Source organism: Aristolochia californica, unplaced genomic scaffold (genome assembly GCF_029961685.1).
Source record: "Aristolochia californica isolate CCGP_79_NKW_82.1479 unplaced genomic scaffold, dmAriCali1.0.hap1 SCAF_9, whole genome shotgun sequence".
Classification (NCBI taxonomy): domain Eukaryota; kingdom Viridiplantae; phylum Streptophyta; class Magnoliopsida; order Piperales; family Aristolochiaceae; genus Aristolochia; species Aristolochia californica.
In genome coordinates, this window is record NW_027182290.1 from 30,076,620 (window position 1) to 30,217,752 (window position 141,133).

Consider the following 141,133-nt stretch of genomic DNA (forward strand, 5'->3'; position numbering starts at 1 on the left):
GAGAGAATTTTTTCCTCTAGAAAAAATTTCCAATGAGAAAATTAGTCAAATGAAAATTGATTTTCCATTGCTTTTTTTTCTTCCTATGGTGGCAAAAACACTCCCATGGGTCTTTATTCATTTTGAGAGTTATTTAAAAATAAGAATTATAATAATCACAATCCCACAAACATGGCAAACTATTAGTCACATTGAATTGCTACCAATTAGTATCATATTATATCTTCATCGATATGGATATGGCAGGGAAGATTATAAGTATTAATGGGAAATTGTGAAAAATGATATTTTTTATTTGGCCGACAGAGAAAGATAGTTTATGCCAACAGGAAGGAATTATTAAGGTAAGTTTATTACATTTGGAACGTAAATCACATAAATAAAGAAAAGCGAAAGTTTATGTAAATTGGCTTTTCTATGTATGCATTTTTCTATAAATATGAATTTTTAGCAAGTGCTATATAAATTTGTCGGAAAATTAATCTTTAATTGAGTTTTAAATTCTAGATTTATCTACAATAATGAAATTTGACCTTTTTATAGAGTTTTTAATTCTACAAGCTTAACAAAGATGATATGAATATTCTTGGTGATGCGAATTTACTTTCGGTTTTTTTTATTGACTAACACTTATTTTTGTCTAACTTCCTAGAAGAAGTGAACTCTTGATGCAAATTTTTATGTGCATTAATATGGCTTAGTGTTAATTTTAGCAAATGAAAAATACAATATAAGAAACATAATGTTAGTTTATTTGGGTTAATAAAGTAGAGCTTAGCTGCTCTCCTGACTCCACCACTAATCTCGCTAATTCTCTTTGTTATAGCATTTTTCAAAGATTTTAACGCTTCTTAATAAATGAAGCAACGACTAAATCTTAAACAACTTAGCTTATCTAGTTACAGGTAATAATGTCATTGCTATAATTGATCATGTTGATAATCCTAAAAAATAAGTCATTTTTTTCATGCATTTAAATACTCTTGCCCTAATACATAATTAACTCTGTAATCACATCACCTTCTCTCTTGGTTTCCACTATTTCACCTTAATCGATTTATTATAGCATTTACAAAAGATTTTACAAGTTATTAATTTGTTAAGTAACAACTATGTATTGGAGAAATTGTTTAGCTGGAAACAAGTTTCCATTGTTATTATAATTAATCATGTCGATAATCCTTCACAGAATACATGAAAGTTTCATAAGCGCAATTTTCTCATAATCATCGTTTCCTTAAGAGCATCTAAGTTAGATAGTAGTAATTATTTTTAAAAAAACTAATAAGGGTGAAAGTGATTAATATTATCTAAACCTCAGGTAAGAGCTTTTGCATAAGAAAACCAGGTGAATTTTGGTTACAAGTTAGGGACTAGAATGATGCAAGGGAGGAAAGTGAAGAAGAGAGAGAGTGAAGGTCAATTGACAAAGCATGGCAATATTAGCATGTTGCACGTGCGACAATAAATGGAGAAAGGCCCAGCCAGCCTCTGGCCGCTGTTCGGGCCCGAGCCGCAATCATCCAGGCTCCAGTAATCGGAATGAGACGTGCAAGTCGGGAGTCCTAGTTTATGATTGGCTCGAAAGGGTTGAAAGAGGAATTAAGTAATATGCGAAGGGCGTTAACGCATATCCCCCGTTTACTATCGTCCTCCTCGTCCGCAAGAATCAAATAGCTTGCCCGAAGACCCCAAAACCGATAAAAAAGTTTTTAAACGGCGGTGCAATATCAAAGCTCAATTCCTTTTTTCGATATTTTTGAATTTTCCCCACGCCAATTCCTGTTGGGCCGTCCACCGCCCCGGGTTTCTTTTTGTTTTTTTGTTTTTTTCGTAATTTGGTTTTCCTCCAATTTGTCCGCCAATTTCGCGCTGCTCGATCCGCCGTGAATTGTGCCGTTGCTTCGCCGTACATCGGAGCTCCGATCCCTCGCCGTACGGGTTTTTTTTCCTGTCTTGCAGGATTGCGTCTTCTTGGCCAGGTTGGTTTACTACTCTTTTCTGGTGACTAAATTTCGTGATCCTCTCTAATCGTAGACTTGAGAAACTAGGGTTTGTTAGGGTTTGGACTCTACAGGAATTGTATGGTCCTTTCCTAGTGTTGTTATGCTTTACAGAGTTAATTTTACATCATTCAATGGTATCGTTGCGACTAATTGGGGCTTTTCCCGATTCGCCCTTTCCCGACATACATGGGTGGCTTTCGGATCCAGCTCGATCCAAAGCTTTTGTTTTTATTATTTCTCTGTCTTACTTTGTGTATTACTCCGTAACTTTAGTGGAAACCAGAGGAAGTACATATTCTTCAGGAGGATCGCCTGCACCCAGGTAATCAGTAGTTCTTGTTGAGATCTCTTGATCCTTTCTATGTTTCACAAGAGGATGGATGTGGACAATTAGGTCTGGGATTTATTCGTTATTCTATGATTCCGTTTCAGGTGGAAATCTACTGTTTTAGCTGCATTATTTGCCGTATGATTTATGCTTTCCTGTCTTGTCTTTTGGTTGAACTTATGCTCGCTACTTACTTTAACTGCTCTTTTTGTTTAGGACCCTCACCTTTCACTAAAATCCTTTCTTTTGCATAATTTAAAGCTCTCTGTACTTTCTTGTCATATTGCTGTTGCCTTTGTGTTGATGAAATATGTGTTGTTCCGTTTGAATCTTAACTCAGGTTGATGAGTTTGGATTGGCTGAGTGGGCCCTACAATTGCCTTCTCTTAGCTCATCATGTTGAACAGCAGAATTTTTTTCTCTCTACTTTGTTGAAGAAGATCTGTAAAATCTTCCATCCAGTGGAATGCTACACAGTTCAAAGGAATGTGGTTTTGCACAAAGCATCATGTTCACAGTTGGGGTAGTTTAGAGTCCTTGTAATGTAACTGTAGCTTGTTTTCTTGTTCACCAAAAGCTGATGGTAGGGGACTAATGAAAAAGTTTCTTCTTAAGCCATGCATTGTACTGGAGAAACTGTTTCCTGAGTTTAGTACCATAAGCTTCTATTCGAGTTGGAGCTTGTCCCCTATTTTCCACGTGCAAGTGCCACCCCTACTTTCTTTATTCTGTGACCTCCATTTCAAGTCTCAGAGTTTTGTTGCTGCTATTTGCATGTTTGTAGCGGTAGTGAAATTTCAATCCAGTGATTTTTTCCTTTTTCTTCTCTAAAGAATGCTTCTTTGTCAGATGCAGCTTTCACTGATTAATCATCTGCAACTCGAATATTAAGCTCTGGTGTTTTACTTCTGACGATGCCAAGGAGTTGTTGTTGGTAATGTAAAGATGAGGCTTTTGATGTCACCTGTTCGATATAGGTGCTCGTGTTGCTTTGGATTACTCTGCTATGAGAGTATTACGAATTTTGGTTGGTGTTGGCGGTCTCTGTGGTGGATGATTCTTCTTCTAAATCTTGACTTAGTTCTATAGAAGTACGAGGAACAATGCATGTACATATGTCTGGTCAGATGTCGGGGCAGGTAACTAATCAAGCTGGGTCACAGTTACCTGTGTTACCTCAGCAAAATGGCAACTCTATACCTTCCCAGATGCAAAGCCTTACTGGTTTGAGGACCATGGATCAAGACCTTCCTCCATTGCGCCAAATTATGAAAGACAAAATGTAAGTGTTTCATTTATTTTTTACTTATTTCTGATCAAGGTTCCCGGGTCATTATGGATATAGTTACGAGATGGTCCTCACCTTACCGGTTTAAAACTAATTGTAACCATCTTTGTATTGTTTTGCTTGATGAGTTAATTGCGCTCGAGTGATGTACAAAGAATTACAAAGAGAATACAGCCTTACAGTTAATACAGCATTTCAGTTCGAACTGAGAGCATCCCAATTGATTGATGAGTTTTATTCACAACGTTTTGCTACATCTTTGATGTTCAGAGCTAATCGGAAATCTTAGCATCTTAGTTACTTTATTTATTAAACTTACCTTCTGTATAAAGAGCACGTGCGCTACCTCTTTCTTGGCTTTTTGTGCCATCTATTAATCTATTGGTCCAAGATAATTTTTTAATTATTTGTTCAGATAGAAATATGAAGATTGCATCATGTAGGCTTGACATATACTCCTCCATTTTATATATAATATCTACTCCCATAATGAAGATTTTTCTTAATGTACGTATTCCACAGGTTTATTTATCTATTCTTTGTCTTCCACATTTTAAATTAATTTTTTAAATCTTCTAACTGTTTATTTTTTTCAGTGCACAATTTTTACTGCAGAGGCAAATGCCTCAGGAAATGCGCCTTAGACTACCTGATGTTGTAAGGCGGTTGGAGGAATGGTTATTCAAGGATGCATCTTCAAAGGTTTGTCTCTGTTCTTCTGAGTTCTTGACCTTTAAAGCCAATCATATTATATGACAAATGAATTTTGTTCAGCTTGTGGTTTTCCCCCCAATATAATGTATTTTTAAGTGTTGTCTTGTTTATATCTGAAATACTTGTCTCTTCTTTTATTAGGAAGAGTATATGAACATGGAGTCTCTGGAGCACCGTTTGCAAACTTTGGTCAAACGTTTGTTCCATCATAATCACAACCAGCATCAGCAGATATCCCATCACATGTCCTCTTCATCATCAATTGGCACAATGATGCCAACTCCTGGTATGGCCCATAGTGGTAATTCACATTCAACAATTACTTCTTCTGGGGACAATGCTATGACTAGTACTAGCATGGTTACTCCAAATGCAATCAGTTCGGTGCTTTCATCCACAAATGGTTCAGTTGGTTTGCATGGTGGTTCCTTCAGTGCATCAGACGGTAAGTCCAACCCTGTAGTCTGTACTTTTTAAAAAATTTAAATTAATTATTTTATTTTATTTTTTATTCTTATGTTCCCCTCTCCACTGTCTTCCTCATTACCTAAATGATGAAAGTGAATGAGGTTAACTTCTTGTGCAGGATCTCTTGTTAATGGCTATCAACACCCACCCACCAATATCTCTATGGCATCTGGTGCAAATATGATGTCATCTATGGGCATGCCAAGAGCTCAGATGATTCCAACCCCTGGACTGAATAATACTCAACCAATGCCTATGAGTTCAGACCCTGCTAATGGAGGTGGATTTTCTACTGTTGATTCTGTTCTGGTATCACAACAGCAACAGCCAAAGCAGTACATAGGAAATCAGAACAGCCGTATTTTGCAAAGTCTTGGTGGTCAAATGGGTATTGGTGTGAGATCTAATCTTCAGCAAAAGGCCGCTTCATATGGTTATGGAAATGGGGCCATTAATGGTGGAATGTCATTGATTGGAAACAGTATGCAACTGATTAATGGATCTGCTTCTTCTGATGGTTTTCTCAATGTATCTGCCTATGGTAATTCTCCAAAGCCTGTACAGCAGCATTTTGACCAGCAACGACAGCAGCAACTAATTCATTGTAATTCTCTTTCTCTCTTTATCTTTCACAAGTTTCACATGTGCACAATCTTATGTTTATCTATTTATCTAGTTAATATGTCTGTATATACAGGTTGAGGATTTCTGTTTAATTTTTGTTTCTATGTACATCATGTAGTTCTTTTTTCTTCTTCGTAAAAATGTAATCATTCTTCCCTTTTAAGCATTTCTGAAGTTCTGATGCCAGTGTTTTTCCCCTGTCAGCATTGCCTCAGCAAATGGTTCCTTTGGCTAGTGACATGTATGGGATGAATGGAACTGACGTCTCTGGGTCAGGAAATTTGTATAACCCTACGACATCTGTTGGAGCTACCATGACTAATCAGAATATGAATCCTGTAGGGTTGCAGTCAAAGCTAAAGACGAACTCGGGCATTCTTGGTCATCAAGCCAATCTGCAGACAATGCAACAGTCATCACATCTGAAGGCGCAGACACTTGATCAGTCCCAAAAGATGAATTTTCAATCCTCGCATTCAACTCGGGAGCAATTGATGCAATCCCAACAACAAATGCAAAGGTTTCACCAGCAGCCTTTCTCACAGTTTGCTCATCATCAACATCAGCAGAAGCAGCAAAACCAGCAGCATCAACAACTATTGCTTAAGAATGATATTTTGAGGCAGTCGCAACTGGCATCCAATATGGGAGGTCAATTAATACCTGAACAGGGATTGGAATCCCATAGTGAGGTTCTGCATACACAACTTCCTGAGCAGTATCATCTATCTGAGTTGCAAAATCAGTGTCAGCAGCAGAGCTCTGCTGTTGAAGATGTCTATAGAGGTTCTCAGATACTTTGTAATTCATCTAACCCTCGGGAGTATAATGTTGCTGAGTCACAGACTTCCCATCAAATTCAGTCACAGCCGAATATGCAACCTCTTCAGCAGATTGTTGAGTCGCACAATGATTTTAGCAGCCTTTCTGCAGGATCCCAATCTGAGGCACTTCTGCAAGGCCAATGGCATCCTCAACCACTTGAAAAACCTGACCAACTACTACCAGATCAGTCTTCATTTGAGCAGCATGTCCAAGAGGAGTTCCGCCATCGAATATCTGGACAAGACGAAGCTCAGCAACCTCGTGTGTCCTTAGAAGGGTCTATGGCTAGCCAGACTGCAGCTCCAAAAGGCACTCCTTTGCTGCAAGTCTCTAGTGGAGCCACTTGTGAACCTGTAGATGCATTTCGGTTTAGAAAGCAAGTGAAATGGCTGCTATTCTTGTTTCATGCTCGTCATTGTCAGTCTCCAGAAGGAAAATGTATAGAAATCAACTGTATAACTGTTCAGAAGTTGCTGATGCACATGGGTGGGTGCAAAGGGCCAGAGTGTAGATATCCCCGTTGTCGTGAATCTAAGGTACTGCTAGCACACTACAAAAATTGCAAGGGAGATTGTCCTGTGTGTGTTCATGTACGTAAATTCTTGCAACAAACAGCGGCGCGCCTATGTTCTCTGTCAGATGATGGGAGTGCAGCAAACTCAGCGAATGGCTCCTGGAAAAGTGTGGATGCTGGTGACGCTTCTAGAGCAAAGCAAAATAATGGTACACTTGCTACTGAAACTTCAGGAGACTTGCAATCTTCAAAACGCTTGAAGGTGGAGCATCCTTCTCCATCCATTGTTCCGAAAACTGAAAGTTCACCAGTATCGGTTGTTTCCATGAACCAAACACATTCCATGCAGGAGGCGCAATCCCAAGCCCAAATAGTCAAGCAGACGGAAGCACATCATGCTCTGAAAACTGAGGTTAAGGAATTGAAAACTGAACAGTCTTCTGCAAGTTTTGGACTAGCAAAACCTCCACAATTTATTGATGTCAAGAAAGATGACTTGGTGGCTGGTCATGCTGTAAAACCGGATTCAGAGTTAATTATTCAGAATGAAGTCTCTGCTCATGCTAAGCAAGAAAATATGCCTATCAAGAAAGAAATGGAGCAAACTCCAGTAGATGTGAGACAGGAAAACACTGCACGACCAGCTGATACGGCTGGGACAACTAAATCAGGGAAGCCAAAGATAAAGGGTGTGTCATTGACAGAACTTTTCACCCCAGAACAAGTTAGGAACCATATTAAGGGGCTCAGGCAATGGGTTGGCCAGGTTAGCCTATGAATTTCCAATTTCCTAAAAGTTTTTGCTAAAAGTGTATTATTATTATTGTTATTATTTCTTTTATTGTCATTGTTGTTGTTATAGTTATGTTACTGTTATTGTTATTCTTCATGTAAATGATTCCTTCGTGATCTCTCTGCAGAGTAAAGCAAAGGCGGAGAAAAATCAAGCAATGGAACATTCAATGAGTGAGAATTCATGCCAGTTGTGTGCGGTGGAGAAGCTAACTTTTGAACCACCACCTATATATTGTACACCATGTGGTGCTCGTATCAAGCGAAATGCGATGTTCTATACTGTGGGAACTGGTGATACAAGACACTACTTCTGTATACCATGCTATAATGAGGTTCGTGGGGATACAATTGAGGTTGATGGAAGTGCTGTTCCTAAGGCACGTCTGGAGAAGAAAAGGAATGATGAGGAAACAGAGGAATGGGTGAGTTCTCTCTTACTTTTACTCTTTAGTAGCAGGGTCTTTGGTTTACAGGAGATTCCAATTGATTTTTTATGTTCCTGGCCAGTGGGTTCAATGTGATAAATGTGAAGCTTGGCAACATCAAATTTGTGCTCTATTTAATGGTCGGAGGAATGATGGAGGGCAAGCTGAATACACTTGCCCTAATTGCTATATTCAAGAGATAGAAAGAGGTGAGCGTAAACCCCTATCACAAAGTGCGGTTCTTGGTGCAAAAGATTTGCCAAGAACAATCCTCAGTGATCATATAGAGCAACGACTTGCCAAACAACTGAGGCAGGAGAGGCAAAATAGAGCAAGGGTCCAAGGGAAGAGTATTGATGAGGTGATTTTTTATTTACTGAAGTATAATGACTGGTTTTTGTCACATTGATAGCTAGTCTTGATTTTGCCTCCTTAACCTACAATATATGAATAATCTGCGACAACTAGTCTTTGGTTTTCAAATGCTTGTATGATGGTCCATTTCAGGTGCCTGAAGCAGAGTCTCTTGTAATCAGAGTGGTGTCATCAGTGGACAAAAAGTTGGAAGTGAAGCAAAGGTTTTTGGAGATTTTCCAAGAAGAGAATTATCCAACAGAATTTCCATATAAATCCAAGGTGAGCTGTTCCTTTTGTATTTCAAAGATATAAATTGAAGATCTTTTCTTCTCTGTGCAGCTGTACATAATGAATACGTCTTGTGCTAGCTCATTAAATCTCCTGCCCCCCTTAAAATGATTTTAATCGTCAAGCTCTGTCAGGATGTACTAAGCCTGTTTCTTGCTTCAGGTCATTTTGTTATTTCAGAAGATTGAAGGTGTAGAAGTATGCCTTTTTGGCATGTATGTACAAGAATTTGGTTCAGAGTGTCAATTGCCAAATCAAAGGCGTGTGTATCTTTCATATCTGGACTCTGTGAAGTACTTTAGGCCTGAGATAAAGACAGTGACGGGGGAGGCTCTTCGAACTTATGTTTACCATGAGATTCTGGTACCTAGTTCTTCACTTGTCTTAGTGCAATTTTTTTTATTTTTTTTTTGCCGTTCCAATTTTTATTGGTTTTGTTAGTCTCTTATTTGTTTTTGGTCTTCACTTTGTACTGGTTTATATTTTATGTTAATCTGCTGCTTCGATTTCTTCTGGGTTTGTAGAGGGGTTAGTCAAGAATGAGCATTTTAATTACTTAATTCTTTAATACGAAACATTTGTAATTCCCAGAAAAGAAGGAAATTTTGTTAACTAGTTTTAACTATTATATTTGTACAAATAGTTTGTTGATTAAAAATTGAGACAAGACACTCCATCAAAAAGAGTACTGCCACCTCAACGAGAATTTGAAGAGCAATGAATGGCATCATCAAATTGTTGGCAAGTTGTTTTCACACTATGCTAAATGTATCTATTTATTTGTTCCTTTTGCCTATTTTCCGTGGTCATAATAGTTATTTCCATAGTAAATGAACTTCTTGGAAATTACTAATGATGTGTTAACAACAGCAACACAATTTGTGGCCTAACTACTAGTGGGTGTTCTTGCACGGACAACTTGTCAGTCATGCCTTGTGGATGATCAGAAGAATCTCAGGGATTGTTGTTACTCTTTCTAGCATTTAATGTGTAAAATAAAGTTCTTTAGTTAATCATAAAATAAATATAAATATTATTGTTCAGTTGGAGAAGATGAATAGAGGCTGAGTTTCTCTTTTCTGGTTCTGCAGGAGTTACTTTTCTTTCTTTCTTTTTTTTTTTTTTTTCCAAAGAAGTAAGTTACTAGATTTTTTCCCCTTGGGGGTGAATACTGCTTGTACTAGCTCTTTGTTTGTCTTTGTAAACTCCAATTGGTTTTGGCAAAATTTCAGGCACAGGAACTGTAAATATTTATATAATATCCATCAACTTGTTGACGTATACTTTGAAATGAGTCATATATGGCTGTTTTTTTTTTAGCTGAGGAGTAAAGTCCTTAGAGCTAGTGGCTGGAATTTCATTTTATCCAGCTTTTTCAATGCAAAGACAGGCTCAGTTTTTTACTTGATGGCCCATGATATGGAACTTTTGTGAAGTTTCTTTTCAGGAGACAAAAGTGGGAGGCCTCTGTAGAAGGCCTCATGGGAAGAAGTTGCATGAATTGACCAAGCCAAATCCATGCATTGGATTCATGGACTGACAATCTACAATATTTTGTTTCTGTTAACATCACTATGGGTTGATTATGTATCTTTTGGGCAAGTAGCATTTCGTATTATATATATTTGGTGATGATGGTTTTTCTTTTATGTTAATACTGCAGATTGCATACCTTGAATATTGCAAGTTACGTGGATTCACTAGTTGTTACATATGGGCCTGTCCTCCACTTAAGGGAGAAGATTATATTTTATACTGCCATCCTGAGATCCAGAAAACACCCAAATCAGATAAACTTAGGGAGTGGTGAGTCTACCACCAGATTTTTTTTTTTTTTTTTTTTTTGTGAATGGCATTCTCATTCTTTGTGATTGTGTAGTGTACTAACATCATCTGTTTTGCATGGATTGATCTTTATCAGGTATTTATCCATGCTGAGGAAAGCTGCTAAGGAGAACATTGTGGTTGATCTTACTAATTTATATGATCATTTCTTTACACAAATGGGTGAATGTAAGGCGAAGATAACTGCAGCTCGCTTGCCATATTTTGATGGTGATTACTGGCCTGGTGCTGCAGAGGACATGATCAATCAACTTCGCCAAGAAGAAGAAGATGGTAGAAGACAACAAAAGAAAGGAAAAACAAAAAAGACCATAACAAAAAGAGCTTTGAAAGCTGCAGGCCAGGCTGATCTTTCTGGCAATGCATCGAAGGATGCTCTACTGATGCAGAAAGTAATTTCTCCTCTATTTTAATACTCCTTCTTCTGTTTTAGTATTGAGTAAACTTTTTGTAGTTAATATACAATTTATGGTCAATAATCTATAGTGTGCTACTCCAGTTATCCTTTAGTTGTGGTGAAGCTTGTTTACCTGATCAGTACTCGAGTAGCAGGCATGGGAAGTGCCAATAGTTCAGCATGCTATCTGATAATTGAATTTAATCTCTAGTAACAGCGGTTGGCATTTGTATGGGCAATTGTTTATGCAATGCATTTACTTTTTGAAGGCACCATACTCATTTCAAAGTTAAAATTTCAAAGATCAGGGATGTGAAGAAATATCTGTGAATTATTTTTGAGAATCTTAACACCCTACCCCAAGATTCAATATTTTCCTGTTATGATAGTTTGATAAGTCCCACTTTTCTAGGTTTTTGAAGCATGGCTATTTGTTGTGGAGGACTAGTGTGAAGTCTTGAATAACCTTTGCACTTTCATGTGCAACTCCTTGTGATACTGTTTTTCCCGGAAACTACTGCAGGAGATATCAACCTATTTTTATAATTCTTATGCATTGCTCTCTGCTCTAATTGTGTTTCTAAATGCTGCTTGATCTTTACAAAGTCTTTTTCATTTCTCAGCTTGGTGAGACTATCTCTCCAATGAAAGAAGATTTTATTATGGTTCACTTACAACATGCGTGCAATCATTGCTGTCATCTCATGGTCTCTGGGAATCGTTGGCTTTGTGGTCAATGCAAAAATTTTCAGCTTTGTGATAAGTGAGTATTTCACTTGATGACTTTCCTTTATTTCTGTATTTTCTGTTTGTTTATCATGGTGATTGCAAAAAATTAATTTTATGATTAGTAAATTCAATTGATTTATGAACTGTAATTGGAAGCACATTCTTAGATCAGCTAACCATTTAGCTGACACTCAAGCTAAATTAGGTGTTTCACTCCAACACCTTGTTGTGGAGGAGGACCCTTTTTAGCTAGGTATTGTACTTTTTCCTTTTTTAATAGTTTATACATTTTCATTAAAAAAAATAAAAAATTCAATTGTTTTATCCTTTTATTCTATTGGTACTCTGTGTTGCAATTGTGTTTCAACGAGATGCCTCAGTAATCTTCGTGTATAGGCCAATATGATTGGTTTTCTGTCTTGATTTCTAAGTTCCATTAAATTTCTTGTATTTTAGTTACAACTTTAGTTGCAGGAAATCTTTCTTATGGCAATTTTCATGAACCAGATAGTAGCCTTTCCTGAATTTAGTTGGAAATATGACACAGTACACCAGAATATGGATGAGCTAGTTAAAAAATATTTAAAGACGAAATCATTCAAAAATCTCTCATGATTATGAAAGAAGAAGAAAGAAGAGACTTAATTTAAAGAGGTCTGGATTTCTTACTTTGGGTTCAAGCTCCAAAAATAGAAAGTCCTAAATTAAAAAGTCTCTTTAAGTTGCAATTTCTTATTTCAAGAATGCTGAAATTAGAAGTTTTAAATAGACAAGTAACTTACTGTTTTGGTTTAAAGCTTCAATTAGAAAGTCTATTCTAATGGTAGTTTCTTGTTTTAAGTTTGGGTCTTTGTTTCCCAATCATTGTGGCCTAAAGTTAGCAAGTTTTAAGTTAGAAATAGTTTCCTGTTTTGAGTTTATTTTCCAGCAAGTGGAACTAGATTTCCCAATTGGAGTCTATTTCCTCTTGTGGACAGCATAGGACTTTTCCATTTTGCCGAGACAAGTGCATAGGTTCCCTACATATTGAAGGGGACTCGAAGGTGGTCATTAGATGGTGCGAGCGTACATCCCCTCCCCCGTGGCGCCATTGGGACATTTTTTGGGAGATTATTGAAATTTGTTCATCTTTATCTTGTATTTGGTCTCACATTCCGAGATCCGCAAATTCGGCAGCCGTTGCGCTTGCTAAACACGGAGCTACCCTACAATCGCTGGTTGTCAGGGAGATGCTCCCCTCTTTGTAATTTCTGTATTTTCTTTTTTATATATATACATCTTTTTCAAAAAAAAAAATAGGACTTTTCCATTTTGTTGATTTGTATTCCTATCCAGAATTTGCTTTTTTGCTATTGAATAAAGTTTTGTTTTTTGTTCTCTTTTGGATAAACTTAGCTGTGTGTTTTTCTTAATAGCTGCAGCTTTCTGTCCTCAAAAATATTATGCATCAAACTTGAATTCAAATTGTAGTTTCTTTTTTTTTGAAGTTATTACCCGTCTATGTTGCCCAAACTCTAGAGGTAGCGTTTAACTTGTTATTTCCCTCAAAATGTATCTGTGGGAAAAAAAGTTTATAGGCAATGAACTATCTCAAATACATTTTTTACAGAAATTTTTTGTGAGATTGTTAGGAACTTTCTATAATTTTATATAAGATCATTTTCTGGGTTTCTAGTTTAAAATGAAGTTTAAATTTATTAGTATTTGGTTCGAATAAGTAGTCATTAATTGAATTTGTTGTAGATGATGTAATCATTATCTTTGTTTTAGACCTCCCAAACCCACTTCCCCTTCTCTGTTGGGGTTGACCTTCGTCTCCTTCTCTCTGAATAAGATTTCCAACACTTAAAAAATATCTTTGTTTTAGACTGGATTAGACTGGATTAAAGTAAGAATACATTAGGGCTTCTTTTAATAATGTCTTATAGCATGTATGAATCTTTATGATTAGTTTTCTTTTTTTAATAACTTTTGAGTTGTTCTCTGTCATGACTTGTTACGTCTTTTCTCGTTTTGTCTTTTCTCGTTTTATTTATATAATTTATTGGTTTTTAAGTTGTCTCTGTCATGACTTGTTACATTCTTGAAATTTTTTTTCTTCATTTTTGTACCTATTTAGTGATTTCTTTTGTATTGCCTTTCCCATTTCTGTTCATCTTTTCATCCGTATCTCTTTTCCTGATCTCTTAACTTGGGTACAAGCAACATCTAGCTCGACATACTTGTTGCTCTTGAGTCTTACTTAGCTTTGTATAATTGCCTTACTAATATGGAACTTATATTTTATCTTATGTACTATCTGCCTGCTTTTCCTCATTGCTGGAGAACAAAATTCTTGTATGGTCATTTTAGCTACCCGTATGTAGAATTGTGTTGCTGTTTCAAAGTTTGTAACTGTATAGCAGATACTTTTTACCTTGTCTTGTGGACTTTAGTATGTAAGGTGTGTGGGCTTTTTGTAAGGAAAAGTTTGGTAAATCACTTGTTGTTAAAAGCCTATTTTGTGTGGGTTTCAATGAGCTTATTTTATAATCTATTTTTCTATAAAAGTTGTTCGTGTTATTATGGAAATTTCTGTCGATTCTTGTGACTCATCGTATGATTGAATCAAGAAAGCTGATAGAACCAAGATCTTTTCTACCTGGTTTTTTTTTCATTGTCAGCCAAGGCTCTTGTGATGTCACATGCTCATCGAACCACGTTTGATGGAGGAATTAATAATTAAAGTTGAACTGCTGCTCGCATATGTCCTGTTCATGATTTTTTGAGCATTTAAATCTCTCCTACTTGTCTCAAAGTGGGGATTACATGATCATGGGCTCACCTGGTATTTTATATTTGTCATTTTTATTCTATTATAGGTGCTATGATGCTGAGCAAAAGCGTGAAGACAAGGAGAGGCATCCTATCCATAGCAAAGAGAAACACTCGTTCTCTGTGGTGAGTTCCTTCAAAAGTCATCTACTTTTAAACTGATACATGGTTTTCTATCTGATGGTATATCAGTTTATTTTTTTCTGATTTATGGGTAATCATATCCAATGCAGGTTGAAATTACTGATGTGCCTGCAGATACAAAAGATAAAGATGAAATTCTGGAGAGTGAGTTTTTTGACACTAGGCAGGCATTTTTGAGCCTCTGCCAAGGGAATCACTATCAGTATGATACTCTACGTCGTGCTAAGCATTCCTCAATGATGGTTCTGTATCATCTCCACAACCCAACTGAACCGGCTTTTGTCACGACTTGCAATGTATGCCTCCATGACATTGAAGCCGGTAAGGGATGGCGTTGTGAAGTCTGCCCTGATTTTGATGTGTGCAATGGTTGTTACCAGAAGGATGGTGGCGTTGACCATCCTCATAAGCTAACGAATCATCCATCCTCTGCTGAGCGCGATGCACAAAATAAAGAGGCTCGGCAAAAAAGAGTCCAGCAGGTACTCCAGTGTAAATATTTGATTGTGCTTTAGTTGTGGTAGCTTTCATTTTGCTGTTCTCACTTGAGTTGGTTCAATGCAGCTCCGGAAGATGCTGGATCTTTTGGTACATGCTTATCAATGTCGTTTCCCACATTGCAAATACCCAAATTGTCGTCAAGTGAAGGGGCTATTCCGTCATGGTATCCAGTGCAGAACCCGTGTTTCTGGAGGTTGTGTTCTCTGCAAGAAGATGTGGTATCTCCTGCAACTGCATGCACGAGCTTGCAAAGAATCAGAGTGCAACGTACCGCGGTGCAAGTATGTACTCTTAACTAACCTCACGCAGTAGCTCTTTTCCTGAAAAATGTAGAAAAACTTAGTATGGTTTTTGGATAGGGACCTGAAAGAGCATATGAGGAGGCTGCAACATCAATCTGACTCACGGAGAAGGGCTGCTGTAATGGAAATGATGCGGCAGAGAGCTGCAGAGGTTGCAGGAAATGCAGGATAAGCCAATTGTACAGTTAAGGCTTAAGCAGTGAAAAAGAGTGGTTTGGCCTCAAAATTACCCCCCTGGGAAAGAGAAATATTGGGACACCAATAATCGGTTGGTAGTACCCCCCGCTCGGCTCAACTGGTATAGAAGAGAAAGCTGGCCAAAGTCGAGAAATTTAATGCAGAAGGATGCTGCCGGTCTGGATTCGCCTCTTGTTGAGGATTGGAGCTTGCACGAACGAGCCAAAGGCCCCCTTCCCTTCCCCCCTCTTCAATGCTAACACATATAGATATATATATATATGATCTCCATCTATGTATTGATGGGTCTGGTTCCCACTCAGGGTTGATTCTTTGATTTGTCCTTGTATTGCGCTGTACTATAGAGTTCTCCTAATTTGTCCCAAGTCTTCCAAGGGAAGTTCCGGAGGTGATCCCTTTTTTTTTCCCCTTTTTTGTTCTTATTTTTGGGAAGAGGGGGTGGGGAATGTTTTTTGTTTCTTTGTAGAATGTTCTCATTTTGAAAGATGAAAAAGGAAAAAAAAAAAAAGTAATAATTTTTGCAATTTTCTTTTCTTTTACTGTATGATTCCGTTATTAGTGTCAACACTTGAAGGAAGAGGAAAGATTTATAACAAATCAACAACACTTCAGATTTGTTGAATGAAAAAAAAACATGCAATTGAACATGAACATTAAAAGCAGAATTGAGTCCATCCATGGTTTTCTCCAGGATGATTTTTTTGGGTGTTTGTGACTCTAAACCAGAGCACTAATTAGCCATGAATCAATGTTTATTTGGCTAAAAAAAATGAACTTAATTCTGGTTTGCAAGTAATCTCAAAGGCAATGAAACTAGTGATTACTTTCTAAACAATCTCTTCAAACCCTAACTTAGGGTTTCATGGAATTAATTTATCAACCACTCGTTCAAAAAGACATCTGTCTAGAGGAATTTTTGAAATTCTAGAAGTAAATTTATGGCATTAAGTAAGGCAACATGCAATGAAAACAAACCGAATTTTGAGAAAAAGGTTAGGACTTGAGTTTAGGCAAAACAAAGGATTTCAATACATGAATTTGATAACTTACAATTGAAGACACAAGACGAGAAAATCAGCTGATTAAAGAGACCAAAGTGGCTGAACCCTCCTTTGTTGGCTTGGAGATTTTTTTTTTTTTTTAAATCAATTTTGTATTGCTTGAGAAGTTTTGATTTAAACCCTTGAATCTCTTCTCTTATATCACATTAGATTATGGGGTTTAATCCATAGGAAGCTTAGGTTAACGAAGAGAAAGTGTAGAGAAGAAGGAAGAGAGGGAGAAGGAAAGGAGAAGCTAGAAGAGACTAGGGGATGAGTTGAGAGAGGAAGATGATTAGGACCATTCCGCTTGATATAGCTCCTATCCCCACTGCTGAAAGTCTCTTTACATCTTGCTCCTCTTCCTGTCCCATTAACACAAAAAGACCATATTGATGCTATTTTAGATGAATAAATGTTTTTTTACTAGGAGTGATGAAGTTCAATGTTTCTTAGTGCCTTGGCTGGGGTGTTTAGATTCAGACAACACTTGAATTTCTCGTGAGACAATATAGCAGTTGGACCCGAATTTGTTTGAGTACTATTAAAGCCACGGGAATTACAGTCTACAGGGTCAAGATTTGCCTACCCTAGTGTACACTCAAAGGCATATGACCCCACCAGAATCCACCACATTGTGGTTGGGTGATTCTTCTTTTTTATAAATTTTTTTATTTTATTTAATCTTCCTTGATTTTATGGGATTTATCAGTTATTGATTTTATCTCTCTTTAAATTTCGAATTTCAATTTATTTTATCATTAATTGATTATAACTGTACGAATATTTGTTGATGATTGAATGAGCTCTCTTTTTCTTCTTACCTGTTTATCTTCTTCTTCTTCTCAATTCTTCTTTCCCTTCTCTTGTTCCCTTCTTTTCTATTCCAACTCCACCATTCGAACCAGTAATTTAAAACAACATACCCTGTTCCTCATCGAGAGATAATAATATTGTTATAAATATAATTTGATATTTTATAACCAAGGAGAAGATAAAAGCGTACTATCTGCTTTTTACTCTTGTTTTGCGGATTATTTTTGTGGAAAAAATGTTAGTTTGGAGTCTTGGGACTCAGTTACTGAAAGTCTGAAATCCAAAAGCAATAATGAGATTTCAATTGCATTGTCAAAATCCCAAATTAGTTTCTTTCCTTTTCTGTGCCACGCTAGCCTGCTAGCTGGGGGTCATCTTCTCCAAATCTTGCAAAATCCTACTGGTCTGATGGCGAATTCTTTTCCCTCTTTCCGTTTTTCTCTCTCGTTTGTTTTTTCCTCTTCTCGTTTCGTTTTTTTTTAATAAGAGCCAGAAAGCACGATGGTTGTCCTCCAGTTACATTGATTGTGCAACTCCTATATTGAGTTAGATGATGGATTCATTCAGGAAAAGTTTTTTTCTTCTGATGCCCCTCAAGGTTGTACTACTTTTGGGCATTCTTAATTTCGTATTCCCTCTCTCATGTCTACACAGGCCATTCTTTCCGTCGGGAAAGTCGAGTTAGCTTTACCTGGTAGTTTTTAACCATGGCGGTGGTGTCAGCCTGGATCCTCCTCATGTATAATGTCAAGTGTCAACCACATTCCCAAGTCAACCAGTTCAGAAAATCCATCTTTCGTTTGTCAGGAGTTGTTTCTTCTAATTAGTCTCTCAGTTATCCCTGTCAACAGGCTTGATCACGAGAGGTCGATTTAAGTTTCTTGGCAAGCGTCCTTATTCGGGCATGTGCCGCAACCTCAGTTACCAACGAGGAGAAAAGTTTCTGACGGAAAGAAAAAAAAAGCTGCCTTTCTTACTGTGGAATTTTTTCAAACAGATGCTCGCTATTACTCATTATTCATGTAAAACAAGATGATGATGGGAGCCGAGGCCTGAAGAAAACATCATTTGAATTTGAAAAAGGATAATGAAGGAGACATCTTTGATGAGTTCATCGGTCACGTGTCTGATAGAACAGCTTCACTTGTCCCTCTCTTGCCGAACATAATAAGGAAGATCTCATCAGTGACTGTATCAGATCCCAAATTTACGTAGACACTCTCGGATGGGATCTGGGGTTGGAAGGGTTAAGAAAAAAGGGTCGTCACAGGAGCTAATCTTATTGGGGTCTTTAGTTTAAATCGAAGAAGAGGAATAACAGTTGATCAAGCTGACTTTTTAATCTGACCCAGAAACTTCTTTTTCCTTTTCTGGGTGGGAAGCAGGAAGTGAGAGCGTAAGACTGTAATAACACCCAGTAGATGGGACTTGTGGGCAGAGATAAAAAGCAAAGAAAGCAGGAGGGGAACCAAAGACGCAAGGAAAGGTGGAGAAATCGAAGGAGTTAAAGGTGCCAAAAACATAAGCTAGCGTTGGACTGAAGTGACCTGAGACAGAACGAATGGCGGGTCAATTTGAAACGTTAAGCGCAGGGCGTGCTTTCTTTCTTTATTATTTAATTCGGAATGGGCTGAGTGGATCGGTTTGATGATGCTTTATCTCTTCTGCTCCGTTGGTTCTTTGATGATCCAGAAGAAGCAGAACCGTGGAACGGATAGCTTTGCCGTGCTACAGCTATTTCGCAGTTTTGGTTTGTAATTGGTTGTTTACTGTTTGTTTTTTGCGATCGTTGTTGGTCGGGACTCGTGAGAGACGGCTTTTCATTGTCACGCAGTGAAAGGTCTGGCAATACAAAGCCCGGTCCCCATCTGCTCTTTCCTCTTCCTCGATGCTAGCAATGCCGCTCTCGCGTCTGTGAGTTCTTCTTCTTCTGGGTCTGGTTTTCCCCTTGTTGTGGTGCTGGGTCCTTCTTTGCTCTTAGGAAAGAAGGGAAGAAAACAAAATGGGGCAAGGCGCTTCTTCAACTTGTACCCCAAAACAGGCAACAACCGCAATTTGGCGCATCCGCGAGGGAGACGACTTCACCCTCTCGTTGCCGGACGAGTGCTTGACGGCGGTGTTCGCCAAACTGGGCTGCCAGGATCGTAACGCCTGCTCCCTTGTTTGCAAACGGTGGAACCTCGTCGACGCCCAGAGCCGGCAGCGGCTCGTCCTCGTTGCCCGCTCCGACCTCTCCCCCCTCCTCCCGGCGCTTGTCTCTCGTTTCTCCGCCGTCTCCGCCGTCTCCCTGAAATGTTCCCGGAAGTTCGTGAGCGTCGATGACAACGCCCTCTCCCTTCTCGCGCGAGGGCTACCCTCCCTCTCCAAGCTTAAGCTCAAGGGGTGCGTCGACCTATCCGACGAAGCCCTCAGCACCTTCTCCCTCCTCTGTCCTTCCCTCTCCAAGCTTTCCTGCGCTTCCTGCTCCTTCGCTGCCAAGGGAGTCAACTCCATCCTCACTAACTGTCCTCGCCTTCAGGACCTTACCCTTAAGAGGCTTAGAAAGTTAGACGCCCACAATACCCCCTTGGGTCAGTCAACTCCGCAAGATGACAGCATCAAACAGTCCATATGGTCGGAGGCCTCTACTTATGCCCTCAATTTGGAAAGACTCTGCCTGAAAGATCTCCACAATGCCCGACTCTTTGCTCCCCTTCTCCGTGCTGCTAAGGCCCTGAAAACTCTCATTGTCTGCCGGAGCTCAGGATCGTGGGACCCTGTCCTCGAGAACCTTTCCTCATCTCTCACTGATATCCAGGTGGAGAATGTCCAGCTTTCCGACAATGGTCTCATCGCCATCTCCTCGGCCTGCCACAGTCTCGAGGTGCTCTATATCAGCCGCGTCTCTGATTGTTCAGACGCTGGATTCTCCGCCATTGCAACTTCGTGCCGCAAGCTCCGGAAGGTGCACATTGACGCCTGCAGCAAGTTCGGCAACCGCAGTTTCGTCGGAGACAATGGGGTAATGTCAATGGCCTCTAGGTGTCCCCACCTGCAGGAGGTGGTGCTCATGGGGATTCCCATCACGGTGCTGTCTCTCGATGCCCTTGCTTCCAACTGCCTTGCTCTCGAGCGCATGGCACTGTGCAACACAGACTCCGTCGGAGATTCTGAACTTGGTTTCGTGGCTGCCAAATTTTCTGCTTTGAAAAAGCTCTGTATCAAGAATTGCCCCATATCAGATCCAGGAATCGAGGCCCTTGTGGTGGGGTGTCCTAATCTGGTGAAGCTCAAGGTGAAGAGGTGCCGAGGGGTCACGCAAGCAAGTGTAAGCAGATTGAGATCGGAGAGAATATCACTGGTTGTTTCAGTGGATCCTGGTTCTTTTTCGTTTGAAGAGGATGAGATGGGAATTGAGGAAGAACCAGCTATTGCGGAGGCAGGGGATGACAGAGGACGGCCACGTCGGCATCTCACAACTACTACAACGCATCTTGTTTGCGGAAGTAGGGGAGCTAGTTTATTCAGGTCTAAACTGAGAAGCAGTAAAATGCTGCTCAGAAGGCCTAGTTTCCCTTCCACCTCCGACCACCATGAGGGTGCTGCTCACAGTCACAGATGACCTACAGTTAATCGGTGTAATTGCTAGTGCGAAGCGAAAATTCGGACAAAAGCATTATTATTCTTTGCATGTTTTGGCTTTTGAGGAGATAATCGACGATGACTAGTGATATCTGCCCTCTACGCCGCTGTTTTGTTGGGAATGAATCTGGAGCTTCAGAACTTTACTTCAATCGGGAAATGTTGGTGCAAGCGGTTTGAATGTAGTGTTGTCATCTTCTCACTCACCTGCTACATTCTTACTCTTTCCTGTTCTTCTACCGTATGTTCTTGCCAGAACTAACACAGTCAGAAACGGAAAATTATTTAATAATCGTATTCCATGTTTCGTCTTCTACAAAATTTTCTCCTTCGTTGTTTGAAGAACTACAGCTTCTCATATTGGATTTTCTCTCGCACAGGTCTGTCACATAATATAGTTGCTTTCAATAATCTTACTACCTTTTTATCTAATATTGTTTTGTCAGAAGTTGCACCAGTATAGATTCACATTATAGCTCAACCGTCTCTACTGAATTATGCTAGGAAATCGTCTCTGATCTTCCACCCAAATGACTCGAACAAGCAAGTTAATTTTATTATCATACTCCGACATCAGTTCTTCCAGCTATTGCTGTATAGTTTGATATGGCTTCATCGGTGATACAAATAAAAGAGTTAGACCATCCAGAGTAACTGAGATCCTCCATCTAGCTGTCTTCCAGATCCGTAAAAACAGAAGAATTCCTCTGTAATATCAGATTTGGAAATGATCCGAGAGAAGCCAGAAATAACTAACTGTAATTTTTTTAAATGTATGAAATAGTGAATGAAAGAAAGACTTTACCGAAAAACCTACACTTCTTTCTTGTTCCCAAGTAACAGTGAACTCCACCTGCAAATGTTACATGCCAATTCATGAAAAAGTCTAGAAGTTCTTTAATCTGGGTGAGTCGGAAATAAATTTCTTATGCAAAATTGGAGCTTACAGGAAAAAAATATGACCAAATGAGGTATCAGTGTGGTGGGGCATAAATTTGAGAGCTTGTGTGTTCTTCTAGTGACAGTATGATAACAAGGGACTGAAAGGGACGTTACTTGGCTGTAGAGGTGATAAATGCCAATCCACTTTCATCTGGTCTTCTCAATTACTCTGAGCTTAGCGTGCTTCTACATCCGCGGTTAAGTTTCTCTTCCTCTTCACTGGGTGTTACCGGTCTTTTTGTGAGTATGATACCGTTGCTACCTACTGTTCTCTGCTTTATCCATGGTTCTGTTTCTTCATACCTGTTTTTATCCTTCTCCACGTTAGCATCTGTTGGATCACTGCAGTTTCCTTCCTCGCTGATGATGTTAAGGAAAGTCTTCTTCACCATTCTATCCTCTAAGCTGTGAAAAGAGAAGACAGTCAGCCGTCCACCAGAGGAGAGGCAATCAAAAGAAGCATGTAAGGCCTTTTCCAATGTATTGAGCTCATCTTTGACAGCTATCTGCAGTGCCTGAAATACCCATGTTGCTGTCTTGATCCAACTATGCCGCCCTGCACTTTGGATAAACGAGCTTTATTTGTAAACGAGCTTTCAAAATTTTGGTCAGAAGATGATGCCAGTGGCTTTCTTCCCCATAGTCACGTAGAACTCGACCTACTTCTTCCTCGGGCCAAGAGTTTGGGATGTCTTCTGCTTTCAAAGTTGCCTGTCATAGACCTATTCAATCAGTTGTAGTGAGCAAAATTTACAACAATTCCAACCTGTCATAACAGGTTGATGTTCATTATATGGAACCACATCATGAAAGGCATTAAGAAGATGAGAGCTAAAAGGAGGGGATAAGTTAAACCAACAAATAAAACTGAAGCCATAATAATAATCGCAGCACAATGGCAATAAGATAAGCCTTCAGACAGGACCAAGAGATGGATTTGATGAAAATTGCAACCTACACAAATGAACAAACAGGTCATTTTGCACTGTTAAATTTGCTTTTCTCTGTGAATGCAAAGAGAAAGGAGATGCTATTGAAAGGAGATGAATGGAAGCAGCATTGGAATGAATTGGAAGAACAGGAGCGAAATACAGCAATAGCCAATAGGTGAAGCAGCACTCAGGGTACCAGACAGCCAGAACTGAAGAACTGAAAATCTTGCTGCTGGGAATACCCTCATGCTTGATTGGACCTTTTATGTCTACATTTTTTGGAAACATCTTTTCACAAATTGAGCCCCACCTTTAAACACAAGCAAGAGTTTACATTGCCTTGGCTGAACAAACACTTATAATACCCAAGCAGCCAAGACAAACATAACACAGGTTTGAAAAGAACTAGTTGGTAACTGATAAAATTGTTAAGGAATTGTCTCACATGGATTAGTAAGTACAAAGATCTTGAGTTTGTTAGTTGGAAAAAAAAGCTTCCTAAGTTGGTTAGTGATACAACCTGATAACAAGAATAAAGATTTTCAAGCCAAAGAAAAGTAATCGACGAACCTTCACTGCTGAAATCGAAAGAAATAACTCTCCTTGAGTCGATGATGAATCCTCGACAGCGCTAATGAACCCCCAATAGCCGTAATCACTGAGCACACTTATAATAGAGATGTAAACAGAAACTCCTCTATCGGAATCGATGTAGAACACACCGAAAATAGTTGCCGATAACCACTGGTATTCGAGAGACTAGTACTCTCCCTGAGCCACGCTCTGAAGACAAAACGACGCCCCTTCCTCTCCCACGGCTGGCTCTCTAAATTCCCTCCCGAAACCACTTAAAATTGTCAAATTCCCAAAATGCCCCTGACCACATTAATCACCCTCTAATTATCCTTCCAAGCGTTGTTTACTCCTTCTAGAGTAGGTAACACTAATTTGGGGTCTATCAGTTAGTCAATTTGGGATGGGCCTTGGACTTTACATTTCACATGGTATCAGAGCAGGTACTCATATGTGGGCTTCCGCCCAAATTATCCACTTGTAGAGCCACAAAAGAGGGCCTACACGTGAGGATGAGTGTTAAGGAATAGTTTCACATGGATTAGTAAGTACAAAAATTTTGAGTTTATTAGTTAGGAAAGAGGCTTCCTAAGTTGGCTAGTCAATTTGGGATGGGCCTAGGACCCAAATTCACATTTCACAAAAATCATAAAAATTCAAGTGGTTTCACCAATGATGGATTCATTTCATGAGGGAAAAAGATAGAAATACTAGAAAAATAAAATATTGTGAAGAATTCTTACCCCAAGATCTATCCGCATGTCAAGTGGTCCATCATTGAGCATACTAAATCCTCTTCTTGCATTGTTCACCTATGCAAGATAAAGCTTTCAAATGCTTAGGTTTCCACCTAGACCAAAAATGATACAAGTCAGTGTTGAAATCTTGCTCCTCAACAAATGCAAGACTACATGATGGGCAGTGGTTTCTGAATGGGGTTTTTGATGAGGCGAGAAGACACCTTAGAAGTTTCAGCAGGCTTGCATAGAATTAGGTGATAAGCAAATAAATGAGAGAAAAAAAGGTGTAAGCAGCATTATTCTTATTCTTGTTGTAGAAAATAATGAGCATCATACAATAATATAGAAGGTAAACCTGCATAGATGACATTCCAAGATCCATTAAGATCATCTAAGAGATCTTTGTCCACTTCATGCAGAATAGATTTTATATCTCTGAAATTTTCCAAAAGAATGTTTGCTTTCAGACTTGGATCCGCTGACCGTGAAGCATGACTCAAGATGGCATTTATCTGGGATTGATCCTTTTCATGTGCAATAGGATAAACATCTAGTCCAACATACAGCTGTAATTCTGGATGAGCCATAATTAGTCTTGAGCTATGTGCTCTATGTTGGTATGATTCTGCTCAGAGTGAACACCTAAATTTTCTGTTGACTCTCAACTGGGGTCCAACGAAATTAGAAAAAGAAAACTCGAGGCATTATAATGCTCATCAATGGCAGCCAGGCTGAAAAAGCCTATACAGATACCCAATTTCAAGGACACGAAAAGGCAATTTCGAGCTCCTTCGAGGAGCTGAATCCTTGATACTATTCAATCTGAAACAGAAACGGATGTTGTCTCACGGCTAAATGCAGAAAAGAGCAACGACTGGAGACGGAAGACCATAAGAGAAGTACATATTTTCTTCAAAAGCTAAAAAAAGAAAGCGTTGCGTAATGACTGACCACAGAAGAGTGCCCCGCAGCTCCGACGGTGCAATCAACAATAGAACGCCAATTTGGCCGTCTAAATACCTCAAGAACCTCCCCGAGCATGACATGTACATGGGTCGCCCTCAGAGACATAATGTCGAACACTCTCGTTGTCGAACACCCTATCAGAACGTGCCACTTTTGTTCTCTTAGCTTGCTTCCTCACATTAATGCTGCTAGTACTAGCACTCCACCTACTACACTGGGTATGCTGCAATCTACTTGACCTAAACCAAAAAAGCGCTGCAGTCGCCGATGGAGGGCGAGATAGCAAGAGCCGCATAGCCTCAGCAAGTAATGCACCACCACCCTGGCAACGCCCGTAGTTCGTCTGTCTTGGCTACAACCCGGCAATAAAACTCTTTTATCCAGAATAACCGTTAACCGGGACTGTTTACGATGAACAGAAATCAAACTTGCGAAATTCGGAACTTAAGAAGTGAAAATGTCTGTACTCTGAACAGACTGCAATTTTCGGTGCCATCAAGGGACACCTTAGTGGTTGCCTCTGCTACGTTTGAACAGAAGTTAGAGACGATTTTACGGCCACATGTCACACTTCTTGCTCGCCGGTCTCTTTCCCTGCTCTTCTTACTTGTTATTATGTCCGAGTCTGGATTTTGCTATGGTGCTTATCACAGGAAAAAAATGTCATGTGTTATGTGGTGTATACTGCAGATACAACCGAGCCACTCTGCCTTTCACTTTATAATCTATAGTGGAATTGAAGAAACCAAAATTTACACAGAAAACTTGTGGGGTTTGCTTCGATTGAAGTTGCGAAGAGAAAGGGAAATATCAGTGAGTTTGACAGGGAGTAACATTGCTCCATGTCCTAGAAATGGTGGACTGAGCAGTCCCTTCCAAAAATGGAAAAACTCATCCTCAAATTTTCTGGTTGTCTCCCTTCCAAATCCCAATTCGACCGTCAACACTGATTCCAATTCATGGAAGCGGGGCAAATTTTCTGGTTGTCTCCCTTCCAAATCCCGATTCGACACTGATTCCAATTCATGGAAGCGGGGGGGGGGGGGGGGGGGGGGGGGGGGGGGCGCTTGGTAAAGGGTGAACAAGGAAGCAGCCCTTTGTTTCAATCACGGTGGACGACATCAACCCAGTTGGAGTTGGAAGAAAATGCAGGCAGATATTCATGAAGTTCGGCTGAAGTTCTCCGAGCTGGGTCAGATTTCCATGACTCGAACGGATAAGAGAGCATTCATCAGGTTCTTATTCGCAGCCCTTTGTGTAAATTCACGGTGCCTGGGGCTCAGGATACTACTGTTCTGGTTTTGGGAGCCACCAGCAAGATTGGTCGACTTGTTATCCGGAGAGTGACGATATGCACTAGTCTTTTTTTCTCCTTGCTTTTTAGCATGAATTCACTAAAACCAGAAGACCCGCCATTGGATCACTTCCTGGTTCACACCTTAACTACTCGCTTTGAACCAAGAAGACTGGTTCTTCCTAAATTTATAATATGTTTACTCATTTCAAACCTTTGTGGTTACCATTGGATTGTCTAATTTTATTTGTCATATTCTAATTCCTACAGAGCTCTGCAGAAGGACCCATAAGAACAAACCAGGACCTGAGAAGCTTCAAGCTGATCCTTGAATATATTAAAGCCTTACCGGTATTTATATAATTTTTAATTTATTAATTAATCTCTTGCCAGATACCCAAAAAATAACTATATTGCTCTGTTATTGTCCTATTTCCTATTTTCAACCCAAAGAAATCCGTCTATAACTCATACACCTTTGAAAGATTGCTCTCCTGAGTTTGGTTGTCTCAAAATTTATTACCTAGTTTTACAAAGAAGAATCTGTACTGTTTACAATCCAAGTCATAACCTAGCTGTCTTCTGCTTCCCAATTATCATCAGTGGGAACAGGGAGGTCATCCCTAGTAACTTTCAGTTTAGAAGTCAATGTGACTTGAAACTCAAATATAGGCTTAGTAACTTAAATGGGTGGAATCATATGACAACTATATGAGAGGGTCAAATGACCAAAATACCCCTATATCAGTATTTTTAAATCTAGATTAACCTAACTTGTTGGAATCATATGACAACTATGTGAGATGGTCAAATGACTATAATACCCCTATATCAGTATTTTCAAATCCAGATGCTATGAGGGAGGCACCTCCTCTTAGCTGTCTCAGTTCTCATCTTTTTTCAAAAAAAAAAAAAAAAACTCCTTAGAACGTCTTTAATGGACTTCAGTGGCATTGTCTCCTTTTGTTTTTTGTTTTAATTACACGAGCTGTCTGCCACTTTCTACGGTGATCCTGGCAAGAGAGCTCCGATAAAAATCTCCACAACTACCATATCAGCCGTTTGCATTAGATTTAACCCTGGTTGGTATGACTAGGAGACGGGGGAATGCATTGTGCTACCATCGATGAATACCGTAGGGGCACGGAGGCCGGAAACTCAGGGGTGGCGCTTCTCTCGATGACCGATCCCCCTTCCCCACTCCACATTAAAAATCTTTAAGGTCCGCTCCCGGTGAATCCCAACTCAGCCGCCGCCTGCTTAAAGACCAGAAATGAACCCAGGCACCCACCATCCCCACCTCTTCAATCTCTGTTCTGTTTCTTTTTCTTTTTCTTTTTCTTTTTTATCTTCCAAAACCAATCTTACCTTTCCTCTTAATTAATCCACAAATCTCACGTCACGACGTGAGATGTGTGAATCTGTAACGAATTTCATATAAAAGAAAACAAAATTTGAAAACACCCAGTTGCCCCTGTCTATTCCCTTCCCATTACCATCATTTCCCCGTACCCACCACCATCCGTCAGAAAACCCAATGCGAACTGTAAATTCATCCTCTACTTGTTTGATATCGAGCTCGTCTTCTCTCTTCTCTCACCCGTTTCTGCTCTCCTTTTTACTTATCTTTTCCTTCACTCACATGGCGGATTGGATTTAAATTTCTGAGTTTGAAGTTTGTACCCATCCGGAGATGACAGAGGAGGGTTTGGAGCCACCAGTGAGAGGGGAGAGACAAGAGGCAGCTTTACCCCCGCTTAGCGGACCTGACGTTTTTATTGGGAAGCATCGGATGGCCGCTGCAATCGCTCGCCTCCAGCAGGAGATTCAGTCCATCGAGGTATTCCTGAATTCTGATACCAGATGGAAGATATACCCATACCCATCTTCTTTCAATTGTATCCTAAGGGAACGAGCTTCATTGATTCTTTTCTGGGTCTGAATCTTTCTCAGGCACTTTTGATTTTTTTTGCATGGTTGTGGACCTTATGTTTACGTATAGCTTGTAACTTCTAATCTGATCCCTTTGGCGGTTCGATCCATAGTGGCTCCCTCCTGCTCCTAGTCTTGTTCAAAGATCCGGCTCCCAATTTGGTTGATTATCATTATCAGCTGGAATTTGTTCAATTCCGGAAAGTCCAATGTTTTGATCTGTTGGGGCCGGAGTTTCTGTGTGATTGATTCGTTCATATGCAACAACCTCGGCAACATGATGGCGAGGACTGACCTGGTCTCTGCCACAAACGCCTCCCTTAGTCAATTATCCATTTCTGGAAGAACACCATCATATATAGTTACAGGGTCCATCCGGGATGCAATGATGGGTGCATTGACGTATTCACCATTTGGATTTTCTTTTTATCTATGTTGGCCTTCAACAGAGCTTCTGGGTACCGCTTCGATACACAATAATCCTCTCTTGGTTTGGGCCCGAGAGAAGTATAAATTGAAGGGCGCGCGCACTTGAACGTGTTTATCAAAAGCAACTGAGCAGAATCGAATGATTAATTCGTCTGCTCAACCAACTAGTTTCTACTTTCTCCTTTTCAGAAGCACTTTACATGGGTTTCCGTGCTCCTTTTAAAGAGTCTCTTTCTTTCCCCTTTTCTATTCCAGGAAGAACTGAATCAACTGGAGACGATGCCTGCATCATCAGTGGTGTGCGAGGAGTAAGTACCCATCTTGCAGTTCAACCACCCCATTATGAATGATTGTCTTTTTTCCCGATCTGTACCCATTCTAACACATCATCTTCTTTTCAGAACTGTTGCGAGCGTGGAGAACAGACCTGACGCCCTCCTCCCTCTGTAAGAAGCGACTTTCTCTGCATCTTTCACTAATTGGGCATCTATTTGTACTAGTCAGTAGTCACACTTGTCTCCATTATGCAGCACACAAGGCCCAGCCAATCCTGCTTGGGATCGTTGGTTTCAAGGTGCTCAGAGTTCTCGTAATCACAAATGGTGGACGCAGAAACGGTCTGATTGAATTTTTAGAGTCGTCTACCGAATCGAATGATGTCGACATAGGCGAACATGCGGCAAAACTCAAGAGCAGAAATTCGCATTCGTATATACTGTAAATCCACAGAAAATGCTTCATGTTGTAATTGTCTTCCTTTATAGAGATCAATAAATGATAATTCACACTTTTTTTTTTTTCAGTTAATGAATACAAAGATCTTTATACTCACTAATATATGTGGTGATACGAAGATAATTTTAGGTGGATGTCTACATATGAGAAACTTGTTCTGATACCATGTTAAATTGGATAGAAATTGGGTAGAATACTCTATCCCAAAATGATATACGTGTCATAATTTTGGGTGGATGCCTATATATGAAAATAGTTTTGGGTGGATGCCTATATATGAGAACTTTGGTGGTAAAAAGTGTTAAATTGGGTAGAAGACCTTATCTCAAAATGATATTTTTTTTAGTTAATAAATACAATATCTTGATAATCAATAATGTATATGGGATTTAAGAAGAAAAAACAAAACAAAACAAACGAGTGGAGCTGAGGGATTCTGAGAAGGAAATGGCGAAATATAAACGGAGGACAATGGCCATTGGCCAGTCTCCGAGGTGTCAAAATCGTGAAACACGAAGGAGTTAAGGCTGACGCGGAGGCCCACGCGGTGTTTGATGAGAAAAGCTAACAATTGCTGACTTTGACCATATCTGTCTGAACTTGAGATGACTACTACGACTTTCAATTTTCAGAAAAAGCAGAAGCAGAATTTTTTTTAACGGGAGATGAAAATTTTATACTGATTTAGAGACCTTTTGCAAGATATCTGCTTCACTCAAAATGATAATCAGAGCATCAGACTGGGTCAACGGAAAACATTGTCTGTTTATCAACGATTCAGTCCCGAAAACGGATTGCTTCTTGATGCAAGTGAGCTAATCCGTTAAGTTAATACTAGATTAAGGAAGTCGAATCTCTAACCAAAATGGGGATAACATTAATAAGGAGTCTTCAATTTCTTGGGAGCCTAGGGATGACCTCCATAAATAAATCCCAGAAGACGTTGCCTCCCAGCTGTTCGTCGTGGTTTCGGCAATCAATGGACTTTTTTAAAAAAGTCTCAGCCTGCTCTTGCTCATGGCCGACGCCAAATCTTTCAGCAGTTTTCATTCCATATTTTCATTCATCCATCGCAAATTCGCAGGAAAAACGTAAATGAACGAGTGGAAAACGTATTGATTATCAACCCTTCAAAGTTCAAACCTCAGGCCCACTGATTTCCTCGGAAAAGAAGACGGAAAAATCCAACAGGAAAGCCGATTTTTTGGGGGGGTCATTGTCGTTGGTGGTGAGGAGAAATTTTCATTTTAAAGGATGGTTTACTGAGTCCGTCTGAGGAGAGGGAGAGAGTTATTGAAGGTTGGTCGTGATGATAAAAGGAGGAGAACTCGGCTAGTGGAATGCGCAGGTAAGTCAAACCCGCGTCGGAAGGTTCGATGGAGGAGGCGGCCATGGTGGGTCCCTCCAGAAAAGACTCCAAGAAGCAAAGCGAATTTTATACGTTCAGAAAACATTCAAGGAATAAATAAAAGTGTTTCTTCCATCACCTAAGACTGGCTTCTTGTTGAATTTTCGTTCGCTCTTCTTCCTTTTGCTGTTTCTGCCGAGCTTGCACGCTTTGCTAAATAGTCCTTTCAGTCGGAGGCCAAGAAGGTCTTACTCTTATGTTTCAGACATGGAGAAACAACCAGTTGCAGCCGGTTCTACCTACCCCAAGAAGAGGACCGAATTCCTTAGTATGATCAAGGTACGATTCAAGAGTTTGTGGCTACTCAATAATCTCGTTTGGGATTTTTTTATCGTTCAGAGCTGAAAAATTCCGTTTCAAGGTTCCCATCATGAACCCCTTCCGGTGGTTAATTCCTGAGTTCCATGATTCAATTACCCGGCTGGGCACCTGAAGAAGTTGAAACTGACGGTCCTTCTGCCTACTCATCTGTCTCCCAGTCGAATTAGCGGGTTTTTCTTTTCCAGACATTGGTTTTATACAACATATTACATGATCGTCGTTTTTAATTAGTGGGGTTTTCACTTTGCTGTCTAATTCTCAGAATCGATTTTGGGGTTACAATTAAATGATTTTATGCGACTGTTGGTTAGCCGGTGGGTCGATTTGCGATATTTTTCAAATTTTCGGTTCCTGTATTTTCGTTTGAACTGATATTTTACCCATGACCCTGATGGTTTTCAATTACTGGAGGTCTTGCGTCCAAATATATGCTTAGATTATGTACCTGATCAAACAGAACTGTACTGCGATTTTGTATCTTTGTTTCCTAAATTCTGATCAGGGGTTTGCATTTTGAAGTTTGGATTAAGTTGATCTGGAATTACTGTACTGAATTTTCTTTCTCTGGATGTTTCCATGTTCTCATCACTGTGAAGAGCGCCTGTCTAAATTCGTCATCAGCGGATACCGGAAAAGGGCGCAGCAAGTTGTCAAGTAACAAAGTGACTCATGGATTCCATTTGGTGGAAGGGAAATCAGGTCACGACATGGAAGACTATCATGTTGCTGAGTACAGACCTGAAAAAAATCATGAGCTGGGATTGTTTGCGATTTTTGATGGGCATCTAGGAGATGGTGTGCCAAGTTATTTGAGAGACAATCTTTTCAATAACATACTTAAGGAGGTACTTTGGCTTTTCGAATGTTTCTGTTCTTATCTTGCTGGTTTTACATTGCGTTACTCCTTTGGTTCAGTTCATTTTTGTAACTATGCATAACAATAACTGAAAGTGGACGATTATACTCATCGGAGAAGTGGCATAATAAACTTGCTGTAATGGGTTTTCTAGTTAACTACTGTTATTCAAGGAATATGCTAATTCACTATTGGTTCCTTGGAACTTCAATTTATAGTTTCTGACTACTAGTGGACTTGTTGTAATGAGCTCTTTGGCTTTTCCCAACCAAAAAAATAAAAAAATTATCCATCAGCTATCAATTCAAGTGTCATCATATCTGATTCTATACTAGTTAAAAGCTTCCTAGGCTTTTCTGAGTTCTGAAATGCTGATAGCATTTTAAAATGATTGATAATTTCCTTCAATTGATTGATTGGATATGTTATCATTAGGGAAAATTAAGCTATCTTCTAAAAGCAGGACTGTGCTTTAAGTTAAGACTTCTACTCCAGACATCTCTGAGATATTATATCATTCCTCTCTGAATTTGGTGTTGCTCTATTTATAATTTAACTCTTCCTTCTCCTGAATTCAGCCAAATTTTTGGAACGACCCACTTACAGCAATAAAAAATGCCTACCGCTCCACAGACAAATTCATTCTTGAAAACTCAACCAGGTTAGGGCCTGGTGGCTCGACGGCAGTTACTGCCATTGTTATCGATGGTAAAGATTTGTGGGTGGCAAACATTGGTGATTCAAGAGCTGTCTTGTGCGAGCGTGGCTGTGCTAACCAGCTCACAGTCGACCATGAACCACATAGTGAGAGGAAAAGAATTGAAAAACAGGGTGGTTTTGTAACAACTCTTCCAGGTTAGAATCTCTCTCTCTCTCTCTCTCTCATGCTTGTGTCCATCAAAAGTGAACTTATGCCTGTCTTATGTTTTGAACTTAATTTACAGGTGATGTTCCTCGTGTTAATGGCCAACTTGCAGTTGCACGTGCTTTTGGTGATCAAAGCCTCAAAGCACACCTAAGTTCAGAGCCTGATGTGAGACATGTACCAATTGACCCAAGCGTAGAGTTTGTCATTTTGGCAAGTGATGGCCTGTGGAAGGTTAGTCCTGTCCTTTTGCTGTCAATAACTCTTAACTTCATGTCCCACATTGTTACCTTGGTAATTGAAAGACAGCTGTCAACAAACACAAGAACATACTTGAAGAATAACCAGTAAAACTGAAAATAGAAGATAATCCTCTCCTTCCCATCTCTCATGGTTATTTTATCTTTCTGGCGTCTCCATTAGTATTATATATTTTATCCTCTTGACACATTTTCTGTCTTATGATTCTAAACTTAAATATTGTTTTTTTGAGAAACTTAAGTATGAACTTTACTTTTCTTAAATATGCTTGACATTTCTAACATTATTACTAATTTGTACCCTGTATCAAAAGTTGGAGGTTGCTCACATTTCACATGTGTTTTCAAGACTTGTATAATTATCTGAGGTCAAGTTTCTAAGACCATTAATGATTTGTGGTATTTCAGGATGGTAAAACTGTTGATACCTCCAAAACTACTTAGGTGATAGTCTAGACCTGATAGAAAGACTGTTTCTATACCAGTTCTCATGATATGAATAATACTTGTTTATAGATTACATGGAATCAATGGAGCAGAGGTAAAATGCTTCAACCTTGGAATAATGTCATCTGCATGAATAGTTGACCGTCAGGATGGAGTTTCTAAGCATGTAGCATTGGTAATTTAGGGCCAGTGGCCTACTGCAAACTGCTTACCAACCCCCCTTCCCTTTTTTTATTGTCCTTTTATTACAATGGGAGTATACCTGGGCCCTTCAGTGAGGTTCAAACTGAGCTCACATACTAGAAAACCCCCCATGAAACCACTCAGCCACTGCCCTAGTCTTGCAAACAGCGACTCTTCGACAACCACTCAAGTTATTAGTTTGAACATTTTCTAACAGTTTGCATTTTAGATTCGTAAAGCATGGTGTGCCTGTTGAATTTTTTTCTTGTATATATTGTTGATTTTTCTGTTAAATTATTTAAGTTTTTGAAAGAAATTACTTGGTAGCAAGTTGAGCTCTTAGGGCTTTTCTGATTATGGTATGACAAAGTATTCTGGAAAAAGCATCTATGCTTCCTAATCCTTTCTTCTGTGGCTTTAATTTGTTTGTAAGGGTTCCCATTAATAGACTGGGAACACTCAAAAATTTAGAGAAGGGTTGTTTCAGCATTAACCATTCCACCAATCAACTACTCTAGTCATGGTGGCTGATGAGGACACATTCGAATTGGAGGGGCATTTCATCTGTACTGCAGTAATGCTTTTCAAAGATGCATTTGGTACTTTTTGTTTGTTTCTTTGTTTGTCAGATGCAGTTTGCGCCAGTCTCCTATGTTATTACTTCATGAGGTTTCTGTTTGTGGGCTAGGCTCATGTTATTCTTAGACAACAAATGTTGGGATTGAATTTCTAGACTATCTCTGCTTCTTTAACATGCTGTGGTATATGAACATTTACCAGAGACGTTTGGAAATGCTACATTAGATTAGCACTATACAGTAATGTAACTTGGATATTGTTTCTTGTAACGTTTGTAAAGGTTATAAAGAACCAAGAAGCAGTCGACCTGGTGAAACCCATAAAAGACCCGCAAGCTGCAGCAAAGCGCTTGACAACTGAAGCATTGGCAAGGAAGAGTAAAGACGACATCTCATCCATCGTCATTCGTTTCCGCTGCTGAAAGCAAATAGCAAGGGCCCATGTCTTTCTGCCTTGTACATCTATATTCAGTGGTCATATTCTCACATTTAGCTGAATCAAACCAGTGTTGGGTCCGGGACTTTGAGGTGGTTCCGTGCCCATTCGTGTAAGGGTAGGGAAGGATGAATAGATCAAGAGAGTCTCCATTCAGTCTACTAGTGGGATCCGATTTGATGTGCAGATTCTCGTGGTTCTTATTATTAAATTTATTTTGTATCTGTGTGTATATATAATATATTCATATAAACAGATTCCCACAAAGTACAGATCCAGGTTGTTTTGGTCCATTAAATTTCTTGAATTATGTGGCCTTCTCTCATGTGATCTGCTTATTTGTTAATGACTAGAGACACGCTTCAACTGTTGATCGCTGGATCCTGACATGTTTCTGATCGAGATGTAAATGCTGCAACTGCTCGTCCATGTCGGTAGCAGGCGACAGTAACAACAAAGACTGGTTTATTGCAGTGAACTCTTCCCATGGTAACTCAAGAGTAGTAATCAACTGTGCGTCCATGGCTGTTAGTGGGATCCCAGACGATCTCAACGCCTCCGTGTCATCATCTTCCTTAGCGCTAGAAGACGAAGACTCGCTTCTAGGGAACTTTTGCTTTATTGGTTCATAAAGTTTGTTAAATTATTGTCTGCCGACTAAAGGATACTCTCCTTCAATGACCCGTGATCGGAATGATGCTCCCGCATTCGACATTGAAAAAGGCGGATCAATTCTCCGTACTCATCGTGAAGTCAAGGAAAGTAGAAGCATTTTTACGTACGATGGAGGGAAAACTACATGACTGATCCACCTTGCACCGTTTGCCACGGCAATTGCAATCTGAAACCAGTCCCACTACTTACAGGATAGGCTGGACATGACAGACGAGGACAGCAAAAGCCAGACTTCACCGTCAAGGCGCATTCATTTTTAATAAAGCACAATAAGTACTCCATCGTTTGAACCAGTGATGCCCTTCAGCGTTGTGGGTCAAACGATGAGCAGAGTCTCCGCATCGCAGACGACGAGAGTTAATTCAGGATTCAGAAAAGTTGGCGTCTCCCACTTGCATTGAACAAATTCCTTAATAACAATTAAACACAAACTTCAACTGTACCCATTACCAATACCAACCAACCTCTAATAACATCTTTTTTTCTCTTCCGAGCGATAGCGATTCGAACTCTAACTCGAACTCGAGCTCTCGTTTCTGTATAAGAAATCTTTGAAGTTGCAGAGGCTCGACTTATTATGGTTTCTCTCACTCCGATTGTAACATTGCAATCACACTGCAAATCTATAAAAATACTCTTATTTGCAGAGATTTATACTATGGACATATACCCACAAAAATGCACCCATTAATTAATAAAAACAAAAACAAAAAAAAGTAAAAAGTACACGAAAGAAAACCATTGTTGGTGTTGCAATGCAATGAAAGAATGCCTGTAAGTGGGATGCTATCCCCCATTGCGGAACGATCGGATCTCATCAATAGTAGGGTATCACTGGTGGAGGCGGCGAGGCATAGGATACACCCTTGATCGGTGGGAGGGGTACCTCGGGATACTGTGGTGTGGGCGGCGGCGGTGGTGGAGGAGATGAGTACGAATATTTAGGAGGTGGAGATGAATACGAGTGTTTAGGCGGAGGAGGTGAGTATGAGTGTGTAGGCGGAGGAGGAGACGAATATGAATATTTAGGAGGTGGAGGAGATGAGTATGAATATTTAGGCGGAGGAGGAGATGAGTACGAATACTTAGGAGGTGGTGGGGTTGAATGATGAGGAGACAGTGGTGGAATCTCGCATCCCGATGGTGGTGAGGGAGGGGGGGAGACAGAAGGCGCTGGCGAATAGGGTGGGGGCGGTGAAGCATAGTCATGCGTCGGCGGCGAGACATGGGTAGGAGGTGGAGGTGGTGGAGCTGAATAATGATGGGAAGGTGGGGAAACATGTGTAGGAGGTGGAGAGGGAGTTGGAGAGGGAGTCACGGGAGGCGGAGGTGGAGATGTATAACTGTAAACAGGGGAAGGTGGCGGTGGCGATAAGTAACCATAAGAAGGTGGTGAAACTGTTACTGGTGGAGGTGGTGTATGATAGTAGGTTGGCGGAGACACCACGACGGGAGGAGAAGGTGGGTGAGAACCATAACGGGTCGGTGGAGGTGGAGGTGGAGGTGGTGTATGATAGTAGATTGGCGGAGACACCACGACGGGGGGAGAAGGTGGGTGAGAACCATAACGGGTCGGTGGAGGTGGTGGTGTATGATAGTAGGTTGGCGGAGACACCACGACGGGGGGAGAAGGTGGGTGAGAACCATAACGGGTCGGTGGAGGTGGAGGCGACGATGATTGATAATGCACCGGCGGAGGTGGCGGAGGTGGCGAAGATTGATAATGGGTTGGCGGAGTAACTTTCACCGGTGGCAGAGGTGGAGGAAGCGAAGGAGGTGGGAATTTTGTGGGCGACTCTGAATCCCGAGGAGGCGGCGGTTTGTACTGATGAGACCCTGAAGGCGGCGGAGGGTGCGACCTTGTCGATGGGGAAGATGCAGATGCAGGAGGGGGCGGAGTAATGGAAGGAGGACCGATAGGTCTGGTCGGACTCGGCCTATTCGGACGACCTGCATTAGTGTTGCACTTAAACTTGCTGCAATCGACAGCCTTAGCTGCATCGGAAGAACAAACCTTCGCAGACCTCTGCCCGCTTGTGCCTGCAATACAGTTCTGCCGTCCGTCTTGGACCCTGCCTCCACCGCTCGCCAGACATTGAGGTGGTCCGGTAAAATAGTTATACGAGTAGGTGAAGTTCTGGAGGCGGGGCAACTGGCACACGCTAGGCGGAATCACCCCGGTCAATCGGTTGTGGGCCACGTCCAACTGCTCCAGACTCTTCATCTTCCCAACAGTATTCGGCAAAGGCCCCTGCAGATTATTGAAGCTCACGTCGAAGACAGTCAGTTTCTTGAGCTTCCCGATCTCGGGGGGCAGGCAACCCGTCAGGTTATCGTTCATCAGTATGATCTCGTTCAGCGTCTTTCCCATGTTACCGATACTGGCCGGGATGCAGCCACCCAGGTTGTTGTTCGCCATGACCAGAACAGAGACGGGCGAGTTACCCAAGTTTTCCGGGATTCCAAACCGCAGCCGGTTGTCGTTAAGAAAAATGGCATCAAGATCCTTGTCGAAGAGCTTCAACGGGATTTGGCCTTCAAAGTCATTGAACCGCAGGTCGAGGTACTTGAGCGAAGGGAGGGAGACCACCACGTTCGGAAAACGTCCTACGAAACGGTTGTTGCTGAGATCAAGCTCGAAGAGGAGCTTCAGCTTGCGGAAGGTGTCGGGAAGAATACCACAGAAGCGATTGGAGTTGATGTGAAACAGGGCGAGGTCAGTAAGGTAACCCAGCTCAGGAGGGAGGAACCCGGCAATATCAGCGTGGTTAAGGTCAATACCCGCGACAACCCTTACGGAAGAGTTAGACAAGGAGGGAGCGCAGAAGACACCGTTGTAGGAGCAGACATCGGCTCCATTCCAGTTGGAGGTGATATTGGTGGGATCAGAGAAGATGGCGAGTTTCCAGGCTTGGAGGGCAATGTAGGCCTGACGGAGCCTGGGGTTCTCGAATCTCAAACGCGGGTCGACGGTGACGGGGCTGGGGATGGTTTCTCCGGCCCCTAAGACCGGGATCTGATAGACACCGGCGAAGAGGAGAAGGAAGGGAAGGGCGAGAAGGGGAGGAGGCATGGTGGGGGAGGAGAGAGAGGAAAGTGCGCAGGCAGTCACATGGGGTTATGAAGATGGCCACCCTTGTTTATAGTCTCAGTAGCATATTTTTAATTTCTGTCGCTGATTTTTATTATTTGGTCTCTCCCTATTAGGAACTGACATGATTGCACGTCCATTTCAAAACACTAGACTCAGTTTAGTAACTCGGCCGAGTGCTCACGACGAGTCCCCTTTAAAGTAGTAGGCTCTGGAAAGTGCTTTCGGGAGCCTGGACCCCGAACCTTAGAAGAAACAGGCAAAAGCTGGCGTGTGTCACGTGTAACAAGTAAGAAGCCGTGGGTTAGGTGAGGCATGTTGCCTTGATTGTTGAGCCTATGGACCCTCGTACAGTGGCTGCAACAACTGGCATCAACATTGACAAACTAGTACGTCAACTCGTGAGTTGTGACTCACCTGGCTTGGAATACCGGTTCATCGTCAATGCTTGTTGACTAATGGTAGTGCTTCGCACGGTAGTCCGAGAGAGACGTGGGTCCCTGCCCTAGCCTGGCGCCACGACTCACCCATGAGTATTTTATTCGATTACGAGATTCGAATTCGAAACGCGCTTTCGACGAACCGAAACCGGGAATCGAGCTGAACTGATCAGCGGTGCGGGTGGGGCAGAAGCCACGCCTTTGGGCCTGAACTGGCAGACAGCAGTCGTCTCCTTTTTACTCGCGGTTGCCCCACCGCCACCCCAGCCTCAGTTGGGAAGAATGTTCATTACTTTCGGAGACAGAAAGCAGCCACCCCCGGTGACCGTCGATAAGCAAGAAACGGTTCTGGTTTAAAAAATATGTGACGGTCGCCGACGGCGCAGTTTCCCGTTTCAAAAAGCTTCGTTCAATTAAATACTAGTCTCACCCCTTTTTTTCTTTTTTCTTTTTCCTTTTTCTGCTAGCGTCTCTTTCGTCCGTCTCCAGTTCAACTGAGATATTTAGAGAATTTGGGATCGTCTGAAACAAATAACTAGAGCAGAAAGAAAAATGCTACAATGTGGTCCGAATTCATGTGTGCAAAGAGCCAGAGTGATGGGAGCAATTCAAGACAGTGAAGTCAAGAATTTAAACAAAAGCCGAAGAATCCGGACCTTGGATGGGACTGTTAAGGCACCCTGCTGCGCTTTGATTAACTTGTTCAAGAATCAATCGGAAAAGAGAGAAGGCTTCTTTTTAAACCATTACCGGAGAATACAACGCGTTCATTTCACTTTCGCCCATCGCCAGCTCATTGGGAGACCAAATCCAATAATACGCCAACCACCACTGTTTATTTGAGAATCCACAACCCCTCGTCAGAGCCACATGGAAAAGGGTTTTATTTGATTCCCCAAGCCGTAGATGCTGTGCTTTCAACCCAATTCAACCCAATTAACTGCCTCCTTTTTTTCCAGTATTTAATCGGCGACCACCAACAGTCAGTGCTGATTTGGTCAGTTCTTCTGGGTAGCAAAGTCGTTGGGCCGACGTGCGTTCTCTACCATATCCCTCTCTCATCAGGAACTGATACTGAGACTCTGTGCAAAAGGCTACCCAGCTTGAGAAAGATTCATGTGAATGCACCTGGAGGAGCTTCCTCAGGAATCTGCTAAAGGAAATGTAAAATTACAGATATCAAAGAGCGACCAAATTAAGAACACCAGTTCAACTTGCCTCCTTCGAGCATGAGGAATAACAGAGCCAAAAGAAAAAAAGAACTTGAGAAGTGGTATTTCCATTACAAAGATAACTAAAAAACGGATAAACTAAATCTAATTTAATAATAATGGAAGTAATATCTAAAGCTACATCTTTTCGACAAAACACTCAATAGTGAAATTCTACTCTAAATCCTGAAAACTGAATCCAACGCATGGAAGAAGCTTTTTCTTTAGAATCAATGAACAGGAAAGAAGGATTCATAAAAAAATCCAACAGCATTTTTTCTCTTTTTCTAATTATCCGAGCTCTATATTTATTCAAAGAAGAACATAGAACACCTATAATAGAACTAATATGTAAATTGCACTTTAGCCTGGACATAACACTGCTCCAACGAGAACACATAAAGAAAGGTAGTTGAACTGAGTAAAAGTATAACGAAACTGGACTTTTTATCAGGTACTTTTTTGAGTTTGTATGATATCTTTATGCAGAATGAGCCAATACAAACAGCTGTTGCAATACTGAATCCACCATAGCCAGGTGTTGAAATCGTTGTAGCGCAGAATAAAGGCCAACCAAACATAAGCAAAATATTTACTACCAGCATCTTCCTCAGAATCAAATTATAACAATATAGTTCAACATGCGTCTTTAACGTAATTACAATCACCCCCTTGGAGAATTAATGAAATAGACTCAGCTCTGGTTTTGAAATTTTAAATAAACCACTCCCTTCTTTTTCTGTTGAAAACAGACAGAGAGGTACTCCTATGAAAAGTGTGTAACTTAATTAAGTTATTAAAACTGACTAAAACATATGAACAACCCACACCTTTCCCCCCTGCCGTCCTTCGATGGTGAGAAGAAGGGGGAAAGAGGCCCCTCCTCCATTCGTCTCTCGACTGAGGGAGCTTTATTTGTTTGAAATAAAATTTGTCAATTACACATTAGTAATTTAATGCCTTATTTTTGAGGTTGGTTCAATGAAAAATGAAGGCAAGGTATTTGAGTATAACAAAATTCTAAAAATAGGGGGTGAGTGTAATTTTAATATTTCAAACGGCTTCAGAATTTCAAGATTGAGGAGGAATACAATTACCAAAGTTGCTAGAAATGGAGGATGGAACATTCACCCTCGCTGGAGTCTATCGAAACTTGAAGCTTTGGAAGCCAGTCGCCTTTTTGGAAGCCTTACAGCCGACCAGAATTCAGGCTAGCAGACCTGATAAATTAATTTGGTGGCCTGATAAGAGTGACTCTTTCTCAGTCTCCTCCGCCTATCTTGTTATCCGAGGTTGGCTCACTCACAGGCTCCAAACATGCAGTGGAGTTCACCTGGCGTCTCAACGCCCCCCCACCCCCTAAAGTAAAATTCTTCATATAGAGTGCTAATCTCAACAAAATTCTTTCTGCTGACAATCTCAGAATACGTGACCGGCTAGGGGTGGATCCCATTTGCACTTTCTGCCATGTCGTTGAAGAAACGGTTAGCCACTTGCTCCTCTGCCCTTTCTCATGGGAGAGTTGGACGTCGATTCTCAATCGAATTGGATTCCAATTCTCTTTCCCTGTAGATCTCCTCGCAGCCTATCGGATGCTTGTAGGGACTACCGTCCCTGGTCTTGGAAAAATGATGATCTCAGCTTGTTTGGTTTTTATTCCTTGGGGTCTCTGGTTAAAGCGCAATCAAAGGAGATTCGGTGCCAAGTTCAATTATCAAGAAAGAGTCGTTGAAACTATCTTAGGAAATATTGCTATATAGCTCCACTCTCGAAAAACCTTCTCCCCTTTCTCTGGATCTTCCATCAGAGACAACTAGAGATTCTTGCCCAACTTTACACATCTTTGAAGCCCCCAATTATTTCTGAGTGGACCCCGCTACCTGCCGATATCCTTAAATTAAACTTTGAAATATCCTCTTTCGGCAACCCTGACTTAGCTGGTTTTGGTGGAGTGATTCGTGACTCTCTTGGGAACCAGATCATCTCCTTTTTTGGCCCTCTTGGTATTGCAGATTCCACCACGGACTGCTTAATGGGCCCTGCATTTTCTGCGATCACTACTCCAGACCCATTCTCATCGAGGGAGATTCTAAGGTGGTGATCAGCTGGTGTGAACATTCCTCAGCGCCTCTGTGGCGCCATTGGGACATTTTTTTTAAAATTATGGAAATTGTCAGCTTGTTTGAATGTTTTTGGTCTCGCATCTTGAAATCAGCAAATTATGTGGCTGATGTTTTAGCCAAGCAAGGAGCTTCCTTGAAATCTCTTGTTGTTAGGGGATAACTCCTTCTTTTTTGGTTCTCTTAATAAAATCACCTTTCATAAAAAAAAAAAAAAAAAAAAAAAAAAAAAAAAAAAAAGTAACATAGCAACTTTTCGAGGGATTGACGGTAATTAACTCATTATCCTAACAATGCATAACAACCACAATCATTCCCATGAAAGCTTTAGGTTTTGTCATACTCAAAGACTCTGCAGTCAGTCTTGGTAATTCAGGTCACCAAAGAAAGGATATACTTGTCCTATGCCATTGGCCTAAACAGCAAAACAGGCTACAGAATGCCCACAAGCAGCAAGGGCAACGACCCCAACATGAAAGTTAGGGATAAGATTTATAACTTCATTAAGATCTTACCTCTCCTCGTTTCCATTCTGCCTTCAACCAAATGATTGTCTTTTCCATACTCATTATCGTCCCTCCTTGTAGAGAAAAAAAAAACCACAAATTATAAAAAAAAAGAATCCAGCTATGATGCATTTTGTTGAAAATATGAGGTTCACAAAAAGAAACAAGGGATATTCTATCACTATTCATCCATGCATATTTGTTGACAGGAGCTTTATAAATAAACTTACAATGACTGAGCAGTTAGAGATGCTTGACCAACTACATTAGTATCAGATACTTTGAAGACACCTTGCCAACTGATTATTTGTTGATGAGGGAAAGCCCGACGTTGCAATTGGAGATGTGGAAAAAGGGCTGCTTCCAGCATTCGAGGGTGTCATGCTGAGATTCTCAACATTTGATGTCGGCCCACTTCCAAACGGTAGAATTGGTTGTTGGCTACCGAATGAACCTATATAGGCGAGAGCTTAATAACTAGTACCGTTAGTAAATAATGAGGTTATGTTTATGAAAAACCTGGAAACAAGGCTTTACATACTAGACAAAATTGTGTTTCAAAAGGTGATACTCTACCTGGAGATTTAAATGCTACCCCACTTCCCATCCCTGTAGCCACTGGTGGGTGCAGAGGGCAAGCATCTTCCCCTCCTACAGTCACTGCCATCAACCCATTGCTGAGGGGTGATGGCAGCAGCAGTAAGAGGTGGCAACAGTAATGGCAGTAGTAGAAAGAAGGGAGGATGAGAAAAGAAAAAAAAAGAAAGAAAAAAGAAAAAAATAGGTGGAGGTGGTGGCAGCAGAAGTGGCAAAAAAGATGGGCAAATAAAGGAGAGGGAGTTTCATTAGGATTTTCCTTGGCATTGTCCCTACATGGCATACTATTTAGATGACACCTCATCCCACACATCAGGTGTGACATTTTTCAAACCTGCCATATGTGTGGAATCTCAAAGCTCATAATATTATTAGCAAACATCAAGCTTCATTATTTTTTATTCTCCTTTTAGAACTATAAAGAGACTGTAAACTTCACAAAAATGTTTGTGCAGACATACCTTGACTTGGTTCTGATATCTGGAACCAGATTCTAATCCACTTTTCAACTGTGAACTGTTATGTGAACCAAAACCGAAAGGGTTTGGCTTTTGTTGTTGTTGCTGATTTGCAGAGACTGACTAAGAGCCATTTTGGACGCCAAATGCAAATGGATCGGGTTTTGACTGTTGTTGACTCACATGTAGAAATTTTCAGCGATCACCATATTGACAACTGGAAGGGGGAGAAAAAAACATATCATGAATGTTCTCCACTATAAAGTTAAGATGAATTGACTGATAAGATTTTTGAAAGATAATCAACCAATTATGAAGATACATCACACACCTTATGAGACCAAACCTCTCCCCCCCCCCCCCCCCCCCCCCAACCCCAAAGAAAAAAAAAAGGATGTCTAGTCCAGAGCATTGAATGGGCTTCTCTAACTGAAAAAAAGCATTTCACCCAGAAGTTCAAGCTTAGAGTGGAGAAGCCTAACCCAACTTCTTATAATAGATTGAAAATACTTCTACATACATATTGGGACCATTCTCAACACACTCTTCTCCCGTGCAAGCCATTCTTATTTGCTCTAAACACATGGATAACGTGGGTAGAGGGCCAGTTATGCATGGGAGCCCATTGGATTTGTTCTAATACCATGAGGAGGAACACTCAATTCAAAGGCTCCAGTTTAGAGTGAAAAGGCCCGAGCTAAGTTGTTAAACTTAATGTGGATTGTTCTAAACCCAACAGGGAACTTTACTCGATAGTAACATTCTCATACTAACCTTTAATATAGAAACTTACTGAACTTGGAATCTTGCTTTCTTAAGAACATTAACAGAACTAAAAGCAAATTTTTTGCTAAGACAGGAAAATCCTCATTATAGAAAGACAAGTGGGAAATCAAGAAAATAAAAAATAACCCATTCTGAAATAGAAACTACTAATAACAAAAAGCAATTTTTGCAAAGAAAGGAAACTTCCAGAAATAAGAAGAGCTACAGAAAACTCGTGCAGTACACTCCAAATCAGCTCCAGCATCTTGTAGATGCAGAGTGAGGAAAGTCCAAGGCAAGCGGCAATTACCCATAACAACAAATCACAATAAACAATTAATCCTGAAAGTGGGCAGAATTTTAAGGTGTTCTTTCTTTCCGAAGACATAAAATACAAGGTTGGTGAAAAAAAACCAACACAAGGCAAATTGAACCCTCCAAAAAGTGTGTTACTCCAGAAGCATCTTTGTGTTTTGAGTTTTGCGACGTGACATGGAGAAGGGCCGCAAAACAGACCAAAAAATTTATACAGATAAAGGATTAACGCATGATAACAGAAAGAATTGGCAAGCACAAACCTCCCGCGCTGAAAGTTTCTACACGGCACTTTTTCCGATTCATTTCTAATACCCAAAATTAGCTTACGACTCAAAGACTTGTAAGACCTAGTAGCGCTACAAGGGAACTGGAGAACTGGATTTGTACGATTTACTCTGTTGTCACCAAAGAGAGAGAGAAGACGAACTCTCAGAGGGACAATGACAACCCACATGGAGCAAAACTGACTGGCAAGTGGCAAGAGTGGCCACGGGTTGAGTTAACGGAGGAACCCGACCCATTCAAGGCGACATGACCCGATCCGGTTTAGAAGGAGATGGGACAACCCTTCAACATTGGCCGGAAATAGGCTAGGCCTGACTCTCAAGAGAACATAAAATTTATGGTTGCTTAGTTAGATCCCGATTGACCAAGCTAGTTGTTGGCTCAACCAATGTACAGGTTGATCCAACTGAGTTAGGTGGGTCATTGTCCAATAGATCCCATACACAATACAAAAAGTGGGGTAGGGTTTCTCTCTTCTCTTTTGGGGCATTGATAGGGGAAGACCCCTTGTCCTCCCATTAACACTAAAAAAACAGAGTGAGGGGTAACCCTCCTATAAATATGAAAACATTTATAGAGAGAAATGGGCTTCCATTGTCCTTTCTATAGTCGAGGGAGAAGACTTTGTACATAGTCTGAACCACAACCCAAGTTTAAGCCTCTTCTTCTTGACTCAATTTAGTCCTTACACCTCTCTCTCTCTCTCTCTCTCTCTTTCTCTCTCTCTCTCTCTCTTTTCCTCTTCTTTCTCTCCCTCTCTTGAGATCTCTTGTATTTGTGTTGACCCTAGAAATCAATAATTTTAAACCATTTCCAAATACATTATAAGCTAACTACCCTTTACAATATGATGTATATTCAAATGGTATTTTAGTGAAGTTACGAAAGAGTCGCTTAGTCTCACTTTGGAAACTTATCTTTTTACATTCCATAAGCTTGGATTTGAGCAATTTTACTCTTTTAAGCCGTTTTTTTCTCATATGAAGTATAAAAAGCCCCATATGTGTAGACTTGAAAATTTAAACATCAAAATTAGAAACCGATTGATGGTCCTGATTGTCAACATTGATCAACAACCAAGATTGAAGGAATCTGACCAAAAATTCACCAAAGGATGTCTTCTTCCAATAAGTTCTACCTTTAACCCTATGGAGGTTTCCTATTTATAGTGTGGTTGAAATAGTTCAATCACCCACCTTTTCTCTCGCTTATCTTCTCCCTATCTTTTTTACTAGGTGTACATAGAAGGGGAGAATAATGGCAAGATCTTATTTTCTTCTCATGTGAGTATGACACGTCATCATCATTCATTTGAAAAAGTGCCACATAAGTAGAGTTTTCCTACGATGCATGTATCACCCATATGTCACCTATGTGCTATTTCCTTTGCTTGTGTGGCCCCATTAGGATCGAATTCATCTTAATCATTGATTAAACTATGATCTTAGTAATCAGTCCAAATATTAACTTAAGCTCAAATTTTGATAATTAGTTGATTTTTTACTAAACCTTCGTGTTTTAACCATCGAGAGTTTTGACTTTTATCATTAATCAATTACTGATTAGATTCTTTTATTCTTAGTCGGTGATCAAATTCTTAAATCTACACAGTATTTAAGGAATGAAAACTCTACTTGATTATTTATTTTAATATTACTCTTATTGTATTATAAAAATGCGTTTACTTGTAAACTTTAATAATAATTTTTTTTAAATATATATATTCGTTTAATTGTTCTTCTTCATATAAATTTTCATATTTCTTATTTTTTTCTTTAATTTTGCGACAATAATCGATTTATTATTGCAGTGTTGTAGCAAAATGCCATTTTAATCGATTTCAGTTCCATGCGTGCACGAGTGAAGATTCTTGGAGTAAAATCTGAAGTTTTGTTTGATTTGTTGGGGTGGCCATGACGCTTACGTGGTTGCATGCGCCTGTTAAGGACCACAGAAATCTTGTGGGTCTGAAAACACGAGAAAAACACAATTTTTAATAATTAAAAGAAGGATAATCGAAAGAAATAATACGGGAAAAGGGACGAGGACAAGCGTCTCGATGGTGGTTCCCGGCATAATTTCCGGCTGCAATACTGCCGTGGGCGTACTTGCAGCTGCAGTGATACTCTCTTCTGCAGCCCAAGCGCCGCCGGAGCCTGAAACTCTCTCCAACATCCCTCAGACGCTCTCAGGTAAAAGGGCAAGCTTTCCGCGATCACCTCTCACTTCCATCAACCTAAGCACTTGTCTCTTTTCCGATTCAATCTGCAGGAGATGATGGCAAACCCGCAAGGATCCAAAAGCCAAAATCGCGTAAAGCAGAGTCCTGTACTAGCAAATGTGTCAGCACATGCATACTCGGCGGTGCAGGGTCTCCCGGAGAAAGCCCTCTTAATGCCATAAGGTACGGTGATTTGGTCTTATTTCGCCTGCAGCTCCTTTTTGGAAAATTCTGATCGATTTACCAGAAATGCAGCTGATTTTGGCGATCACTCTTTCCTGAAATTACATAAATATAAAGAAACAAACTATACGTCTCATATTTAACTGTCTCCTGGTGAGAATTTGATATTCACGGAGACTTAATCAATTTGCATATTTGATTCCCAATGGGCAGGCCACTCGTGGTTTTCAAGGAAGGTTTTAGGAGTCGTCATTACTGGTAAGTATTCTAGCAATTGGGGATTTCTGTATGAATACTAAAACAGATTCTTTCCTCCTCAAAAGATCAAATGGTCCTGTTTATTCAATTCTATTCTCATTTCAAATTCTCAAACTCACAGGATCAAGAAGTTATCCTGTTCTCAGTTTTTTTTTTTTGCTTTTTTTGTGCTGCTTTTGGGCTTCAGCCTGGTTGAGTGCTCAGATATCTGCAACCTGATCAAAGACGGCGAGGACGCCCCCTGAAATTCTTTCATCACCAAATACCATTATAAGTCAGGGTTACGATGCTTCTGTTTGAAGGGTTGTGTTTTAACAGAATTATAAATTCAATTGCTCGGACGGAAACAGTTATGACAAAGAGAAGAAGCTCGTTCAGCTGGTTATTCTACTGCCTTCTCTTCTACTTTGTTGCGCTGAGGTTGTGCCAAGAAGGATAAAGCGAATTTGTAAAGGGAGTTTGAAACTTGACGAATGACATGAATTACAATTCAATAATATAAGAGTTCAAAGAGGATTTTGAGAACTTCAAGCATTGTTTTCAAACGCACAAAATGATATAACTTGAAGGGAATTTCCCTTAAATATCCATTTAAAATAAAATATTTTCAAAAATACCAACGTCATCAAAATATTTCTAAAATTACCCAACTTTGACCGGTCACATGCCTATATGTGCAGTCAAAAGTGACACTTAAGCTTTGACGGTTTAAGTGTCGCCACATCATCAATACAGTAAACATAAATCGACACGTCGTCTGCCATGTCATTATTTTACCACGTTATCTGTCACGTAAGCTGACACGTCATTAAATAAAAAATTAAATAATTCTCACCATATTCCACCGCATTGTTTTTCAAAATAAGTTATTTTAAATGCCTAATGTGTCCCCTCTCATCTTTCTCTTCTCCTCTCGCCCTCTCGCCGCCATCGCTCGGCCTCCTCTCGCCCTCTCGCCACCGTTTGGCCTCGGCCTCCTCTCCTCTCCTCTCCTCTCCTCTCGCCCTCTCGCCACCGCTCGGCCTCGGCCTCCTCTCCTCTCCTCTCGCCCTCTCGCCACCGTTTGGCCTCAGCCTCCTCTCCTCTCCTCTCCTCTCACCCTCTCGCCGCCGCTCGGCCTCGGCCTCCTCTCCTCTCCTCTTGCCCCCTCTTCTCTCACTCTCTCGCCGCCGCTTGGCCTCGACCTCCTCTCCTCTCACCCTCTCACCGCCGCTCAGCCTCGGCCTCCTCTGGCCTTGCCCTCTCTCCTCTTGCTGCAGTCACTCAGCCTTGACCTCCTCTTCCCCCCCCCCCCCCCCCCCCCCCCTCGCAGTGCCTGCTCAGATCTCGCCCTCGACGCCCCCCTCTCAATTAAAAAATTAAAAAATATTTTAAATCGATAATAAAATATATTAAATTAGTAAGAGTAAGTTTTTTTAATTAATTATATATTTATTATATTTTTAATTATTTTAAATACAAGGTAATAATAAAATTGAAAAAAACGTATTGATAAATTTGATTTTTAAACTCAAAACTAAAAAATTCAAATTTTTTTTATTAAAATAATTTTTAAATTGATAATAAAAAAGTGTTAAAATGGTAAGAGTAAGATTTTTATAACTTATTATTTTAAATATAAGGTAATAAAAAGTGCACCGGTACATTTATTTTTTAAACTCAAGTAAAATTTTCATATTTTTTCAGTTAATAAATATTTTTAATTGATAATAAAAGGTGTAGTAAGATTTTTAATTAACTAATATATATTTTTAATAATTTCTTATTTTGTAAATAATGTGATAAAAATTATACAAATAAATTATATTTTTAAACTCTAAAATAATTTTTTGGCTTCGAGACATAAAATTTATTACTTTTCCCAAAGATAAATATTTAATATTGTAGATATTAGATAATAAAAAATATATCTGATTTTTTTATGTCAGCTTACGTGGCAGATGACGTAGTAAAATAATAACGTGGCAGACAACGTGTCGATCTATGTTTACTGAACTGATGACGTGGCGACACATAAACAGTCAAAGCTTACATGTCGCTTTTGACTACACACATAAGTATTTGACCGGTCAAAGTTGGATCATTTTAGAAATATTTTGATGACGTTGGTATTTTTGAAAATATTTTATTTTAAATGGTTATTTAAGGGAAATTCCCTAACTGGAATCAGTACTTTTAAACTTGTTTGTAGATACAGATAAAACACAAATGATTTTTTTCGCAGAGATAAAGCATTGTAGTAAAGGTTTTTACAACCTGGAGCGGACTGGCTGGTTGAACCAGCACTGGTTCCTCTCTCGGGTGTCTGTTATTTAAGACCCGGATATGGGTCTAGCCTGAATACTTCTCCTATGACAACACAGACATAGGGTCAGAGAAAACAGGGAGGAGAGGGGTGCGGCGGCGACAAGTGCTCGACGAACAACTCCCTTCATCTCTGCGGAGAATTGGCTCTGTGGAAAATATTAAATGATGTGGTATAACAGAAATAACATGTGACATTTATCTGATGAGAAAATCTTAAACTTCAGGAATTTAATCGTGTATGTTAAAAATTTATGGTTACAAATCATCTATATCCTCTCCCTCAAATTTGATCGGGGCCATGACTATGGATGCGCTCCCCGTTCCGGCGTCAACTAAGATTATTACAGACCACACATTCGCCTCCAAATTACAGAGATAGATACCCACATCTTATGGCCATCCTTCATCACAATTTCGACCGTGGGCTCCGCTGGTTACTACCGGAAACATCGTCTTCTTCACCCTTACTTGCACCCATCGCCTCCTCCTCCGCATCCTCCATCATCTGCGACACTAACAGAAATAGTTGTAATACATATATTTACTTCAGTTATTGAATAAACTACCACCTAGATCATCCCTATAATACATATTCACTAATTAGAACCTTTGCAGTTTGCTGCGGGGAAAGGGAAGGCAGGATCTCTGTCAGATGGTTTTTGATACGCTGCAAGGCATCCTTGGTCAATCCCTGCGCGGCATTCGCCACGTCCCTGATCACGGACTCGACGAAGTGCCGGACGTTTTCTAGAGCTTCAGCCGGGACCGGAGCCGCCGACAGCTTACCCATGAGTTTGTCTTTTATGAGCGTCAGGTTCCTCTTTATGTCCGCCGCTACCACCCTTGAAGCTTCCAGCACCGGCTTCAGCCCCTTGTTGCCACCGTTGTTCTCGTCGTTGCGCTGCAGAGACGGCTGGGTGTTGAGTCGCTCCCCCTGACCCACATCGTTGGGTATCTTTTCGATCGAATCCGAAGTTGCGACAGTGCTCGTCTCCCTTCTCATAGAGCCGATTCCGGTTTTGAATTCTGATTTGTAAGCGGCGTTCAGAAGGACCGATCGATAGCAGCAATTGCAGTTGCAGAGCGGCGTCAGGCGGTTTCTGGATGATTTTTTAAGTCGAAGCAGGCTAGAGTAGACGTTTGTCGAGACAAAGCTTTTCTATCTAAATGAAACGTGGCAATGAGACCCATCCAGGTGTCTATCGAGCTTGGCTTGTTTTAATGAACCTTATTTATCGAGCTCTAAGAAAAAATGTGCAATCAACAATGGACACTTCCTCAAATTATTTGAAATAGAGTTTTTTTTTTTATAATTTTCTTTATTTATTATTTAAATGGAATTATGAATGTTTGCCTTATTTAAATAGACTAGTTGCATTCGTTCTAGTCTCATTTTATAAGCTGTTTCACATCAAAATTGTTTCTTGTCGGTCATTTCCCTCGGTGGGACCCACCAGAAGGTTCATTGAACGTCTTCCTGATGTTCGTGGTGCTGTTACCGACACACGGACGAGACCGGGCGACGGGAGGAGCAGTCATAATGTGTGGACAATCTCTTGTTAAGCTCGACTGCCAGCGTCCCATCCGACTCGCTCCCGCGTCGGGTCAGCGACGAGGAGTCGCCCCCGCCTCTCCAACCAGTCGACTCCGCGACTACCCGCATCCCGTCCGCGTTGCCTCCGCCTCACAGTTTCGACCGCGGGCTCCGCTGGTACCACGTCCCTGATCACGGACGCTACGAAGTGCCGGACGTTTTCTAGAGCTTCAGCAGGGACGGGAGCCGCCAACAGCTTATCCATGAGTTTGTCTTTGACGAGCGTCAGGTTCCTCTTCATGTCGGCCGCCACCAACGGGAAGCTTCCAGCACTGGCTTCAGAGACGGCTGGATGTTGAGTCGGACGGCGTGTTTCGGAGCGTACAGCACCCCTGACCCGCATAGTTGGGTATCTTTTCGATCGAATCCGAAGTTGCGGCAGTGCTCGTGTCCCTTCTCATAGAGCCGATTCCGGTTTTGAATTCTGATTTGAATGTAGCGTTCGGAAGGACCGATCGATACCAGCACTTGCAGTTGCAGAGCGGCGTCAAGCAGTTTCTGGGTGCTTTTTTAAGTCGACGCAGGATAGAGTAGAGGAGGAATTTATTACCCTCTGAATGTTCGACGGAAACAACCAGTGTGATCACACACAGCCTTCCACAATGATAGATGGGATTTACTTGGTAGAGCATAATTCGATTTAAAAGTAATTAAATTACACAATCATATGAACCAATATGTACCTCTTTTCGGCTATATGCCCAGGTGATTAACTGATTTCATTAACGTCCAGCCATCCTGACCGGAGTGGAGAAAGGAATTACAGAAGCAGGCAGTCTCACAAATCTCTGAAGCCGGTCCAATCCTGTTGAAGATCCTAACTTAACAGGTCTTACGATCCGAAATTAACCGGTCATGATCCGACAATAACGGATCTGTAATTTTAATTTCAAACGGGATTCGTTCTCTTGTATGTAAACATATTCTGAATGTATTTTCAATATCGGAAATAAAGAATTTTACATGGTATCAGAGCGACAATCTTGAGATCACTCTTTCTATTTTTTTTTTCGTCTGTCTCATTGCCGCTTCCGATTCCAGTGACGTTTCCGTCGAGGTCCAAACCCTCGTTCGACGGACGAAGATAAACCTGCGTCGATCGACAAGAGACACAACAAGAGCTCTTTTATTCTCCACCAAATGTCTCCCAGATCCGGCCACTGCGTCGTCCCCGCCACCGCCTTCCGGCCTTTCTCTGTCGCAGGCGACGCTCGCAAACCGCTCTCCGACGTCTTGCGCATCCCGCTACTGCGCCTTCTGACAGCCGGTTTATTTTTCCTCGCTCTCTGTCTGCAGAGACGAGAAGAAGAAATATTTACAGCACCACCCTAGGTCTTGATGCGTTGAATTAAATCAACGTTTTATCTATGGTCCGAGCCAAAGCCAAAATCAGTCGAAATATTGAGCCGAGCCAAAATCATTTAAGGAGATATACTGAGCCGAGCCGAGCAGAGCTGATATATTGAGCCGAGCCAAGCTAAGCCAGTTTTTTGCCGAGTCAACTCGGACCTAAGGAGTCTAGCTCGAAGTCCCGAGCCAAAACCAGAGTCACAGTCTGCGCACATATGACATCCAACTTTACTAATCCGAATCACCTACTGTATCTTCACCATTCAAATCAGCTTGGGTTGGTTTTCGTAACACAACTTCTCACTGAGGATAATTACAACACATGGCGTCATTCCATGACTATGGCCCTTACAGTTAAAAATAAATTTGGTTTTGTTGATGAATCTTTCCAACGACCAGACAACAATACCAACAATGAATTACAACAATGGGTTCGTTGTGATAACCTTGTCAAAACTTGGTTATTGAGTTCAATCTCTAGAGATATTGTAGCAAGCGTATTTTATTGTGATAGACAACAAACAGTTTGGAATGAGTTGTACGACCGCTTTTCTCTGGTAAACAACGTCTAATTATTTCACATTGAGAATGAAATACATGATTGCGTACAGAATAATAAGTCTGTTAGCTCATATTTTACAAAAATCAAAGGACCGTGGGATGAGAGAGATTCTATTTGCCCTATCTCACATTGTCGTTGTGGCTCTATGAAAGAGGAACTATCCTATCGAGAAACACAGAAAATCATCAAGTTTCTCATTGGATTAAGTGAATCTTTTACTACCGTACGTGGACAAATATTGACAATGGACCATTTGCCTAAGATTGGCAAAGTTTATTCTTTAGTACTCAAACATGAACGATAAAAAGATGTATTTGATAAATGGAGCATCATTCAACCTGAAGCAGTAGCTTTCGCTGTCAAAAATTCATGCAAGAAAGGTGGCTCCTCCACCTATACAAAATATCACAAAGATGGTCACCATGCTGGAAATTGTCGGGCACATTTGAAATGTACTTATTGCAGTTTGAAGGGTCACACTGTTGATTTCTGTCGAAGACTCAAGTTTGCAGAATCCACTAAGCCCACAGAGAAGAAGAACATATCCAACTCCTTTTACTCAGGAACAATGTCAACAAATATTACAAATGCTCAGTCATAACAAGCCATCAATGGTAAATCATGTGGGTAATTCCTCTACTCACGACGAACTTTCAGGTAAAACACTTTACTTCTCCTCTCCCAATAAGCAAGCCACATGGATCCTAGATAGTGGAGCCATTGACCATATTGTTTGCTGTCATACTTTGCTTACGTCTTCGCGAGCTGTTATGAACAGAACAGTGGAATTACCAAATGGTTCTCATGCTAATGTCACACATGTTGGTCAAGTAATTTTCTCTTCTAATTTGGTTCTTCACAATGTTTTATGTGTCCCAATTTTCCAATTAAACCTCATTTCTATCAGTAAGGTTCTTCATCATTCTCTTTGCATCGCCGCGTTCCTTACCCATTTTTGTGCCATACAGAACCTACGCTCGGGGAAGATGATTAAGACGAGAACTGAACGGCAGAGTCTCTACTACCTTGATCGTCCAAAACCATCATCATGTTATTCCGTACATTCTCCATCTGGTATTTGGCATCAACGTCTCGGACATTCATCACATCAAGTATCTGTTTCATTTCCATTTTTGAATAAAAATTCTTGTAGTTCAAACAATTGTCTAGTTTGCCCCTTGGCTAAACAAATTAGATTGTCATTTCCTTTGAGCACAATTTTTAGCACATCATCTTTTGAAAAATTGCATGTTGATATCTGGGGGGGGTTACCATATTGCATCGATTTCTGGGGCCAGATATTTCCTTACTATAGTTGATGACTTTACTAGATGCACATGGATTTATTTGATGCGTCACAAATCTGAAACTCAAACTCACCTAACTAATTTTATTAGTATGGTAGAAACCAAATTTGCTTCCAAGGTGAAAATTGTGCGCAGTGATGATGGCCCTAAATTCACTTTTGCCACTTACTACTTGTCCAAAGGCATTATCCACCAAACCAGTTGTGTTCACACCCCGCAACAAAACGGGATAGTCGAACACAAACATCGACACCTTCTAAACATGGCAAGAACCTTATTTTTTCAAGCACACCTTCCTAAACAATTTTGGGGAGATGCCATTTTAACAGCTGCTTATCTCATAAATCAGACACCTACCCCAGTCTTGCAAGGTAAAACACCTTATGAACAGTTATTTCATATTATCCGCACTTACTCTCATTTACGAGTTTTTGGATATTTATGTTTTGCCTCTTCTCACGCCCACAAACCATCCAAATTTGATGCATGTGCCATCCGTTGTATTTTTCTTGGGTACCCTTATGGACAAAAGGGATATTGGGTTTATGTTCTCCAACTCAATAAAGTATTTATCTCCCGAGATGTTACCTTCTTTGAAAATGAATTCCCTCTTAAACATTTTTTCGCTGCAAATAAGAGTCTCATATTTCTTCCTCCTATAATGTCTGCTATTTATGATGACCCTCTACCAGACATACCTTTATCAAACACACCTCCTCTGTCACCAAATCTTGACATTCCCCATGTTGGTCATACTATTTCCCCCCAAATACCTTCGCCTACTACCATACCACCTCCTACTCGTCGCCCCTTTACCAGGCCCATTAAGTGACCCAGTTTCCTTCAGGATTTTCATGTGGAAGCGACCCTACCGTCATGACCTGAACAATCTTCTACCTCCAACATGGTCACCACATCAGGTACACCTTATGACCTCTCACACGTTCTTTCTTATGCCCGATTATCCCCATCTCATAATGTTTTTACCACTTCATTAACCATTACACAAGAACCAACTAGTTTCTTACGGGCCATGAAGGATCCTAAATGGTGTCAAGCAATGCATGATGAAATTCAAGTCCTCCAGGCTAACCACACATGGACGCTCACATCTCTTCCACCTGGCAAGAAACCCATTGGATATAAATGGGTATACAAAGTCATGCTCAAATCTGATGGCACCGTTGAGCGTTACAAAGCTCGCCTAGTCGCCAAAGGATACAACCAGATTGAAAGACTTTACTATCAAGAGACGTTCGCCCCAGTTGCCAAGCTGGTTACTGTCCGTGTCCTACTCAGTGTTTCTGCTATTTAAGGATGACATATTCATCAACTCGATGTCAACAATGCGTTCTTACACGGTGATCTTGATGAAGATGTCTACATGTCACTACCACCTGGTTTTGGACGAAAGGGGGAGACTCGAATGTGCAAACTAAACAAGTCCATATACGGTTTGAAACAAGCTTCTTGACAGTGGTTTTTGAAGTTTTCCACAACCCTCAAGATTGCTGGGTTTCATCAGTCAAAGGCAGATTATTCTTTATTCGTCCAATCCCACAAAGGCACTTTTACAACAATACTTGTATACGTTGATGACGTAATTTTGGCAGGTAACAATCTGTAACATATTGAAGATGTGAAACAGTTATTATCCAAGCAGTTCAAACTTAAGGATCTTGGTCAGCTCAAGTATTTCTTGGGTATAGAAGTAGCAAGGTCTTCAAAGGGGATTACCCTCTCCCAAAGGAAATATGCATTGGAGATATTATAAGATGCTAGATTTCTAGGAGCAAAACCTACAAGGTTCCCAATGGAGCAAAATTTGGCTTTTACACAATCCGATGGTGAACTCCTAAATGATTCTTCATCATACAGGCGTCTTGTGGAAAGATTGATCTATTTGACCATCACTAGACCAAATATGGTCTATGTTGTACATGTTCTAAGCCAATTTATAGAAAAACCACGTACACCATACCTTGAGACAACACATAGAGTTCTTCAATACCGAAAACAAACTCCAGGACTGGGTATTCTATTATCCTCTACAAGTATACTCCAATTAAATGCATTTTGCGATGCAAATTGGGCTCGTTACAGGGAAACAAGAAGGTCAGTAACAGGGACAATCACCCATTTCGTGGAAAACAAAGAAGCAAACAACGGTGGCTCGATCAACTGCCGAGGTAGAGTATCGTTCCACGGCTACTACATGTTGCGAAATTACCTGGTTGAATTATTTTTTGAAAGACTTGAAAATCATACATACTCAACCAACCATGTTGTATTGTGACAACCAAGCTGCTCTACACATCGCTTCAAATCCGGTCTTTCATGAGCGAACCAAGCACATCGAAATTGATTGTCATTTAGTTCGTGAAAAGATTCAAGCAGGGATGATTAAGACAGCCCACATACGAACCAATGACCAAACTGCAGACTTATTTACTAAGGCATTGAGTTTGTCCCAATTTGAGGCATTACTCGGCAAATTGGGTATCATTAACATATATTCCAACTTGAGGGGGAGTGTTGAAGATCCGAACTTAACGGGTCTTATGATTCGAGATTAACTGGTCATGATCCGACAATAACGGATCTGTAATTTTAATTTCAAACGGGATCTGTTCCCTTATATGTAAACGTATTCTAAATGTATTTTAAATATCGAAAATAAAGAATTTTACAAATCCAGCTATGAGTGGTGTTAAAACACGATCCCACGCCATTAGGTGACGAATATCGGGCTCCTCGTTTTGATCTTTGGATCTTTAGTCTTGAGATATACTAAAATGCAGAATGTTAATCAAGGCGTTAATCCAGGTGCTAAAATCCAATATGTCAATCAGGTGTTGAGGTAGTTAACAAAGGAGAAGAGCATTTCTGAGTCAATATGGGAGACGATCGAAGAGAGTTTAAGAAATCCAATACCATTTCTGTAACCCTTGTCGACCGAAGAAGAAGAGACGAGAGATCCCAACAAAAACCTATCTGCTTTGAGAAGGCCAATTAAAAGAATTTGTTTATGAGATTGATTAGGATCCACCAAAACCTTACCGGATTTTACCAAGTCGGCAGAGGTTCATGTGTTTATCTTCATCCCTTCATGACCAATCGTCTGAAAACCAGGTGACAAAGAATATTTGAAAGAAAGCTCAAAATGTTCCCTATATCGATAGTTGTTGGATTATAAACTTGATCCATAATCCATGATCCAAGCCCAATTTAATGAAGCTTCGTGATTAAGAGTTGAGTTAGCAACTTAAGTCGATTTTTTGAAGATAAGCTCGTTGTGCTGGCAAAAAGATTCGAGAAGAAGCAAGAGAAACAACAACGTGTGTGGCAATGAATTTGCCACGTAATAGAGACTTGAGTGGTGATTATTCACCCTTAATCACTATAAATACTAGTATAACTATGTCAAATAATAAGCAAAAGAAACGAAAATATAGAGAGTTATGCTTTCACTAGACAATCTTTTTCTTCTATTTCTGTGTGCGAAATTACAAAATGTTGCAAAGATGATACAGAGAGAGATAGAGAGGAAAAGAGATCGTCGTATTCCAACATTGGTATTAGATCAAGGTCAAACAACGCTTCCGTTACCAAGCTTCTGGCGAAGATTTCTGGTTATGAAATTCCAGAAATAGAGAAGAGAAGACGCTTTCTAGAATTCCAGTAGCAAGAAAGAGAAGACAACCTCTCTTTCTTTAATTTTTTAGGTTTCTTCCAGTCACATCTAGCTCCTTCTCTCCAAGCTCAGCCATCGGCATTGCGTGCAAACGGCTGGCATGCGACTAGAGAAGACGACTGTAGCGTATCTTCTTCTCTCTTATTTTTCAGGTCCCTCATCCCGACCCCTTTATTTTCGAATCCGTAATTTAGATTCATTAAACGACTATTCCCACGATCAACTAGGTTCAACTCATCGAGTTGACTCAGTACCTGGTAGCAGCATTCTGGTGGCTCGTAGCTACTTGTCCGATGTCCGATCAGGGTGATTTTGGCGGTGTTGGATTCATCTTCTCGAGAGCTTTAATTTGAGAGAGTATAAACTTTGAAACAAATTTCTAAATTTTTCTTTATTAAGAAATATGGAAAATAATGTGACATCCTTCCAAGTTCCGACACTCATTACTACAACTAGAGTATTAAGATGAAGGTTCTTCTTGGAGCACACGATGTCTGAGACATCGTTGAAAAAGGCTTTAGCAAGCCAAAAAAGAGAAGATGCTTTATACTTTAAAAGACAACTTTAAAATATTCAAGAAAGAGAGTCGAGAAATCTCTCTACCTCATCTATCAAGCATTAGATGATGGTTTCAAGTGCAACCTTTGCCAAAGAAGCGTAAAAGAAGTTGCAAACTTCTTACAAAGGAGTCAAGAAGGTGAAGAAGGTATGTCTCCAAGCATTAAGAGGTGAATTCAAATCCTTAAATATAAAAGAATCTGAGTCTAGCAGTTGTTTCTAATCAATTAAAAAAAAGAAATAGTGAAAAGTTAGAAGATGTATAGAGAAGATACTCCACACATCGTCGTAATGATTGAAAACTTGGAAGAAATGACATTCAAGCAAATCATAAGAACATTGCAAGCCTATGAAGAAAAGCACAAAAGGAAGCAAAGACTTCACAAAATTAATGAATCTACTTGGTGTCATAAGATCAAGTTTAAGGGGGGTGTTGGATTACAAGCTTGATCAATGATCCAAACCCAAATCAAGGAAGCTTCGTGATTAAGAGTTGAGTTGGCAACTTAAGTCAATTTCTTGAAGATAAGCTCGTTGTGCTGGCAAGAAGATTGGAGAAGAAGCAAGAGAAACAACAACGTGTGTGACAATGAATTTACCATGCTACAGAGACTTGTATGGTAATTATTCACCCTTAATAAATATAAATACATGTATAACTACATAAAACGATAAGAAGAAGAAACTAAAATACAGAGAGTTATGCTTTCAGTAGATAGTCTTCTTCTTCCGTTTCTGTGTGCGAAACTACATAATGATGCAGAGACGATATAGGATAGAGAGGAAAATAGATCGTCGTATTCCAACAATATCTTCCAGGTTAGATAAAACACCAGGAACCCGTTCCCATGTGATTTTCTTTTCTTTTTCTTTTTTTTTTTCTTTTACGTGAACAGATAATTTCAAATTCCTCACAAGATTCTTAAGGAGAACCCTTGGACCATTTGATTGGAACTTATTATTATAAGAAAAAATGATAATTCTTTAATCTTTGGATAAAAATGCCTTGAACCAGTATTTCGGATCCTTTCGTCAAAGAATCATTATTTATACATGAGTTTATGATTAAATTGTAAAATTTTCTTTTTATTTAATCTTTTTCCTTTTGTGAATCTTCTGAGCATTTTTGTTAAAACGCTATCAAATTCGGTGGGAAGCAAGGTATACAACTATGAACATGCATCATCTATTACTTCAAATCATCAAACAGACGTTCAAACTTGTGAAGAAGAAATCAACACGAAAGTTTCAGACTTCTAAAAAAGTAATTTAGAGCCATCCTCTTGGATGTTGAGATGCTCCGCCGTGAATCGCCGGAAGAAACTACCGGCTTCCGCCTCCAAGAGCCCCAACTGCCCCTTCATCAGGTGGGCGTACACCAGCCAGTCCCCGTTCCCTCTAGCGCTCGGCATGGGCATCACATAGCCCGAATCCCCGCCCCAGGGGAAGTGATATGAACCCATTACCGGCTTCCCCCACCCAAAATCCACCTTCCTCACCGGAAAACTCTGCCCCGACGACATCACGAACGCCGGCCCGTCCTCGCTCCCTTCGCAGTATATCTTGGCCATTGCCGGCTTCGGCCGTTGCTCCTGCACCCAGTCTATCAGCCCCAAGAAGTGTTCTTTGTTAACCGCCTTCTCCAGAAACTCGTGCACCACGTCCGCCGTCCAGCTCAACGGCTTCTCGGTCAGCTCCTTGGCGCTCCCCTCTCCGAAAGGAATCGACAGCACGTTGCCAAAGTAGTTCGACATGGACTCGTCCTCGCTCAGTCTCGTCCGGCCGTCCACCACTATACCCATTTTGCATCTCTTGTGGCTTTCCCGGACGGAAGCCTTGGCGACGACCTGCCAAAGGTAAGCGCTGAGAGACTCGAGCTTGCTCCTCCTGTATCCTCCGGCGCTGGCGGTGGCCTGAAGGTGGGCCAGATCTTCGGCCGTTACGTAATAGATGCGGCTGATGGTGAAGTCAGTTCCCGGCTTGGGAGGCTCCGGTGGAGGAAGGGAGGAAACGGGTACGTACATATCGTTGATGCTGGCGTCGTAGAAGCCAGGATGGCGAGGGTTGAGCATGGAGCAGCGGAAGGAAGGGTGGACGGAGATGGATTTTGATTGCGCCGTCTCTGCCCAAGCGACGAAGAACATGTTTGCAGAGTAAGCGTCGGCGATCCGGTGATCGAATGTGCATCCCACCACTATGCCCCCGCATCGCAGCTCTGTTGCCTGATCATGCAAAATCATCACCAAACATAAAACTAAATCGTTTATAACAAAAAAGCAGAAATCCAAATAATTTTTTTTTGCTGTCCCTAACTTGGATTTTTGTTGCTTATAGTCTATTTGTATGACGATTGGTACGTACAGAGACGTTGACCGCATTTCCGTCATGCTTTAGCCCCACAGTAACCTGCTTTGAAGCCCTTTTCCGCCAATAAAAATGCAAAACCAGAAAAACTTTTGATTCTGTTTTTTTTTTTAACAAAAACTGCTAATGCTTTTATAAATCCGACAGAATTAGTTTGAACACGACAAACAGGAAGAACATAAGGCCTGTCTTTTCCTCCAGTTCACCGGAAGATTTATCCCGTTGGCGGTCTCGAGTCTGAAGTTGAATTGTTAGATGGAATTCACGAGAACGGTGATTCCTTCTCCCTCAATCGACAAAGAACGAAAATGGAACTGTTTGATTACTGTTTAGTTTTACCTGAACGCAGAGCACCCCGTCCTTCTTCTTGGGAACGAGCGTTCCCTCGACGCTCGCGTCCGGATTATACAGGTCGAGCTCCCGGAGCTCGATATCGACGAAAGCTTCAATAAAATCTACTCCGCGGTTATTGCAGAGCAGCTCCGGCTCGCCCTCAGAGTTGGTGACGATCTCGCCAGCGAAGGCGTAGAAAGAGACGAGCACCTGAGCGAGAGACGTTTTGAGAGTGCCAACTACGGAGGAGAAGGAGACATGGGTGAGTTTCGCCGGTTTCTGGTAACAGAAGAAAACCCCGACGTCTATGGGCGGTAGAAGCAAGTCGAGGTTGGATAAAGGCAGCCAGTGGTCTTGCAATGGCAGCATTGCCGCAACCACCTCGTTCTTTTTCAGAGTCATATATGAGTTTCCCACTACCATGATTGTAATCGAAGAAAGAGAGGTCAAACGGAGAGAGTAGACCCCAAAGCTATAACAGCTGAGCAGAGACTGAGAGTTTCGAGAGAGAAAAAGAAGAAGAAGAAGAAAGGAGAAGATTTGGACGGTGATGAGAATGGTAGTGAAGGCTGCAGCTCTGAGCTAGGATTAGAGAGGTGATGAGGGTGCTTTATAGGATTCATTCAGCTGAAAGCTGATACAAAATTACGGTCAATGGCTGAGGTCGTTTGTTCTTTCCGAGTCCAGAGCAGATTAGAATGGATGAATAATTTAGACCTCGGAAAGCTACCTGCCTTCCGTCAGAAGCTCCCAATTGGAGACGATAAAACCAAGACAAGTTCTAAAAAAACATGGCTTCGGCTCTCAGCCCAGCCATGCAGATCGATTGCAGACCAACCCATTCCATGCAATCTTTCATCACATAAATTTCCAAATGTAAACGCAATGAAATCTTAAACAATTGGCCTTAACGGAGACCTCATATTCCAAGAACCATTCGGCAACAGCTTGAGCTTTCTGAAGCCACGTTGAGACAGAATCATGAATGAACGGCTCACTAAATCGCAAGATCTATCAACTCCCATAACAATTAAGTGAGATTATTTACTTGCTTATATTGATTTATAATATTGTCGTTTGTTTATTCAGGTCAATTCGAAGAGGAAACGAATTAAAAAACAACTCATTTGAAAACTAATAGAACTGTTCATAAAGAATCACCAAGGTTAATGTGGTGAATGCGAGTACTGTGTTGAGCGGGTGAGCTAAACCACCTGAGATTTTAGTAAGATGAGTGAAGTACAAGCTCAATTACTATCAAAATAGCCACTGAACGACTCCATTTCTGGGTTTTGCTTTGATGAGGCAAACAATGGGGGATCGTCGTCATCATCCTCTCTCTCTCTCTCTCTCTCTCTCTCAACCACAACGATTGCTCCAGCTCTTCCAGCCTTGCTTGCAGGGAACCTGTTTGTGAAGTGAACCACAACATTCACGACCAAGAACCTTCATTTATGAAAATATATAGCAGAGAAGGTGGAAGCCCAATCTTCCTTTTTACAGTGTTCAAGGGAGATCAGCATGGGAGGTGTTGAGAAACCTGGCTACTCTTTGCATAAGGTTAAACAAATGCTCACGACTTAATTCTTGTTGCATTTTACTATTTGCTTGTCATTTTGTTTATATGCATCACCATTGCTGAGTGAGGAAAGTGGAGTGTCCTCAAAGCACTAAATTTAGGAGCTTCAACCACTACATCAACAGGCAGCCATAGCCTAAGCATCAACTGTTCAAATTCGTCATTTTGTAAATAGTTGAAATGAAAAGCAAATCTGCAATGATGTCGAATAAACAGATTCGTTCTCCTCAAAATCTCTAAAAAAAATTGTGCAATCCCATTATTACTCCCATACCTGCAAACACAATTGCACAACAGTCCTCTTCTCCATCCTGTTGAATCATGGACAAACTTGAATCATATAACTAGTTTTTATTACAAAAGATAGCCACTGAAGAAGATTGCACATGCATTCTGCTCACTCTCATCTCCTAGTTAGCATAGAATAGTTTTATAATTTTCTTTAATAAAAGAAAAAATAAAAAAATATTATAAAATTTTTTGATACAGTGTGTCAAAGTCGATCTATAAACTTCGTTAAAATAAACTTTTCTAGTCAAAACTAATCAAAATTGACCCATATCTTTTGCTACAAGGGTTCAAAGAGATTTTTTTAAAAGTTTCAATGTACAATGTGAATAGGATAGGTCATTGATTTGCAAGAAATTAGGTTGAGTTGTTGGTTTTGTAATACATTAAAAACAAGTTAAACCAACTAAAATAATTTTAAACGACCCAACCACATCATGGATCATTTTAAATAATAAGTGGATTAAAAAATATTTTCAAACTTTAATTAGATAATGAGATTCTAGAAATGAAAAAAATATTCAAGCAGTTTAAAAATTAGGGGTAACACCAAGCTGAACTGATTCATAATTATTTGATGTCTACTCAATTTGGGCTCGTTTTGGATGGAATTTTTTAAAAGTCAAACCTTTTATCACCTCAATAAGCGGAATTCAAATATAATCTGAAAGATCGAGCTCATAGAAAAGAAATACAAGAAAATACTGCTCTTTTGAGGTTGAACAATGGAAATACAAGAAATGGTTTGTAATGAAGAAAAATATTTGTTAACCATACACTATTACCTACAATTCATAGGGTAAGAATATATGTTAAGTGACATAGTCATTAAATAAAAGTTATATAAGTAAAGTTAGTTTTCAACTCATTTACCCATTTCCTTGATATTCAAAGCAATAAATCATAATTTTCAACTCCTTTTTAATCATGATGAAGGGACCCTCTCATTTTCATTGTCTAAAGGCTGGAGCTTCTCTTCATTGATGAGCTTATCTACTATGACAATTATTGCTTTTCATCAAGAAGTGGTTGACTTCAAAGGGTAATCCAAGACAAACAATGTTGGGAAAGAAACTTCTAAAAGTTAAAGTAGGAAAAAATGCTCTCCCTTCCTTTCCCCTTCCACTCACCCAAATTCTCCCACCTCATAACCCATGGAGGATATGGTTTCCTCCACAGAGGGTTATGGACAGAATGGTGGGCAAGTGGATGGATTGGTGCCTATGAGGAGGCAACTTGATGAAGTTAAGAATTAGACGTCCTAATTCCAACCTAACGAGAGCAATGATAATAATCACAAAAGAAAGGAAAATCACGCACGAGAACAAACAATAAAATGTATACAAGTTCGCCTCAAGGTGAAACTACGTCCTATCTTCCGCCGCTACAGTAATCCACTATGAAGATCAAATAGTTTACAAGAGAAAACACACATACTTACAGGTGTTTTTCTCTAACCTCTCGGGCTACAACTTATGATGCTCCTTGCCTAATAAAACCCTAACAGCGGTGCCCCAAAATATAAAGAAAAAATTAGGACAATTAGATTACAAGTGTGGAATCCCCAAACTACCCTTAATGAATAAGCAGTCAATATATCGTGGATCTGGCAAGGGCTCCCCGCCCCCCTTCCTACCCCCACGGTGACCTTACCGTGAAAATCGTCAACCCACATACCAACACATCGTAAGGCATTAATTAGGCTCCACAACTTAATAATTTTCCACTTAGAGACTAATCTATCATCATTATCTCCTTTGCAGAGAGAAGCCCAACAAAAGTTGAACACATATGCATTTTCTCAATTATAATAGTCTTTGTTTACATATCAAACAAATTCTGACTCCCTTAAATCTTTTCAAATACTAATACTACATCCTCAAGAGTAGATGTAGAGAAGATTTGAAGTTGCAAGTGGTCAAAATCTTGCAATGACGACATCGTAAGTTTAAGTTTCGATATAAAAGGAGGAAAATCAGGAAAAAAAGTAAATCTGATTTATTGACCGATATCCGTTACATTACATTTGCTTTCAATATGTTACGATGTCCATGATATCGATCAAAATAACGGGACTGAGTTGGACCGAATTTGATTTGTATCAACCGCTACAAACCATAGTTTACTGTTACAATCATATATCAGGCACTACAAACATAATGTAACAACATATTGGCCGTTACTCCGTTGATGTAACTGTCTCATGACGGGATTTACACTACATAATGCCAAGTTAGGTGACTGAGTCGGATCTGAGTTGTTGTACCGATTGTGAGTATACGAGTAGCCTCATACCGTCTATGATAGCATAATGAGTCGACTCATACTGCCTTCAAATGAATGACGAGTTGACACAAAAAGACTGCAATAGAATAAGAAGTTGACATAAACAAATCGCAATAAAAATAACAAGTTGACATGGATTGACTACAATCGTATGTGAGTTTACAGGAACCGACCTCTAGAGACAACTGAGTAAAGACATACTAACGACGTGAACCGAATGGCTGAGTCAAGACAACTCGCAAGATTAATCGACGACGTCCTACAACACCTATCCTTCGCCCCGAACTGTTAATCTTCCTTCAGCCATGCAGTCACTAGAACCAAAGAACAATAGAAGCTAGGATTAGTGGGTAACTCCAAACAACACAATCAAACTACTACTTGATTTGATACAAATTCAATCTGGGTCTCTGAATGGATAGTTCTATTTTCACAAAATCAGATAGTTGAAAGCAGCCATGGTTTCTGGGTTGATTACTTGCGCCTGGTTTAGGCGATGCAGTGACCACCAGCCTCCGAGGGAGAGTGGAGAAGAGCACTCCACCGAAAGTTGAACCAAAGCAGAAGAGAAAAACTATAGAGGAGAAAAGGAAGGAAGGAAAATTGGAAAATATAATAATTATTTAATTAATTAGTATATTAATATATTTTAATTCTACATTAAAATAATTGATAGTGTAGTAATGATGTTTATTTTGGTTAATTTAGTATTTAGGTATATTTGCTCTATTTAAGTATATTATTACAAGTTACTCATTCTCTTGTTTTGGTTATCTTTTTCATTTTGGGGCACTAACATTGGACTCGTCCACACTAACACCCAACTTGAAGTTGAAGTTGAACTAAAGGTGCATTACCTACCCCTCCTAGTCTTATTTGGGAGTTTTTGTAGGTTCATCTTTTAATTTATTATGAACTAGTGGGAATGTTTCCCTCTTAATGAGAATTCTACAACCATTTGATATTCGGATATGAATTGAGATTTGAATCAAATTAGAAGTATTTCAAGTTCTGACCCTATAGCTCTGTTCGGCATACAACAAGTTGTTGTCGGCCGGCGATGGTGATGGACTCCTTCAACTTGGTTGTGGGTCGTGTGTATCCCTTATCTATTTCGAATAGGAAGTCTGGATTCGTTGGCGACGCCGACTCATCGTCTGGATTGGCACTGAATTTAATGCATCAACGAACCATTGCCTCTTCTTCTTCAATTCTACTGGAGGAAAACTAGCCGCCAGAGGGGGATTCAAAGGGAACGAAAAGAGCCACAGTCGAGGCTTTGGTTCAATGATGAGACGACGATGGCGGTCGCTGGGTAAATGGTGGTGGCGGCATGCAGTGTGCCGATGATAATAGCTTGAAGGTTTGGCGACGGTCTGATTGGCTGGTCGATGGTGATGGCTCGGGGAAGAAAATCTCGCTTGTCCCATACCTTTCTTCTTTGGTCCCTCAACACTCCCATGTTTCTCTTCCATTGAGGTGATCTAGAGTTGTTTGATGTTGGAACGGAGATGTGGGAGGTATTGGCCGAAGAGGAGCAAGGCGACAGTGAGGGGTTCGATCGTAAAATATTCCCTTTTTTTTCCTTCGTCTAGTGGTGAGAGGAAATCAGGGAGGCAAGGAAGTTGGGTAGCTTGAACAATAGTGATTCTTTCTTGAACGTTAGGCGACGTTGCTCCAAGAAGACATAACGAGGAGCATAAAGGTACGAAATCATTCGTTTTGATACCAAACTGATGCAGGACGAATACGTAACGAAGCGTGGTCATATCAGAATTTAGAAAGAGGAGAATCGAAAAGAAAGAAGAAGAAAGGAAAGAAGAAGAAGAAAGGGGAGGGAGAGGGAGAGACCCAAATCAAGGAGGTTTCAGAAATTCATTATCAAAACTGAATTCAACATCCTATTATTAAATAACAAAAATTAAAATTTTAAATTCAAAATAGATAAGATCGCTATCTAATCAAATACAATAAAATCACAAAAGATAAACTAAAATTCGTAAAATTTAAAATTCAGAATAGATAAGATCATTATTTGATCAAATCCAGTAAAATTAGGAAAGATGAAATAAAAATAATTTTAACCATAATTGGTGGGTCCACTGGGGCCCAATAGGCATATTGGCGTCCCCACCATATAGTGCTTTAGGGCTTTAAAAAAAAGTTGTTTTATAGGATAATGAGTCAGAGAATTCACCAGAAACACTCTGAGGGCTTCATATCATATTAAGGCAATATGTTGCAAAGTAAAGTTGTCTTCTTGTGAAACAACCTTTTTAGGATGAGTCTAGAAATTTCGTTGACACAAGTAGTAATCTTAGAGTGCAAGGGTTATATTCTAGTTTTAGGATCTCCCCAGGGGGTTTATCACTTAAAATTGATGTCTCAACCATAATGATAGCCAAACCATGCCAATTGTAGACTTTCTTATTGACAACCAAAAAACATGTCATCGTAATCTTATGGACTGAACAAAGGCCAAATGAATGTTGAAAAATCTTAGGGTGAAGATTTTTCATATAAATACGAAAGTACAAGATTGTGGGATTGAGTGAAAGGCTCTATAACGTATAATTGTGAGTTTCTTGTTTTTCATTCTAACATTATGCTCTCCCTTTTTTGTTGGCTACCTTCCTCATTCATATATAAGCATGTTAGAGAGTTGGTTGTTGTATTGTGGGAAATTATTACATGTACACAATCTGCGTATCTGGTTAATCATGTTGAGGGCTATAGATTTACCTTAAAATGGAGAAATGGGATTGGGGATGGTGAACCTGTAATTCGTGAAGTGATTATATATGATTATTTAACAAATATTAAGGGGATGCAGATACATTATTATGCTAATTTGCCTTTTATTAATGTTGGGAAGCTTAAGTAGTCAACTTACATCCTAATTGAGCGTTGCTTCCTGGTTTTTGTATACAAGGGTATTGATGAAATCTCAGAGTTTTCTTTTGTTGACAAATCTTGGCACAAGCCTCAAGAACGAATATATGTTTCAAAAGGTTATGAATGAAATCTTAGAGAATAAGCTTTTATGCCTTCTAAAGTAAATGAGACCTTTCTTGGTAAAAATAACGCTAATCCGAAAGGAAGTTTTATGGTTACATGGATCTCAATATGGTTATACTAAATTTATTAGTTTTTTTTTTATAGGCCATTGAAAATCATACAGATCGGCCTCCTAGATGTTTGTGTTAGGTTATTGTTCGTGTGAGTCAACAAAAAGATGTAGTGAGTAATTTTGAAGGATGGATAAATTTTGGAGATAGCTTATACCTTATACTATTAGGAAGCCTCACAATGGAGATGGAAATTAAGTCTATTACACACCGGTTGTTTGCGAATCATGTGATATATGCGTTTTCAGCTTTGTACTTAGTTTCATGTGCATGTTATGAAAATGGATAAGATTTTGAAATAGAACTTAAAGTGAATGATGCTACTGTAATTTACTTTATTGAGTTAGAGATTATTTTGGAAACTGATAGAATGATTTATTTTACGCTCTTAAAATTACGTTTACAGGCCTTGTGGTAGACCACTCCTTCAAAGGGGTTAAATGTGGCATAGTAAAGCTAGTAGTCTGCCATCGATGTTAAAGTTACATGGCCAAATTTATGAGTTGCCATCATTGAGGTCATTTGAATGTGTTTTAATTTATGAGTAATTGGACAAAGGCTGATAGATTAGCTTGAATGGTTAGAGAAGAACCATCTTGACTAACCCAATGCAAACTTCCAAGGTTATAATACAAGACACATGCCCATGTCATAACACATACCGAAAAGTGTGTGGGTTCCTCTTCCCCATCCACCAAAAACGGTAAGGGTTTTGACGCCTTCATTGGTGAATAGAGATGAGATGAGGAGAATGTGGAGATGAACCATAGGAGATAATCTAAACTTTTTACAAGAGCTCTTTCACCTTGTAAGACTGAAAGAGATAGCCAAAGCAGCTGGTACCAAGGTAGGGCGTATTGCAGATATGTATCATATTTTGGCTGATACAAACCCAATATTGGTGATGTTGTTCCTCACTTGAACAAGAGCATTTTTAGAAGGAAGGTCGAAATAGGTCATGGGTTCTCGGGGATGGGCCAGTTTTGGGTTGAGCTCATGGGGGAAATCGGAACCCGACATGTTTGAAACAAACAAAAAACAACAAGAAACAGATTTCTAGCTTTTGTAGATATCCCCTTCTACTTCTTTCGTGCAACGTCAATCTACTTCTCGACTTCCTGAATCTCTTTTTCTCAGTGCTCGACCTTTTCCTCTTTCCCGTCTTCATCGTGTTCTCCGTACATCAATCGAGGTATGTCCTATTGTATCTCGTTCTTCCCTTTCTATTTTTTGAACCTAGTTTTATGGAATGGTGACAATCATTTTCCTTTTTTTTTCCCCTTCCGTTTCTCTGCTTGTGAGTTTGTTTTCTTCTCCTTTTCTGTTTCTGGCATTTAAACCACTAGGAGGTACACTCTCAAACAGTTGAGCTTCAGAGTTTTTTGTAACTATGATCATGGAGTGAGGGATCTCAGACAATTTTCTTTTTCCTGAAATGACATTTTTGTAGTTATGCCTCTGTCACTCAAGACTTATGTACAATTAGGGACCTAGAAGCTTCTATTGTTTTAATTAACGAGTGGTACATTACATCAGGTACTTTGCTATTTTCTACTGTTTCAATTTCTATGATGGGAATTTGTTTCAAACAAGGATATGTGTGTCATAGAAAGATCTATAAACTCAAAGCTTGCAATTTGCGAACTCCTTGGATGAAGGAAAGATCTCCTTATTACGTAGGATAGTTGTTTTTTCTTGGCTTTCATTATTAATAAATGATAAATAACAAAATGCAAACAAGCTTGCAGTGATCTTCCGTGGCTTATTTCTGGCTCAGTTAGCTTCATAGAAAAAGAGCTTGATGGCTCTTCACTTCTCATGTTTCTTTGTTTCTCGACTGAGAGAAGCCAAATCTCTAACATTAATATTGTGGTGAGTGTGCTTAGTACTTTTTGGAATTGTTTAACCCTACTCCAGGAGAGTGAGTTGACTGCTCAAACCAATCCATTCTCTGCTTTGATTATGTATCCTAGTTTATATTAATTAAATGGGCTTTCTGGATTTGTTTTTATATGTTGATTGAGCAAATGGTTGTTGTGGACTGCTTAATTGTAATGGTATGGAATGACTTTACAACTTGGTTACACATAGTTTAGGACCTTAGGAGCCTACTCCAGAGCTCAGTTTTTATATTTGCCATGCTTGCTTGTATATTACACAGAAAAGTGATATACCAACTGGATATAGAACTATCTTCTGATTTTGTTATATTTTTAAATCATTTCATGGCAAGAAAAAATGCAAGATCTGGTTCTTCTCTTTTCATGTTCAATTTGGTAGTAGGAATTGAAGATCTGGTTTATGTTGTGGCTTTTTCTTTTTAAAAAAATTATAATCACCATGAAAGAAAGATTCCTTTCAAAGGAGGTAAATGGGCTCCTTAGGGAGTAAGAAGCCGTGGGCCACGTAAAAGGATACAGAAATCAACCGAAAAAAATGTTGAACAAAATTAATGCTTTCCACAAAAAGGTATTGAAAGAAGCTTTTTAGCTAGAGAACATCTATTTTATTTATGCCTCCAATTGATGGCCAGTGTAGTAGAAATATCCTCAATGTCATTGAAGATCTCCATAAAGTGCCTTTTTGAGTGGGAGGTCAAATGTTTTGCATATCTTTCCATTGGATGAATAGTTTGAACATAAATTTGAACAAAGTCTCTCATTTTATGCCTGGTAAATGATAGTATTTCCCAATTGTCAAAATTTGATGTAGATACTTCTAAAAAAATTTCATAGTAGGAGCTTTGTCTCGAAGCACCAGTGGACATTTCCAAATTTCTTTTGTTCTCTCTTTTCCTCCAATTCTCTTTTTTCTTCCCTCAGTTCCCTCTGCCAAACACTGGTTACAATTTCATTATTCTTTTCTGCATATCATTGCTTTTAAAAAGGATCTAGTTATCTTTTCTAGTGTCAAGCTAATGCTTTCATCACTTGCTAAGGACGTGTACAACCAACATACCAAGAGTTTGTAAGAAGTGTTTAGAAGATGGAAGAGAAGAACAAGGATAAGTACAGCATAATTGTGCCCACCTACAATGAGCGCCTGAACATTGCGCTTTTTGTCTACCTTGTCTTTAAGCACCTCAGGTACATGTGTCTCCTTGTCATTTTTTGTTTGTGATCTCTCTTTTGTAGCTAGTTCCATAACTTGGTTGAGAAAATACATTTTTTTTTGCTATTCTTTACAGTTATATCACAGTATCAGGATGGGTCCTACACAGATAAAAGTGCAATGCTACTCAATGATTTTTCTACACTGATGAAAGAATTCTCAATGACTTTTATTTCTCAACTCTTAATTTCTAAACTGATAAAATTTTGTATAACAGTTCAAACTTGAAGCTATACCCTTTAATATTTTCCATGAGTTCTAAATGAGCTGACATGATCAAGCATTAACTGGATTTAGCTGATTTATAATTCCAAAAGCCTAAGGAGGTCACACTTGCAGGGGGAGGATCCAGTGGTTCCCTCTTCCCATTTGGTGGTGAAGGAAGTCTTCAATATTTCAAAAGAATCTCCTACACAAGATGTGAAATAGAAGTCTTCAGTGCATTGCAGAATTCTCTAAAAAATGTTATGCTAGTTTTAGTGGAGGATTTTATTAGGAGAGTAAAGAGCTTAACTATTTTCTCTCCTTTTGTTTTGGTTAGGGAAATTGAGTTTGAAATCATTGTGGTTGATGATGGGAGCCCTGATGGGACTCAAGAAATTGTGAGACAGTTGCAAGAGGTGTATGGCGAAGATCACATTGTGAGTACTCAGTTGAGATTTTTTGAAATTCTATCAGATGGTTTACAAGTAAGTTTGCCCATTATAACTTCTTTCTTTTGATATGATGTAGCTACTGAGAGCGAGAGAGAAGAAGCTTGGTCTAGGTAGGCCTTAATATTTTAAGTATTGCAGAAGTTTAATTTTCATGTCTGCAGAAAACGTCTTAATGTTGATCAAGCTTTTGAACCAGCTGAGCAAAATGTACAGCATTCAAATGATATCTTCCATTATTTAGACAAGTTTTAGGCAAGTTTAGGTTCAAGTTCATGATGTTATGTTAGATCCTGAGTCCTAAACTCCTCCAATTAGTACTTGACAGTGGACTGAATTGGAAAGGAATGTATTATAGAACATTTAGGAGTATGACAAAAAGAAGAGAAAGAAAGTCGTTTGAGATGGTTTTGTTTTCGTTTAGATAAAGGCTGAAAATGACATGAACGGAAGTGTTGAAGAAAGACTTTTAGATTGGCAAGTTACTAATGAAGTCAGTGAGAATAGAGCAGATTGAAATTCATTTACTTAAACTAGCCATCTCCTACAGAGGTAGGATAGAGGCTGATTATAAGATAAACTGCAAATAGACAGTTTGAAAAAAAATTCTGGCATGAATGGATTGACTTCTTCCTTTCATGAGGTTCAGATTGCCTTGTGTTGTAACTCTGCATTTCCGTTCCAAGCATTTGTGATAGCATGGATCTTATTCCTGAAACATGCTTGCACAAGGAGCTTTTGCATTGAGTCTGTCTGCAGTGGCAATTGGCTAATCTCTATTTCTGTGCTTGTTTAAGCTACGATTGCCTTTTGTGGGCTGCTTATAATTTTTTGTTCTCTTTGGGTGATAGGAACTGCATATATTCATGGCCTGAAGCATGCATCTGGGAATTTTATTGTAATAATGGATGCTGATTTATCTCATCATGTAAGTTTCAGTTGTCATTTACACTGGAGCTCCATATCCCCACCCTGCCAAAAAAAAAAAAAAAAACTTCTGTTCGAACTGGTCCCAAATGATTTATGCTTCTTGGCCCATGAACTACTTATTTAGTTTCTTCTTGAACTTCTGCTGCCCTGCTCTGATTCTACCTTTTTTGCTTTCCTTTTTTTCCACAGCCTAAATACTTACCAAGCTTCATCAGGTAAGAGTTTTCTATTTGTACCCTGTCCCATCGATGATGGGATACTAAGACTAAAAGCATGTTGTATTTATTAATTGTAGGTATAGCTAAATATTATTAGACAGTTAAGTTCCCTGGTATTTGTATAACTGGGATGGATTTTTTTATTTTTTTTTGGTTGTTTTTATGATCTGTTGAATCCTATAACAGGTATCCGATTTTCTTTACGAGTTAATCATATATGAGGTATGATCTCTCTTGTGTTTTTGGTATACCACAGGAAACAGTTGGAGACCGGTGCAGATATTGTGACTGGGACCAGATATGTAAGGGGTGGTGGTGTGCATGGATGGAACCTCATGCGCAAATTGACTAGTAGAGGGGCTAATGTTCTTGCACAAACATTTTTATGGCCTGGTGTGTCCGATTTGACAGGGTCATTTAGGTAAGTGATCTACTTATTGGTCCTTTAATGTTCTCAGACAAATGGCAAAACTGAAATAACTGTTCTTTTACAGGCTTTACCGGAAATCTGTTCTGGAGGACATAATTACATCATGTGTCAGTAAAGGATATGTGTTTCAGATGGAAATGATTGTTCGAGCTTCTAGGAAACAGTATCATATTGAGGAGGTACAAACTTTATTCGTATGTTATTGCTGTGGGCCAAATTTCGCTGGAAAACTGTTTCTTTTACATGATGTGGTGGACATGGCTTGCTCTACTAAACTCACATCTGGAGCATGTTTGTTAGTGATGTTATTACATCTAAAAGCACCAAAAGGAAAAAAAAAGGGCATGCACTCTCTCACACACACACAAAGCTGCACTGACAAGTGATTCACATTTTCTTCTTTAATGGCTGGATGATAGCACTAAAACCTACCCTTTATCTTATTATCATTATTCCCTTTTATTTTTTTCTCACCATTCAAAAATAATTTTTTTATTGTTCTCCAATTGATGGTTGCTAGTGTTACCATTTTACTCTGTGCATTTTGAGTGTTTTTTTTCCTTGTTGGATTCTTTGGTGGATGAATTGTTCATGTCAAGCTTGGCAACTGACTACTGTAATCTTTCCAGGTTCCTATAACCTTTGTTGATAGGGTTTTTGGTACTTCAAAACTTGGAGGATCCGAGATCGTTGAATACCTTAAAGGTCTCGTATACTTATTGCTCACTACTTGAATGAAATGATACTTTGTCCTGCAAACTCTCCCAAGATTCTTCCTTGGTACCCATGCATAATTTAAGCAGTTAGAGATTAGGATGCTTCCCTTGATGAGGGAAAGTTTACCTAATGAACGATTGGTCTTTGCACCCAAGTTTCAGCTGATGTTTCTATCCAAGTCATTGTACCACAATAGCTTCTTGCTGGTTTTTTATAGACGCTTTTATCTACATTTTTGCTAGTTCATCATTGATAGCATAAAAAAAAAGAAAATCAGCTATAGCAAATTCTTAAATGTTCCCAATAGACTTCAACAGAATCTTCTAAAATGATGGATATCTTTCTTTTCATTTTTATGCATTTGATAATTAAAAGTCAAGGGCCCACTTCCACTTTCTCCCCTGCACCAGAGCAGAGTGAAAGGGTCCCTTTTCAAAAACTGTGAGTTTCCATTGTAAACAGAACGCCAGAAGTTAAAAAGGGACGGGTGGTCAATGGCTTGAAACAAAAATATGGATGGTTGCACGGCCCTCGTCTTTATTTCCAGAAAACAATGGTCATCCTGTTTTGCTCAAGGAAATTTAATTATTATAATTATACAGAGTTCTCTTCATGGCACAAGGGTTTAGGGTGTCAAGATTTCAGTGGAATCTCATCAATTGATCAACTTTTGGAATTTTCTTTATATTTAACTAAGTATACTATATTATGAATTAAATTAAATTTCTTTTGTGTTTAAAAATTTTGATTTTTTTATCAGTCGAGTCACTGTATAGAAAATATCACAGTGACTCGTCCACCCAACCCAGGTGAGTGGATCTAACTCACTCGAGCCAACTTGAAATTGGGAGATGTCAAGTTAGGCGTCGATCCTGAGTCATCAAACCAAGACTCATATTTATATATAGATTTACAAGAATCACCTAAACAAAACAAAAGGAGTCATAGCCTTATGGAAGACTCAACTAATTAGATGTTATTAGTGTATAATAATTTATATAGAGTCAAAAGATCTCATATGCTCTTTATGCACCCTCAAGATAGGTTATCATTAGATAGGTCAATCTTGTCTCTTATCAATTGAAATTGTGAACGTGGCAATGGCTTGGTAAAGAAATCAACAAGTTGGTCAGCAGATGAAACATGAGTTACACGAAGTAGACCAAATTGAACTTGATCATGGATGAAGTAATAATCAATTGCTATAAGTTTCATTCCGGAGTGAAATACGGGATTGGCGTTCAACTGAGTAACAACAATATTATCACAATAGACAACAGGAGAAGACTGCATAGTTACACCAAGTTCAGCAACTAGAGAGCATACCTATTGAACTTTTGCAATAGTAGCAGCAATTGATCGATACTCAACTTCAGTAGAAAACGAGCAACAATATGTTGCTTCTTGGAACTCTAGGAAATAAGATTTCGCCAAGATAGATAAGGTAAACACTAGTGAAAAGTAACCATCTTTATTTCCTACCCAATTGGCATCCAAGAACCCATGAAGAAATATAGGAGACTCACAATGTAGAAACCCTTTGTCCAATGTGCCACATAAATACCGTAATATTTATTTAACAAAAACCCAATTTCGTTAGTTGGTCGATGCATAAACTGGGACATCTTATTGACAACAAAAGAAATATCAGGTCGAGTGAGAAAGAGATATTGTAGGGTGCCAACTACTGCACGAAACTGAGAAGGATGAAAAAGAGGAGAACTTGAGGTCATGGTGAATGATGAAGAGTTTGTTAGCAATAGGGTGAGAATAAGTTTAACATCTTCCATATGAGTTTTTTTTAGTAGGTTTTGGATATATCTTCGTTGAAAAAGTAATATGTTATTGCGATGCGGAGCTACCTCAACTCCAAGGAAGTAAGAAAAAGAGCCAAAATCTTTCAGAGAGAAACGTTGAGCGAGGCAATCAACAAATTGCGAAATAAGGTCATCTCTATTACTATTAATAATAATATCATCAGCATAATCTTAAATTAAAAAATATAATCAAATTTGTGTCAAAAACAGTGATACAATGTTAGTCAAAATTGCAAAACAAAATTGTTAATGCGCTGAAGATGAAGATGATGATGATGGTTGATGATTATGCTGAACATATTAGCGTAACTCTTAGATGTTATTGTAGAAGTTGCATAATCTCAATAACACAGTTGTTTTATAGACATAAAAAATAACAAAGCATTACCTTATCGAGAGACAACGTGGGAAGGAGGATTAGGGAACTATTGCACCAGACGAACAGAGAAGGGGGAGGCACAGAAATCAATCCTCTCCCCCTTATTGCTGTTTCGCCTGTTCGATGGCGAGTAGGAGCCATCAATCATTTGGATGGTCCATTGTTAGAATAGGATCTGAAGCCAAGCCAAAGGTGGAGTGGTGGGGAGGCTCGCATTCCCCTCCGCCGTCTGGAACTTCTGTATGCATAGAGAAGGTCAGGGGCCCCTCCCTCCCTACAGACATGCAGAAAGAAATGGAGATTGGGAAGGTCTGGAGCTCCTTTACTCCACCATTTCCATCTGCCTGGAAATGCAGCAGGATTCCCCCCTTTGAGCAGCCAAAAAGGAGAGCGTGATTCTCTATTGAGCCACTAAAATTGGATAGGTTGGTTATACCCCTCCGCTGGATTTGTGATCTATCAAACCCAGAAAGAAGCCGGATCTGAGTGAATCCCATTGAACCTACAAGTCAGGAACCCGTTTTAATGAAAAACTCATTTTTCCACATGACAAATTTTAAAGTGCAAAATTCAACGAAGTGCTCATAGTTCATCAAAAATGAAAATTTCTATAGATGTCATTAATCACAACTTAACAAATATGTTGCCATGAAGATGGTAGCTTATTAATAAGGAAGTAGGTTGTAAGAATGACATGAGGCTTGTAAACGTAGGATATCTTCATAGAGTAGAGTAAGCCACAAGGCTACCTCGAGGAGATGTCGGTTTTTTCTTTCAACTATACCATTTTGTTGAGGAGTGTAGGCACAAGATGTCTGATGGATAATCCCATTACCTTAACAAATGGATTGAAATTCGCTAGATAGGTACTCTTTGACATTATCTGATTGAAACACTTGTATTTGTTTTCCAGAGTGTAGACCCGGTTGTCTGAAGTAATGTTACACTCATGTCATCGAATTATGGAAGTGTGGAGGATCTAAGGAGTTGGGTTTTGGCCACTTCAAGATATGACTTGATATTTGACAAGGAAATAGCAGTTGTTAAGGCCTCATGTTTCTTGTCTTTAACTAATATATCGGTGGAATAGGGCTAAGCAATTTTCCACTCCTGAATCAGCTCTCTAAACCTAGCCAAGTACTCATGCAAGTTCTCTTCTTCTTTTGTAGTAAACATGTTCTGAAACATATCATATAATTTCTGTAAATTCTCAGTGCTAGAGTACAACTTGGAACAAGTGTGCCATATCTGCTTTGCGAGCTCAAGGTGGGCAACATTATTTGCCACATGTTTTTCTATGTTGTTAATTAGCCAACTAATGACAAGGTGTCATTCTTGAGCCATTTAATATAGGAACTATTATTGGGTGGAGTTGGTTTAGTCAAATGTCCTAAGAGATCTCTAGTGATAAGGAATCTCTTAACCAATTAAGCCCAACTTAAGTAATTTGATAACCCTCTCAAGGGTATAGAGGTAATCTTAAATAAGTAACTTTTACCACTCATATTCATATATTCTTCACCCATCACTAATGAATATTCCATGCACTATATCAACCAACCAATAATAGAGGAGAGGAAACCAAATAAGCTAAACCAAACCAAGGCCATAATCATATATGTAATCAAGGAGATTTTGACTCCACGTGTTAATCCAAATTGTTGGAAGATGGGCCCAAGCCCACATGACCAAGGAAGACCCAGATATCCAAGTGTGTTAGAAAATGGGCATAAGCCCATAAGATATGGGACCCACCATGATCACGTGAGGTGGCATGATGAGTTTTACACGATAAGAAGTCTTATAGAGCAAAATTATTATGGAAGCAGGTCTCATAGAAGAGTTTCAGTTTAAAGCTGTTTTAGTCATGTTATTTATATTGTGTTATTTAATTATGCTAGGACTTATCTTTAAGTGTTAGAGTTTGGGTGTAATTGGGACAAAAACAGTTTAATTGTAATTGGACTCTACTACCTTCCTTTATTATAAATAGAGGTTCATGTACTCTGATTATAAGAAGTCAATGAAGTATATTTCTTTTTCATAAATTCAACATGGTATCAGAGCAGGTTCTGTGAGTTGACTCGGTCAACCCACAGAGGTAATGTGATCATTTTCTAATCTATTATCTCTAGTAGTTTAGGTGTATATTTATCTTTTTTTTTTCTCTTTTCAGTCCCTATATCCATTGTTTGCTTTGCATTTTTACCTCTATAATGAGTTTTTCATATTGCATATTATATATTTACAGAAATATATTCGAGTCTATTTTCCAAGGAAAAATGTTGTTTTTCAATTGGAGTTATCTACAAAGAGAAATCGATATTTGAAGCAGAAAAGGTCAAATTGAAAAAGAGGTTCGAGCAACGGAAGAAAGTTTCAACTTCCGAGCTATTTTATGCTATCAAGAATGAGACTTTATATGAAGAAATTTATATCAAAAGAAATATCTATAAATCTATTTTCTTAAATATTCAACCAATTCTCGATCTGAGTGTTTTATAAGGAGATATTGATCTTGGAAGAGTCAATGGGTATGCTGGAAAAAGAAGAGTACTTAATTCAACCAGATTACAGAAACTTAAATATACCAGATTATATACCTCAATAGAAATATATTTTATCAAGAATAGTTATACTTGGATGAAAGGTATTTAAGTCTAGTTTCAGAAGGAGAAAATTTCATGTCAATCTGATCTATATTTAAGGATATATTCGCATTGGAAAAATCAAGGGTCATACTAGTATCCTATTGCATTGAAAAATCTGAATTTAAGCCGATTGTTTTGCGTCACTTTTTGAATTGTTGTTATTGATCAAATATATCAGGAAAACATCTCACTTACCCCCTTTCTAGTTACTACATCTATATTATTTGGTTCAAGCTGGGAACACTGCCATTACCTCCCAGCTTGAGGGGGAGAAGTAGAAGAAGTACAAGAAAGAGGTATTTTATTCCATATGTTGTGGGAAGTTTTATGTGACCAAAATATTCAAGAAAAGGGGAGCACAAACGATGAAGTTTTTGCATCTAAGAAAAAAAATTGCAGTAAAGAAAATTGAAGATCAAGAATCCTAACTCGCAGTAATAATTGTGGTAATTATTGGTGATACCCGACTCGGCGCAACTCGATTCTATTTCTCCAGTTGGATTATTATTTTAAAGTATTTGCAACATATTCCTTGCTCAACATATTATCTGGTGCAAATACTGGCATCGGATTATTTCATGGATCCTTTTACAAGGATTTTATTATTTTGGTTCGTGTTATATGGGCCCAAGCCCATTTCAACTGCAATTATTGTGTCTCTTTCCCCATTACCTATTGGTTATTTGACAACCTTACTCTACCATCCTTTATTTGACTCTCACATACTTTTTTGGGCCAACCTCTTGCCTATTGCTTCGGTTGGGAGTTTAAGTCCATCATGGTAGGGGTTTTAAGTCCAATGGATTTATATATATATACCCATGGGTCTTTTATCGCCGCCTTGTGAATGACAAACATTACCCATGTATCACATCTTTTATTGTTGTCTTATGAATGATAGACATTTATCACGTATCACGTCTTTTATCCCCTTGTGAATGACAGACATTTATCACCCATTTCTGCCTGTGAGAGTCGGTGCCCGGGTTGGGACACCGTGATGGAGGAGCTTATTACTACATATATGTTACCCTCCTTCATTGGCATCTATTACTCCTACCACTTGAGAGTCGTTATCCTGTGGAGGGACATGGTGAATCAGTGATAGACCCACTACCTACGAAAGAAAGGAATGTCACTACCTGAGAATGATAGGAGTGTGCCCTACATTTAGCATGGGTTATGACTGGAGTATAGAGCAATGTCATACGATTTGGAGTGATTTACTCTCACTTATCTTATGCCAGTTGAGCTTCATGGAAGAGAGCGCCAACGTGAGGGGGAGTATTGGTAGATATGGCGGAGTGCCATTTTATATGCGAAAATCCTATACATCATTTGCAACAAGTTGGGAGTTCATAATGTTCTCTCAACCCCAGCTTGAGGGGGAGTGTTGGAAGATAGGCCCAAGCCCACACGACCAAGGAAGGCCCACATATCCAAGAGTGTTGGAAAATGGGTATAAGCCCATAAGATATGAGACCCACCATGATCACATGAGGTGGCATAAGAAGTCTTACACAATAAGAAGTTTAACAGAACCACAATTATTATGGAAGCATGTCTCATAGAGGAGTTTCAGTTTAAAGGTGTTTTAGTCATGTTAGTCTTTTATTTATATTGGGTTATTTAATTATGCTAGGACTTCTTATCTATTTAATCCAAATCATATAATATTTAATTCAAATATTTCTCAATTAAGAAAGAATTATAGGTGTAAGTAAAATTTCAAGAGATCTTGGACAACTTAGAGGATCTTCTTGAAGAAGGAAACTTTCCTTTGATGACAAACTTCAAGCATGCACTAAATCAAGGGGCTAATTACTCCACGTGCTGGTCCACATCATTTAAATAAATTTCATATCTTTCTTAATCAAGAAAGATTTTCAAAAATAAATCAAATCATGGAAGAACTTGCTTAAAATCAGCATATTTCAAAAGAAAGAAACTTTTTTTTTTGTCATGGGCGCCACTTGTACTAAAGAAATCACAATCTTCATGCCTTAATTATTTTGGGTAGGGAATCCCATAAGATAAATCAATATAGAATAGATTAAAGTCATTGCTTGAACCAACGAAAAATCCTTTCCCAATAGAACTCTCCCCTTGCCTCAATTAACAACACTCAATGGAGAGAGAAACCATGAAGATAGCCATGAAAATCAGTCTTTTTAGCTTGCAACGAATTCACCATAGAATGAACATAATAACTCATGATAACAGCAAGAAAATCATAAGTCTCAATCCAAAAAATAATTTTTCCAAACATACAAACAACAGTAAGATAGAAACCTTGTTCTCTACCACACTTGCATGAGTTTAAGAGAAACTGAAGACAAAATTCTAACAATTTTTAATGTTTAATCCAAATATGACAAGTATAATCATTCATCAGCCTTCTTTCTGAGATTAAGAATTGTTGGAAGATGGGCCCAAGCCCACACGTCCAAGTGTGTTAGAAGATGGGCCTAAGCCCACATAGTCAATGAAGGCCCACATATCCAAGTGTGTTAGAAGATGAGATCAAACCCACATGACCAAGGAAAACTCACACATCCAAGAGAGGTGGAAGATGGGCTCAAGACCCATAGAGCAAGGAGAAGACCCACAAACCCACACAGTGATAATATGATGGTAAATAAAGAGTCATCTCATAAATATGACATTGGTGTAATTAGTTTATGATTTATGTCTCTTATTCACTCTTACTAGTGTTGAAGGGCGTTATGTGGTTGAAGATCATCTTGTCCTTCAAGTTGACTAACCCCCCCTTTGTCTCATATGTGGGTCCCAAGACGGGATGGCTTTCTTATGCCTCGTCCCTGACCTGTTGGCTGAAATTATAAACACGAACCTACATTTTTCAGGACGGGCTCCCTGTAAAATCCGACCTAATGCCCATTCCTATCTTCTACGAGATGAAGTCTGATATATTGAAGATGCCCATGAGCTTCGAGAATTCCTGCAAGATGGTGACGAATCACCCTTTCCCTCATGTGAGTTCAACCCGAAGGGCGCCCTTTAAGTGATATTACGAGTTAAACCAGTGACCAGCTTCTCGATGTTAACCGACTTGTCGGAGCTATCGTTAACATCCAAGATCATGGTGTCCACTTCGTCTCGAACGGAGCCCCATGACTTGTCATGCTTCAAACTGATAGCATCCAGGAGAAGAGGCCAATGACTCGACTGACGCTCTTCTCCTGACCTAATTTTTTGGGTTATTGCCTACTAAATCATACTGGTCTTTGAGGGACTCGTTTTTCTTGTTTTTTTTTACGTGTTTTTTTATTTTTTTTATTCTTTAATAGTTTTATTTGACTTTTTTCTTGTGATTAGGGTAGAGTTTAACAAGACTAATTTATTTTTAGATAAAAAAAATTAAATTTTGTATTTAACCTTTTATTTTACTAATTTTTTTAATAAATATGTATCATAATATATGAGATTAATTCTTAATCTTTATTTATTTCCTTAGAAAAGACACTAATAGGTCTATTTAATTTTCTTTTGAAAATTTTAAATTTGTCCATGTAACTCCGAGTAAGGCACCAATAGGATTTCATTTGAAAATTTATTAACATATATATAATATAAAAAATATTTTAAACTTTTCCTGGGATATAAATTTCCAATCCAATCATTAAACAAGAACCTCACTAAATTGATTATATCGTTTTCCTTGATGACTGCGACTGTCTATTGCAGCTAAAGTTAATCACTTTTTTGCATATATGAAGCAACAAATAATTTATTTTGTGTTTTTTTCTGTTTAATTTATTTGCTGAATTATCTATTGGCGTTAACTTTTTTTTTTTAAACTATTCTATGTAGTTGTTGATTGCTCAAGACAAATGGGCTCTCAACAAAATTTAGATTAACCACGTGAATTTGTGATCTATAGAGGACCACAACGGTCCACATGTCGTCCCTACATTTTCTCAAAAAAGGAATTCTTGCATTAGGGGTGGCATTGAGCCGAGCCCGAGCCTGGCTATGTTCGAGCCAAGTTTAATTTAAATATTTCGAACTCGAACTCAAGACGAGCTCAACTTCAAGCCTAAAATTGTTATCGAGCTAAAACCCAATAATTTTAACTGAGTTCGAGCTGAGCTTCGAGTCGAGCTCGAACTTCAATATACATTTAAAATTTTTCAAAAAATATATATCAAATAAATTGTATATAAAATTATGCATACATTTTACATAAAATTGGGCATGACCTCTACAAAAAATTGGGCATAACCTATGTATATAATACCTGTATAAGACTGGGCATGACCTCCACTTAAAATTGGGCATAATCTATGTATATAAAACTTGTATAAAATTTCGGCATAACCTCTACTTAAAATTGGGCATAATCTATATACACAATACCTGCATAAAATTATCTATACAGTCCATAAACACTCTATAAAATTATTTATACAATCCATAAACACTCCATGAAATTGTTTATACACTCCATATACTCCATAAAATAGTCTAAACACTCCAAACACTGCATAATATTATGAATAAACTCTGTACAATAATCAAACAAAACAAAATTAAATGAAATATCACTATCAATTTACAATCACCCAAATAAAAACTATAAATCCATTATAAATTTACAAGCTATAGTTGTTTCTCTTCATGCTAGAAAATAATATACGTCCATGCATGAGTAAAATCTCCACCTATGACAAAAACAAAAATATAAAATTAGTTATTGTCAGATAAAAAAATATTCTTCCACTACTAGTTACTTAATGTAATTAAAAATATTAAAATTACCATGATGAGAAAAACATGATGAATCATGTAGTTGGTAGCATTATCTCTACACTCTTCTTCTCAGGCAGTAATAATAAAATAAAATTTTAATAAATAAAACTAAAAAATATCATAATAAATAATTAATCAAAGAAATTCACCTTTTGATTTTTCTTACCATGAAGAACCCGAACCCAATCACTGCCACAAATCAAAGCTTGAACTATATTTGGTGCCAAGGAAGCACGATATGAGTCTGTTACTCTACCACTAGCACTAAATGTAGACTCTAAAGCTACTGTGGATATGAGAATTATAAGGATGTCTGCTGTCATCTTAGATAATACCCGAAATTTTATATGATTCACTTTCCACCATTCTAAAACATCAAAATCATATTGTGAAGTTTTCTCACAACTATATACACCTTCTTAAAGATAATTTTCCAATTCTGACCTTGGTGAATTAACTATTTCCACTTGTTTCACATAATTCATTAATTTTGACCAACCTGAACTTGATGAAAAATATGACCTACGACTTGTGGAAATACCCATAGAGCTAGTACTTGAAACAATCTCTTCATTTCTAATATCCACATTATATAAGGATATATATTCATCATAGATCTCATATAAGGTGCGTCAAACTAAGTTTATCTCTGGAAAATACATTTAGATCAACCTTAATTTGACCCTTGGATCCAAAACTGAAGCAACAACCATCAATAAATTGCATTCACCCCAATACTTCTCAAATTTCTCTTTCATTTTACTAACCATTGTCATAGTGAAAACATTTTCATTTGTAGAATGAAAATTCAGAACTTCTTTTACCATATATACATCACTAAGGTACAAATTAGAAGTATAGTCACTCCTAGAAATTATATTAATGACTACATTAAAAACTTCTAGAATCTCACACACCATATCAACTTTTTCCCACTCATCAAGACTTGTCAAACAATCATAAGTTGGTTCTCTAACTTTAAATCTAGAGAATGCATCTTTGAATTTTAATGCAAAAGACAACATGTCATAAGTGGAGTTCCAACGAGTTGGACAATCAATAACTTACCTCTTTTCACCTAGTTCTAGTTGTTGTACAATTTCAAAAAAAGTGCGAAGTCTAGCCTTAGACAGATTTATGAATTTGACACTCTCACGCATATTCTCAATGATATCATTAATCTGAACAAGACCATCTTGGACTAATAAGTTCAGAATACGAGCACAACAACACACATGAAATAACTTCCTACCACCAACCAATTTTTTTACCTTGAAAAATCTTCTTTCAAAACTCTCATACAAACATCATTATATGCAGTATTATCAACTGAAATACTAAAAACTTTATTTTTGATCTCCCACTCTTTCAAACACTTGTAAATATGTTGTGGTCCCAGATTTCCACAATACGATTCACAGGAAAAATTGAAGAAGATAACGAAGAAGAAGAGAAAAATCGTAGGGAAGAACAAGGATTTAGACTCGTCGAAGGGAGTTTGCACCTTGGGTTCTAGGGGAACGCCGACCCTGGTTCCTTGGGGAGAACGCAGATCCCTTGTTAATTTCTTCTTAGTTTTCCATTCCTTCTCGATGGCCTAATAAGCAAGGCTCGAGCATTGAATTTCGAGATATTACAAATCCTGCCCGTGGGCTACCTACTTGACAAAAATCAATTTAAATGACATAAACTGGCTAAGTTACTAAACTACATTGAGCCATTGACTAGTCCGCGTCGCCTCTGGACTACTCGTTGTGCTATGGAGTCCATAACATCACTCCCCTCCTAGATAATGAGCTTGTCCGCGAGCTCGAAGGTAGGGTAGGCGTGCCAAAAGGGATTGACGGTATCCCACATAACTGGTTCTCCCCGTGAGCCGTAGGGTCCACCGGCAAAGAGGCAACACTTTTTTTTTTTTCGGAGTTGGCCTGAAATCCCTTTTACCTGGTTGCCCTTGTTGTAGCGTTTATCCCATCCAATAGACCAGCCACCATGGCTTCATAAGCCTCTTCATGCAAGGAAGCCACCAACAGCCAGGCCAAAAGTGCAGTGAGAGCCTCTGCTGTAGGGGAAATCCTCTGCTGCAGTGAAGCATCTGGAGAAGCGGTACACGTCCCCACACGTCTCTTGTCATGGCAGAGAACCAGTAGGGTAGCATCAAGAGCATGGGGTCAGTCCCTAATTGTGTGACGCATGCCTGCCACAGGATCAGCAAAGGAAGTACGTGGCTCACACGCTGTGAAGTCCTGAGAATTGTGATCTGTGGGCGAATGTAGAGAACTCCTAGATAATGTGTCTGAGGTCCCTGCTAGCCCTAATTGTGATCCCCTCTCAATAGAAACTGCTTCCTGAATCTCCTTGAGCACGTCGGATATGGATGGCCTCTGCCTCCCACTGGGTTGAACACACATCAGTGCCTTCTCAACAATTTTCCAGTTTGACTGTCGACCAGAAATGAGCTCAAGCAGAATGACACCAGTTCCTCGAACCACACGAGATACATGACAAGATCCCTCCACAACAACCTTTGAGAAACCAAAATCTGAGACTTTTGCCCTCATGTGCTTGTCAAACAGTATATTACTACTTTTTATATCCCTATGAATGACAATTGGAACCCACCCATTGTGCAGGTACTCCACACCTTTAGCAGCATTGTCAGCAATCTCAAGGCGCTTGATCCAACTGATGGTGCTCCCCCGAGTTGAGCTTCCATAAAGGTGTTCCTTCAGAGTCCCAATGTGCATGAACTCAAAAAGCCTCCCATAATACACAACACCAAATCCCCCATAACCAATTTGCCTTTCAAATCTTTCCGTTGCATCTTCAAGCTCCACCAAATGAAAGCAGTGGGCAGCTGAAGCACCAGCATCACTGAAGGAAGAGGTAAGCTGATGGGCCAGTAGAATATCAGTAAGATTCTCTTCCTCAAAGTATCTCTTTTGATTATGACATATGCATAAACATGTAAGGGCAATTAGAAGCAAAGCAGATGCTCCAACTACTGTACCAATAATGAGCTTTTTGTTCTTAGAAAGACCCTTGCTGCAATGGAGTCTTAAATTTCCTGAATAGCTAAAACCTACACCCCTTGTTAGAAGGGAACAAGGTACTGGTCCTGATAATAAATTGTGTTGCACGGACAACTGACTTAGATTTTGGAGGTTCAACAAGGATGATGGTACAACTCTAGGCAAGCGCTTGTTTTCAGGATGAATGCTCTCCAAATATATAGCCCCACTAAAATCAGGAATTGAACCCACGAATGAGTTTGCATTAAGCCAGAGCTCCACTAGGCTGGTCAACTTGGTTAGCTCAATAGGTATATTCCCAGTCAAATTCTTCCTTGACAGGACAATTTTGATCATCTTCGGCTGTGGGTCCACGTTGCATTGCACCCATGTCCATGGAACTGGTAGGCAGGGATCATCACCTTCTTGAGCCCAATCAGCATTGGAGTATGGTGAAATCAACCTTGTCATTGTGGCAGCTAACTTAATATCATACAAAATATGGGGTATCATGTCAATGCCTGTTCTGGGATCCAGCATGGTTAGAAAACACTCCACCATAATAGTAAGAGCAACAACAAATTTTGTATTGTATTCGGCCATTTGTGCCAACTTTCTTGTAGGGTGAACCTTTTAGTCACCATGAATACATCGAAGCACTGTCCAACAAAAACCATCAGTGATATGAGGCACAACTCCAATGCGAGAATGAAGACCTGAGTAAACCTGTGTACAATGACCTCCACAAAACCATGCATCAGATACAAGTTCGTTCTGCATGAAGTCTCCATTAAGGCACACTCCATGATATTTTTGTTCACCTTGTGAACATTTTAACACCATCAAGGAATTTGATGATTCTTTCTCCCTGACCACATTTCCACAAATTTGAAATGTGCAATTGGGGCGATACCAGTTACTGTCGGGAAGCTCCTGGGCAGATAGACATGCATAAGGAAAAGTAGATGGGCAAATATCACAACATATCAACTCACCCCCATCACCAACAAGGCCACATGTATCATCATTTTGCTCCACCTCATCAATTACTGCCATCTGTGGCTGTGTATGCGGACCACCTTTCCTAGCCTTGTACTCTGCAGACCCTGCTTGAAACTGGCACAGAGCAAATAGCTTACCAGATTCCAAAAAAAATTTCAAGCAAGGTCATTGCATCTTGAAACCAGAAGGAACTTGAAACTCAGATATAGAAAATATTTTGTTACAGCACCGACAGAGAACTCCATCCTTTGTCACCCAACCATCTTTTACCAGTGAACCATCCTTTGGACTGTGATATTGTATGATATCATTTGCCCAGGAATTAATGTTGTTCCGAATTCCAATGATTCCAATCCCGAACTTCCGTTTCTCAATAATTCCATCTAGATTGTGTTGTTCAAAGGCTATTTCCTCATTAAAGATTTCAAAGCTTCTGATTGGAGAGACAACCTCACAATATCAGACGAAGCAACTTGAGCTTGTTTCTCCCTTTCGTGAGAACTGGCCGAGCTCTGCTGTGCACTACAAACCGTGGGTGCCAATAGAAAAGCGAGGGGATGGTGTGAAAGAAGCCAGGAAGAAGCCTCCACACTGCCCCCCCTGCTGCTGTTGACCTGTATCCAAATACAGAGGGTGCCTGTTCCCAGTTTGTACACGCCAATTAGAGGAATTCGAAGACTCACCTGTGAGAGCCGTGGCGTTCAGAACAGAGGTTGGGGAGCCGTGGCGTTCAGAACAGAGGTTGCGTTGGCCCCAACCATTAGGTTCTTGCCGATGCTCACCGTGTTGGATGTCTCCTCCGGCTGGCACCATTTCTCCCATTGTTGCTGCAATTGGCCGGAAACAAATGACTGTCCGAACAGCTGGGGAAGATAAACCTGGCTGAGCTCGTAATTTCGGGACAATTTGGTTGGACGGACGTGGAGGACATGAGAGGTGTCCATGGGTCGCGGAATCAATTGAGCCCGGGGAGAATCCCGTTGCCTGAGGTTTTTCGCCGCTGCTCTGGCGCTCAATCTCGCTTCGGCTTCCCCGTGGATGTGCTGCGGTTTAGGTATATTTCGGGAAATAGGGTTGTCGTTCCCGGAATTTTCTGTGTACGCAACCCTATCGTCCCACGCTGCATGCGGAACTGGCGTGACTGCCTTCGTATTGCCCGATTCCCCTTGTTCGGAATGCCCAGTGCTGGGTTGGGTTGCGTCGCGGAAAGTCCCTGCTCGGCGCAGCCCAACTCTACTACCTGAATGGCGAACTCTTGTTGTGAAACCAGACTAGTTTCGATTTCGGCCCCACTCGCAGACCTTTAACTGGAAGCCTGAAGTCCTCTAGGCGGACATTAATTTTGTGTACAGGGCACGCCTCTCCTCCCGTAATGTTGTGTGAAGGGCACGCAGCTCCTCCTGTATTGCATCTCAAAACGATACTGCAGCCATTTCATCTCGGAACACGCTGCGGCTATGTCATCTCGCAACCAGGAATAGTTCATTGTTAACCTGCTCTTAATTGTAAACTTGCTCTGCTACCAAATGTTGTGGTCCCAAATTTCCACAATATAATTCACATGGAAAATCTGCACCTTGGATTTTAGGGGAATGCCGACCCCGGTTCCTTGGGGAGAAAGCAGATCCCTTGTTAATTTCTTCTTAGTTTTCCATTCCTTCTCGATGGCCTAATAAGTAAGGCTCAAGCATAGAGTTTCGGGATATTACAAATCCTGCCCTTGTGGGCCACCTACTTGACAATAATCAATTTAAATGACATAAACTGGCTAAGTTACTAAACTACTCCACTGAGTCACTGACTCGTCCGCGTCGCCTCTGGACTACTTGTTGTGCTATGGAGTCCACAACAAAATAGTATCTGCTATATCAATGCCATGAAGAGGAGGATGAATATTTACAAAACTTAAGACTCATTTTTGTAGCTTTTAATTACTGTCAATAAAATGCCCAATAATTACCATGTATTCAATCTTTTGATTTTGAGACTTCCAAAGATCCGTGGTAAGACTAATCTTGTTAATCTCTTTTAATGAAATTTTTAATTTATTTTTCTCTGCCTCGTACACCTCCATACACTCTTCTTAATGGTCTTACAGGATATTTTCTCATAATTCATATTTATCATCTTCATTACAAAATTAAATCCTTCGTCTTCTACTATCATAAATGGATGCTCATGCATTCAATGAGTACTCTTTTTAGTTTGATCATATTTGACTCTAAAATTCATAAAAGGAGTCCAAATGGACTCTGGTCAACATTAGACCCCACTCCCAATAGTTTAAAGTTTATGGTTTTTTGTTTTCTCATTGCCACTTTTCTACTAGGGCAACGTTTCAAATGTTCACTCATATGTATGGTCAGTCCACTACTAATAACGCTTAAATTGATTTTACAATGAACACACTGAGCCTTTTTTGTACCATTAAGTGATACTTCTTTGAATTCCAACCACACATGAGACTTTTTCTGTCTTTTTGAAGTATGGGTAGAGTCACCTTCATCCTCATTTAGGGTAATTTCATATGGGCCCACTTCTATGAGATTAATAGTTCTAGAGGGTATTGACTCTAGTGGAGTTGAGTCACTGTTTATGGCCACACTAGAACTAGTATTAATTATTGATGTCAATTGAGGAGGAGGTGTTGACATTCTTACTTCTACAAAAAAACAAAATTACAAATTGAAAACATAAAAAAAAGAAAGCAATCTAAACAACAAAGATCCTATACATAATTTAAGATACTTATCAGCAATAAGGAGAACAATGCCTACGAAGATTAACAATTCTAGGGGGAACACTTTAATGACATTGATAGGAAAAGACAAAGCAAGATTATCAAAAGATTCAAAAGTGCTGAAGTAGGAACTTGTATGTACCTCCTTAGGGAGGTTTCTACATTAACTATAACTTTAGAATACAATATCCTAAAATAAAATTACCTAAATACCCTTGACGTTTAACATTCTTATAAAATTACTCAAATACCCTTGGCCTTTAACATTCTTATATCTCTAAAAAAAATCATATGAGGTAGTCATTATTCTGTTATATCTGGATGATTTTTTTTTCAATGACTCTCTCTCTCTCTCTCCCTATTTTTAAGGAGTTTATTATTAGGCCTAATCTTATTTTATCAAACTTGTCTATTCTTACATGAAGGTACGTGACGTTGTGACAATCGGGAATGACCCTTGTCTTTCAATTTAGCGGGGACTCTTCAAGCCAGTAGCCCTGCACCCAATATTTTCCAGTCCAATATATTGTTCCTTTTTTTTATATAAATTTAAAAACTTCTAAGAGAAAGAAATAAGCACACCAACACACACACACTCTCTCTCTCTCCCTCAAATAAAAGTGCTTCAAAATTGATCTCATCCCTTATATTGCTTGATATGGAACATGCATTGGAAGTAAGGGTACCCTTGCTGAAAGGATAGTGTTTTTGATATGGAACATGTATTGGCAGTAAGGATACCCTTGCTGAAAGGACAATGCTTTTGATATGGAACATGTATTGGCAGTAAGGATACCCTTGCTGAAAGGACAATGTTTCAAGTAGGGAGCAAGAAACACCTTAGGACCAAGTTTGCTAGAGAAAAAAACACTAACAACTTTGCTCTTTCACTACTTTTCTAATATTATGATGAAATTCAGCCTCAATACCAATAAATTAATGATTTACAGAAAGTTAAAATTGCATTTGACATTTCCTCTCTAAACTTTAAAACTTTCCTTTTTCAATGAGGTAATAACCAAAATACAGGTAAACTTTATAACTGAATCTAAATAATGAAAAACACCCTTTGTAATTTAAATATGGAACTCCCTTCAAAAGAGGAGTTACCTTTTAGCATTATAGTGATTTCCATGCTTATTTCTCTAAAATAAATTCGTAAACAATACATTGGATATGCACTATGTGTTGGGTTGTACTAGGATATTTTCACATTTCCACACCGGATAATGTAAAACAATGTTTATAGGTCATGTATTAGAGCAGAGTGGTGCATATTGGAATTGGGTATTGTATCAGCATACTCGAAATCTAAAACAATACTCTGGATATGCACAATGTGTTGGGTTGTACTGGGATATTTCCACAACATTGACTCTACGAAGATATTTCCACACTGGATAATACAGAAGATAAAAATGAAAAAAAAAATCAACATTTCACTTACAGAAACAGAAAGAGTGTTCGTTGTTTTGGGGATATTTTCAAATGCTTTTCCAAGAATGAAGGAGCACTGCTGAAACAAAGCGAGAGTTAGAGCTTTTGTAGGGTTAGGTCGGCGATGAAAAAAAAAACAGAAGATTAAATAAAAATCTTACCTCTTTCTGTCGGATCGTTGCTTTCGTCTCATCGGCGAAGAAGAACTTTAGATGAAGAAATTGAAGAGGAAGAAGATAAAAGAGGAAGAAATCGCAGTGGAAGAAATCGTAGATGAAGAAATTGAAGAGTTTGAGACAGAGAGTGAGGAATCGAAGAGGGAGAGGGAGAACGAGGGATATGAAGACCAAAATCCTCCATTTTCGATGAATCCCCACTGACAGACAGCGAGTTTCACCTATAATCCACGATTTCCGTGAGAAAATCATGGTGAGATGACATGAAAATAGTAGAGACGGAACGGAAGAGAATCCCATAATCTTCTCAGTCCCGAGACTCCCGAAATCCCAAATCCACCATATCCCTAGTTAAATTAACGAGTTGGCTCGCAGCCGTCGAGCCGAACCTGGTCGAACTCGGAAACGAGCCGATCCCGGATCTCGAGATCTCAATTTAGAGGGAATAACCTCGAAATAAACCTGAAAAGAAAGCCGACACAACAGACCTTCTTGGTCAATAAGCTTAAGCTCCACTGCAATCCTATACTACTTCCGTGCTACATGGAAAGAGCGTATCCTGATATGGAGACGAAGCATCCACTTCCATGGTTGAATGTGATGGTTACGGAGCCCTTTTACTTCTTCCACATCCTCGCCTTCTTCTCTTATTTTATTGTGCGGAGCCCCGCCTCTCAAATTCTATCTCCAGATTTCAGTGGACGGCTCCTCCGTCGGGTACTAAATATGATTCTTGAGTTTTTTTTCTTCTTTATTTCACTTCAAATCTGGAGAAACCTGAAATGCTTATAATTTGGTTGAGCTGTTCAATCAGAAATTCTGCCACGGTGTATGGTCTTCAATTTTGTTCGTAAGTTCATTTTTTTATGTTCCCTTCGATCTTACTTCATGCCGTTTCTTTTCAGGAGATCCAAGCCATTTTGGCGTTTTCGGTGCTGACTATTGTCAAGGTGTGATTCTGTTAGCATCATTGGGGTCTGTTTACCTTGCATTGGATGTTTCTTTTACGTTATATTAAATGTATATTGCAAGTAATTCAAGAGCAAAGTTGTCCTATATCTTTTTTGCTTTCTTCTTTAGTTTGCTTGTGAATTTACCACAACATTTTCCGGTAGGAAATTCCTGATATAAGAGTTCGTATTGATCTGTATGAAGGATATCATACATTCGATTACACGGTTGTTTATTTAACTAAAAAGAAGGGTCAAAACATCTGAAGAAGTGAATTTTCTCTAAGAAATGAGGTTCCCAGAAGGTTTCCTTTATTTTTGTGGAATGTTAATTTGCAAAAGTTAGTCGACCATTGATGAGTTTTGTGTTTTATTGCTTCCAAAAACTTTTTTGCGGATCTGAATCATCATACATGTATAAGAACATACTACCTCAGTGACTATGTCAGGTAGTGCTTTTGTTATCTTGAGGACTGTATTATCGTTGTAACTTTTTTTCTTTTTAAAGTCACTGTGAGTTTTGTTTTAGCACTCACTAATGCGTATTTCTTGTGTCTCAAGGTGCCACTCAATATGTGTCAGCTTTCACACTGCAATGCCAGTTTCTCCAACAGAATAATAACATCTCTCCTTTTTCTTCTTATAATTGTTTCACAGTTGGTGAAAGAGGAGACCTGGGAGGCCTTCATTGCTGATACCTTGTTTGTTGCAAAGGTCTGTACACTTATTATCTATTAGAGAATTGTAATTTTTTATTTGGATGCACAGATTTCTGAAATGTTACAACGATGGATTCTTTAAAATACCGCTTGCATATCTGCATGTATTTCTCAGTTTGCTTGAATTCATTTTTAAAACTCTTAGACTATAATATTTTTCCAGGGCTTTCTTATTGCTGTTGCTTTAGCTCTGGACTACCACTTGGCTCTCTGCTACATTGTGGGATTTTTAGGTATAGTATACCTTGGAAACAAGATGGCATTTTTAGAGGGTACTTTTGTTCTGTTGAAATCATGCTTCTCAAATTATTGCTTGTGAATAGATGCCTAAACAAGGAATCCATTGCTATGAATGAAGATGGAATATGCAGCATAATGCATCTATCCTGTACATTATTGACATTTTGGCCTATTTCTAAATCTAATATGTCAGTTTTCATTAAATATCTCCAGCAATATGCTTTTCAGTATTCTCTGTCATTTGATATTGACATTAGCATTATCCCAGGAACTAAAAAATTTGTAAACTTGTGATTGTACAGTTTCTTTGTCTTAAAACTGTGTCTAATTGGTTAAGCAACTGTCAAATAATTATTTGAAACGACATGCTTCTTGGTGTTGTTAGTCAAGAGAATTTTTCATTGATGTGATCCCAGAACCAAAAATATCATTGCTCATGATTCTATGATTTGCTTCTGAAAATTACATCTAAATGATTAGTGCTTATGCGTCATGGGTTCAAAGTGTAACTGCAGTATTATGTTCTGGAGTATTTTTCCGCAAATGAATGCTTCAACTCCTTTTATGGTATATGACTCTGTTGATCTTGCACCTGGGAGTTGGGGCAGATTTGTAAATTTTAAGTACTAAACATCAGTTTTTAAAAATAAAAAAACTAGCTTTATTTACACACTGATCTTATCAATTGAGTAAAAGAAAGACTTTCAAGAAAAGGTAGTCATATTTTGATTATTTTAAATTAAAATCCTAAAGTGTAATATATTGGTAGTTTTGAAGGGAGCCCTTATTGACTAAGAAATTTGAAATCTCAGTACTCTTCTGGAATGAGCATACTTTGTCCTCTCTTGATCAATTCAAACTTGAAGCCCTCATCAGGGGAAAAGCCAAGTTCAAATGCAATGAAATTCATTTACTGCTAGAAAAGAACCAGAAGCACTACATCTACTATGTTAGAGGGAATCAGAATGTGTATTGGCCTTTTGGCTGAATGACCATATGGGAGGATTTCTAGTGTGTGGCCTTGGGTTCAAGTCTCACCAGGATATGGGGTTTCACATTAAGAAAAAAATGACTCATCCAAAAAAAGGACTCATTCAAGAAAAAAAGACTCAGATCAATTAATAAAGAGAACTAAAGTTCACAAAATTAATTTTTTTCAGGGAAACGATTGAGCAAAATTACTTTGAATTTTTTGTGCTAGTCAAGTAATAGTCATGATTTACTGTTTTAGTTAACTCTGCGACAGGGATGCAGAATTGTCTGCAGAATGGAAATTGAGCTACAACGCATGCATATCTGACTATTTTATCTGGTGAATGTTCCAGAAAGCAAAAAACACCCCTGATCCCCTAGAGATTGTTTGCATTCCCTCCAAGTATACCTAGTTTCCATCTACATTGAAGCAATGTGAAATCCTTCTTCATTAGACAAAATATTGCTTTAAAGCTAAGGCAAAGTGGAGACATTGATCAGATTAATCTTCTCTCTGTTGAGTGATATTATCAATGACAGATGTCCTGTTAAATGCTATGACCTGTGTTCATCATTATTATTATTATTTTTTTTATAATGTTCATTATAATGACTGATTAAGTTTGTAATTACAAAGAATGAGTTTTTTTTTTTTTTGAGAAATACAAAGAATAAGTATTTATATTGCTCTAGTTCGTACCATAAAAAATTTCAAAATAAAGAGAGAGAAAAAAATATCTTATTTAATTCTTGAAACCAAGCTTGTAATGTTAATTACAGTGGTTGCCATTACAGGCTTTCAGCTGCATTTTGGTGTCAAAAGAAACTACTGTTTAGGCCCAGGATTCAGATCTATCATGGTTTTGGCAATAAGATTTGCACCTTTATACTTGTAAAAAATCCTCAACCTCATAAAATAAAGTAAAATATGACAACCTATATCGTCTTTGTCAAATGGCAATAATATTGCATCAGGCTTTACCAAAAAGGATGCACAAATTATTGATTACACCATGCTGTTAAGAAAATTGCCGTGAATCACTACATGTACAATTTGACGTATAATAACTACTACAAAAATATGATAACCAATAATGAGGTAAATACTTGTACATAAATCATAAACAAGAGAGATTAACCTTTAGATATCGTGATTACTTTTATGGCAATGAGTACAGTATAAATACCTTTTGCACGCCCACGACCTCGATTACCATTCCTACCACCCCCTCTGGCATTATGTTGTGTAATACAACCGTCTGTAGTGACCTAGCTTTGTCCTCGAGAGACTCCTAATCATCCCACTGTGGTACTCATTGCAAAACTATTGACTGAGGAAATATTTTCTAAGGAGCAGATTGGAACTTTTAAGACTTGTGCAAACACTCTATCCAGGGACAGTGGTGGCTCTATCTACAAGAAGTGAGACTTTATTGGTTTCAGATATGGTGTCATCCTCAGCTAAAAATATGGAGTTGCTTCTATGGCTTCCCTTTGCTTCAATTGTTGGGCTAAATTTGATGTGAGGATTTGATACAAACTTTCTCCAACTAACGTTCGAAACTTAGCAGACAAAACATTCAAGTTGTCTCTTAATGTAGCTTTGGTCATTTCTTGCAATATATCCAACAACCTTTGCAAGTTCTTCTTAGACGAATATAGGTTCCTTATCCCATATGTCGTTTTCAAAGTCTAGATAAATCACTGTTTGGTACTTCTTATTCCATATTATTAGTCATCCAATAGATCACTTGAGCTTCTTCTTGAAGCCACTTGTCATAAAACTTCTTTGGAGCTCTTTTTGTTAAATGTTTTTGTAAGGTCTTGGCAAGTAGAAATCTCCTTACTGATTTGGCCCATGTAAGTAATTATTAGCTCCCTTTAAGTGTGTTAAGAGTCAGGGCTATTTTAGTAATTTCTAATCGGGATAGACTTGTAATTTGTTGGATAGAAAGGTCCAGGTTTGAGTGTTTAATGTTAAGTTGTGGAGCCTAATTAACACCCTACGCTTAGTCGGTACACAAATGGACCTTTGTGGTAAGGTTGTCGTGGGGTTGGAAGGGGGTAGAGCCCCCGTCAGATTCACGATATATTGACTGCTGTTTCATTCAGGGCAATTTGGGAATTTCATTCTTGTAAAGTGGTTGCCCTAATTTTCTTTTTATAATTGAGGGGGGGGGGGGGGGGGGGGGGCGCACCGTTATTAGGGTTTTATCAATAATCCGAGGAGCATCATAAGTTGTAGCCTGAAAGGTTAGAGAAAAACACCTGTAAGTGTGCAATTCTCTTGTAAACTTTTTCATCTTGATAGTGGATTACTGCAGCAGCGGAACAGAGGACGTAGTCTCACCTTGAGGCGAACCTGTATCAATCTTGTTGTTTGTTCTCGTGCTTGCTTTTCTTTTCTTCCGCGATTATTATTATTGCTCTCTTTAGTTTGGAATTAGGACGTCTAATTCCTAACATTTAAAGAGGTGCGGTTACTGTGTAATTTTTATGGGTTATGAAGGCTATTTACTTGGTTTTAAGTCCTTACATTAGGGGCTTTTTGGTCATTCTGTAAATAGACTTAAGTGATGAATGAAATCTAATGGGGGCTTGATTTCTCCCCTATTCAGCAGGCTGTACAACAGCCATTTCTCTCACTCTCTCTATTCTTCTTTCTATTCTTCCCTCTTTCTCTTCTATTTTTACTTTCTAACATGGTATCAGAGCAATTCATTCCACAAATTCAAGCCTAAAGTTGAATTTCTCTCTTCCTAAAGACTGCGATCTCTCCCAAGATAGGGATTTTTCAACTATATTCTGCTGATTAAGGTTAAAGGTCAGTTTTTTTTCCCATTTTTTAACCTTTAACCTACTTTTGCTGCTGTCTAAAGCAGTTGCCGTGTGCTATTATGATCCTGCAAGGATCATATAAAGTTTTGAAATGACATTTTAGAATTACTGCCTGCATCACCTAGCTTGGGGCATAGGTTTGCCTACGCAGACTTCACAAGGCCTCTTGCTTGGTGTATTTTAGTCTCAATCTCTGAAAGTGTTGTTAAAAGGAGTTAGTAGATATCAAAAAAGGGTTTTCTAATTCAGTTTTTTAGCATTGTGGAGCCCACAAGAATTTGTACATACCTAAATTTGTCTGCGAAAGTAGTTTATAACAAGGTATTTGTGAAGTGTTTTTGGCATCTTATTATTTCTGGTATTGTGGTTGTAAGGAGAAATTGTTATGTTTGCAACGGCCACAACGTCCCCTATTTCAAATTCGAACTCTGACCTCCCAACTTTGGAAAGCCCCTTCAGGCCTGTCAACTTGTGTCTTCTGTCCCCCTCCCCCTAGCACCTGGCTCTTTCTTCTCACACCTGGAGGTCCCCTCAGTTGGAAAACCCACCACCTCATCCCCCAATTTCCCTCCTTTGCTACTGGAATTTAACCCCCTGCTTCCCCCTATTAACTCTGCCCATAATACTCCCCAACTACCACGACCCTCCCACCTCTACATATCCCGCGCTGGGACTCACCCCAGCCACAAACGGAAACCAGGGATTTCACCTTTTGCAGCTGGCCTCCACCACTCCAAGGCCTTGAACTCGCCCTCACCTCCTCTCTGCCTGAATTTCATCCCGCCCTTCAACAACAATATTCACACCCATTGTTGACAACACCCCCCCCCCCCCCCCCGCCCCTTCCTCTAGGGGTGGCATTGAGTCAAGCCGAGCCTAGCCTCGAGCCTAAAATTGGAATTGCGCTGGAGCCCAATAATTTTAACTGAGTTCAAGCTCGAGCTGGTTCGAGCTCCAACCTACGTTTAAAACTTTGCATAAAATACTTGTCAAATAAATCGTACATAAAATTTACTTAAAATTGGGCATGGCCTCTACATAAAATTGGATACACTTTTTAAAGAGATTCTCCCAAAACAAAACTCTTTCTTTGGTTGTCTCAAAATTTTTGAAATGATTTATAATTTAATAAATAATAAATTAAAAACTTATTTAATAACTTTTTAATTTATTATATTACTTGATTGATATTAAATTATTAAATACTAGCTTAATTACTAATAATTTTCTCTTGGCCCGCCATTATCAAATGGTATCAAAAGAATCAAAATATGTATAAAACAACTAATAGCCTGAGTAGTAAATACTAGTTAATAATTTTTTTTGAGGAAAATGTGTAAAATTACTAGTTAATTATTACTACTTATGCATTAAAAGAAACAACCAAACAGCTAACACTAATAAATGTCATAAATTTATAATAAATAATTTTTATTCGTTAATCAAATAATACCTAAGTTTAACTCAAAGATGATAAAGAAAAAAAAAAAGCTTCACCAACTAAGAAGGAATGGTTAGGGCAGATTGAGGGAAGGGAAGCGAGATCCAATGGAATCTCGACCAGGCGACTATTATCCAACACAAAAATCACTTCTTTGAACCTCTTTGCCACATTCGTGGTTAGGAAGGATTAGTTCTTTGTTGTCAAAGTCAGCTAACAAGAAGTAGCTTTGTGATATAATATTGTGTGGACACCTCAAGCTAGATGGTAATTGTTGGAGGGTTGTTGGCTTAATGGTGGGTTAAGAAAGATGAGTTTTATGGGGTTAAGAATTACACTAACTTCTGAAAGACGAGTTTTAATGGGTTAAGAATTACAAATTTTTTTTCGCTAAGATCAATTTCAGCAACTAATGAAAAAAAAGAACTGACCAACAGGTATAACATGCCTGCTAAAATAGAAGTCGAAAATAACTTTCAATTTCTTCTCCACTTTATTTTAATGGCAATACTGGACAAATGATTTTATTGATCATGCTCAGATGATTGGGTTTACAAGAACCTGATGCGGAAAATCATCTGGTCCTGGAAGAAGCTCCTGACAGTAGTTTTAATGCGAGATCGAAGAAAAAGAATGGAATACAATGCAAAAAATGCAGAACCCAGCAGGTATCAAATAAAAATGCAAATATCCCAATAGATAAAATTGCTAAAAATGGATTACGTTCGACTGTTTTGTCAGCAACGAAAACAAAACCTAACATATTAACATGAATACCAGCAGGCAACATATAAAGATCGTACCTCTGTTCTGTCACTTCCGTTGGCGACGCTCGGTTACAAAGATCGATTGAGGGACGAAGATTGGAGAGGAACATCGAAAAAAAAGAAATGAAACTGATTTAATAACCAAAACTTACCTAAAGGAGCAGATTGCAGTCCAATTTTTCTCGCAAACAACCGATTTTCTTCCGATCTTCTCAAGCCCAAAATCCCCATTTCCCTGATTCCCGACCTCGTTGACGCTGCCGCTGCCTAATCCCGCTGCCAAACCCCCATTTCGCTGATTTTTCTTGGGCCCTCTTAATTAACGAGTCGGTTCGTGAGCTTTTGAACTGAACCATGGTTCGCTTGAGCCCGACTCGTTAACTTAAACGAGCCCGATCTCGATCTTGAGGTAAACCTAGCTGAACTCGAGCAGCTCACGAACCGGCTCGGTTCAATGCCACCCCTACCTGCCTCCCTCTGCTACTCAACCTTTACCCTGCCTGCCTCCCCTCCACCCGACCATTCTGATGACGAGTCCTCATCATCAATTAACATTTGTCCCAAGCACCTTCAAACTGATGAATCTCCACACGAACCCCCCAGCCCCTCCTCTCCACCCCTATTGGCTATCTACCAGCGTCGCCAGTGAAACCCACTTGGGATAACCCCTGGGGGAGAATCCAGTTGCTTGCTTCCTCTCCTGGTTGACCCGACCACTGGTGGACTCTCTTTCCCTTGTCAGACGATCGTGCACATCATCTTGTCATGGCCTTGCAGATTGAGTGAAGTAAGTATGATGACGATATGTGGGGTTGCATGATGGACCTTGCCAAATAGATGGGAGTGATCTACAACGGGTATTTGTCGGGCGACTTGCCCACCTCTGAAGTACAAAAAAGGGGTGAAAATAATCGTCACAACGTGAAATGTACGCGGAATTGGATTTGCTCGAATGTGTGCTACTGTTTGCAACCTCCTTGCAAAGTGTCACCCCTCAATTGTAATTCTGCAAGAGAGTAAGTGTCAAAGCCTGACTGATTTTGCTATTCACAATATGTGGGGCTATTGTTATCTTGACTGGTTGGCTGTTAATGCTATGGGTCATTCAAGGGGGATCCTTCTCCTCTAGAATGCCTCTGCTGTGGATGTGCTGGATCATATTATTGTTTCCTACTCCATTGGAATAAAACTGCGTGACAAATATACTGGCTTCATCTGGGGCTTTGCAGGGGTCTACGGACCCACTCGCTATCGTGAGCGTAGTTTTTTTTTTAGTGAATTTTCTGATCTCTTCCCTGTTGGCTAATGTTATGGTCCCTAGCCATGGATCTAGTAACTCGGCGAGGTACTGATGAACCCAGCACTATTTGAGGGTTCTTAATCATGTTTTTGTGAAAAGAACTCTCTGATCTCTCTTTACCACATTAGGATTGAAAAGGAGTTTCCTTTTCTCAATTATAGATGCAACCAACCAAGTAAGGGACTGTTTAAGGACCCAAACATGAAACCCCACTTTTATAGCTCACGTCAAGAAGTAGGGTTTCTAAAATTCATGCACCTACTGTTGCTGTACGCAAAGAGACAATCTATAACTCTCTTAAACTCGTAAAAGAGAATTATAAATACCTCTTGAAGATCCCTCTCCACCAGCAAACCGAAAGCCTCCACCTTTGATGTGAAGACCCACGCAAACCCTCCTTCTCTTCCTGCTGGTTCGTGAAAGAGATAGACTTCCCTTGCAGCTCGGAAGAGAAAGATAATTCCTCTTCTTCCTCCTCTCACGATCCCCTTAGAGACCCTCCAATGGATTCATCAAACAACAAGAGAAAGTTCACGCCAAGAACCCTAGAATAGGGAGCTCAAGCAAGAACCTAATTACCCTAATTTACTCTAAATCCGAACTTACTTTATTTCTGCTTCCTTACCCCTTAAATAGGGTAATTCACGTCAAGATAGGTTAGGGTTATAAAACCCAACTATACCCTACCTCCAACTCTTATTACGTAAAATCAATAAAATTCGAAATAAAAGCAACATAAATAATAAAAGTAAAAGTAGGTGACTCGGTGAGTCATTGTCTCCTCCTCTGAGTGACTCGGTGTGCTATTGAGTCCATAACAGCTTATCCCATGGCTCCTTGCTGGCGACTTCAATCCCACCAGATTCTGCAGTGACAAATCCCCTCCTGCTACCAGAATTACTTCCGCTATGCGCTATTTTGATGATTTCATTGGGAGTTTTGAATTGGATGAAGTTTACCTTTCTGGCAAAACCTTTACTTGGTCAAATGGACAAAGGCTGCACATCCCATCCAAGTTCAACTGGTTTTTTGCTACTAGTGACTGGCTGAGGTTGCATGGGAACGTGTGTGGGTCGGTTTTGAACCAGATAGGCTCTGATCACTAGCCCATTCAGATTGACACTAAATTTGGCAAATGGGGGCCCGCTCCTTTTTGGTTTGACATTGCTTGGCTGCTTGACAAGCAATCTGCCAACCGGACTATTGATGGATTGATCTCGGGGGCACCATTTTGATAAATGGAACTTTCCTCACAAATTGAAACGTCTCAAAGACAAACTCAAATCTTGGTCCTCAAAATGTCGCCTTTCTGTCAATGCCGAAATGTCCTCTCTCCTGTCATAGATTGATGGCCTTGATCTGATTGAGGAGCAAACGTGCCTTTCCTATATTGAATTCTCTCATCGTATTTCACTTCAAAATGAACTTCAGTCCATTTTTCACATCGAGTGTGTGCAGTGGAAGCAACAGACCCGCTTTAGGTGGCTGGTTGAGGGGATGCTAACACAAAATTCTTCCATGCCATCGCCTTGGCCCGTCGGAGGAATAATCAGGTCACTTCTTTGTCCATTGACATTGAAGTCACCTTGGATAGGGCCTCCATCACTAATGCTCTTCTTAGTTTGTCACAGATATTTACAGGGAAGATTGCTACCTCCGCCCTCAGCTTCTTCACCTCCATTTCTCCTTAATCTCACCTGCTCTAGCTGCTCTCATCGAGCTCCCTTTCTTTGATCTCGAGATTGAGGATGCTATTTTGGGTCTCCCCTGAGATAGAGCCCCCGACCTTGATGGCTACAACAGAGAGTACTATAGGCACTGGTGGCCTACCCTGAAGGCAAACATCCTCTCCATGGTTCATAGCTTTTTTGATTGTGACATCACTTTCAAGAGCATCGAGGCTTTTGTCATTGCGTTGGTCCCAAAGAAAGTAAGTGTAGAACATCTGAGCAACTTCAGGCCGATTGGCCTTGTCTCTAGCCTGTACAAAGTCATCGCTCACATCTTGGCTCACCATCTTAAGGCTCATCGTCTATAAGGGTTAGAGTGCCTTTATTCGCGGTCAGGACATATTGGATGCTACTATGGCGGCTCATGAAGTTATAGATCATCTCTCCAAATCAGGTCTCCTTTGATTCGTCCTCAAGCTTGACCTTGAAAAGGCCTTTGACTGTGTAAGCTGGATAGTCCTTGATGATATTATGGAGCGCATGGGCTTTGGCAACCAATGGAGATTTTGGATCCGCAGTTGCATATCATTAGCCTCTTACTCTCTTCTCTTCAACGACACTATCTATGCTTCTTCAGGGGCACTCGTGGCATCAGATAGGGAGACCCACTCTCCCCGCTCCTTTTTAACCTCATTGCCGAGTATTTATCCTCTATGTTTTACTCTACTAGGCGCCTCGAGTGGCTTGATGCGGTGTCTGATTAGAGTGATTTTGATATCCCTTTGCTCCAATTTGCAGACGATTTCTTTGGGACCGATACTCTCGATCAGATTAACATAATCAAGGCTCTACTTGGTCTCTTTGAGGTTTCTTCGGGTCAAAAGATTAACTGGAGGAAAACGATTTTATTGGGACTTTACATTCATCCAGACCTTCTCTAGTGCATGGCAGACACTTTGGGATGCTCGATCATGACTCTCCCTTCTACCTACCTCGGCCTCTCCCTCATTGATTGCAGCCCCAGGTTGGGGCTTTGGGCCCCTATCATTGAGAGACTTGAGCATCGATTGTCCACCTGGAAGGGTAGGCTCCTTTCCAAGACGGGCAAATTTACCCTTCTCAACTCTTGCCTAGCTGGAATCCCGAATTATTTCCTCTTGTTTTTGCCTTGCCTTGCCTCGATTTGTCGGCTCTTTGACTTGATTAAAAGGAGATTCTTATGGCATGACACCAGTAGTGAGTTCCATTATCACTTGGTCAACTGGGAGGATGTTTGTAAACCAAAGTTTTTGGGAGGATTGGGGATCAAACGTACCAAGGAAATGTGATCAGCTCTTCTTTTCAAGTGGTTTTGGAAGCTCAACTCTGTTTATGTTACTTTTTGGAAACCGATGGTGATTGCTAAACTCCGTCAGATTGGTGCTAGATGGATTACTGATGGCAGCCGATGTCACCTCTCCCCCATTTGGAGGTCTATGTTCCATTTATTTCCAGTCTTTCCTCTCCGCTATCCGCTATTTTGTGGGTGATGGATCCAGCCTGAATTTTTGGACGAGTGACAGCCCCCTCATCTCTTCTTTCCCACGGCTTTTGCAGCTCGCTTGTCGTCAACACTTGGGTCAACAACTCTTAGGATCTTCATCTGAGGCTATCTCTGTTTGTGGTTTGGATGTTGGCCTTTGCTCTACCAAGATTCAGATTCCTATGGCTGACCATATGATTTGGCTCCCTAAGGACAGTGGGGTGGTTCTCTATTTCCTCGGCTTACAGACTTCTCACGGTATGGACTTGGATCCCCAATGCCCACCCAGTTGCTACCGCTTGGCGTCTCTTGGCCCCCCAGGTGAAAATTTTCCTTTGGAGTACTTGCCTCAACATAATCCTTACCATCGATAATCTCCTTTGTCGTGGCAACTCTTCTCCGGATCCTCTTTACCCTTTTTGTGGTTTGGAAGATGAAACTGTTAGTCACCTCTTCCTTCATTGCTCCTTTGCCTGGCAGGTTTGGACTTCTCTCCTAAGCAGTTTGTGCATTCAGTTATGCCTTCCCCATGATCTTGGAGCTATGTGCCGTTATGCCTCTGGGACTCGCTTCCCCAGATTGGGTAAGTTTCTTTTCTCAGCCTATGTGGCCCACATCCCTTGGAGCCTTTGAATGGAAAGGAATTCTAGAAGATTTAATTGTCTCTAGCATGACTGCTGAAGTCTCTTGCCTTGCCACCGGCCTCAACTCGGCCTGGATGCACACCAGGAAGGAATTCGATTGTTTGACAAGCGTCCCCCTCCGCACCAATTGGCATGCCATTGCTTAGATGTCTGCTCCTCCCCCACCCACTGGGTGGCTTGTTGGGCTCCTCCTCCGGTTGGTTACTTCAAGCTCAACTTTGATAGTAGCGCATTTGGTAACCCTGGGATTGCAGGATTTGGTGGTGCGATATTCGATGCTGAGGGCACCCACCCCTCTCATCTCCTTTGTCGGACCTCTTGATATTGTAGACTCGACCATAGTTGAGCTCTCCGGTCTCCAACATGGCCTTCACATCGGCCACGAGCATTTCAGCGGTCCACTCATCGTGGAAGGTGACTCCAAGGTGGTTATTGGGTGGTGCTCGTCCACTTTCCCATCGTGGCATCATTGACATGTGTTTCTTGATATTATGGATCTTGTATCTTCTATTCCGTGTACTTGGTCTCATGTTCTTAGATCAACCAATTCGACTACCGATTCTTGTGCTAAATTGGATCCCTCCCTGCAATCTCTTGTTGTAAGGGGAGACCTCCCTTGATGTATTTTCTTTTTGTTAAATAGGGTCCAAAGCCTATCCCAAAATGACTGGCCATCTTAGGAAATGTCTTTTCCAACTAATAAACTCAAAATCTTTTATCTCACTAATCCATGTGGGACTATTCCTTAACACTCCCCCTCACGTGTAGGCACATGGATAATTTGGGTGGAGACCCACATACGAGTACTTGCTTTGATACCAGCCTCTGCATTGGACCTAGCCACTACTGTTTGTTTCTTACTTTTCCAGCTTACCAGGTTACCTCCAACAAAACAACAGTAGCCTGATGTAGAACGTCTATCCATCTTACACTTAGCATAATCGGCATTAGAATACCCAAGTACATCAATTTTCCCATTCTGAGAATACTGAAGACCTTTTCCAGGTTCACCCTTCATGTACTTCAAAATCCTCTAAGCGGCTTCTAAATAGACTTTTTGAGGATTTTCCATGAACTGGCTCACAACTTCCACAACAAATGAGATATCCGGCCTGGTTACTGTAGTATAGATAAGTTTATCTACTAACCATCAGTATTGAGTTTTACCCTTGAGTGTAGGACCCTGGGTGTCATGTAGATTATGATTAACTTCTATGGGGGTGTCTATGGGTTTAACACTTAACAAACCATACTCTTGTAACATATCTAATATATATTTTCTCTGAGAAAGAACAATTCCTCACTTGCTACGAGCGACTTCAATGCCAAGGAAGTATTTGAGAGAGCCCAAATCTTTTGTCTCAAAATGTGTGGTCAGATATTGTTTAACTTCTGTAATACCATCAAGATCATCACCAGATAACATAATGTCTTCTACATACACAACCAAAACCACCATACTAGTCTTCCTTTTAAGTAGGAACATGAAATGATCACAATGACTCCTATAGAACCCAAATTGTAGTACCACATCACTAAACTTTTCAAACCAGACCCGTGGACTCTGTTTAAGTCCATAGATAGCCTTCTGCAGCTTACACACCTTTTCTGTCTCCCCCTGAGCAACATACCCAGGAGGTTGCTCCATATACACTTCCTCATGTAGATCATCATATAGATAGACATTCTTTACATCGAGTTGAAAGAGAGGCCAACCCTTATTAACAGCCACAAATATTAAGATACGTACCGAAGTAAGTCGGGCCACAGGAGAGAATGTCTCAAAGACATCAACTCTAAAAGTCTTCGTATACCCTTTCGCTACCAACCGTGCTTTGTACTGTTCAATAGAGCCATCAACATTATATTTGATTGTATACACCCAAAGACACCCCACAATAGCTACTCCTGTAGGTGGATCACATAGACGCCATGTTCCCCGAGACACCAAAGCACTCATCTCATCATCCATAACTTGTTTCAATTTGGGAGAGCACAAGGCTTCCTGCACTGAATGAGGTATATGGGAAGTAGACAATGACATAGCAGAGGACTTGAAGGATGGGGACAAAAAATCAAGAGACACATATTTGGATATCGGATGAGAAGTACAAGATCGTTTACCTTTTTGTAGACTAATAGGCAGATCCAAATTAGAGACAACAAGATTTGCAGGCAATGAGGAAGCTGAGGGATCATGAGAAGAGAGCTCTGTAGAAGTGATTGCTGGAGGCGTTGCAAGAGCATGAGAACGATGACTGTAAACACGGAGAGGCAATGAAGAATTCAATGAAGCTAGTACATCCAAAACTGCAACAAGAACATGAATGTCTGAAGGAGACTTAGGTCAGACAGGAAACTCAACAGAGGATGAAAAATATGGAGTATGTTCAAAGAAGGCTACATTAGCTGACACACGTCTTCTGTTGAATAGGATCATAACACTTGTGTCCTTTTTTATCGGTGAGGATATCCTAGAAAAACTCATTTGATAGATCTAGATGACAACTTATAAACCGAAATTCCAAACATATGAACAAAACAAGTTCATCCAAAAGTATGAGGAACCACATCACAATTTACAAATTGGCTTTAAAACATGAAGAGGAACTTGGCCACTCAAAACAGATGAGGGCATACAATTAATCAAGTAACACGAAGCTATAATTGTATGCCCCCAAAAGGATTTAGGAACATTTTTATGTAGTAGTAGTGTCCTTGTAGCCTCAAGGAGATGTCTGTTTTTTACGTTCAACCACCCTAGTTCGATCAGTATAGTAGTAACTTGATGGAACCAAATATGAAATTTCATTACAGACATTGAAGACACCGGAAAAATCTGGATGTAGGTTAGTCGTTTTGCTCTAATACAATGTAAATAAATCATAAACAAGAGAGTTTAATGATAAAGAATAGAAAGAAATAATAAAAAATTAGTTGAGAAATAGAGGAAGAGAAAAAGAAGAGAAAAGAGAGAAGTTTTTGTTTCAAGACAGAAGGTTGGTTTCTTTTACAATTCCTTGCTAATTCTCTTTCAAATTTAAGGAAAATTAGAGAAAAGACAAAAATACCCTCGTCTAATAATATATGTAGAAAATTAAATGACCTGATGCCCTTTGTGGGCTTACTGTGTACATGTAAAATACTGAATACAAGCTGCATATTACAAATGAATATCTTAAAGTGGGTAGTCTTTTAGGTGTTTTTTTAAGTAGTGACATTCTTAGTCTTTCAGGTGTTACCAGAAAAAAAAGTGAAGTCTTTTAGATGTAAAGATATCATACTCTGATTTACTTCAAGACTTTCTCTTAACTTTTGCTTTAATCTGTTTGATATCTTGCAGTGATTTATATTCTAACTCAACAGCCAGCACATAATGGACCAGGTAAAAAAACGCTTTGCATTCTTCAGTTACTAAACTGCTTCTTCCTTACGAGCTTCTGAGTTGATATTCTTCTTCTATATTATACAATGGACCTTGAGTTATTAGTGATCCTGAAGGAATAATAGCTTTCTCATAAAGGCGTACATTTGCTATGAGTTTTAATTCCTCCAGATGAAAGAACTAAGATATTTTTTTCTTTTTTTCATAAATTGGTTCAGAGAGATCACCTTTATGATTATGCAATGAAAAACAGAATCACATCCTGAAATAGAAAAGCATTGGTAAAGCACACACATCCATTCTCTCTTTTTATATATACATGTTGAAACTCCAGTATAGTCTACATTAAGTATTTCCTTGTTGGATGTTAACTGCAGTAAATGTTGATGATGGATTTTGAAGAAAATGGCTGTCTTTAGTCAACCATAATGTGTCACAGCTTTTCTGTTTTTTTTTGTGAAGGGGTTTGAGCTTTATTCAATATGTAATGTGCTCCTCGTGAAGACGGACAATGCCATTAAATGATTTCTATTTGCATCTACTTCCCTTTATCCCATCTCAGTCATGATGGTGTTGAGACTAACATGACTTTATTTATTTTCTGGGCCCTGTTGTGGATGTTTGACATAGATTATGCCGTTTATTCAAAGAGCCATCATTTTGTGCTGTATTTAATCATAACGTATGTATTTGCTAATTCAGTGTGCATCCTCCATATGGAATCATAGGGCATTTGAGGTGTTCCTTTTGTAATAAGGATACAGAGAACACTTAAGGCCTACTTCCTGGCTATATAATGCTCAGTTTTTATGACTTATGAGGAATTTGAATGGAACATAAAATATCTAAGTCCCATTTTTTGTTCTTCTAGGTAGTTCAACTCAGTTGACTCCTCTGCAATTGGAAACTCTATTGACTGAAGGAAACACCACAAGATTCTGGCTGGTTTGTTCAAAGAACTCCTTCTCAAGCTTTCCATTGTTTTCATAGATCTTCAATGCAGAACTGCTTTGCTAATGACTCCTAACTTTTCCCATAAGGTTAGTTTCTCGTCATATTATGAGCTAGACTAAAAACTCTTGGAATTACATTTGCTAGTGTAGGATACATTTTTTTTTTTTTTTTTGAAAAAGTGTGTGTAGACTATTAAAAAGAAGAGAGAAGTACAAATCAAACCTAGGAGAGAGGGTCTTCCTCCACAACAAGGTGTTGGAGTGAAATGCCTGCCTTAGATTGAATGTCTGCCAAATGATTGGCAGAACGAGGAATGTGCTGCTAAGTACAATTCAAAAGGGAAATTTCTTCCCTTACGAAGAAATATACTCTTGCCTTCTCTGTACATATTTTGTAATCTTTGTAATTATGTAATTTTGTAATCCCGTTAATCACTCTTAAACTCTTCATGTATAGTTTGTAAAACGGCTATTTAAGCCAACGATGTGAATGAGAAAACAACACAGAAATTGAAGTCTTATTTTGAGTTGGTATCAGAGCAGGAGAATCCTTCTCCTTCTCCTTCCCGTCGCCGAAGAACAGAGTAGCAACTCTGTCCCGTAGCTTCCCGTCGCAGAAGAACAAAGCAACAACTCTGTCCTGTATGAATCTCAGTCCCTTCCCATCGCCGAAGACTATCCCATATTAATCTCAGTTGTCGGAAAAAAAAAATAAAGTCTGCTCTGTTTCACAGTGAGAGCATTGTTCAGAAGAGCTCTCGACGAAGAAGACGACGAACAGTCACCCTACTCCTTCCGGATGTCGCTGATGATTGCAGCTGAGCCACCGCTCAGCCTTCCAGCAAACCACAGCCGAACCACCAGCCCGATGAAGGAGGAGCCGCACTAGAGCGTCTTGCTGAAGAAGACAAAGAGGTACGAATTTTTTTTTCTCCGCGCTCGCTTCCTCGCTGCCACCACCACCACCAGAGTCTCAGCCAAACTTGAGCGGGACTCTTGAACCATCACCGACAAACGGCAGACCTTCTGGACGTCGCCTCCAGCCTGGCAAAAGAGGAGCCGCACTAGAGTGTCTCACCGAAGAAGACGAGGTATGAGAAAAAAAAATTCCGCTTAACGTAGGTCCCGCATTTTATTTTTCTGTTGACCCAGACTCGGACCGGACCATGATCAAAGGCCCAAACCGAGTCAGCCGAATCGGACCACTTTTCGGACCAGATCGGAAACAAAGACCCAAACCGGGTCAAACCAGTGGCAGACCAGATTGGACAAGTTCTCGGACTAGACCGAGACCCAAAAAAAAAAAAGTCTTATTCAGAAAGCGGACTGGATCGGAATCAGACCCAAACCAGGTCAACCTTGCGAACAAAAAGCGGATCGGACCGGAATCAGAGACCCAAACTGGGTCAACCCAGAGGTAGGAAGCGGATCGGACCAGTATTTTTGGGTGTTATCGTCAATCTTCTTGCATCATATCGAAGGAATCAAAACCAGAGCGTATTTGTATTCACTGTGGTGAGTTTGGGCATGCAAACTCAAGATGATATGAACTTATTGGGTATCCAGAATGGTGGGATCCTACCAAAGCGCCTCGCAAATGAAACACTAAACCAAATAATCATGCTTCCGTTGTAGTAGCAGAACCCTCCACCTCTTCCTCTCACACGACTGAGGATGCATCAGTTTTAATTGCTACATCTGGTAAGGTTCTTAATAGTTCCGCTCCTAGTAGAAATAGTTAATGGATAATTGATTCTGGTGCTATCGATCATATGACTTTGGACAATCATCATGTTAAAATTATGAAACCATCTGAACAACATATCGTATCTACCGAAAATGGTACTCCCTCTCACGTTATTGGAGAAGGTTCCATCATCCTCACTGAAAATCTGAGTCTTGATTCTGTATTAGTTGTTCCAACCCTCAATCATAATTTATTATCAGTGGCTCAAATAACTTGCACTCTGCATTGTAATGTGATTTTTTAGCCTAACCGTTGTGTTTTTAAGGACATTCGAACTCGAAAGATAATTGGTTATGGTACTAGAAGGGGGACGCTCTATTACCTTGATTTGAAGCCAGATAGTTCTCATCAGTTAGCTCAAGCATTCTCCGTGAATAAATCTGCAGATTCTGAGATTTGGTTATGGCATAAACGGTTGGGTCACTCATCCTTTGGTTATTTAAAGAAATTGTTTCCAAAACTCTTTGCTAGATTATCTGTTTCAGATTTTAAGTGTGAAGTATGTGAATTGGCTAAAAGCCATCATGTTCTATTTCAAATAATATGAATAAGAGTCCAACACCCTTTATAATCATCCACTCTGATGTATGGGGTCCAACAAATATAGCCTCTCTTAGTGATAAACGGTGGTTTGTTTCCTTTATTGATGATCACACCTGTATGACTAGGATTGACTTAATGAAAAAAAAAGTGAAGTTAGTTTGTTGTTCAAACAATTTCATAGAATGATAGCCACTCAGTACTATTCTACTATAAAAACTCTCTGCAGTGACAAAGGTGGAGAATTTGTTAATCAATGTTTATAAGAATATCTAGATGATCATGGTATTACTCATCAAACTACTTGTCCGTACACCCCTTAGCAAAATGGGATTGTAGAGCGAAAGAACCACCACCTTCTTGAGGTTGTTCGTGCTTCCTTGTATGTTGGCTAGTTACTGGGGTGAAGCCATCACAACTGCAGCTTATCTTATCAACCAAATACCCTTGAGTGCATTACAATTTCAGACTCCCTAAAGTGTTCTTCATAAAACCATTAGTTCACCTACTGTGCCGAATCTGCCACCTAGAGTTTTTGGGTGTGTAGCCTTTGTTCATCTCCATAAGCCATTGAGAAATAAATTGGAACCCCGAGCTCTCATGTGTGTCTTTGTTGGTTATGCTCAACATCAAAAAGGCTATCGCTGTTATCATCCTCCCTCTCGCAAATTGTATGTCACTTTTGATGTGGTATTTCACGAAGATAACATGTATTATTCTACTCCTGAATCTTCAATTCAGGGGAAGAATAGGATTGAATTGCAGACCCTTAATCATCATTTGGATACCTTGGATACTACAAGTGGTAAGTATTCATATTACAACAGTGAACATCAAAATGATACAAATGAGCATGATTCATAGGATGGAGACAGTCAAGACCAGATGGAAGTGATGCAACCAGAGTCTCAACCTATCAGAGCTGGGTGGTTCCGTCCACCACTGATGGGTTAGGTACTTGGCTTTTCGCACTTAATAGAACCGGTCTTTTGGGTTGTATTGGCTAGGCGTTTGACACAATCGACATCTTCTCCCCTTCATAATGTACCAGTGGTCAATTGCTTTCTGAGTCCGAGTTCATGTTTGAGCCTTAGGTAAGTTTTGAAACTCAACAAAGAGTTCATCGAACCACAAGAGGAAAACCTAGAGTTATTTATGAACCTCTTCTCACCTCTAAATTTCAGTATCCCATGTATAATTTTGTGTCTTATCATAGATTGTCAAAGGCAAATGAAGCATTTGTGAATCAATTATCTGCTATATCTATTCCTAATAGTGTGTAGGAAGCCTTGAAAGATCCTAAGTGGAAAAAAGCTATGAATGAAGAATGAGGTCCCTTCAAAAGAATTCAATATGGGAAGTGGTTGATCTACCTGTAGGAAAGACACCAGTTGGATGTAGGTGGGTATTTGCCATTAAATATAAAGCCGATGGCACCATTGAAAGGTTCAAAGCAAGACTTGTCACTAAAGAATATACTCAAACCTACGGGATTGATTACATGAAGACATTCGCACCAGTGGCCAAAATCAATACTGTTCGAATTCTACTATCTCTGGCTGTGAATCTTGACTGACCCTTATATCAGTTTGATATTAAAAATGCACTTTTGCACGGAGATCTCCAAGAAGAAGTATATATGGAATTACCTCCTGGATGTATTATGCAAACCAAAGGATGCAAACAAGTATGTAAACTGAGGAAGTCCATATATGGTTTGAAGTAGTCCCCGATGGCGTGGTTTGGAAGGTTCACCAATTTTATGAAATCTATCGAATACAAGCAAAGCAACTCAGAGCATACTCTCTTCATGAAATCTAACAAGGAAGCAATCACAACTCTTATTGTGTATAATAGTAACTGGGAACGATCCAAAAGAAAAGAAAGCATTGCAAAGTTATCTTGCCAGAGAGTTTGAAATGAAAGATCTTGGCTGTTTAAAATATTTTTTTGGTATTGAAGTGTTAAGATCGAAGGAAAGAATTTTTCTATCTCAACGAAAATATGCTTTGAAGTTGTTGAAGGAAACTGGTATGACAACATGTAGTCTAGTCAGTATTCCCATGGAAGAAAATCTAAAACTGGGAACACATTCAGATCAAGTCCCTGCTAACAAAGAACGTTATCAGATACTAGTCGGGAGGTTAATGTATCTTGCACATACCAGACCAGATTTAGCTTATGTACTAAGTGTGGTTAGTTAATTTATGCTCTCTCCAAGTGAAGAACATATGAATGCCGTCAACCGTATCTTGCGCTACTTGAAATCATCTCCAAGGAAAAGAATTTTATTTAAAAAAGGAGACAACTTGAAAATTGAAGGTTATACCGATGTCGATTGGGCTGGGTCAATAGTGGATCGACGATCTACATCTGGATACTTTAAATTTGTAGGTGGAAATTTGGTCACTTGGAGAAGTAAGAAACAAGAGGTGGTGGCTAGATCGTCAGTTGAAGCCGAATACAGGGGAATGGCCAAGGCAATATGTGAATTATTATGGATCAAAAATCTCATACAAGAACTACACATTGAGTAGCCAAGTCCTATGAAATTATACTATGATAGTAAGGCAACATTTGATATTGCCCACAACCCAGTCCAACATGATAAAACTAAACATGTTGAAGTTGATAGACACTTTATCAAGGAAAAGCCAGAAGCAAGAATCATTGAAGTCCCTCATGTTCGGTCTCAAGATCAGTTTGCCGATGTGCTGACCCAGGTAGTGTCTTACCGAGCTTTTAACAATTGTCTCGACAAGTTGGGCATGAGTGATATCTATGCACCAACTTGAGGGGGAGTGTTGAGATTTCTTCCTTTATGAAGAAATATACTCTTGCCTTCTCCGTACATATTTTGTAATCTCTGTAATTATGTGATTTTGTAATCCCGTTAATCACTCTTAAACTCTCCATGTATAGTTTGTAAAACAGTTATTTAAGCCGACGATGTGAATGGGAAAACAACACAGAAATTGAAGTCTTATTTTGAGTAAATTAAATTGCAAATTCCTGAGTACATGTCCCAGTGATGCCACGGAGGTCTGATGGAGTTTGCACACCAGTTAATGACGACCTTTGAGTCGCCTTCGATGTAGAGTGGGCCCAAGAGCCGGCTAGGAAAAATTTGAATTCCGTTTAGCAATCTCGAGAGTTCTACAGTTGTGGAGTAGGAGTTACCAAGAGGGCCCGCGAAAGAGGTGAGGAGATCGTTGATAGCATCATGGATAACTCCTTTGTATCCCACAGGGCCAGGGCAACTAAGACCGCTCCTATTGAAGTTAAGCTTGAAGTGGCCCAATGGTGGGGGGGTCCATATAGCCATGATCGGGGGGCGAGAGGGCCGAGACAGCTCATCAACCAGCTGCCAATTTCTTCTAAAGTTTGAGCTGCTGAAGTTTCTAAATTCTTTTCGATTTAGAAGCCAAATAGATACTTGGCCCATAATATAATCATTTAGAATTTCAGTGGGGGAAGATTTGAATTTGAATTTCCTCCTATTTCTTTCTTTCCATAATCCCCATAGGATATGCCCAATGCAACACGATAGAATCAGCTTTCCTAGCTTTGGAAGTCTAGTGTCAATGAGTGAGAGGATAGTGAATGACAAATTTGATGCAACACAGTACTAGAGTCCAATTTTATTTAAAAGAGAGGTCCAGATAGAGTGGGTATAATGGCATGATAGGCGAATGTGATTGGTTGTTTCTGGAGCATTTTTACAGAAAGGGCACAGAGGGTCCGGGATTGGGGTACCCTGCCAGATTAAAGAGTCAGAGGTGAAGATTTTATTCCTGCAAGCGGTCTAGATGAAATTTTTTGCAAGCGGCGGGGCAAGGAGGTTCCAAGCAGTGGCCACAGGGTAATTTGATTAGGCTGAGCATGTGTTACAGAGGAATTTGTGTGCTGAGGTAGTGGAGAAGGACCCTTTTGTACAAGGTGTCTAGATCCAAGTATCTTGTATGTTACTGGGCTTGACTGAGTAGGCTTGATAGGAGATCGGAAGCCAAAATTGCTTAAGAATCCGAAAGATGTCTTTTGAGATTTAAATTCCATCGCCCAATTTCAAACCACATCTCTGAGATAAAGGCATCAGTATTTCTGGCAAGGATAGAGATAGATTCATGGCTGATTTTGAGGCTAGAATGGCCTATCCACCAATCAGACCAAAATTTTGTTGAGGTACCATTGCCGACATAGCATTTGACTGCTTTCTTGAAATCAGGGAGAAGTAGGATGATTTTTTTCCAAGCATGGGAGAGACAAGAGTACCCTCCACCCTCCATCCACCAACCCAAATGCTTCTTAGCTTTTGCAGCTACGAAAGCTCTCCAAATTAGGTCGGAGTAGATGTTGAATTTCGAGATGCATTTAAGGAAAAAAGCTGAATTTGTAGTAGCAGTATCACGAACACCCAGTCCTCCAAAGAATTTTGGCTTACAGACCTCTTCCCATTTGACTACGTGATATTTTTTTTCTCCATTTGGCCCTCCCCACAAAAATCTTCTTTTATGTAGCTCGATTATGTTTGTGATAGAAGCAGGATATCGGAACATGGACAGATAGTAGCTGGGTATTCCATGTAGGCGGGATTTAATTAGAACTAGTTTTCCAACTTTGGAAAGGAATTTCCGTCTCCAGGAAGCCAAGCGCCCTTCCAATCTCTCAATGACCGGGTGCCAAGAAGACTTGGAAGGTAACCGAGGGGTTAGGGGGAGCCCCGGATAGGTGCATGCAGACATTTCAATTTTGCATCCAAGATAGCTTGCCATAGAGCTTAGCAGATTTGAATCAATGTTAAACCAATAATAGATGATTTTGGCCAACTGACTTTCTGGCAGGATGAAATTTCAAATAGGTTAAACAGGGCTTTAATGTTGTCAACTTGATTTAAAGAACCTTCACAGAAGAAGATGGTGTCATCCGCATATTGAAGGAGGTCAATGTCTTGTGCAGGATCAGGGGAGATGGGGCTGAGCCATCTTGAACTTTTAGCCAGTCGAACCATGACAGAGAAGTGCTCCCCAATAACGGTGAAGATGAAAGGAGAGAGTGGGTCTCCCTGCCTGATACCCCTTGTACCTTTGAAGTACCCACATGGCTTTACCATTGACAAGAACAAAATATGAAGCATTAGAAATGCAACTTCTCATCTAGAATCTCTAGCGGGTGGTGAAACCCAACTCACCAAAGAGGTGGTCAATCAACTTCCAGTTAACCCGGTCAAAGGCTTTTTCAAAGTCTAATTTGATGACAACTCTTGGTTGATTGGATTTTTTGAACGAGTGAAGTAGTTCATGAGCAACCATTGTTGGGTCTAGGATATTGCGGCCTCGAATAAAGGCACTTTGACATAGGCTAATAACACGGGGGAGGATGGCCCTTAGACGGTTGGAAAGAATTCGGCCTAAAATTTTGTATGAGTTGGTGGTTAGGTTGATAGGTCTGAAGTCTTGAGGGAAGGTGAGTTGGTTTTTTCTTGGAATTAGGGCAATGAAAGAGGCTCCAATGGATTTGTGAATGATGCCTACTTGATGGAAGTTTTTTACAAAGGCATGGACATCATTTCTGATTACTCCCCAAGATTTTTTCTAAAATTCTCCGTTGAACCTGTCTGGGCCAAGTGCTCGATCCTTCGGCAGACCAAGTGTAGTAACATCAATTTCCTCTAGAGAGAAAGGGTGCTCCAGAACAGCAGCTTCTGAGGTAGAGATATGTTTGAACTCGATTTGATCAAGAGTAGGACAGTTGAAACATTCCTTTGTGTAGAGATCTGTAAAAAACTTTACGAGGACATTAGCAATGGAGATGCTATCCGTAATCTGTTCGTCTTCATGAGGAATAGAGGATATACGATTAGCTCTCCGAGGAGTTGAGGCAACGACATGGAAGAACTTTGTATTTCCATCCCTGTCGGTCAGCCAACGGAATCTGGCCCACTGCTTCCAGTGAGTGGTTTCATTCTTAAGAAAATTTGAAAGATCAGAATTTAAATGGTTTCGAAGAATGAGTTCAAAAGAAGAGAGTGACCTTTGCTCTTCGAGGAGATCAGGCTTAGATAGATGGCGCTGAATAGAATTTTTCCCAGATGCAACAGCAGCAGAGAGGCCTCGAGCCCAGGGCAGGATCTTTAGCTTTAGAGCTTTGAGCTTCAGGGGAAATGACCAACCAGGGTTTGGGTGGTGACTGAATTCTTCCCACCATTCTTTCCGTTGGGGGACAAAAGAATCATTGAGAAACTAGGAGTTTTCGAAATGGAATGGAGGGTGTCCCCAAACTAGGGGGTGAGTATTTATTTGGATTGGCTAGTGGTCAGAGTCAATTTTATTAAGGACTTGGCCAGAGGTGTTGGGGAAGAGATGCAACTAGTCGTTATTTGCCAAAAAACGATCTAATTTGGAGAGTATGGGGGGGGGGGGGGGGGGGGGGGGGGGGGGGGGGGGGGGTTCCCAGATAGTGGTATTTTGAGAAGTTCTAGACTGCAAATGAGGTCCGAAAAGGCTCTCATAGTGGGGGAGATTTTTTTTGCGGGGGGCTTTTTTCGGAGCAATGGATGGTGGCATTGAAGTCCTCGGCATGAAGCCAGGGTAAATCCCATTGTTGAATTTGCAATAGTAACTCTTCCCAAAAAGTGGCTTGGTCACCACGCCGAGATGGGCCATATATGCCCGCAAGGGCCCAGTGAGTGCCCAAAGTCTTATCTTGGAACCGAATACAGAGAGAGAAAAGGCCAATATTAGAGGATATGGCTTCAACCGAGTTGGGGTTCCAAATGACGAGAATGCCACCGGAGTGGCCAACTGCATCAATCGTTGCCCATTCAGGGTCTGAGCTGTACTAGAGACTCCGAGCAACAAAATTATCAAAACTTTGCAGCTTAGTGTCCGTGAGGATTACAATCTTTGGTTTACAGTAAAAAAATAGTTGGTTTGATGATGTCATGCTTGGAGTGCGAGCTGATTCCCCTGACGTTCCAAAAGAAAACTATCATGCCATCATGATGTTGAGAATATCCTCTTTTGTATAAGAAAAGAGGCCATGGTAGTATTTGGAGAACTCCCAAGTTAGCTCCAACATTTTCACCAGCTGATGTCCAAATGGGCCAGTATATGTTGTTGCATATTTGCGACCCGCTCCCTGCTCCCTACAGAAGATGATAGGGAAGTTGCCTAGCCAATGAGGTTGGGGGGGGGGGGGGGGGGGGGGGGGATTGAGTGGAGGGAGGTCCGAAGTTGGGCAATATTGTTTCGGGGCGGTGTTCTTCTCCTTATTTTTGTTTCTTCTTTTGGAGTATGTGAGAGATAAGGTCTGGGGGAAGGGGTTGAGGATCCTCGGGAGCTGACTAATAGATCATCATTTTGGGAATCAGAGCCAGAGGCTGGCGGGCTCGAGGTGGAGGGGTTGAAAGGACAGCTGATTTGTTGAAGATTTTCCGGGGATCTCAATCTCAAGGGGGGACTGGGGAGAAGGCTCTAGAAGGTCCAAATTGAGAGCAACAGACGGGGGATTTGAAGGTTTGAGATCTGTCAGAGGGTTTGGGGTAAAGATGCTTGTTTTCAAAAATTTGGGAGTGTGTGTTTGGGGTTCAAAGGGGATAGAGGAATCATAGGGAGTCAGAGTGTTTGAGGGGTGGTTCCAATGGATCCCTTTCGTGGAAACAAAAGCTTGAATCCTCGGGATTGGTTTTCTGACGGTTGACAGGGGAGGGGGGATAAGGAGGCGATAGGCGTTAGAGAGGAGACATGTGGAGTGGGACTGGGCTATTTGGTGCTGAGAGGGGCTGAGAGAGTCTTGAGGTGGGGGGTTTCGGGGTAGATGTTTTTCCGGGGTTTGTGTATGGGTCGGCGAAAGGCCAATGGGCGGGTGAGGAGAGATGAGTGGGCTCATGTCAATCTGGGATTCTGGCGTCGATAGGACGAGAGCCAAGAGACTGATGTGTGGTGGGGGAGACGAATGGGAGGAAGGATTGTTTTGACATAAGGATGGGATGGGCATAGAACGGGCGCATGGCATGAAGATAGCCGGGGTGAGGTGTTGAGCACAGGAGTTATAATCGGGGTGGACTGAGATGACTGCGGCCATCGATAAGCGTTTGGTACCTTCACTTAGGGCATGGTCTGGGAGAATCAGTGAGATGTAGCTCTCGTGATGGTTAATTTTTTATGTGGGCAAGGGCGGGGTTTTGAAGTTTTGCTCCGGGTTTTGTGGTGGGGTAGGGAGCAGGAGTTGAGGCGCGGTTTTTTTCTGGGGGGAAATGGTGGGAGGTGGGGGCGCGGTTTTTTCCTAGGGGGAGATGGGTGGAGATGGAGGGTCGGTCTTTTTCTGGTACGGGGCAATGATGTTGGCTTCTGGGGGGGCTTTCTGAATAACTTGTGAGAGTGAGAGGCGGAATTTCTTCCATCCCAGACCAAAGGTGGGGCTTTGAGGTAGAAATAACATACCCATGATTTTTTCCCCTCGCCGCTGCATAATGGAACACTCAAGTTTCCCTCCATGGTACTGCGTGTGTATTTGGAATTCCAGGTCTCGGGTGAAGAGAGACCTTCCGGAGATTCTTCCCATCCTGTCGGCCAAGACCTTGTCCAAGATGTTGCCGAATGCTTCTGCTGCTCTGATAGGGATTGAGGTGAAAGATTTTTTTGCTCTAGATCAGGAGAAGATTCAAATGGTTTCTCCATTTCTGTCCTTTGCTCGTCGAAAGGAAATGGAGGCGCTTCCATTTTGGAAATGAAGTGTTGCAGGATCCTCTACCCTAGTGTAGGATACATTAGTAAACAAACTAGAGGATGGAATTCATGTCATTTAATCTACTTCGAATTTTTCATAGATAAATACATAACAAATGGCAGTTAGAGTCAATTGTTTTCACCATTTGGTTTTGTTTTTTTCTTTTGGTGTTTAAAAAAGTATTTCATGGAGTCAAAGCTGTGAGTGGGGCATAAAGAGGCTAAAAGCTGTGAACTTTCGTCTCCTAGGGGTATGGAGGTTTGCTAAAGCCCCATGGAGAAGGGTAATCTTTATAAAGTATTGTGTTCCTTAGGGGTGATAACCAACCAAGTTGAGCTCAAGCCTGCCATTCTTCGGGCTTGGCTCCAATCATAACCTCCAGGCGTGATCTCGTAGTCAAGCTAAACTCCTGGAGCTTGAGTTTAGTTCAGCTCGAGCTTAGGTTAAGGGAGGGTGGGGAGGTCAGCACCTTCTCCATTTCAGAAAAATAGAGAACGGTGGCGGTGCCCCTCCTAGCATGGAGAGAAGGGGAAGGTTGTGCCCGCTCTGACATGGAGAGAGGGGGTGTTGGTTGTGGAGCCCTAATTTTGTCTTTATAATTGAGGGGCGCCGCTATTAGGGTTTGATGATCTTAATCCGAGGAGCATCATGAGTTGCAGCCCAAGAGGTTAGAAAGAAACACATGTAAGTGTGCAATTTCTCTTGTAAACTATTTCATCTTCATAGTGGATTACTGCAGCGGTGGAAGACAGGACGTAGTCTCACCTTGAGGTGAACTTGTATAAATCTTGTTGTTTGTTTTCGTGCTTGTTTTTCCTTTCTTTCACGATTATTATTATTGTTCTCGTTAGTTTGGAATTAGGGCGTTTAATTCCTAACAGAAGGAGGGTTGTGCCCGCTCTGGCATGGAGAGAAGTGGAGGGTTGTGCCCCTCCTTTCCTTTTCCTCTGTCTAAATTTTATGAAGGAGATGGTGAAGAGGGGAGTGACCCTCCCCCTCCCTCTATATCCAGAGGGGCAGTGCTGCCCCTCTCTACATGAAAAGAAAAGGAATAGAGAGAAAACAAAGAGGAAGAAGAGAAGAGGAACGAGAAGAAGAGGACTTACAGGAGTGCTGTTGGCTTCAATGTCTTGCCACTTGCTTCTCCTACTGAATGAAGTTTGAGAGGAAGATTAAGGGTACATGGTGGAAATTAGAGGTAAAGCGACTTGATTTTTCTTTGTTGATGGTTATAATATGACAGGAGAGTTTTGAATTTTTGGCAACTAAGTGTTTGGGAGGGAAACAAAAATGAAACATTAAGGGAAATAAAGCAATAAGGAGGTTATGTATAGCAAAACTATCATTTCTGTCTGTTAAATACATATACAGGGGTATTTTGGTCATTTGTCCTTGTCGCATAGGTGTCATATGGTACCAGCAGGGTAGGTTACATTCCTTATGCTTGTGTTTCAATTTGTTTTAGAATCTGAGGTGTATAGAAAGAGTTATGGGTTTTTTTGTACTTAAGGGCAGTTTAATCCTTTTACCCAAAACAATTAAGTGAAGTATTAAAGAGAGATCAGTTTCAATTTCTGAGAATGATCAACACAGCCTCTTGCTGCTGCTGCTTCTTCCATTCATCTCTCTCTTCACTTCTCTCTCTCATCTCCTTATTCTCTCTCAATCTTGCATCTTTATCATGGTATTGGAGCTGTAATGACCATCCTTGGGAGTTTCTTCTATAGATTTTAAGTTCCTTTTACAGATTTCTCAACCCTAAAAAAAGGGCTCCACTCAACTTCTTCTCTGGTAGGGTAAAATCTCAATTTTTTCCCTTTTTTACTGCCATAACCATTCAGTTGATGGCTATTGTTGTTAATTGAGCAATCACTACTATTGAAGCTTTTTGCTTCACTATTTTCTGCACAGCCATTATTGGGTTTGTGTCTCATGCCTATGCCTGCATCGTCATGCTGAATGTGATATGAATGTTATGTTGTGGTGTTTATTGATTGAATTGAAGGTTAATTGGGATATTGTTGCGAGGCTTGGAGTCGGTATGCCCTAATTTCGAAGTGTGGGAGCCACGTCCTAATTTTTGGGAAATCGAAAGTGTGTTTCCATTGAGTTTGGAGCTCCTTTGGAACGTTTTGTTGAGTTCGTTGGGGGTGGATTGATGATTTTAAATGGTGGATTCCAGCACACAACTTGCTGCGTTTCAACTTTTGAGGGCTCTGAAAGTAAGAATTCAAGTTCCATGCAGATAACTTCAATCAAATTGAATTGGTCTTGTTTGGTTTTTATGTTCTTGAAGGTCAAACACAAAGAAAAATACATAAGAGATTATCCTCCTAGACCTATCACTGAAGATTGGGAGGCTGAAGATAACCAAGTTATGACTTGGTTGGTCAATAATATGGAATCCCAATTCATTGATCAAATTTTGAGCTATGGGACAGCCAAAGAGATGTGGAATACAATAACTTCTATATTATCTCAGGAGAGTAATTTTTCTCACATATATGAACTGTATGTTTGGTATTTCAATATGAAGAGGAATGACCGATCAGTGATTGATTACTTCACTGAGATGAGGGGTGTTTTGCAGGAAATCAACACCTTTCATCCCTTCACGACGAACGTTGAAGACATTCAGAAAGAGAACAATTAGATACAAGTGCCCCAGTTGCTAGCAAATGATGATGTAACTATACTTGAACATGCCTTTAAAAGAGTCATACATGTAGATGGTGTAGTGGCAAGCAAGAGTGGAAAAAATACACAACCGTCTAATGCAACTTCTATCAACCTTCAATCATCTTATAATAAGGTGGAGACTGAGGTCGTGGGAACAATAGTAGAGGTTGTGGGCGAGATTCGTCTACTCGTGACCATGGTCAGAGTGCATAAGGGATACGAGATGTGTTCATTGTGGGAGGACCAATCACTTTTCCCATAAATGTTGATTTTTTTTTGGAAAACCAGCCTGGGCTAACTCTATTGTTAAGATCCCTGATTCATACTCTAATCCGGGTCCTCAAGAATAAATATAGCAGTTACTTTCGAAACTTGGCCATTTGTCTACTACAACTACAAAAAGCTTGTCCTACCCTAGAGCTGGATACCTCTACTTCAGCAAGTGCCACGATGGCAAGCACAAGTATGCCAACACTGCATGTGTCCCACTCTCTCTCGTGGATCATCAATTCAGGAGCCTCTACTCACATGTCAGGTATGGGGCCTTTGTTTCGGTCAATTAATCCTTTTTAGTTCTAACATTAGGTCATTTTAGTTGATGGTTCTACCTCCCCAGTTTAGGGGGAGGGTACTGTACAACCCACTTCTGAAATGTCATTGAATTTTATTCAGTTTGTTCCTAATTTTCCTGTTAATTTTCGCTTTGTTAGTCAAATAGCTAAGTCTCCCAATTGTTCAATAACATCCTCTCCTACTTCTTATGTGTTTCAGGACTTGCAGACGAAGAGTAGGATTGGTTCGGGGCATGAGCAGGGCAGGCTTTATTTGTTGGATGGTGTCTCTACTCTGATGAGTATGGCCCTTATTGCAATAGAATCTCCACTCTTGTGGCACTTGCGATCACCAGCAAAACTCTGTTAGTCCTTTCCGTATTTACCTACTAACATTTCTTTTGATTGTGAGTCATGTCATGTCAACTAAGAAAACATCATAGACCTAGTTTTTCAGTTAGCTCTAGTTGTAGTTCTCATATTTTTGAGTTAATTCATTCCGATGTATGAGGTCTATGTTGAGTTACAAGATTGTATCTTCTACGGGAAAAAATTGAGGTCTTTGATGTATTTGTGAATTTCCTTAATGAAATAAGAAATTAGTTTGATGCAAGTGTTAATGACCTTGAGTTTCTCAATCAACAGTTTGCATCTTTTTGTGCCTTGCGTGGAATTACTCATTAGACTTCATGTGTCTATTTTCCCAAGCAAAATGTGGTAGCTAAGCATAAAAACAAACATCTTCTTGAAGCGACTCGTTCTTTATTATTTCATAAATGTTCGAAATCGTTTTGGGGAGACGCAGTGTTAACATTGTGTTATTTGATTAACCTAATACCTTCATCTATTCTGTAACGACAAGTTTCTATGCAAATTTTAAAACAAACGTGTACATTGGTTGATGTTGTTCCCTGGATATTTGGGTCTACACATTTTGTCCATTTATTCAATATGTCTATTGATAAGTTGTCTCCTCGAGTTGTTAAATGTGTATTCCTGGGTTATTCACATCATCAGAAATGACACAAATGTTGTGATCCAATTAAAAGAAAGACATATGTTTCTTCTAATGTTATATTTTTTGAGAACACCCCATACTTTGCATCTTTTACAAAGTCTTAGTTTTCATTTGAACCTTGTGTAGATAGCCCAGTTTCTATTGTTGTTATGGATGCACCATTTGCAGGTTTTCTCCAACACTTCAAGTATATAGTAGACGTTCTCGTTGTCTAATAACCTACAACAACACCTATTGACTGTCCAGCTCATGAGCTCGCCTCTCAAGACCAGTCATCTTCCTCTTTGCCTACAAGTTTGACTTCATTTGATTTGGATCTTCCAATTGGCCTTTGGAAAAGTAAAAGGTCATGTAAATCATCCTATTTCTCATTATGTATGTTTTGATTTCTTGTCCCCATCATACAAGTCCTTTGTTATGTTCTTTGTCCTCTATTCTTCATTTAGTGTAGGATGCTATAGCTTTGCCGGAGTGGAAATATGCTATGGATGAGAAGGGTACTTCGGTATCTAGAGGCACTAGAGTCTTTGTGACCCACCTTTTGGGGCGGGTGAGGCAAACAAGACTATTGAATGGGATAAGGCCAGATTGGTAGCCAAGGGCCATACACAGACATTCGGTTTGATGTATTTGAAATTTTTTTCCCCTGTTGTTTGACCCATTTTTGTTCATATTTTGGTTTCAGTGGTAGTAAACCAGGGGTGACCACTATTTTAGTTAGATGTGAATAATGCATTTCTATATAGTAACTTGAAGGAAGAGTTGTACATAGAGCAGCCTCCGGGGTATGTTGCTCAGGTGGAGAAAGCCAAAGTACGCCGGTTGAAGAAAACTATTTACAGGCTTAAACAAAACCCGAGAACGTGGTTTGAAAATTTTTGTAAGATGGTGATGAGATTTGGGTTTTATAGAAGTCACTATGATCATTCGGTGTTGGTATGATCCGTGTACCGACTCAGCATAAGGCATTAATTAGGCTCCACAACTTAACAAACTGAGTATGGTATGTTGGGTGCTAAGCTAGTGGAGACCCGCATGGAAGTGAATGCTGATCTTCATGACTCATAGTCCCATAATCAAGAATAAGACCTAGTATAGACGTGTAGTAAGAAAGTTGATCTATGCTACACTAGGCCTCATATATCTTTTGCAGAGGGAATGGTGAATCAGTTTATGGACAACCCGAGATTGTTACATTTAGAAGGTGCTCAGAGAATCTTAAAATAAATTTAAAGGGGGCTCCTGGAAAAGGCCTAATTTATACTGTGAATGGGAAGATTGATATATTGGGATACTTTGATGCAGATTATGCTAGGTGCAAAATGGATAAGAAATCTACATTGGTTATTGTTGTTTTGTTAGAGGTAACTTGGTGATTTGGAAAAGCAACAAACAAACAATAATGGCTAGATCTAGTGTCGAGGCCGAATATAGAGCAATGGCTCATATAGTCACCGAACTTGTGGGTGAAGTCAGTTCTGGTTGGATTGGGTTTTCCTCTTCCAGAGCCTATGATTATGAAGTGTGACAATTAAACTGATATACTAATAGCAAGTAACCCAGTGGTCCATGAAATAACAAAACACATAGAAGTCGATTGTCATTTTATTAGAGATGTTGTCATACCTGGGAAAGTGGTTACTCTGTATGTGAAGTCCTCATAGCAACTTGCAGATGTGCTTATTATACCTCTTAGAAGAAGTGAACACTTCGGATTTTGTAACAAGCTGGGACATTTGACATCTACTCTCCAGCTTGACGGGGGAGTGTTAAAATACATAATACAGGGGTATTTTGGTCATTTGCCCTTGTCACATAGGTGTCGTATAGTATGAACAGGTTAAGTTACATTCCATATTCTTGTGTTTCAATTCGTATTAGAATCTGAGTATACACAGAGTTATTGGGTTATTTATATTTAAGGGTATTTTTGTCCTTTTACCCAAAATCACTTATGAGAAGTGTTGAAGAGAGACCAGTCTCAATTTCTGAGACTGATCAATGCAGCCTCCTGCTGCTGCTGCTTCTTCCATTCTTATTTCTCTCGTCACTTCTCTCTCTTTTCTCCTTATTCTCTCTCAATCTTGCATCTTTATCATGGTAACAAAGCAGTAATATCCATGCTTGGCAGTTTCTTCTACAGATTTTATGTTCCTTTCACAGATTTCTCAACCCTAAAGGAAGGGCTCCACTCGACTTCTTCTCTAGTAGGGTAAAATCTTATGTTTTTTCTTTTTTCTACTGCCATAACCATTTGGTTGATGGCTACTGCTGCTAATTGAACAATTACTATGCCCAATGTCCCTAAGGGACCCTTGTTGAAGCTTTTTGCTTCACTATTTTCTCCTCAGCCAGTACTGGGTCTGCATCATCATGCCTATGCCTGCATCATCATGCTGAATGTGATATGAATGTCATGTTGTGGTGTTTATTGATTGAATTGAAGGTTAATTGGGATATTGTTGTCGGACTTGGAGTGGGTATGCCCTAATTTCAAAGTGTGAGACCCACATGACCTAATTCTTAGGAAATTGAAGTGTGGTTGATTGAGTTTGGAGCTCCTTTGGAACTTTTTGTTAAAATATAGTTTGGGAGTATTTTGGCCATTTCTCATATGTGTTTTATCCCAGCTTATGTCTGTTAGATAGATGATATTTTTATATCCCTACAGTTCAAGTCTCATTTAAAACAGGGGTGTATTTTAGGAGATATGTGAATTTTTGTAGTTAGGGGTATTTCTGTCATCTATGTAATTATGACTTAAACCCTGAAATAAAAGAAGGAAGCTCGTGCTTTTCTGGCATGAACTTCAATGTAGCCAAGGCTGCTCTCTCTCCTCTCCTTTTTCATTCTTCGTTCTCTCATTTTCTCCCTCAAATCTCTTTATTTTCAGTTTTTTTAAGTTCGTTGGGGTGTATTGAAGGCTCTAAATGGTGGATTTCAGCTCACAAGTTGCTGCCTTTTGTTGCATGCTCGATGCCTTCTTCAAGAGAATTGTGTATAAAGTGTCACCTTATTTTTACTATAGAAAATCATAGAAAAAGAGTAGATTTCTGTATTTTGGCTAAGCTGATCGTGAGACAGTCATGTAGAAGAAGGTAGGTTGTTTTAACTGCTTCTCTATGAACAGAAATTTTGTTGCTGGCAGGTTGAATTTCGAGCTTCATTCTCCTCTACATGCATTCGTCAAAGTCGTGTTTTTACTGATCTCTCAATTACGTGAGTCCCTTCCTATTGTCTCTATTTAAGTTCATCGTTCCTGTTTGATATTGCCCTATCTGATGTTAAAACCATTATCTGAATGGACTGAGCTCATTGTGCTTAACTCATTCTGACTTTCGTTGACAGATATTCAAGTAAAAATTTGTCTTTTGTTACTGTGGATCTTGGACACTTTCCAAATGCCGCAGAAAAGTTTGGTATTTCACTGGGTGGTAAGGAATTCATATCAAAACATGTGATTTCTGACCTATACTGTACTGTTTATATTTGTTTTCTTTTTAATACTATTTTCTCTTGGAGGTGAATATTATTTTTTATTTCTTTCAAGTTTTGGGGGTTCATGTTGTTGTCACCTCTCCCATTATTTCTGTTTGATTGGCAGTGAGCTTGGCCCAGCTTCCAACCTACATATTATTTGACAAAGCTGTGGAATTTACTCGCTTTCCTCCATTGGATACCGAGGGAAAAGGTTCTTCTACAAAAATTACTAAGGTACTTCCTGTGAATAATCTACACATCACATGGTGTTGATCAATCCTGAATCAACGTTATGACAGTAGGTGATTTATGTTCTTATTTTAATCTGTCTTTTTTGGTCAAATATTTTGCATTCCTAGATTTGATACATGAGTGTAAAATAGAAAGTTATGGCTTCTTTACTCCATCTACCTTTTTTTAAACTGTTTATTGATAACCGTGCATGATATGCTTATACCTCTTGACTTCTGTTTTTTTAAGAAGAACGAAGTAATTATGCTTTGCCCCTTTTTCCCAAGATCCCCGAATATGTTGATTTAAATTTTATTTTTTTCAAATTTACATTCAATTGGGGCAAACTTGGATTGGCTTTTTTCAGTGGAGTGATTTGGTTATACAATTATTGGGTCATCAGGACTGTAGATAGAGTACTAGGACAAGCTCTTATTACCTCTTGGGCAAACATATCATGGAAGTTTTAGAAAAATCTATACTGACACAACTCTGATGTAAAGCTTGAGGTTTTCACTTTCATTTTGCACCATTTTTTACTTTTAAGGTGTTTTTATTTCAGATTTAATGGGACTTTAACGAGACACACCTCAGTTTCCTTGTTTCTAAGATCAGGTTATCAATTGAACCAGTTGATAAGCCTATTAAAAATTATTACACTAGAAAAACAGATGCAACTAAATTTCTTCTGCTTAGTTTATTGATGAAGCAAAAAAATTAGAATTGCATGACAAAGAGTTCTTAGAGTCAAACTGTTCAGACAAAAAAGAAAGGATACATTGTCAGCTAAATGATGGCCAAGAAGACAAGCACAGCAAATGTCTCCAACTAGTAGCTTAAAAAGATCACCCATCATCGTCATATCTTTGTCCGATCTTTGTCCGCCAAATGTTGGGTCACCTCCATGATACATCTTCTCAATAATTCTACTTTTAAGAAAATCTCTATGGCCAAAGTTGCCATTATATGGGCTTCCAGACTTAATTTCTTCAACATTCAAAAAAAAAAAGAAACTAAAATTAAACAAATACATTTTTTTTCACCATGAACCATGAAATGCTAACAAAGTCTCTTTGGAACTCAGTGAAAAAAAGTTGAAATATTAAGGTATATGCCTTGTGCCTGTTCAATGGAAATTTTAAATTCATTTCATAACACCCATTATCTGCCCTTCTCTTAATTTTTCTTTTTTCTTTTTTAAACATCTCCAACTTTCTTGTACAAAACATAAGTTGCTTTGTGAAATAAATTGTTAAAAAAAAGTACATTTGAAGAAGAAATGAATTTGGTGTCTTTCTCTTGTCAGTATGTCCAATTACAATGTGTAGAAGATACAATGTCAGCAATACTATCAGTGATGGGCCAGTGGCGACAAGGGGGGAAGCTGTCTTTGTAACACCAACTAATAACCGTCTTCGAGTCGCCTTCAATGATTAATTTGTCATGGAGACAATCCCTGAAGATTTAGAGGCCAAACAGCAGAGCACACTAACTTCTGCAGTATTAGAATCGGCAATGCCCACCGGACCTGCAAAAGAAAGAATAGGGTCTCCATTGTGACCTCTGAACACACCACCCTACTCATTGGAGATTCTGGATGAGAAGCTGCATTTCTAATGCCTCTTACTCTGTTCTTGTTAATGGTAAGCCTTGTGGGTTTTTCAAAGGCTCTAGGGGTATCAGACAGGGGGATCCTTTATCCCCCTTTCTGTTCACTCTCACTGGGGAGTATTTGGCGGCCATGGTCAGGTTAGCTAAAACGACAGGTTGGCTCATGCCTATCTTCCCTGATCTAGCTCTTGACGTTGGCCTCCTTCAATATGCGGATGACGCAATCATTTTCTGTGATGGCTCCCTCAGCCAAATTCACAACTTAAGTGCCCTCCTTAGCTTATTTGAAATCTCATCTTGGCAAAAAATCAGCTGGGGGAAATCCTCCATTTTGGGGTACAACATAGAGCCAGATTTGCTCGGTTCAATAGCTAGCTATTTGGGGTGCAAGATTGTAACGTCAATTGGAACTTATCTGGGGCTCCCTCTGAGCCCCCAACTCCCCTCCAAGGCTTCTTGGCACCCTTTCATTGAACGCTTGGCTTCCTGGAGGGGGAAAATCCTCTCAAAGGCGGCAAAAGTAGTTCTGATCAAATCTTGTTTACACGGAATCCCAAACTACTTCTTATCCATGTTCTGGTGCCCCGCTTCAGTCAAAAACAGATTTGAGCTCTTAAAAAGAAAATTTCCTTTGGGGAGGACCAAATGGGGAAAAGAAATATCATCTTATTGAATGGGAGGAGGTCTATAAACCAAAGTCCTCTGGCTGTTTGGGTATTCAGGATACCACCACCACAAACTCTGCTCTTCTCCTTAAGTGGATATGGAAATTCAATCTCCATCCTGCCTTAATTTGCAAAGCTCTCGTTGTAGCAAAAGCAAATCATCACTCTGGATGGTGGACTGAGGGGGCCCGATTCTATTTGCTCTCACCTGTTTGGAAAAAAATTGTCGGTCTACTTCCCGAATTCAAAAGGGGAGTAAAATGCTACATTGGAAATGGAGCCTCAACAAACCTCATAAATAACTTTGAAGCAATCTTTGGCCTTTTGGGTAATACTGAGGCCTTTATCTCTGACATTTGGTCTGATAGTGGGGATTGGAACTTAAACCTTAGAAGGCGTCTCTCTGATCCTGATACCCTTCTTGCCTTCGAGCTCCTTGATAGCCTCCCGATTAGAAAGCCCAATAACTCAGATGACACTTTAATTTGGACTCCATGTCCGCAAGGGTCTTTTTCCGCAGCCTTTGCCTACCAGTTCGTATGCAACAATTCCTCGGCCCACCCAAAGCACCCTGCAGCCTATGCTTGGGACCTCCTTACCATGCCACGTGCTAAATTTTTCATTTGGACTACCTGCAGGAATAAAATCCTAACCTCAAACTCCTTAATCCGCAAGGGTACCCACATCCAGGACCCACTCTGCCCTTTCTGTAAGGATGCCCCAGAAACTGCCAACCACATTCTCCTCTCTTGTCAGTTTGCCCATTCGGTCTGGACCTCCCTTCTAATTAAAATTGGTTTCCAATATTGTGTTGCGGCTAATTTACCAGATACTATCCTCTCAATCATTAAGTCCAGACTTCCAAAGTCAGGAAAAAATGATTATATCATGTTGTTTTAGTCATATCATTTGGGCTCTTTGGAAAGAACGTAATAGAAGGAAATTCAAATTCAAATCTTCCCCTATTGAGGTTCTGATAGAATAAATCTCTAGCCAAGTAACTACTTGGCTCCTCAACAGAAAAGAATTCAGAAGTTTTAGTGACACCAACTTCAAGGGAAACTAGTAGATAATCGCTGGTCTCTCCCAGCCCTCTCGCCCCCCCATCATGGCCATCTGGACCCCGCCTTTGATCGACCACTTCAAGCGTAATTTTTATGGTAGTGCTCTTGATTGCCTGGGTCCAGCTGGTTTCAGTGGTGTTATCCACAATGCAAATGGCGACCTCATCTTCTCCTATGCAGGCCCCCTTGGGACTCTACAACAGTGGAACTTTCGGGTCTATTACATGGTATCAAAATCTTCTCAAGTCACCTCTCGGGTCCTCTCTGCATTGAAGGCGACTCAAAGATGGTCATCAGCTGGTGTGTGAATTCCATCAGGCCCCCGTGACGTCATTGGGATATGTTTTTGGAATTATGTAATTTATTTCTCTTTTAAACTGTTACTGGAAACACATTCCCCGCTCTGCTAATCACTTGGCAGATGCCCAGGCCAAAGCGGGCATTTCACTCCAATGCCTTGTTGTGGAGGTAGGCCCCCGGACCTAGGTTTGTTTGTACGTTTTTCTTTTTTATAAATATAGACTCTTCAAAAAAAAAAAACAGTAAAGGAGATCTTACGACTGTAGCATATATGAGTTTGCCAACAAATCGGCGGTACACTATTTTGTTGTTAAGTTCATAACTTTGTTCATCATGAAGACTATGCCCAACCTCCTAAGAGACCTCCACTGGTTTAGCACCCAACAAACTATATTCCTGCAACATTTCTATGACATACTTTCTCTGTGTCAATTCTTGACCGGCCTTACTTCTAGCTCCCTCAATGCCTAGAAAATATTTTAGGGACCTAAGTCTTTGATCTAAAAGTGTTTTATGTGCTTTTTTTTTTGAAAAAGTGACCATATGTGCTTTAACCTCCTCAATGTTGCCGGATAGGATAATATCATCAACATATACTAGCAAAATCACAATACCAAATTGGCACTTCATGATAAAAAGGGATAGGTCACAGTGACTTCTAGAAAAGCCAGTAGACAACTATTTGATTGAATTTCTCAAAGCACACACCAAGGTTATGTTTGAGACCATATATAGCTTTCTTGGGTTTGCGTACCTTGCTCATTTCCCTTTGAGTTACATATCCAGAAGGTTACTCCATATAAACTTCTGCATTCAAGTCTCCACACAAGAAGGCATTTTCAAAGTCAATGAGACAACGACCACCCTTGGTTCACAAAGAGATCAAAATCAGTACATAACATAATCTGGCAACTAGGGAAAATGTCTCAAACAATCCAACCCCATATGTTTGAGTGTACCGCTTTGCTACCAACCGAGCCTTGTTGATAAGAACCCACTTGTGAAAGGTCCTTATCTTTTCATAAAATTTCAAGCAAGAGTTTGAAGAGAGAGATTAAAGTAGAGGAAGAGAGGGAGATAGAGAGAGCTAGAAGGAAAAGAGAAGGGAAGAAGAGAGGAGTAAAGTAGAGGAAGAGAGGGAGATAGAGAGAGCTAGAAGGAAAAGAGAGAAGAAGAGAGGAGGGGTGCTAGGGCATGAATTTGAGAGGGAGAGGAGAGCAAGAGAGATTTTGGAAAAGGCTCAACTGATCTCTTCCTTCAATCAACACTACTATTTATAGCATTATTTGGAAAAATCCTTAATCAATTAGGATTACATAACTCGAGAGATTTTAGGGAATTAAAAAGATTACATCAATCTAAGAGAGATTCTAAGAATTGAAAGATTACATCAATTAAAGATAAATCTAATCTAGTAGTATATTATCTTACCAAGAAGAAGGGACATTTTCTCCTTTTTTCCATCATGCCCCACACCCCTTGGGCATTCCCCCTTTTGCCCTTTGACCCCACACCCCTTGTTTCTTGGAGGTGACACTTTCTATTTTGTGGTGGCTCCTCTTTCTATTTTTCTTCTTCTCGTCATCTCTTCTATTTTTCTTCTCTTGTTTCCTAGGGGTAATTTTGGGCTTCTATCACCTGTACCTCTCAATGGATCTATCTGCCTTATACTTCACAGTACATACCCAGCAAAAGAGCATCAGAAGAGGTAAGTCACTTAACACCCAAGTGCCTTTGTCTAGAAGAGCCTCAATCTCAACATCCAGGCCGGCTTTCATTGACGGGATGAGAAAACATCCTACACAAAGGAAGGAATAGTGCAAAAAGACAATGATAGAACAAACTTTTTGTAGTAATTTGACAGCAAGTCAAAGAAAACAAAATTGGACACTTTAGTAGAAGGCAGAAACATTTGTATCCCTTCAGTGTATGAGAATATCCTGCAAAAATACATTTTACTACATGAGGAGATAGTTTATCCCTAGAAGGACCAAATACATGTGCAAACAAATACATCCAAAAACTCGAGGAGACAATGAAAACAAGGTGTCAGATGGCAAGAACACTTTTATAGGAATTTTTCCTCCAAGAATAGAGGAAGGCATCCTATTAATGACGAAGCTAGTAAGAAATGCATCTCCCCAATATGATTTCGGTACATTCATGTGTAAGTGTGTGCAATTTTCAAAACATGATGGTTCTTACACTCAACTACATTTTTCTTTGGAGTAAATACACATGAAGATTGATTTATGATTCCATAACTTTGATAAAATAAATCATTTTTTTTTATAAATTTCAGATCATTGTCGGTGCGAAGCACACAAAGTGAAGTATCAAACGAAACTTTAATTTCATTATAAAAAAGTTGAAACATATTCAGATTTTTCTTGTAGGAGATACACCTAGGTACTTCGACTAAAATCATCAACAAAAGAAAAAAAGTATTTATAACCAAAAATACTGGGTACATGACAAGGACCCCAAACATCAGAATGAACAATGTCAAATAAGCAACTACTTTTGGATTGACTTAATGGAAAAGGTGTCTGGTGATGCTTGTCAAACTAAGATGAATCACACTAAAATGAAAGATTGGAAGAAAATGTAGGAAAAAGTTGAATCAACTTCACAAGAGAAGGTTAGCCTAACCGTAAATGCCACTGTAAAGGTGAGACTGCATAATGCAATGCTTGTAATGAATCCTTGAGTGGCTTTTCAGATAGTACAATCCGCCTCTCTCACATGTGAAATGAATCGTCCTCCTCGTCTCAAGATCTTGGAAAACACGATGTGAAGGATAAAAGCTATAGAACAATTCATAGACTTTGTGGATTGACTAATTGATAACAGATTAAGAGGAAACCTAAGAACATGTAGTACAGACTGAGGTGACATGAAAGAAGATAGAACTAATGTACCCATTCCTTGAACTGATGAAATGGATCCATCAGCTAAGTTGACATGCTTAATGACAAAAGACTCTTTTAACTCAGAAAATATGAATGACATACTTGACATGTGGTAGTATCAAAACGTATTGTACAAACTGAGGTGACATGAAAGAAGATAGAACTAATGTACCAATTCCTTGAACTGATGAAATGGATCCATCAGCTAAGTTGACATGCTTAATGACAAAAGACTCTTTTAACTCAGAAAATAGGGATGACATACTTGACATGTGGTAGTATCACTTGAGTCAAGAACCCAAGTGGATGAAAGATGCACATGCAGAGCAGACATACCTGAACTAGCCAGAGTGGCTATAGGGATAGAAGCATCGGTCAACTATGTCATACACTGGAGTAACTGTTGCATCTCATCAGATGCTCGTGATACAATGTTCACTGTGGGCCCAGTAGATGTCTCTGCACTCTCATGGATAAGTGAGTTTGCCCATGTAGGCTTACCAAACTTGGCCCAACACTTGTCAAAGAAATGTTTAGACTGCCACAATGGATACACTTTCTATCTGGCCTACTATCACCTCTGCCTCTGTCTCTGGCACTTCTACCTCTACCTCTAGATGATTCTAAGATGCCCAAAGTATTAAGTGCAGATATGTGAACACTAGTCACATCTTTACTTCCCTGGGATATAATAGTAGACTTTGCTAAAAGTTCTGGACAAAGACTGAACATCCTTTGAGCCTAATAATTGCATCCTAACAGTGTCCAATTCTGGCCCCAAGTGATCCATAAATTTTGTAATATGTACTTGTCCATGTTGTTTTCTAGACTCCCTTTATTCAGTAGTAAAGGGATGAAAAATGTTTATCTCATGCAGTATACCAAACAACTCATTGTAGTACTATGTAACCGGTCTCTGATGTCTCTTGAGGCTAAAATAATCTGGCATGTAACTCATAAACTCGTGACAAGTTACTCTCCTAAGCATAAGTAGATTCTAAACCTTAGCAGTGTCAAAATTCATAACTTAATTCCTTAACTTGGAATTAATGTTGTTAATCAGCCAAGTCATCACCTGACTACCCTCAGCTTCCGAGTCATCATTCAGCAGAATAGAAGGGTTCCTTAATAAAGTTGGACTTTCTCTTAGCCTTCAAGTATATCTGAATTGACTTTGATCAGCTAAGATAGTTTTGGCCATTTAGTCTTGCAAAAGTAATTAGCATTGTATCCTTTCCCTTAGAACTTCCAGATTCCTTTGAGGGAGATCAGCCATAAGTATCACCCAACAATCACAATCAAGCAAACAAAGCTTCAATTACAAGATGGGTTTGCAGGGTAGGTAGGCCCCACTTCTCAGAAATTAGGGGTTTTATACACTCTTGTGCAGAAAGCCAAATTCAATTCAATATCAACCAATATGTATGATTTCAACCAACTAATATCGCAAATCAACCAATAATAGGGCTGATGTCACCCTATCAGTGGATGGTGCACCCAGAAAAGCCCAGTATTGGGCTGCACACCAGAAGAATAGGACTTTTCTCAGTTAAAGAATCCCTGTAAGACTCTTTCTCAGCATTTGACTGCACTTAAATGCAGTAGAAGCCATCAACCCTAGGGTTTTGGCAGAAAAAATGAGAAAAAAGCCTCATTTTTGTTAACCAGTCATGCAGAAGCCTCAAAAGACCTCCTTTCTTGAATTCACAGGCTCCAAGAAGAAAGAGATGGAAGTTGAAGGATTGTCTCCAAGATCTACTGCTTTGATACCATAAAAAAAAAAGTAATATTGAAGATTATATACAGAGAAGATGAGAGAGAAGAGAGGAAAAGAATGAGAAAGAGTCTGAAATTGTTCTCCTTGGGGATCGTGCTCGACCCCCATCATCTTTTATTCACTCAAGTCAGACATTTACAAATACCTCCCTATTCACTTACACATCCCTTAAATTCTTATATCTCCTAATATACATACTCAAAATACACCAAATTTGAACTTGAGCCAGATCTAAACATGCTGAATAATATAATTTCTACTTTGAATACTATAGCTAATCTAAAATGATGAAACTACCCTTCAGCTGATTTTTTAACACTATATCTAGGTCTTGTTTTGGTCTTTTGCCAAATTGAAGAAAGCCCTTGGGGATTTATTATTTTTAAATATAAAATACCATATTTTCAAGTAGTATAATATGAGATAGGGAGTAATACTTTATTTGGTTGTGTATTTTGAAGTAACGCTTCAGCTCTCAATATTAAAAATTAACAATAATTATAATACAGCTCCTAATTTTGGTGTCTTTTCATCCCTTTTTATTCAATCTTTCTGCTCAATTGAACTGAATATATCTAAACTCACTGCTTTTTCTGGGTTACTGTTCCTGCAGAGCATTCTTTCTCGGCACTTTGAGCTTGATCGCCGGCTTCTTGAATATGTTTCAGCCAAATAAAGAGAGATTCCTACCAGAAGAAAAGATACCCTAGATCAGAGAAATACAATTTAGTCAATTACCAGGTATCTGCGGCTCTGAGGCATCCTTGGGTTCTCTCTGAGAGTCATGATTAGTTGGTGATTGTTTTTAATTGAAACTTGCAATTCTCTATCATTTACTCTTTTAAGTAAAGTTAGCTGCAAATAGATAGGCTTTGACTTGAGCTACCATAGGTTTTCCTGGACCAGCCAAGGAGCTCGGACGAATGGGTGCTGACACTATCAGAAACTTTTTGTTATTTACTAGTGAAAGAGACAATAACAAGAAATCAATTTGGTCCTCTTCCTGTGTTATGAATTGAAGAGGCTACACTTTCCTGTGTAAATAAATGTGGAGAGGATTGTACAATTTTCGCACATGCATGTTGGAACAGTGGAAACAGTTAGGAATCCTTTTTTCAGCTACACTTTACTCCATGAAACGAGTCCTATCCACAAAGATGTGAGTTATTAATCATTCCAAATACTACTTTCATGTCAAATGTCAACTATCAGAAACTTTTAGACAATAACAAGGAAGTAAATTTGGTCCCCGTCTTCTGTTATGAACCCACGAGGCTACTCTTTCCTGTGTAAACGAATGTGGAGAGGAGTGTACAATTTTCGCGCATACATGTTTGGAACAGTGGAAACAGTTAGGAATCCTTTTTTCAGCTACACTTTTCTCCATGAAATGAGTGCTATTCACAAAGCTGTGAGTTTGTAATCATTCCAAATAATTTCATAATTGTTAACTATATGCTGTTCGTTTGAGGTAGCCATCTCTGACGCTTAGGCATGGGCTGCTCATCCGTGGGGCCCCAATTGATGATGTAATTGTTAGGAAATTTTATGAATCGATCCAAAAAGGAGATCAAATGTCAATATTCTAACAATGTACAACCAAATGTTTGACCAACTTGATGGCAGTTTATTATAACATATTTAACTTGGAACATGAAGGAGTTGTCATGAATCGAAGTGTCATTACCTGTGTTTCGTATTACTCTGTGGGTCTGAGAGCTTCGTAAGCCTACACTAAAGGGTAAAGGGTACGATATTCATATAGCAAGGTAAGATTATGCAAATAATTATCAATTTTTTTATGTATAAATATTGAATAACTTAGTCCACGTTAGTTAACATCATCCTGGGATCTACAATGTTCTTATATAATAACATGGTAGAGATTTAACTAACACAGATGTGAATGTTTTGTAATGTTTGAGGTAGAAATCTTCCTCCAGTAAGAATCATAAATCTTAAGTCTTGCATACCTTTTTTCACATGACGTAAATCTTAGGTTCGAAGTATTCAGATCAAGTCCAACTCAAACATATAATAGTTCGAGCTCGGCTCGATTTGATGCCACCCCTAGATGCGATCTTCGTCTTTCTTTCTCCTAAAAAGATAATGGGTAATTGAGTAAGTGGCAACTTGTGCGGATTTTCTAACTTTTCACCCCAACGGACTAATTTGTCCATGTGGACATGTTTTTATGTGGTTACAACTGGTTGAACAAGTAAATACCAATTTTTTTTTGTTACTAGAGGAATGATAGCTCATTCAGGATTTTCTACAACGCGTATATGAAAGTGTTATGTGGTAAAACAAAGCTATTATTAGAAAAACATATAGTTATGGGAATCAAGTTCGAGCCCAAGAATTTTAATCAAGTTCGAGCTCCAACCTACATTTAAGACTTTTTATAAAATGCGTGTCAAATAAAGTATACTTTCCTTGAAGGTATATTGTTTTGAGTACCAAGCTAATTGAGTAATATATCACTGGGAAACTTGGCATAGTGATGGTGAAAATCCAAAAAGAAATGGTTGTAAAAGAATGAGCTTTCAACAGCCTTTGCTCCCAAACTTAAACTTTGCTTAAATGGATAATCCAAAGACATAAACCTCCAGTCTTTAAAACCTGTTAACTACAACACTTACCCTAACCAAGAATCAGAAGAGCAAGTCTTAGACCCAATTTAGAATACTTGTAAGAAACTTACTCAAATGACTTGCTAACTTTGGAGCTGCCATCAGGTGCTCCAAAGAAGAATGCACATATACACACCAAACTAGTGTTATTTCCATGTTCACCATGAATGAGCCATGTCCTTGAATCTCATGTCATGAAATGCTACAAACATGATCTCCCCATAAAGAGCAATAATCACATAGCATCTCAAAAAATATACAATTATAGTAGTATTACAGTAGGAAAAGAAAGTCCAGTGTATGACACAGTTTAAGGACATATGGTATAAAAGAAACGC

The 141,133-nt window shown here is 39.7% G+C and overlaps 11 protein-coding genes, 2 long non-coding RNA genes and 1 pseudogene across 20 annotated transcripts; 7 read left to right on the plus strand and 7 right to left on the minus strand.

Moving 5' to 3' along the window:
* The first annotated feature begins 1,650 nt into the window (after nucleotides 1–1,650).
* Nucleotides 1,651–16,186, plus strand: LOC137940046 (histone acetyltransferase HAC1-like). Of its 5 annotated transcripts, none has more exons than XM_068784957.1 (18): nucleotides 1,651–1,982; nucleotides 2,280–2,328; nucleotides 3,184–3,616; nucleotides 4,219–4,324; nucleotides 4,478–4,781; nucleotides 4,923–5,408; nucleotides 5,633–7,533; nucleotides 7,688–7,984; nucleotides 8,070–8,348; nucleotides 8,495–8,623; nucleotides 8,795–8,995; nucleotides 10,296–10,438; nucleotides 10,554–10,869; nucleotides 11,498–11,637; nucleotides 14,465–14,543; nucleotides 14,651–15,043; nucleotides 15,126–15,343; nucleotides 15,422–16,186. In XM_068784957.1, the coding sequence occupies exons 3-18, from the start codon at nucleotides 3,438–3,440 to the stop codon at nucleotides 15,534–15,536; spliced, it is 5,286 nt and encodes a 1,761-aa protein (XP_068641058.1). In that variant the 5' UTR covers nucleotides 1,651–1,982; nucleotides 2,280–2,328; nucleotides 3,184–3,437; the 3' UTR covers nucleotides 15,537–16,186. The 5 variants fall into 5 exon arrangements, with proteins under 5 accessions (XP_068641058.1, XP_068641056.1, XP_068641061.1 ...); XM_068784955.1 differs by having other exon boundaries at nucleotides 3,190–3,616; XM_068784960.1 differs by having other exon boundaries at nucleotides 3,312–3,616.
* Nucleotides 16,187–18,917: 2,731 nt separating this feature from the next.
* On the plus strand, nucleotides 18,918–21,420 carry LOC137941768 (F-box protein SKIP2-like). The gene has a single exon (XM_068787343.1). It carries the CDS (start codon nucleotides 19,421–19,423, stop codon nucleotides 21,017–21,019), a length of 1,599 nt encoding a protein of 532 aa, XP_068643444.1. The 5' UTR covers nucleotides 18,918–19,420; the 3' UTR covers nucleotides 21,020–21,420.
* Nucleotides 21,421–21,955: 535 nt separating this feature from the next.
* LOC137940736 (uncharacterized) lies at nucleotides 21,956–25,487 on the minus strand (annotated as a pseudogene).
* A 2,097-nt stretch (nucleotides 25,488–27,584) lies between these two features.
* Nucleotides 27,585–29,646, plus strand: LOC137942110 (guanine nucleotide-binding protein subunit gamma 2-like). Its single transcript, XM_068787793.1, has 4 exons — nucleotides 27,585–28,326; nucleotides 29,103–29,155; nucleotides 29,249–29,293; nucleotides 29,378–29,646. Exons 1-4 carry the CDS (start codon nucleotides 28,180–28,182, stop codon nucleotides 29,472–29,474), a joined length of 342 nt encoding a protein of 113 aa, XP_068643894.1. The 5' UTR covers nucleotides 27,585–28,179; the 3' UTR covers nucleotides 29,475–29,646.
* A 915-nt stretch (nucleotides 29,647–30,561) lies between these two features.
* LOC137941261 (probable protein phosphatase 2C 44) lies at nucleotides 30,562–35,219 on the plus strand. The gene is made up of 5 exons (XM_068786590.1): nucleotides 30,562–31,269; nucleotides 31,908–32,156; nucleotides 32,746–33,022; nucleotides 33,112–33,266; nucleotides 34,782–35,219. The coding sequence occupies exons 1-5, from the start codon at nucleotides 31,198–31,200 to the stop codon at nucleotides 34,920–34,922; spliced, it is 894 nt and encodes a 297-aa protein (XP_068642691.1). The 5' UTR covers nucleotides 30,562–31,197; the 3' UTR covers nucleotides 34,923–35,219.
* A 988-nt stretch (nucleotides 35,220–36,207) lies between these two features.
* On the minus strand, nucleotides 36,208–38,731 carry LOC137940286 (leucine-rich repeat extensin-like protein 4). Its single transcript, XM_068785247.1, has one exon. It carries the CDS (start codon nucleotides 38,682–38,684, stop codon nucleotides 36,429–36,431), a length of 2,256 nt encoding a protein of 751 aa, XP_068641348.1. The 5' UTR covers nucleotides 38,685–38,731; the 3' UTR covers nucleotides 36,208–36,428.
* A 708-nt stretch (nucleotides 38,732–39,439) lies between these two features.
* LOC137942058 (uncharacterized) lies at nucleotides 39,440–43,229 on the minus strand. Its single transcript, XR_011110473.1, has 3 exons — nucleotides 43,210–43,229; nucleotides 42,989–43,053; nucleotides 39,440–40,292 (listed from the first exon to the last, which is right to left on the minus strand). It is a non-coding gene; the product is annotated as an uncharacterized lncRNA (long non-coding RNA).
* A 130-nt stretch (nucleotides 43,230–43,359) lies between these two features.
* LOC137942059 (uncharacterized) lies at nucleotides 43,360–45,489 on the minus strand. Its single transcript, XR_011110474.1, has 3 exons — nucleotides 45,378–45,489; nucleotides 44,038–44,251; nucleotides 43,360–43,456 (listed from the first exon to the last, which is right to left on the minus strand). It is a non-coding gene; the product is annotated as an uncharacterized lncRNA (long non-coding RNA).
* Nucleotides 45,490–47,461: 1,972 nt separating this feature from the next.
* On the plus strand, nucleotides 47,462–48,406 carry LOC137940738 (uncharacterized). Its single transcript, XM_068785871.1, has 4 exons — nucleotides 47,462–47,594; nucleotides 47,674–47,806; nucleotides 48,020–48,064; nucleotides 48,252–48,406. Exons 1-4 carry the CDS (start codon nucleotides 47,462–47,464, stop codon nucleotides 48,307–48,309), a joined length of 369 nt encoding a protein of 122 aa, XP_068641972.1. The 3' UTR covers nucleotides 48,310–48,406.
* Nucleotides 48,407–50,777: 2,371 nt separating this feature from the next.
* Nucleotides 50,778–51,374, minus strand: LOC137940739 (uncharacterized). The gene is made up of 2 exons (XM_068785872.1): nucleotides 50,979–51,374; nucleotides 50,778–50,876 (listed from the first exon to the last, which is right to left on the minus strand). The coding sequence occupies exons 1-2, from the start codon at nucleotides 51,372–51,374 to the stop codon at nucleotides 50,778–50,780; spliced, it is 495 nt and encodes a 164-aa protein (XP_068641973.1).
* Nucleotides 51,375–52,362: 988 nt separating this feature from the next.
* LOC137940740 (coniferyl alcohol acyltransferase-like) lies at nucleotides 52,363–62,535 on the minus strand. Its single transcript, XM_068785873.1, has 3 exons — nucleotides 62,140–62,535; nucleotides 60,722–61,658; nucleotides 52,363–52,445 (listed from the first exon to the last, which is right to left on the minus strand). The coding sequence occupies exons 1-3, from the start codon at nucleotides 62,533–62,535 to the stop codon at nucleotides 52,363–52,365; spliced, it is 1,416 nt and encodes a 471-aa protein (XP_068641974.1).
* Nucleotides 62,536–70,157: 7,622 nt separating this feature from the next.
* LOC137941276 (dolichol-phosphate mannosyltransferase subunit 1) lies at nucleotides 70,158–75,760 on the plus strand. Of its 2 annotated transcripts, XM_068786610.1 has the most exons (10): nucleotides 70,158–70,606; nucleotides 70,865–70,950; nucleotides 72,353–72,500; nucleotides 73,067–73,166; nucleotides 73,258–73,291; nucleotides 74,030–74,106; nucleotides 74,298–74,323; nucleotides 74,583–74,747; nucleotides 74,821–74,935; nucleotides 75,386–75,760. In XM_068786610.1, the coding sequence occupies exons 3-10, from the start codon at nucleotides 72,400–72,402 to the stop codon at nucleotides 75,488–75,490; spliced, it is 723 nt and encodes a 240-aa protein (XP_068642711.1). In that variant the 5' UTR covers nucleotides 70,158–70,606; nucleotides 70,865–70,950; nucleotides 72,353–72,399; the 3' UTR covers nucleotides 75,491–75,760. The 2 variants fall into 2 exon arrangements, with proteins under 2 accessions (XP_068642711.1, XP_068642710.1); XM_068786609.1 differs by lacking the exon at nucleotides 70,865–70,950 and having other exon boundaries at nucleotides 70,159–70,606.
* A 10,700-nt stretch (nucleotides 75,761–86,460) lies between these two features.
* LOC137940332 (probable LRR receptor-like serine/threonine-protein kinase At1g67720) lies at nucleotides 86,461–90,397 on the minus strand. The gene has a single exon (XM_068785339.1). It carries the CDS (start codon nucleotides 88,705–88,707, stop codon nucleotides 87,265–87,267), a length of 1,443 nt encoding a protein of 480 aa, XP_068641440.1. The 5' UTR covers nucleotides 88,708–90,397; the 3' UTR covers nucleotides 86,461–87,264.
* A 3,544-nt stretch (nucleotides 90,398–93,941) lies between these two features.
* LOC137940333 (uncharacterized) lies at nucleotides 93,942–139,402 on the plus strand. Of its 3 annotated transcripts, XR_011110316.1 has the most exons (11): nucleotides 93,942–94,176; nucleotides 94,365–94,409; nucleotides 95,067–95,123; nucleotides 95,292–95,361; nucleotides 109,866–109,907; nucleotides 110,779–110,852; nucleotides 129,253–129,341; nucleotides 129,471–129,556; nucleotides 129,727–129,836; nucleotides 138,776–138,903; nucleotides 139,054–139,402. XR_011110316.1 is itself a non-coding variant. In XM_068785340.1 (10 exons), exons 1-10 carry the CDS (start codon nucleotides 94,003–94,005, stop codon nucleotides 138,836–138,838), a joined length of 810 nt encoding a protein of 269 aa, XP_068641441.1. In that variant the 5' UTR covers nucleotides 93,942–94,002; the 3' UTR covers nucleotides 138,839–139,402. The 3 variants fall into 3 exon arrangements, 2 of the variants coding, with proteins under 2 accessions (XP_068641441.1, XP_068641442.1); XM_068785340.1 differs by having other exon boundaries at nucleotides 138,776–139,402; XM_068785341.1 differs by having other exon boundaries at nucleotides 129,271–129,341; nucleotides 138,776–139,402.
* The last annotated feature ends 1,731 nt before the right edge of the window (nucleotides 139,403–141,133 follow it).

Excerpts from the sequence above, each read along its gene's own strand:
- LOC137940046 (XM_068784957.1), top strand. The coding sequence starts at position 3,438 with ATGCATGTACATATGTCTGGTCAGATGTCGGGGCAGGTAACTAATCAA. Across the intron at positions 8,624-8,794 it reads AATTTCCATATAAATCCAAG|GTCATTTTGTTATTTCAGAA; the intron begins GTGAGCTGTTCC and ends TTCTTGCTTCAG. Across the intron at positions 15,044-15,125 it reads GGCAAAAAAGAGTCCAGCAG|CTCCGGAAGATGCTGGATCT; the intron begins GTACTCCAGTGT and ends GGTTCAATGCAG.
- LOC137941768 (XM_068787343.1), top strand. The coding sequence starts at position 19,421 with ATGGGGCAAGGCGCTTCTTCAACTTGTACCCCAAAACAGGCAACAACC.
- LOC137942110 (XM_068787793.1), top strand. The coding sequence starts at position 28,180 with ATGACAGAGGAGGGTTTGGAGCCACCAGTGAGAGGGGAGAGACAAGAG. Across the intron at positions 28,327-29,102 it reads AGGAGATTCAGTCCATCGAG|GAAGAACTGAATCAACTGGA; the intron begins GTATTCCTGAAT and ends TTTCTATTCCAG. Across the intron at positions 29,156-29,248 it reads TCATCAGTGGTGTGCGAGGA|AACTGTTGCGAGCGTGGAGA; the intron begins GTAAGTACCCAT and ends TCTTCTTTTCAG.
- LOC137941261 (XM_068786590.1), top strand. The coding sequence starts at position 31,198 with ATGGAGAAACAACCAGTTGCAGCCGGTTCTACCTACCCCAAGAAGAGG. Across the intron at positions 33,023-33,111 it reads TTTTGTAACAACTCTTCCAG|GTGATGTTCCTCGTGTTAAT; the intron begins GTTAGAATCTCT and ends CTTAATTTACAG. Across the intron at positions 33,267-34,781 it reads CAAGTGATGGCCTGTGGAAG|GTTATAAAGAACCAAGAAGC; the intron begins GTTAGTCCTGTC and ends ACGTTTGTAAAG.
- LOC137940286 (XM_068785247.1), bottom strand. The coding sequence starts at position 38,684 with ATGCCTCCTCCCCTTCTCGCCCTTCCCTTCCTTCTCCTCTTCGCCGGT.
- LOC137940738 (XM_068785871.1), top strand. The coding sequence starts at position 47,462 with ATGGTGGTTCCCGGCATAATTTCCGGCTGCAATACTGCCGTGGGCGTA. Across the intron at positions 47,595-47,673 it reads CATCCCTCAGACGCTCTCAG|GAGATGATGGCAAACCCGCA; the intron begins GTAAAAGGGCAA and ends TTCAATCTGCAG. Across the intron at positions 48,065-48,251 it reads TTTAGGAGTCGTCATTACTG|CCTGGTTGAGTGCTCAGATA; the intron begins GTAAGTATTCTA and ends TTTGGGCTTCAG.
- LOC137940739 (XM_068785872.1), bottom strand. The coding sequence starts at position 51,374 with ATGAGAAGGGAGACGAGCACTGTCGCAACTTCGGATTCGATCGAAAAG. Across the intron at positions 50,877-50,978 it reads CCCCGCAGCAAACTGCAAAG|ATGATGGAGGATGCGGAGGA; the intron begins GTTCTAATTAGT and ends TTAGTGTCGCAG.
- LOC137940740 (XM_068785873.1), bottom strand. The coding sequence starts at position 62,535 with ATGACTCTGAAAAAGAACGAGGTGGTTGCGGCAATGCTGCCATTGCAA. Across the intron at positions 61,659-62,139 it reads ACGGGGTGCTCTGCGTTCAG|GCAACAGAGCTGCGATGCGG; the intron begins GTAAAACTAAAC and ends TTGCATGATCAG. Across the intron at positions 52,446-60,721 it reads GGCGGAGCATCTCAACATCC|CTGCAACTGCAAGTGCTGGT; the intron begins AAGAGGATGGCT and ends CTTGACGCCGCT.
- LOC137941276 (XM_068786610.1), top strand. The coding sequence starts at position 72,400 with ATGGAAGAGAAGAACAAGGATAAGTACAGCATAATTGTGCCCACCTAC. Across the intron at positions 72,501-73,066 it reads CTTGTCTTTAAGCACCTCAG|GGAAATTGAGTTTGAAATCA; the intron begins GTACATGTGTCT and ends TGTTTTGGTTAG. Across the intron at positions 73,167-73,257 it reads TGTATGGCGAAGATCACATT|CTACTGAGAGCGAGAGAGAA; the intron begins GTGAGTACTCAG and ends GATATGATGTAG.
- LOC137940332 (XM_068785339.1), bottom strand. The coding sequence starts at position 88,707 with ATGGCCGAATACAATACAAAATTTGTTGTTGCTCTTACTATTATGGTG.
- LOC137940333 (XM_068785340.1), top strand. The coding sequence starts at position 94,003 with ATGGAAAGAGCGTATCCTGATATGGAGACGAAGCATCCACTTCCATGG. Across the intron at positions 109,908-110,778 it reads GCCAGCACATAATGGACCAG|GTAGTTCAACTCAGTTGACT; the intron begins GTAAAAAAACGC and ends TTGTTCTTCTAG. Across the intron at positions 110,853-129,252 it reads ACACCACAAGATTCTGGCTG|AAATTTTGTTGCTGGCAGGT; the intron begins GTTTGTTCAAAG and ends CTCTATGAACAG.